The sequence below is a fragment of the Acomys minous genome, assembly GCF_964271855.1.
Source record: "Acomys minous genome assembly, chromosome: 15".
In the NCBI taxonomy this organism is placed as follows: domain Eukaryota; kingdom Metazoa; phylum Chordata; class Mammalia; order Rodentia; family Muridae; genus Acomys; species Acomys minous.
In genome coordinates, this window is record NC_140497.1 from 60,680,813 (window position 1) to 60,824,991 (window position 144,179).

Genomic DNA, 144,179 nt, shown 5'->3' on the forward strand with positions numbered 1-144,179 from the left:
CGCACTCAGACAGACAGACAGACAGACAGACAGACAGACACACACACACACACACACACACACACACACACACACACACACTCCTGACTGTAAAGCACTTAAAGAGATTTCCAAAGTGGGAAGAGGATCTGGACCCAGAAACCAGGGTTAGTCTAATAGAGCCAAGACTTTTCTGTGTCTGGGCATGAGGTGAGTTCACTTTGTCTCGCCGAACTGGCTGGTTGGGCTACCCCAGAGGATTCAGTAATCCAGTCAAAGAGAGGGCAGCTTGGCCTTCCACCACAGGAATCCCTTTCCCCTTTGTAGGAGATCAGAAAATCCCATTCAACATGTCCCTCCAGTAGGTAAAAAGCCCGCCAAGTCCTTGTCTTGGGAAGGAGAAGAAACGGTTAAGTGAACGCACACTAGCCCAATGCCTCCTAGGGCAGTGTCTCCCAGGGCCTCCGTGTGTTTGAACCTGGTCCCAGCTGTTAGAGCTGTTTCGGGAGTTGGTGAACATCTAGGAAGCAAGGGCTGCATGGCAGAGCTGGGTCATGTGGGTAGGTCTGGGACTACATCCTTTCCCGTCCTGGTTCTGCCTCCAGGCCCAGGCACCATGGGAAGAGCTCCCATTGTGCTACTCCACCAAGCCTCTTTTCCACTACAGTGAGTGGACTGCATACCCTGTAACACTGAAGCCGGTCCTTTCCGCCACGGTGGGTGGACTGCATACTCTGTGACACTGAAGCCAGGGCCGGCAAGACAGGCCAGAGAAAGAGAGCAGTTGCCACCACCAGCATGCTCCTCTTCTGAATAATGCAAGTTTAAAAATAAAAATAAAATAGTGAGTTGTTTCTGACAGCTATTTTGTTCAAGCAGTGAAAACATAACTAAGATAAACTGATTCACAAGCGTCACAGTTGGAAAAGGGGGCCATCTTGATAGGGCTGTTCTGCCTACCATAGTGCTAGTCTCTCCAATGCGGTCTTTTTAAAATATGAATTCTTGGAAAATATCATACAATCTATCTTATTTACCTTCCTCCCCCCCCAAACACATTCTTAGAGACTGTAAAATTATTACCTATATTTCTTAATGACTTTTTCATAGTTTATTTCTGTGCCGGTACTGAGATTCAAGTAAATTTATATACATTCTTTTAACTGCATCAATTCCACAATTTATCCCAGCTGATACTTTAATTGTCTGCTATGGGTTATCCGTTTAATTGTTTTGTGTGTGGATGGGTGTGTCGCAGAACATGTGTGGCGGTCAGAGGAAAACTTTCAGGAGTTGGTTCCCTTGTATCATGTGGAGCCCAAGGCTTGAACTCAGGTTGTCAGCCTTGTAGGCAAATGGCTTTACCTGTTAAGACATCTTGCCAGCCCGATATTTTAAAATATTATAATTTTAAAAATATCCCTCTTCATAGACACTGGTTCTTATTTCATTCAGCAATTCTTATCCTTTTTATTGAGTTATTCCTTCATCTATTTTAACCAATGATTCTCAAAAAGGAATGGTTTGGCCTCAAAGGACATTTGGAACGTCCTGAAGGCACTGTGACATCTGGAGAGGAGGCTTCTGCTGTGTCCAATGTGGAGAGGCCAGGAAGGGTGCTAAACATTCCATAATATTCAGGGCAGGCCTCCCTCAGAAAAGAACTGCCCATCCAAGTGTTAGAAGTGGCGAGCCTGAGAAACCCTGGTCTAGATCATTTAAAATATATCCACTAGACTCATTTCACCTGAAGAAAATTCAGGTTTTGATTTCAGATGGTTTGCTGTCTTTGTGAACATTAATCTTCACTGGGCTGGCATCTTGACTTGCAGCCTCACAGTGTTAACTTCCCAAAATACTTTAAATTATCAGATCAAAGGGGAGGAAATGTTTACTTTGGAAGCTCCCACCTGTGGCTGGTTGGCTCCATTGCTTTTAGACCTGTGGCCAAGCAGAACATCGTGGCTGGAGTGCACAGTACAATCTAACTGTTTGCCTCATGATGGCCAAGGAGCAAAGAGACTGAAAGAGGCAGCGGGCACAATGCCCCCTTCTATGGTAGATGCTCGGTGAGCTAGCTTCCTAACCCATTTCTTAAAGCATCCACAGCTCCCCAGTAGTGCCATGCTGCCGAGCAGTCTGACACATTCACACCTCTGGAGGACATCTGGCTTACCATGACCAAGATAACGTGCGACTCATGGTCCCAGGGAGTTAGAATCTGTGACCATCATGTCTGAATTTTAATTCAGAACATGGCTGCTCTGGCAAGAGACTGCATCCAAAGACCTAGGTCTGTGTGATACAGTAGGAATACAAACATGCTTTTAATCCAGGAGACAGAGGCAAACATCTGAGTTCAAGGCCAGCTTGGTATAGAGCAAGTATCAGGTAAAGAAAAGTTTAGGTCCAGGCGTGGCAGTACATGCCTTTCATCCCAAACAAAACTTAGTTTATAGAAGGAAGCACCCATGTTTGAAAATGATTTCAATTGAGTGGCAAAAAAAAAAAAAAAAAAAAAAAAAGGAAGTGATGAAATAGGATATGCCCAACTCTCACAGGAAAAGGGAAATTAATTAAGGGGCAATGCAGAGAGAGAGAGAGAGAGAGAGAGAGAGAGAGAGAGAGAGAGAGAGAGAGGGAAGAGGCAGTTTTGCTGTGAGAGTTTTACAGAGAGAGAGAGTGAATGAGAAAACAAGCTAGACACAGGTGAAGATGGAACAAGACAGAGAATTAGAAGGACCCAGAAGATTAGAAAAGATTGCTGGATTAGTTTGAGGGCAAACAGAGCAATTCAGAGGCTGAGAGAAAAGCCAGATTGAGGAAATCAGCTGGGAGAGTAGTTTGAGGCAGAACAGCTGAACTGAACCAGCCAGCTCAGTAAAAACAAGAAAGGATGAGCTAAGCTGGGCATGGTGGTACGAACTTTTAATTCCAGCACTGGGGAGGCAGAGGCAGGGGGATTGCTTTGAGTTCAAGGCCAGCCTGGTCTAAAAATTGAGTCCAGAACAGCCAGGGTGACACAGAGAAACTTTGTATCAAAAACCAAGACAGAAAGAAAGAAAGAAAGAAAGAAAGAAAGAAAGAAAGAAAGAAAGAAAGAAAGAAAGAGTGAGCTTCTTAAGCAGTAAGTTTCAGAAGCTAAAACCATTCTAGGCCTCGATTAGATTATACAGAAGCTAGAAGCTTCCAGGACTAGGCCTAGGTTAGCAAATGGAGGGAGTAATCCTCAGAGACAACTATTGAAAAAGACAAATAAAAGTTCCTTTTACAGGGAGCATGTCAGCAGGCAGGCAGCAGGCAGGCATGGTGTTGGATCAGTAGCTGAGAGCTCACGTCTTGATCCACAAGCTCCAGGTAGAGAGAGCTAACTGGGAATGGCATGGGCTTTTGAAACCTCAACGCCTACCCGTTATGGGTCTGAGGTCATTTAGGGAGTCACCAATTTGACTGTTTATACATTCAACAAAGAAGAGGCTTTTCTTCACAGGGTGGCATGGAAACTCCACCTGGGCCTCCTGAACGCAGCCCGACACCCACCCACCTCAGTCAGGAGCACTTACATTCTGTCTACGTGCATGCCAAAGGTCGTCTTGTGCAAAGCAAGCTATGGCCTCCAGAAACAGAAACAACAATTTTGTTGACAAGACCAGAAAATTTCAAAACTCAAGCCTTAAGCAGCCCTTCACATTTCGAAGTTCATTTTGGCTTTATATTTACGCACAGAAAGTTTAAACTTTGAAACATAAAGTTAGACACCAACATAATGTTAGCCATCACACCCCCGGTGACCACACCTCTTCCAACAAGGCCACACCTTCTAATCCTTCCCAAACAGTTCTCCAACTGGGGACCATGTTATTTGGGGCCCATTCTCAGTCAGAGCACCACAGCATCCCAGCCCGGAGCTAAACTGCAGTACCAGTTCTCAGGGAAACTGACACTTCCATCTTTACATCTGGCTTTCTTCCTCCCCGTGCTCAGGAGTCCCCCTCATCCTAACTAAATCTCACTGGAGTACTTTGGGATTCATGTTTGTGGTGATATCAGAAGTCTACAAAACCCAGAAAGCAGGCCCATCTTCTGCTACGAAGGTATTTCTTCTTCTTCCTGCCTCTGCGGCCCTGCGGTTCACTTAGAGCTCTAGCCTGGGGGGGGGGGGGCGGAAGGGATAGGAAGCAGCAGCATTCTGCATTCTCTTCCTTTACTTTTTGTGGGCCAGGATCCTTGACTGAGCTCAGACCTTGGAGGCCAGCAGTGAACTTGATTCTGGGTTATCAACGCCTCTTGGAACAAAGCTTAATTGTGGCTTTCAGTCCCGTTTGCCTTTCTGCACTTCTTCATTGAATTTTGTTGCTGTGTTTTGTAATTGGTATGTGTTTGGGGTAAGGGAAGCCAATAATTCATCCTAACTAGAGAGGTATTGTTCAGCCAACTTTGGATATTAATGGCTAGTGTGTGTGTGTGTGTGTGTGTGTGTGTAACAAAGCAACAACAAAGTACATTTTCAGAGGAAATCTGGCTTTGTAAGGAACAGAAGCAGAAAAAAAACCAAAAACACAAAATAAAACAAAAACCGAACAACAAAACCTCAGCTCTTAACCATCTAGAAAATGTTTAGGGGAGTGATAGACTTCGGGGACTTGACCATGGTTTTTCCGTCCGTGAGCAGGCTATTTATAAGCAATTTTCTTCAACTTAACATTTTCAAGTACTGTGGTAGATGCTCGAGAATATAGCTGAACAAAATAATATTCCATTCATGAAACCCACAGTTGGAGGCGGCAGGAGAGGTAGGTACGTAAACAAGGAGAGGTAGGTACATAAACAAGTATGTTTTGATGGTCGGATTCTGTTCTGGGGGTTTACATGGTTATGGGCAGTAAGTGTCAGGTGGTAGCCACGAGAAGCTCCAAGGACAGTGATGTCCGGAGGGACTGCTGGGGGCTGCGCGGGAATTCACCGGGAAAGGTCATCCCCTGGGGGCCGACTGGGTCAAGGACACAGGACCCATCAAAGCGGCCTGCTGAGTTGACAAGTCCCTTCGCCTCGCAAAGGCTCAGATTTTCCGCCAGGGGGCGCCGTGGCCACCGACCAGCCAGTCCGTTACGTTTCCGGGCACGGAGGCCGAGAGGCGCCATCACCGTCCCCAGCGCGCGCGGTCGCGCGCTCGCCGCCACTGTGGGCCGCTCCGGTTACCGGGGCAACCGCGGCGCATCCTCCTTGTGGGTAGCGAGCATCTCTCCGCGCCATTTTCAAACTGCGCTGGTGCCCGAGCTATTGGCCGCAGCGGGAGGAGCCAGCGGGGACGGCGGGTCCCGAGGGCGATGCGCCCCGCGAGGGAGCGGCGGTGGCGCGAGCGGCGGTGAGGCGCGCCGGGGGGGGGGGGGGGGGGGAAGGCCGCGGGGGGCGGGCGGCGTCGTGAGCCTCCGGGGCGGTCCTTACCTCCCCCACCTCGGGAGGGAGGCCCGGGCGCTGCCGGGAGGAAGTGGGGGAGGGCGGCGCGGGGACGGTCCCACTGTCCCACCGTCCGTCTGTCTCCTGTCCGGGAGAGCTGTGGCTCCACCTTCCAAGCTGAGCCCGGGAAGGACTGCGAGGCCTCCCTGGGCCACCCGCTTTGTGGTGCCCGCACCCCGGTGTGTGTTTGTGTGTGTGTTTGTTTGTTTAAAACGCTTCTGCATCCACGCGTTGGATATTTCCGTAAAAGTAAGAAGTGCCCGCTGTAAGATAATAACAACGCCCCGGGTTTTAGTAGACAGCTGAGTTCTAAACGCGGAGCCTACCCTTTTACGTTGCTTTGATTTAAAAGTTGTCTTCCGGAACACAGGGAAAACTTAATACGCACGTATTTTTTGTTTTGTTTTGTTTTGTTTTCCTGGGAGGACTTTACTCTTTTTGTGGCCCAGAGTGTTTTGATTGGTATTCTCATTCTGTTTTCATCATGAAGGATGGAGAGAGATGGTTTCCGGGTACCTGGAGTTGGCAGCTGTCAAGGAGGGCTTTGTCCTCTAGTTTTATCTTGCCAGGCGGTTTTCTCGTGACTAGAAGAGTTTCCGTAAAACACTGGACATCAGTCAAGTCCCTCTTGTGGAAGGAACTAGAAACTCCTAGGGGGAAGCCTCTCCAAGAAGAGCTTAGATTTGTAACCGGGAGTAATCAAGAGGAGGCACTAATTCAGAAGCAGCCCTGTGGTATGGGAAGTAATTTTCTGGGTGCGGCCTTCATGCCCTTTATCCCATCGCCGGTGTACAGAGCATCAGGTTTTGCATAATTTGTGCACACTTAACATTTCCTGAGTGGTGAAAACCATAAGTTTTATTTGATTTAGAAATATGGGTCCTATGGCTGCATTTATTTGGCAAAGGTTAGAAAGGAGCACATTTCTAAAGAGAGGACCTTTGCTTGCATGGCTCGATTTCAGGGCAGGTGGAAAGAGAAAATAGTCGTAGATGTTTAAAAAGACAGGTACATATTGTAGCTGGAGGCCTAGCCCAGTTGCAGAGTGCTCGCCTAGCATGCCAGAGGCTCTGCGTTTGATCCCCAACACTGTAAATAACAAAATAGACAAGTATAAAAATGTATACAGGAGTGCTTATATGTGTGTGTTACTTTTTTAAAGAATGGAAAAAGCTGTGTTTATTGGTGCATACCTTTGTTCTCAGCACTTGGAAGGCAGACGCAGGCAGATCTTTGTGAGTTCGAGACCAGCCTGGTCTACAAAATGAATTCACGACAGCCAGGGCTATTACACAAAGAAACCCTGTCTCGAAAACAACAACAGCAAACCCCCAAACAAACTAACAAACAACAACAACAAAACGGAAGTAAAAGTGGACATGGTGGAACGCATCTGTAGTCCCAGCATGCCAAAGGTAGAGAGAGAAGAAAAATTTGAGGGCCCCTGCTCTACAGAGTGAGTTCTGGGACAGTCAGGACTTTATCAGGAGACTTTGTCTCAAAAAGATACAAAGAGCAAAAATGGAAGTGAAATTTTTTGCCACGAAATGCACAGACTCATTTGAAAACTTTCCATAAATGTCTGTGCCTGGTAACATGCCCCAGGCAATATTTTTATCGCTCTGGAAAGAAAGCTTTTATCCTTTGCAGTCACTCCAGCTGCCTGTGAAGCTGATTCTAGCCCCACAGTTTAATTTTTACCCATTGCTGAGCTTTTCGTGAGTGTAGTCACACATTCTGGCTTCTTTTGCCCAGATAGTATTTTGGGAGTCCTCCGTGTTGTCGATATGTAAGGACAGCTTCTTGCCTCCCTTCGCTCAGTCCTGCTGCCTGGTATAGGGTATGATAGCTCGTTCATCCCTTTTCCTGCTGTAAACACTTGTAGTCCCTTCGTGGACATTTGTGCCTGTTTTCTTTTGTAAATATGCAGGAATAGAATTAGTGGTATTGGCTAGGAGTGCGTTTAACTTTGTAAGAAACTGCCAGACTTGTTCCAAGGTGGTTTTCTGCTCGCTCGGTGTTGAGTGGGTTTCATTTGTTGGCAGCCTTTGCTGACACTGGCTATTGGCAGTCCTTTTAGTTTTTCTGTATGGGCAAAGTTGCACTGCATTGTGCTTGTAATTTGTATTTTCCTGGTAGCTAATGTTAAGAACATTTTCATATATCTCTCTTCAGATATCTTTTGCAAGGTGCCTTTTCAAGTTTTTGTATAACTACAATTTTAGTTTCGAACACAATTTGGTGAGATAATTAAGATTGGGTCTTGCCATGTAGCCCTGGCTGGCCTTGGACCTACTATATACACCAGGCTGGTTTCAAATTGAGGGCAGTCTCCCTGTGTTTGCCTCCTGAGTGCTGGACTTTAGAAGCGTGTACCTCCCTGCCAGGTCAAGCCCCAATTTTCTTACTGGATTGTTGTATTATTAAGCGCCAAGAGCTTATTTTCTGTTCTATATGTAAATATTTTCTTAGCTCCTGTGAGTATTCCTGGGCACTATTTTCATTTGTTCTCCCCACACCCCTCTCCTCTTTCTTGGTGTTACAGAGATCAAACCCAGGCTTCCTAATCCTAGGCAAGACCCACCATTGAGCCACACCCCAGCTGTGCCGTTCATTTTCCTTAACAGAGTGTTTTGATGAGTTGATGTTTTCCACTTTCATGAGGTCCTTACTTACCATGTTTTCTTTTATGTTTACTGCCTCTAAGGGGTTCCCTGTGGGTTGTGGACACATCCCAATGTAGGGCACATGCCTAGCACGAGCAAGATGCCTCCTGCCACCCACAGCTCTCTAAGAAAGTAGTTTTTAGAGGATCCCCTGACTGCCTCTAGGAAATCTTTTTGTTTTGTTTTGTTTTGTTTTGTTGTTTTTGTTTTTTGGTTTTTCAAGACAGGGTCTCTCTATGTTAGCCTTGGCTGTTCTAGACTCACTTTGTACACCAGGCTGGCCTCGAACTCACAGCGATCCGCCTGCCTCTGCCTTCCGAGTGCGGAAATCTTTATTTTCTTCTAGAATCTTCATTGTTTTAACTTTCTTTTTGTTTTGTTTTTGTTTTTTTCAAGACAGGGTTTCTCTGTGTAGCCTTGGCTGTCCTGAACTTGCTTTGCAGACCAGGCTGGCCTCGAACTGACAGCAATCCTCCTGCCTCTGCCTCCCAAGTGCTGGCATTACAGGTGTGCGCCACCACGCCTGGCCCATTGTTTTAACTTTTACATTCAGGTTTATGAAGAAGAACATGTTTTAATGTATCGATATAGAGATCATATGTATTGGGCTTAAATCAATGTTAATAATATAGCATACGGACTACCTGAAAGGAAACAAAATAATTCTTTCATATTAAAGGAAATTTTCTTACCGTGAACTTCCCTCTCTTTCAGGGCTTTTATTTTGGAGAGTGAATAAAACTGGTTGTGGACGACAAGATGACTACAGCTGCAGAAAGAAAGTATGGGAACATTAGGAAAAGACTGGACCAGCTGGGCTACCGCCAGACTCTGACTGTGGAGAGTCTGCCTCTGGTGGAGAAACTTTTCAGGTAAAGATAAAAATAGAGTTACAGATGTGTATAATCCTTAATGCACCTACTGAGTTTGTGGCTGCTTTTCCCACTTTGGGAAAGCAGCAAGTGGACTTTGTGGACTCTGGAGAAGCCCCTGAGTCAGCTGAAGCGAGCCTGGTCAGTCCTAAGCCTGACCCTCAGCACAGGCCCTTCCCGGTCACTGTGTCTGAGTTTCCCTGAATGGAATTACACTCTGAGGTTTCTGACAGAGGTCAGCGGTGCTTTCGCCTCCCTGTCTGGCCTGTTGTTCGTTTTTTTCCTTTTGCAGTGGTGGGGGCTGAACACCGCCTTTAGTATCCTGGGCAAGCGCTCTGCCATTGAGCTGTACTGCCCGCACCTGTCCCCACAAGTTCTGTGTCTGCCAGGCTGGGCTTTAATTTCTGTTATTCTAGAAAGGCTCTAACTTGTTGTTACTGTCACATGTCACCTAACTGAAAGGGTCTTTGTGGTGTCCCCTCCTTTCCAGTAGAGCTCTAGTGGGGAGAGTTGAGATTGGTGTAGGGTGCTTAGATTAGTAGGACTACACGTGCTGCTGGTGGAAAGCAGAGAATGCATCAAGATAACTTGCAGTCTTTGGTACGAGCCCCTAAACCTCTCATGGCCCGGGTCCTTCATTTGTTTTGAAGCTTCGTCTCCCACATGTTGAATCACGTGACTTTCTTAGCCTTGCCGGCTTGTAACTCCACCCTCTGCCTGTGGAGTGAGTGCCCTCTCCGTCCCTGCCCTGTGCCTTACCTTCTCCCTTTCTGTGCTGTGTAGGGCAGTCACATCTGTTGCTTTTTACAAACACTGTGCCTTGTCTGTGTCATCTTGGTTTTGTCCTCCTTTCATTGAAAATTTCATAAGACTGATATGATCACTTTTAGCTACTGTCAGTTGCTCACATAGTAAGCACAGAGATGTTCGGTTTATCATGTATTATGATGCTTTTTAATGACTGTCAGTAGAATATAAGTTCTTCAGAAGTGCATTTGTGTGTGTATGTTTTCTCCTCACTAACTATTTAGTGAGTGAGTGTTGTGCTGATCTCTGTTCTTAAAGGTAAGAACATGATTCTGCTTTGCTGTCTCCCTGGCTGTAGAGCATCCCAGACAGTCAGAACTTATTTACTCAGTGAAAAGCCAGTTTTACAGGGTCCACGGACCTAGAGAGTGGCCGAGGCGGGACACTGGACAGCGATTTGGCACGACAATTCCTTTTGTTGAGGCCCTAGTTGCTTGTTTCTGAACAATGGGATTTTTAAACTAAAGGTAAACGTAGCAATGAAGGTGCTTCCAGAACTGAGGGCAGAAACAACCAAACAACAGTTTGATGTATTTATATTTTATAGTTAGGCTTGTTTTGAGGACCTTTTGGTACCTTGGAAGAACCTTACTGTTCATTCTCCTTATATTTTGATATTATTTAACATTGACAATATATTCCAGCCTTTTTAGAGCTGTATTTTAAGTTACTAAAAGACTAAGAGAATGATTCCTTATGTTTGTCTTTTCTGTCTTTTAACTTTAGTGACTTAGTTCATACAACAGAAAGCCTGCGGCAGTGCAGGTTGTCCTCGGCAAAGGCGGAAAAGGAAAGCGCCAATTTTGATTTCGTACTTGAACCTTATAAACTTGAAAATGCAAGACTGAGTAGGGAGAATAATGAGTTGTGTTTGGAGTTAATGAAGCTGAGAGAATACTCAGACAAGCACATTAAAGGTACATGAAACTTTGATGATTTGTTTTTAATGCAGGATCCTTGCTCTCTTTGTTTTATAAGTGGAAAAGGCTAAGGTCTTATTTTAAAATCCTTAATAAGAAAAATGCGAGACCTACTAACAGTTTCCTACATACAGGACGGTATATTGAAGAATGCTTGAGAGTGAAAATAAATGCTCATTCCATAGCCATGATAGTCTTCACTGTATGTGGATTATGCCTTTTGGGTTGAAATTAGAATAGAGAATATTAAATGGCAGAACTGAAGGTATATTCTCGAAATAACTATTGTTCTTCTTACTGAAAAGTACGAATAAATGAAAGCCATGTACCACTTATTAAGTAGAGTTTGAACCAGGAAGTAGATTTCAGAGATGGAGGTAATTATTTGGTTATCTTACTATAAATTTTATATTCAATAATTCTTTAGCTTAAACCTGACCTCCTGGATCAAAGCTATCATACACATTGGGCATATGCAATAATAACAAAAAATAAAGTTCCCTTTGTGCTTAGTGAGTCATTTGCAGATTTGTTAGTGGTGGGAGGTGTATTTGGCTTCACAGAGAGCGTGTGTGAGGCTCAGGTGGCGCCTCTCAAATTGGTGCGGATGCTGTGACCCTTAGAATTGTGTTTTCATCTTTCTCACTTTAAGAGTTGAAAACGACATTGAAGAAAAATTCACGTGAGACAGCTGATCTGAAATTTCTGAATAACCAGTATGTTCATAAGCTCAAACTCCTGGAGAAAGAGAGCAAAGCTAAGAATGAAAAAATCCAACAGCTTCAAGAAAAGAATTTGCACGCTGTGGTACAGACTCCTGGTAACTCTTTGGTTTCCTTCTCAAACCAGCCAGCAGCTGAGAAAGTAAATGGGCTATGAGTTTTATACCACTTTGAGATCAATCTGTCCACTTAAAATGTTTCTGCTACCAGCAAAGATAATTACAGAGGTGTTCACTGCCAGTTGAGATTACGCGTGACTGTGTCACAGGTGGGAGGTGTTCACTGCCAGGTGAGGTTACGCATGACTGTGTCACACGTGGGAGGTGTTTACTGCCAGGTGAGATTACGCGTGACTGTGTCACAGGTGGGAGGTATTCACTGCCAGGTGAGATTACGCGTGACTGTGTCACAGGTGGGAGGTGTTCACTGCCAGGTGAGGTTACGCGTGACTGTGTCACAGGTGGTGTCCATTACATTCTGCTGCGCTCCTTACGAGTCCCAGCTCTCCGCTGTCTGTGTGCACAGCTGCTCTTTGTATGTTTGTGCAGTGCTGTGTGCATGTGCATATGTAGGCCAGGAGTCAGCTTCTGATTCCGTCCTCTGTTGCTTTCCCCCTGATAGTTTTAAGACAAGATTTCTCCCTGAATCTTGAGCTGGCCTATTAGGCCAGATAGACTCTGCCCAAGCCCCAGGGACCTTCCTGTCCCCTCCTCTCCAGCGCTGGGATTACAGGCACGGCACCAATACGAGGTTGCTGGGCATTAAGTGACAAGGGCCTTACCATTTGAGCCATCTTCCAGCCCCCAGCTATCTGCTTTTTTGACATTGCTTAGTAAGCATGTGTATTGTGGTTCTTGCTGTCAGTGCTCCTCGTGTGACAGTTGTCTGATAGTGATACTTTCGCTCATGACATTGACCAGTGCAAGGCACCTCGGGTTTTAACCCTGCTGAATCTAATCTAGCCGAGGACAGCTTAAACCTGTGTGCACTTGCCGGGCTTACAGGCATAGAAAGCTTGGATTATAGCCTTGTATTATTAAATGTTTCCGAAACACATCGTTTAGTCAGAGCTAGGGTGCGTAGTCACAGACGGGCCTACTTCATAATAGAACGTTAGCCTGTGCTGTTTAGTGCTTAGGGAAGTGTTCTGCTTCTCTTTGGTTTTTAAGCCATACATCTGGTTTTGCTTTCTTAGGTGGCAGGAAAAGAAACATTGCATTTAGGCGCCAGCGGATGCAAATCGATGAGCCAGCGCCACCCTCTGAAGTCAGTTCGTACCCAGTTCCACAGCCAGAAGACCCGTATGTCGCAGACCTGCTGCAAGTGGCTGACAATAGGTGTGTTGTGCACGTCCTTTGCTGAGGCGGGTGTGGTAGAGGTGTGCTGCTGAACACGCCTGAGAACCTCAGTCAGTTCCCAGAACCCAAATCATCATTGTCATCTTCATCTTTGTTGGCTTGATTAATCACTGGATGCACTGTAGGGTGTTTAGTGGGGCGGTTGGGCTTGCTAACTGTTGTGTCCCCGTGTCTAGTGCAGAGCTTTGCACAGGCACCCAATAGGTATTTTCAGAATGATACAGAATCTTTTTACTTGTTTAAAAACGTTGACTTCAAATTAGCCATGTATCTGAGGTTTCTGACCATCTTGCTGTAAAGTAACTCATTGCTATTAAGAACCTACTTCAGTAGAGCCACTGTAACATTGAGTTTCCTCTCTAAGTAGGTATCTTTTATTGAAATCTCTGCTGCTTCAAAGATAGCAAAATGCCAGCTCTACATGATCTGAAATTCTTATCTCATGAATTCCTTAGCCCTGTATTTATATAGGGCTAAGGACTGTATGTATATATGTATGTATGTATACTATATGTATATATGTGTATGTACTATGTGTGTGTGTGTATGTATGTATGTATGTATATATATGTAGTCGGATATAGAGTCTGTTTAATTAAGCATTCACTAGGCCTGCAGGGCAAGGCCCTGAGCAAGTGCTCTGAGACCATCTGAGTAAGGTGCTGCTGTTGCTTGACGATGCTTGCAGTCCAGCTGTCACTAAGAGAGTTACAGGGGTTCAGGGAAGAGAGGTAGCCCCAGTGACACTATAGTGACATTGGTGAGACATCAAAACTGTGGGGCCCAGGGAGGGACAGTGCAGGTGAGGACTTTGTGGTTCATGTCAAGAATACGAGATTATCAGCCGATCGTATTATCTAGAAGAGCGCTGCCTGGGGTGTGCCTAAGAGCACTTCAGTCGTTTACTCTCTCCTGATCTCTTGTGCCTGTATTTATATGGCTACCTTGAGCTTTTGTGGTTTGCTCATCTGTAAAGTTCCGGCCAGGTCTCCTGGTGGGTACTATTTAAAAATCCTTTACACTGTGGAAGTGGCGCTGGTCGCTTGTCTGCTTGCTTTGGTGTGCACCCACACTGTTTGCATACTGTTTTTTCCGCATTGATCTTAGAGTGCTTGCCTGCATGCTCTTGTTTGTAGCCTAGATTAGCAAAAACTCAGAGCTGCGGTAAGAGTTGGGGTGAGCTCTCTGCAACCTACTTATTGCAGCCCATGGAAAATTTCTCTTCCAAGCAAACCTGCTTCAGGCCTTTCCAGTCAAAAGTAGGTCATGCCATACCAAGGCCATAGAGTCCATGTAGAGTTCAGATGATCCGGACAGAGTCTGATTCGGTTAGAACTTACAGGTTCTAGGAAAAGTAGGCTTTGCTGGAGTCACTTAAAAAATTGCAGTTTTCTCAGTTTTCTCTCCAGGAGTATAAAGTAGTTCATTAGGCAACACAGGGTTGGTTAGGTTCAGAAGACATCCTTATTTCACTTAGTGATGCTGTGGACTTTGAGCTAGATCTTCAGTGTCCTGAACCTAAAAATTGGTAGCTGTCCCTCAGAGTTGTCCTAAGGACTCAACAGAACCGTGGTGTGTTTTACTGCGTGGTGTATGTGAGTTTTAAATTACTTGCCTCTCAATCTTGGTGTGTGTGTGTGTGTGTGTGTGTGTGTGTGTGTGTGTGTGTGTGTGTGTGTGTGTGTGTCCTATATATCCTATATCTCCTATATAATTAGCTCTCTGAGGTGATGTGCTGCATTTATGCTGAGGCTCTAGGACCCTTCCTTCACACACACTGCATCCCTCCCTCAGCAGGCAGCAGTGGGATTTTACGCAGCAACAATCACTTTCCTGTTCTGTTCTGTTGTCTTGTGTCTCTCTTAACCGAAGCCTCTGTTCCATATGCTGACGTTAGTTATGCTCATTTCAGGATCCAGGAACTGCAGGAGGAGGTCCACCAGCTGCAAGAGAAGTTGGCACTGATGGAGAATGGAGTGAGAGATTACAGCAAGCAGGTAGGTCTTCTGGGTATGTTCTAGAATTGTCTTATGCATTGACTTTACAGAATCCTCATTTTAACTGTGTCAAACTTTTTCTTTTCCAAAAAGCTTGTTAGTTGAGTTAATAAGTACAGTAGTTCTAGAGTGCCTGGTTTATTCCCTTATTTGTTGAGGTGAGCAGTAATTACAATTTTAGTGTTTCTTTTATTTGAAGCATCAGTCTCCCCAAATAAAAATTATTTTTCCCAAAATAAAACTTATAAGTTGGTTACTATGTTCATTTCAAGAATAATTTTATTGAAGTATAACAGCATACTTTGATAATTATATTTGTTAGGAGGGCCAAGAAGATGGCTCAGCAGGTAGAGGTGCTTGTGACCAGGCCTGACAAGCTGAGTTCGGTCTCTCGGACCCACATGATGGTGGGAGAAAACAGACTACCCAAAGTTGCCCTCTGATGTCCACTTATGAGGCGCACACACAGTATTTATTAGTAAATAACTTTTAAAATCACAAAATAATCGCAGTATGTTATTTTATTCATTGCTTTTTTCCGTTAATATCATCTTTGGAAGTCCCTCCTCTGGGTTGCTGTCTTCAGTGTGGTTCCTCTGGAAGCATTGCTGCAGCATGTACAGTTGTCTAAGAAGCAAGGGCGTGCAGACGCACAGTCAGGTCATAAGTATGGCAAGCCGTGGCTCCTGCTGTGTTGTGTCTTGGCCGAACAGCACACTTGGTTTTCTACTGTGCTCACTGAAGTTTAAGCTGGGTAACATGGTTTTCATGTTCATTGCTGCATTTATTTGCATGATTGGTACATATAATTCTATATATCTTATATATTGGTATAACTCTTAGTTTGTAAAGTACTCTGAAAATTATTTGTATTAGAAAGGAGGTAAAGGAAATTTTAATATTGTCAAAGCAAAAACCCAAAACACTTTTATAAAGACACTAAAACCAGTGGTTCTCAACCTGTGAGTTACAACCCCTTTGGGGTCACATATCAGATATTTACAATTCATAGCAGTAGCAATATTACAGTTATGAAATAGCAACAAAATAGTCTTATGGCTGGGGTCACCACAGCACGAGGATCTTATTGAAGGGTCCGGCATTAAGAAGGCTGAGATCCACTGCTCTGACAGTATCAGGTATTTACACTGGGATGGAGCTCAGAGGTAAGGAGCTCCCTAGCAGAAGACTGGGTTCAGTTCTCAGAGTAGCAGAAAAAAAAAAAAGCAAAAATTGGATGTCATTGTTCTTTTTTCAGTTTATAACGGCATGTCTCCCAAGTACTTTATAAGCATAAACTGCCTCACCCTTGCCGTCTCTGGAGGACATTTTAACCAGTTGACTCTCCGTCCTTCTTAGCTGAGCCCTCTGTGTTATTGGTTCTTTTGGCTTGAGGTTGTTTTTCTTAGAAGGTATCCAGGCTGTGAGGGGTAGGGTCCTCTCAGTGTAGACACTTACCTCGCATGCCCGGAGGCCTGAACTGACAGCACTAACAGCACCAGAGTTTGCCGTTCCCAGCCTCTTCTCCTGACACGATCCCCACTTCCTCAGGGCGTCTCCTTGTTTCAGCTTCCTGTTTTTACCTCTAACCGGTACTATTTCTCCTCGGGGTCTCCTCCGAGGGTTGTTCTGGTTCAGTGCTCAACCCTTCACACCCCTCTCCAGCAACGCGCTTCCTTGTTGCACATTACAGTGCAATCATGCCAAACCCTGTTTGCTGCCCTGGACATTTCCCATGACGTTGTGCCTGGTGTCACTGCCTGGGCACCTCTTTTCTTGATACGACATTGCTTTACCTTCTATGGACATTGTATATTTAGCATGGCCTTTGATGAGTTTATAGGCATAGACAGAGGGGTCACTTTATCCCTTAACTACTGCTGCCGTACACCGTTTCCTCCGCTCTTCTGTTGACGCCCCTGTTAGCCAGTGACTACTGGGATGCTTGCTAGTTTTCCCTGGTAAGTTCTCGCTTCCTGAAATTCAGAGTCCATTGTTTTAATTCACCCTTAAACAGATCAGTGTGCGTTCAGTGTTTATAATATTAAATCTTTGGGTTTTTTGTTTTTTTTTTAATTTCTTTTTCTCTGTTTTGGGGAAAAAGAAAACAACAAAAAAAGTGTGTGTGTGTGTGTGCGCGCGCGCATTTTCCCAATTCTTGCATGTGAATTGGTGTCAGTGTATGGCTAATACTGGTCTTTTGGCTATATATGAAAAGTAATTAATTAAATTCACCCTATTTTCATACCTTTTTTAAAACTGAGTTAGATACCAACTCAGTTTCTACTCTTTTCTATTCCTTCACTCACTCACTCTTTCCGCCCAGCACTGAAGTGTGTCAGCATTTGTCCAGTACTTGAACATGTGTATAATCTGTCAAGATATTTCTCTTCATATAAACAATTGCCTAATTTAAGAAGAGAAAAATAAACAAAAATTCAGTTAGAATCAATTCCATAGAAATGCTGATGAGCTCTACGGCAGGGCTGTTGAGGTTGGTGTGCTCTGAGTTTTGTACACGTGTGGGCTCCAGTATAACCAGGAGCTGCTTGTGTGTGCTGTTGGGATGTAAGAAAGAGCCTGTCTGAGGAAGTGTGTTATGGCTCTGCTTCACAACCTGATTTTACCAACTGAAAGCACAACTTTATGTCCTCAGATAGAGCTAAGAGAACGAGAAATAGAGCGAATGTCCCTTGCTTTGGATGGCGGTCGTTCCTGTGATGTCCTGTCTCTGGAGACTAAAAATAAAAACAATGAGAAGCTTATTGCTCACCTAAATATTCAGGTACTGTCTCGTAGGGCTGTCTCATTGAGTATATAAATATCTGAGGTTTTATCATCTGTGTGGGCTTATTAAAGTGACAGGCGTGTTCACTGACGTATAAGGGATTTGTTTTGTTTTGTTTGTTTTTGAGGCAGGGTCTCACTATGTAGCCTTGGCTGACCTGAAACCCTCTCTAAAGAACAATCTGGCCTTGAACTCACAGAGACCCCCCTGCGTGTGCCTCTCTAGAGCTTGGCTAAAGGTGTGTGGTGTTGTGCCTGGCTCTGGGGAGTTTCTGATAGAAGTAAGGGTAGCTTCTGCGAAATGAGATACTTACTGGTACTGTAGGTCCTTGATCCCATTGTGAACTGCAAATCTCTGTTTCTTGTGGTTGAGCCTTAACACATCTTTAGTTCAAGAACGTACTGTTTATTGTAAACTGTAGTTCAAGAACAGGTAATTAAGGTGTTTAGCTAGCCTCATACACACTTTTTGTACACAGGATTTAATAAAGTTAACCCTAGGTCAAGAGGCAGAGCAAGAAACCAGCTGACAGGGATTAAAGAGTAGGAGGGACTTGGAGTTGAGGGGTGTTTAAGGCAGTGTGGAGAAGAAGAGGGCCCTCCTGGGTCTTTAGTTCTTAGCTCTTCCTTGGCCTTTGACCTCTTGGGCCTTTTGAGGTTTAAGCTAGCAAGCCTTTCGCCTTGGGTTTTTTGTTTTGTTTTGTTTTGGTGTTTGTTTGTTTTTTTTTTCCCTTTTCATCCTGGGCTGTCAGCTGAGCTAGTGAGCCTTTTGGGCTTTTCCCTTCTGGGACATCAGGTGAGGAGGAAGGTCAGCTGGGTGCTTTCTCTGCCTCTCTGAGCTAGCAGGCTTTCACCCCAACATCTGGCTCCTGAGTCTGTTGCTAAAATAGAAAGATACTGGATTTTCATTTAGAACAACATCCTGAGGCAGGTAAGATAGAGAGTTCTAATGTCACAAGCTTATAAGAAGACCATAAACCTCAGCAGTGCCTTCAGTTTGCTCTTAAAAACCCATGAATGAGTGAAGTGTGGTGGCGCGCCACTGCAGTCACGCACTTGGGAAGAAAAGGGGCGGGAAGATCAGTTCATAGGCAGCTCAGCCTCAGTAAATTCCAGACTGCCATGCGTTACATGAGACCCTATCGCAAAAGAATAAGAAATATTTTTAAATATACTAACAAAGCCTATTTTTGTATATTGGGGAATTATTTATGGCCCTGCATTAATGACTATTTTATAGTGAAAAAGATGATTTTAAGGTATATATATGTGTGTGTGTGTGTGTGTATACATGCTTATATAAACTATGTTATAGCTTATGTGTACTGTCTATAATATATGCTATATGATTCACAATATTATCCATTGTATACTTTACATACATATTATATCGCATATATTGATATGTAATATATTAATGCAATGAGAGTGTAGTTTGGTAATAAAAGGCTTGTGTAACATGTAAAGCCCAAGTGCAATCTTTGCCACTGCTAAGAAATAGTAACATAAATAAAGCATGTGGTTATGTCTGCTTGCACCATGCTTTGATCTAAGAGTGAAAAAGCAGAAGAGCTCTGTAAAGTATGACTCATGAACTTAGAAGTTTAGACATGCCAGTACGCAGTGCACAAGCAACTATCATATATATTGTGTCTATACCTAGTCAGGTGGCGTTTATTCAAAGACAGTAGAGGCAGTATTCAGATATCTTTGTCCAATGGAAATGTGAATCCAGACAGGTGGAATTAATTATAAATAATGTATTTATCCCAATATATCCAAAACCTCATTTCAACATCTAATATTTTTACTTTCCTAAAAAACAAAAAACAAACAAAACCTCTGGATTTTGAAACCTCAGGTGTTCTACATTTATAGCTGTTGTCGTTGTGACAGTCTTTTATATTTTTAGAATTCGGTTGGGAACAAGTTCACACAAATTTCTTATCCTTTCCTTCTGCATTTGAAAATCAATGCCAGGGGACATATATTTTCATTCAAGTACACACTGTCAGTTTTGAGTATTTAGGATTGCACATACAAAAATAGCTAGATTTAACTTTGTTTTTTTCTGAGACAGGGTTTCTGTGTAGCCCTGGCTCTCTTGGACTTGCCTTGTAGACCTGCTGGCCTTGAACTCAGAGATCTACCTGCCTCTGCCTCCCCAGCTGCTGGGACTATAGGTGTGCACCACCATGCCCAGCGCTGCATTTAACTTTAGAGCACCTTTTAAAATGCAATGTTTAGAACTTTCTATTTGAAATTTCAGAACTTTGGCTACTTTTCCAGTTTACACTCTTAATCACTGAGGCTGCAAATCGCGTTTAGGTTGACTTCCTTCAGCAAGCTAATAAAGAACTGGAGAAGCGTATTCACGAGCTCGTGGAGACCAAGAAAACAGTGACGACCGAAGTCGTGAACCTGAGTAACAGAAACGAGAAGCTCTGCCAGGAGTTAACAGAAATTGACCAGTTAGCGCAGCAGCTGGAAAGGCACAAAGAGGAAGTGCTGGAGACGGCAGACAAGGAGCTCGGGGAGGCAAAGGTGATGCTGGCGCTGCGATGGGCCCTCACTAGGCCTGAGCACAGTGAGCTGGGCTCTGGAGAGCCGTGCTCAGCTTTCGGTTTGCTTAGCGGTGGCACCATTCTGCCTTAGCAATCCCCGGTGTTCTTAAGCGTTGTTTGCACCATCTAAAACATTGGTTTAGTTTTCCTGAAGCACGCCTCTTCACAGAATAAATGTCTAACCTCTGTCCTGATTTCCTCTGTGGCTTCCATCTCTGTCCTTCTATCACTAAAGCTTGTCCTCTTGTCAGGGTTAGCTCAAGAACCCTACAAAGATTATATTGCAAGTGTGTATGCGTTTATACCATGTGCATGCATGTATGTTCACATGTGTAGACATGCATATATGCATGCGTGATCGTGCCCATCTAACCAGAAGCAGCTGACGTTGGGTGTCTGCCTCAACACTCTTTACTTTGTTGGCACTGGTTCTGTTCGTGAACTCAGAGCTCCCTGACTCAGGGACCTCATCTCTGACTCTGTGCTGGGATGGCCGCCATTCCTGCCCAGCTTTCCCCCGGCTTCTCAGGTCCGAGCTCTGGTCATTAAACCTGTGCAGTTTGTATTTTGTCCTGAGATGTCTTTCCAGCCCCTAAATGCATTTTCAAAATGTTTTCCTTGCTGGTTTTATAATTGATACCTACCTTTCTTCATCTTTCTGCTACAAAGGATGTATAGGGTGAAATTTCCTGTTTATAGTATTAATCTCTTAAAGCAAGTCTTACTGTTATTTAAGATGCAGTCAGTGAGTCCAAATGACCTTTTCTCCTTGAAAATCTCACAAAAGTTTCCCAATTTTAACATTTTCTACCTGATGCCTTTTTATGATCAGTCTATCATACTAGCCTAGAATAAAAACATGTATGAATTGAATTTCCTTTAGTTCTTTGACTATAAGGTTCAAAGTGTTAAAATATTCCTTCACAAGGAGTTATCGGTACCATTGTTAGTACTTACTAACTAGGCCAGAGTGACTGTGCAGATAAGTAAGCTTGTAGTTGAAATACATCTCAGGAAAATGCGATGGGAGAAAAATAAAGGCTTCAGCCAGCCCCAGACTAGCCGCCGTACATGATCTTTGTATCTAATGCTTCAGAGGTGTTTTTTTTAATCTTGAAATAGTGTGCTTTTAAAACACAAATGAAATTTCTTTGAAGCAGAGCGCTAAAGGCCGCTGTGAAAGGGAGGGTAAGCACAGAGAACTCACACTTAGCTAGGCCACAAGCAGGGGAGATCGTCTTTAAGGAGCACTATGTGCCAGTTACGTCTCTGTGTGTAGGGAAGGGGGGCTCGGTGACAGCACACTCGCTTAGTGTGTGCATGCGCCTGGCTTCCATCTGCAGCACTACAGAACAAAGCAAAAGTGCTGGACCCGTAGCATATCACAGTTGGGAGCCCTTCCTGTCAAGAGTAGATGGAGCCCGGGGTGAAGAGCACTGTTGCATCACTGCATTCCTGTCAGGCAGCGCTAACTCCATAGTTAGTGAATCAGAAGAAAACTATATCAACATAATACAGCTATTAGTAAAAAGCCCACAGCAAACATAGAGTGTTGAAAGACTAAAGTCTTTAACTCTACAATCAGGAACAAGTCTAGAATACGTTTATTTCTGTTTGGCATAGTACTGGCCAGAAGTGGTGGCCCATGCCTGGAAACCTCAGCATTGTAGGGAGACTGAAGCGCAAAGGCTGTGTGCTGGGTTAGCCTGGGCTACTATGGAAGCCATAGCTTAGTGAAACTAAACTAAATTAAAACATAGTACTGAAGTCCTCAGCAATTAGACACAAAAGATAAAACAATAAAGGGCATACAATTTTCAAAGAAAGAGTGAAAATTCTTTGCTTATATGTGACATGTAGAAAATCCATAGATTTGTACACAATGTAATAGAATAAGCAAATTAACAAAATTGCATGTTAAAACATACACACATGCACACACACACATACACACAAATCAGGTGCAGTTCTGTATACTACTACTAATCTACTAGTAGTAATAATAATAATAATAATAGAAATTAATCCAGTTTGCAGCTACATAAAAAAGAATAAACCAGTGAGGTCAGAACTTTAGATATAATAGAACACAGTGAAAATTAAAGGCTGCATAAGTGGCAAGGCATCCTGTGTGCCTGGATTAGGAGATTTAGGTTGTGAAACTGCATAATCTGTGAATTCAATTTAAGTCCCATCAGGAAGCAGGGCGAGTTTCCACAAAAGTAAAAAATAGTCTCGAAGTGTATATGGACTCTCAAGAGACCCTGCACAGCCCAACAGCCTTGGAAGTGTGGGGTTGATCTTCAGAACTGGGGGTGGGGGGGGGTGGAGGATATGTAATTCCTGTAGCTTTGATTCTGCTTCTCTGGGGCTGGCGTATAACATCGCTCCTCTATCTCTCTCCTCTCTCTCTCTTCTCCTTTTGCTTCTTCTGTGCTTTTGCATGCCATGCACTGAACATGGCTCCTCATGGCCTGTTGACAAGACACACAGATGCCAACTTGATGCAGCAACAGATTGCTTTTGGGTCGCACTCTCAGTTGTAGCAAGAGCGACCCAGGTTGGTAACAGCAGGGCGAGAACGGCGAAGAGGGTGGGGAGGAAGTGACTACCATCATTTCCCAAAGCTGAGGCCCGAGGAGGGAGACTTGAAGTGGCCCCTTACTGGATAAGTGAGCCCACACAAGCATTCGAGACAGCGGCACAGTATAAGCATGTGTGTTCGTTGGAGCTCAGCATTAGATCCAAGTCCCAGCCCTTATGGAGAGGGAGAATGCAAACCGGCTGCTCTCGCTTTATACCACAGTGACATATTGTCTTAGGAACTTACCTAATAGGCTTTTTATTCCTAGAAAGAGATTAAAAGAAACCTCTGTGAAATGCGGAACCTTGAAGAAAAAATGTCAAAACTTCAACTGGTAAGTTGATGTTGCATCGTCGCCAGTGTTCAGCATGGAATTGATGTCTGATTTTATAGGTCTATTGAGATGCAATGTATATGGATAATATTCAGCCTTTTAACAGACTGTGTGGTTTTATCACAGTACAACCACTACTGCTAATGCCATAACATTCATCACTCCAGAAAGAAATCTTTATTTTTTTTTATTTTTATTTTTTTCTCCTTTATTAATTTATTCTTGTTACATCTCAATGGTTATCCCATCCCTTGTATCCTCCCATTCTTCCCTCCCTCCCATTTTCCCCTTATTCCCCTCCCCTATGACAGTTCCTGAGGGGGATTACCTCCGCCTGTGTATGCTCATAGGGTATCAAGTCTCTTCTTGGTAACCTGCTGTCCTTCCTCTGAGGGCCACCAGGTCTCCCCCTCCAGGGGACATGGTCAAAGGTGAGGCACCAGAGTATGTGAGAAAGTAATATCCCACTCTCCACTCTACTGTGGAGAGTGTTCTGTCCATTGGCTAGATCTGGGTAGGGGTTTAAAGTTTACCGCCTGTATTGTCCTTGGCTGGTGCCTTAGTTTGAGCGGGACCCCTGAGCCCAAATCTGCCTATTATAATGTTCTACTTGTAGGCTTCTAGGACCCTCTGGATCCTTCTACTTTGCCATTCTCCCATGTTTCTCTTATCTAGAGTCCCACTAGAATATCCTCCCCTCTGTCTCAGTTTCCTGGTAAGTGAAGGCTTTCATGGGACATGCCCCTTGGGCTAATATGCAGATATAAGTGAGTATATACCATTTGAGTCTTTCTGCTTCTGGGTTAACTCACTCATTATGATCATTTCTAGCTCAATCCATTTATCCACAAATTTCAGGAATTCCTTGTTTTTAATATCTGAATAGTATTCCATAGTGTATATGTACCACAGTTTCTTTATCCATTCTTCTATTGAGGGACACTTAGGCTGTTTCCATGTTCTGGCTATTATGAATAAGGCTGCTATGAACATGGTTGAGCAAATGTTCTTGTTGTGTGCTGGAGCATCTTCTGGGTATATTCCAAGGAGTGGAATAGCTGGGTCAGAAAGAAATCTTACACCCATCAGCGTCACCCCATTACCTTCTGCCTCGCCCCGACAGCCGCTCGCCTTTCCTCAGGTTCTGAAGTTCTCCTTCTGGCTGTTTCATATAAACGGATCATGAGTTCTGTGGCCTTTTGAAGCAGGCTTCTTTCATTTAGGGTCTTTTCATGGCTTGTGAGGTCATAGCATCAATGGGGACTTTATTCCTCTCTGTGGCTGAATGATAAACATCACACAATATGATTATGGCATTTCATAGTTTTGTCATTCTCTAACTTTTATAGCATAGTTTGTAGGCAACAATTTGAAAATTTGAGACCGTGTAAGGAATTGTATACTCCTCTAACTACTTTATGGCGTGGCTGCTAACTAATAGCAGTAACGCCAAAACTGGTGGCTGTTTATAGAAGTGTAATTCAAGCAATTTTCCTAGACACAGTGTTGTCCCTGTGGCCTTTTTGTGAGAAAGGCAGCTTCATTCCAGAACCCCTGGATACAGGCACTCAGTGTGTGATGAGCAGAGTGCTTTACAAGGTGAAACTGGTGCTCATGTGAAGGTGCAGAGCTCTCTTCTCTGTCGTAGCCTGCTGTGCTGGAAGGATTCCCTGTAAGATTAGAAACCAAGACCACCAGTAACTGGCATCTCTTCATTCTGTACAGTCGGTGCTGTGGATTCAGGTTACAAGCCATTTCTGTGTTATGGTGGCGTGTAGTCACTATGTGTAGATTTTTGTACACATAGTATGAGCAGCACATGATGAGGCTTCTTTTGAAGCTGATCTTTGCAAATCTTGAGTCTGGCATCGAATAGCTGTTAAGGAAGCCTCCTGGAGAAGCTCGCTCTTGAGTCTCCTAAAGCTCCCTCTCGGTCATAACTGAGAAGGGGATGTGTTGAGGAAGTTTTCTTTGGAACATGGCCTCTGAGTGTGCAAGACGGTTTGCTGCTGCTTCCTAGTCTGTGTGCACTGGGAGTGCTGGAGATGATTGTCTCAGGTCTGTGATCGATTTTCAATACTGTTGGCTGGCACTCACTTTCAGGACCCTCTTATATTCCCGTTAGGATGCTTGTGTTTTATGTATTTCTGAGATAATAATGATTCTGATAGCTGGTGTTCACAAAGCACTTGCCATGGCAGAAGCGGTGACTGTGTCCCAGGGTCTGCTCTGCTGCCCTCTTTAAACATAGGTATTAATAGGTTATGTTGTGCATATTCATCTAGAGAGAAGTAGGATAAATGCTGGACAAATGAGTAGCAAATGAAATGTTCCATTTCCCACAGAAGAACATTTTAGCGTTTGGGTTTCATGGTATGTTTGGGTTTTGTTTGTTTGTTTTCCTTAGAATTTTTTAACATGAAATATATATATAATTTATTTTTTTGTTTGTTTGTTTTTGTTTTTTTGTTTGTTTGTTTGTTTTTTGAGACAAGGTTTCTCTGTGTTCCTTAGCTGTCCTGGACTCATTTTGTAGACCAAGCTGGCCTCGAACTCTCAGCGATCCGCCTGCCTCTGCCTTCTGAGTGCTGGGATTAAAGACATGCGCCACTATACCCAGCCCTACATGCAATATATTTTGATCATATTTTTCCCCTAACTCCTCCAAGATCTTCCCTACCTATCCAACTTTCATCCCCTACCCCCCGAAAATAAAACAAAAGCAAAGATCAAAACAAACAAAAAACCAGTAAGACAAAAACCACCAAAACAAAACAAAAAGCACACATAAAAAACATGGAGTCTTTCTAGTGTTGGTCAACTTCTGGGGCTGCCGTGGAGTGTGGTTAATATACAGAGTGGTACGCTATTGTAGAAAACTGCTTTTCCCTTTCCCAGCAGATGGCAAATGCAGATAGCGTTTTGACTAGGAGTGGGAGACATTTCCCTCTCTGCTGGCGCCCTGTCTTCCTTGACCCTGTGCTGGCTGTGCATGCTGCCACAGTCTCTGTGGGCTGATCTGTGCCTTGGTCCTGCTGGGCCTTGAAGACGCTGTTTCCTTGGAGACGTCTACCATCTTTGGCTCTTACAATCTTTCCAGATGCTCTACCACGTAGATCTTGAGGGGTGGTATGATAAAGACATCCCACTTAGAACTGAGCACTCGGGGCTCTCACTCCCTGCGCATTGTCCAGTTATTGGTCTCAGTATCGCTTCCCATCTCCCATGAGAAGAGATGTCTCCAGTGAGGCCTGAGTGTGCCAGTGACCTGAGCCCCAGCCCAGGCTGGCAGGCAGCTGTAGGTCCTTGGTAGAGAGCTGGTCTTTTACAGTATGTCTGTCACAATTGAAGTGATTAAAAATATATGCACACATGTGCATGAGTGTACACACACAACACACACACACACACACACACACACACACACATGCTTACAAAAGTATCCATTTTACCTCTAAGTGCTATAACGTTTAATAAAGGTAAAAGTGTACTTAATTATAGAATTTTGATTTTGCAGGAATTAGACTTAAGCCATAAGGAAAAGGAAAGACTGAATGATGAACTCCTTCTAAAATCAGACCTGGAGACTGTTGTCCAACAGCTTGAACAGGAGAAGCACAGACTTAGCAAAAAATTGGAAAGTTTTACAGTCACAGGTAAGATAAAAAAAGTGGTCTTGCTCTTGGTGTGTTGTTTGCATTGGTAGATGACCACGCTTGTGTTTGTTTAATGACTGTCTGTTGAGCACTTGCTGGGAGCCAGAAGCAACCAGGCAGTGTGGACATAGCAGGAACCCTTCCCTGGATTTCGACTGATTGCTGCAGGAGACGCTGCTTGACTGTTTTGCAGTGGAATTGTATGCTTCTTAAAAATATATTTATTTTTATTTTATGTACATTGGTGTTTTGACTGCATGTATGTCCGTGTTATGGTGTTGGGTCCCCTGGAGCAGGAGTTACAGATAGATACAGAGCTGCTTGGTGGATGCTGGGACTTGAACCTGGGGCCTCTAGGAGAGCAACCAGTGGTTTTAACCTCTGAGCCGTCTCTCCAGCCCAGAAGTGTATGCTTCTTTGACGCAGACTGAGAAGACCATTCTGAAATGGCAGAACACTGAAGCTGTTACATTGCCTTAACGTCTGCCCACAGTGTCTCTGTGTGCTTGCCCTCTATCTGCAGCTCTGCATTCCGTGCAGGCAGCTTCTGTCCCCAGCTCACCTAAGAGCTGCCCTTCCAGTGCGTTCCCTCCTGCAGCTGACGGTGGTCGGTTCTCTTCCCTCGATAGCTTGTTACTTTCTAACAGTGAGCACAGCTGCTCAGGCCTTCTCACTTTCCTATTCTGGCCTCCCTGGTCATATTTCTTGGGGTGAAGTGGCCGCTCATGAGTTTTCTAACGTCAGAGATTAAGCAGCTCCGTCTGGTGGGCTGTATGTGATGAAGAGGAGGGTGGCTGTGCACTGCATACCCCGTGCAAAGGACTCTCACGTCAGTGTCATGGGTCTCTGTTCTACGAGGCTGAACTCTGTGAAGATACCAGTATAACAGGAGAAAGGCAACACTTGTGCTGAGTAAAAGAAAACTGTTTCTTTATGCACACGTTGAATTCAGGGTCAGTGAAGTATGCACCCACTGACACTGTGCTCTTTTAGGGTCTCCTGGAAGCCCTGCACCTAAATGCAGTGCTTTTGTTTATAGTACGAAATGGTATCCAGTGTGATAACACCAGCAGAGGGTGACCTTCACTTGTTGGACAGTAGTTAATGCTAATGCTTCGTGTATGTTTTCTTCTCATTCTTCCTCAGAATATACCTGGTATATCTGTTCCTTGTGGTTGACACACAGACCAGCTCATGATTGCTAATTGTTCGTCTTCTGTAAAAATATTTATTTACTTGAGAAATTCACAATATATATGCAGCATCACTTTAAGGCTAACCACCATAATTTGCAGAAAGAGAGCTGATTTTGGAGGTTGAGAGGATGAGGCTGGAGCACGGGATAAAGCGGCGGGACAAGTCGCCCTCTCGGTTAGACACGTTCCTAAAAGGCATCGAGGAAGAGCGTGATTACTACAGGAGAGAGCTGGAGAAACTGCAGCACCTCGTCCAGCGCAGATCTTGTCCTGTAAACCACTGTGCACGAGAAAAGTCCTCAGTATTCAAAGGCTCAGAAAAGGTAAGACCCTTCATAAGTGTAATCAAAAGGGTGTGTGTGTGTGTGTGTGTGTGTGTGTGCGCGCGCGTGCGCATGCACTATAAACCTTTTTTGTTTTATTGCTGTATTAAATATAACATCATTGATAACATGCTTTAAAAGGCCCTAATCTTGACTTTTGTTTTATTCTGTTTCTGTAATGTGGGATCCTGCATTATTAGGAAAACTACCAGACAAGAAAGGATAGTGTTTTGATTCCTGTAACTTTAGGTTGAGTAAGCTGAGTCAGGCAAGAGTCATGTTGGCTTTTAGAAACTCGGACTCAGAGACTCCCAATACTGTACATGTCTGCTCTGTCCAGGATTTGTTGTGTGACAGTTGCCCTTTGCCTCTGCTGATGGAGCAGCTCTGTGCTTGTGGCACACATAAGCCTTTGTGCCCTTCCCGGCTTTGTTGGTCTAGTCGGGAGCAGCATCACTTTCAACTGCCCAGGTCTTCTCTAGGCCTTTGCTGGGCCGCGGAGCACATCCGCAGTGCATGCTGAGTGGACCGTTCTGTTAGCCGGCTGCAGCGAGTAGGTTGACAGTGCTCATTTGTAAGATTGGACAAGGCGGTAATTAATCACGTGCGTGGCTGGGTTACCTTTGCCGTGAAGAGCTTGTATCCATTGTCTACTAGTTTGCTTTACTTTGCCTTTTGACCTCATTGGCTAATGGCTATAGTTTGCTGGCAAAATGAATCGGTGAAAAGGACAGTGCAAATTCATTTATGTTTCGTTATGCTCTTATTTCTCAAGAAAAATAAGTCACTGGATTGTTCATTTTTATTGTGTAAAAGAATCATAATGTGGCTGGGTGTGCTGGTGCACGCCTATAATCCCAGTACTAGGCGAGGCAGAGGCAGGCGGATTGTGAGTTCGAGGCCAGCCTGGTCTACAAAGTGAGACCAGGGCAGCCAGGGCTATAGAGAAACCCCATCTCAAAAAACAAAAAACAAACAAACAAAAACCAAACCTAAAAGAATCATAGCATGTATTAAATGGTATTGAATGTTGAGTAAATAAGTATCGATTCAGTTGCTTGGGTCACCGTGGGAAGACAAGTGAGATATTGCTGAGGTCATGGTATAGTTAGGAGATACCGTCCCTTCTTCAGTTCATCTGCATTTTTAAGTGTTATGTTACCTGGCATAGGCAAAGAATTCATTTTGTATACTTCAAAACTTTAGGACATTCAAAATGTTTTTATAGCGCCAATAATAAGCTTCAGGCACGGTGGGCAGCTGTGGGTAAGCATGAGTGAGTGAGTGTGTGTGAGACAGCGGTGAGCCCTGAGACCTGTGTGTGAGACAGTGGTGAGCCCCGACACCTGTGTGTGAGACAGCGGTGAGCCCTGAGACCTGTGTGTGAGACAGTGGTGAGCCCCGACACCTGTGTGTGAGACAGCGGTGAGCCCTGAGACCTGTGTGTGAGACAGTGGTGAGCCCCGACACCTGTGTGTGAGACAGCGGTGAGCCCCGACACCTGTGTGTGAGACAGCGGTGAGCCCCGACACCTGTGTGTGAGACAGCGGTGAGCCCCGACACCTGTGTGTGAGACAGCGGTGAGCCCCGAGACCTGAGTGTGAGACAGCGGTGAGCCCCGAGACCTGAGTGTGAGACAGCGGTGAGCCCCGACACCTGAGTGTGAGACAGCGGTGAGCCCCGACACCTGTGTGTGAGACAGCGGTGAGCCCCGAGACCTGTGTGTGAGACAGCGGTGAGCCCCGAGACCTGTGTGTGAGACAGTGGGTGAGCCCCGAGACCTGTGTGTGAGACAGCGGTGAGCCCCGAGACCTGTGTGTGAGACAGTGGGTGAGCCCCGAGACCTGAGTGTGAGACAGCGGTGAGCCCCGACACCTGAGTGTGAGACAGTGGTGAGCCCCGAGACCTGTGTGTGAGACAGCGGTGAGCCCCGACACCTGTGTGTGAGACAGCGGTGAGCCCCGAGACCTGTGTGTGAGACAGTGGGTGAGCCCCGAGACCTGTGTGTGAGACAGCGGTGAGCCCCGAGACCTGTGTGTGAGACAGTGGGTGAGCCCTGAGACCTGAGTGTGAGACAGCGGTGAGCCCCGAGACCTGAGTGTGAGACAGCGGTGAGCCCTGAGACCTGTGTGTGAGACAGCAGTGAGCCCCGACACCTGTGTGTGAGACAGCGGTGAGCCCCGAGACCTGAGTGTGAGACAGCGGTGAGCCCCGACACCTGAGTGTGAGACAGCGGTGAGCCCCGACACCTGTGTGTGAGACAGCGGTGAGCCCCGAGACCTGTGTGTGAGACAGTGGGTGAGCCCCGAGACCTGTGTGTGAGACAGTGGGTGAGCCCCGAGACCTGAGTGTGACAGCGGTGAGCCCCGACACCTGTGGTGAGACAGCGGCGAGCCCCGAGACCTGTGAGTGAGACAGCGGTGAGCCCCGAGACCTGTGTGTGAGACAGCGGTGAGCCCCGACACCTGAGTGTGAGACAGTGGTGAGCCCCGACACCTGTGTGTGAGACAGCGGTGAGCCCCGACACCTGTGTGTGAGACAGCGGTGAGCCCCGAGACCTCTGTGTGAGACAGTGGGTGAGCCCCGAGACCTGTGTGTGAGACAGCGGTGAGCCCCGACACCTGTGTGTGAGACAGCGGTGAGCCCCGAGACCTGTGTGTGAGACAGCGGTGAGCCCCGAGACCTGTGTGTGAGACAGTGGTGAGCCCCGACACCTGTGTGTGAGACAGTGGGTGAGCCCTGAGACCTGTGTGTGAGACAGCGGTGAGCCCCGACACCTGAGTGTGAGACAGCGGTGAGCCCCGAGACCTGTGTGTGAGACAGTGGTGAGCCCCGACACCTGTGTGTGAGACAGCGGTGAGCCCCGAGACCTGTGTGTGAGACAGTGGGTGAGCCCCGAGACCTGTGTGTGAGACAGTGGGTGAGCCCCGAGACCTGTGTGTGAGACAGCGGTGAGCCCCAAGACCTGTGAGTGAGACAGCGGTGAGCCCCGAGACCTGTGTGTGAGACCGGTGAGCCCCGACACCTGAGTGTGAGACAGCGGTGAGCCCCGAGACCTGAGTGTGAGACAGCGGTGAGCCCCGACACCCGTGTGTGAGACAGCGGTGAGCCCCGAGACCTGAGTGTGAGACAGTGGGTGAGCCCCGACACCTGTGTGTGAGACAGCGGTGAGCCCCGAGACCTGAGTGTGAAACAGCAGTGAGCCCCGAGACCTGTGAGTGAGACAGCGGTGAGCCCCGACACCTGTGTGTGAGACAGCGGTGAGCCCGACACCTGTGTGTGAGACAGCGGTGAGCCCCGAGACCTGTGTGTGAGACAGTGGTGAGCCCCGAGACCTGTGTGTGAGACAGTGGGTGAGCCCCGAGACCTGAGTGTGAGACAGTGCGGAGCCCCAAGACCTGTGTGTGAGACAGTGGGGAGCCCCAAGACCTGGGGAGTTCATTTCCCACATAAGAGTAGGTATTTTAAGCATTTAGTTGGCAGACAACAAAGACCTCTCTGGATTTGGTACTTGGTATGGCTGTCAGCTTCCTGCTTTATGGTAAGCTGTCAGGCATAGTTTCTAGCAATTACAATAAATCAGGAAAAAAAAGGGGCACTTTTATTATTAGTGATCTTCACTATTGCAGCCTCGCTGTGAGTTTCTCTTGTCTTTGTGGGGAGCATTTCCCTTTTACCTTATATTCACCTTGTTTCCCAGACTGAGTTTGAGGTCAGCACGAAGCTTTGGAAGTGGAGGCTGGACACAAGTTCCAGCTTCTTGCACCAGCATCTGATAGACTCGGAGAAGCTGGCTTCATGCAGAGCTCACTCCTCATGTGCAGATCCAGAAACACAAGGGCCCTCCAGCATAGGGCTTAGTTCCCTCCTAGGAAACAGCTTGTTTCTTATTGCTTGCTGCTTTAAAGCATCTCTGATCTGTGCAGAGGATTCAGTCCAGCAGATTGTGTGTGTGTGTGTGTGTGTGTTTGTGTGTGGTGTATGTTTTCTAGGAATGAAGCATGTACTGTAGAGATTATGGCAAGAAGATTGCCACAAATTCAAGGTCAACTTGGCTACAAAACAAATTCCAGAGCAGTTGGGGCTCTATAGTGAGACTCTGTCTTAAAACAAGAAAAGGAATTGTTGATGTTGCCCCTTCAGCGCTGTGCGTGCTGCTTGTTAATGTGTGTTTCAGAATAATAAACTGGGGAAAGGGAGGTAATTGCCATACATCACAGTCATACTAAATTAAGTATTACATATAAGATATAGATACAGAAAAGGGTAGAATTCCAGGTCAAACAGACTAGCCAGGAAATGTTCAGGCACCATACCAGGTACTGAACACAAAATTACAGAAACAGGCACCTCTTGTGTCTCTCACAGGAATTCAATTTAGTGAATTCCTGTTGCATTAAAAGCATCATGCAAATTTGAGGGGTATATCTACCATTGAGCCATATCCGCGACTGTTGTATACCTTTAAGAGCTCAATTCCATTAAGTATTAATGAAGACCGACTAGAACAATTCAGAGCAGTTAAAGAGTTTTGCATACTCTGAAGTACATGAAGAATCTGGAAGGATTCCTTGTAGAAAATGACATTTAAGCTGAGGCACAGACAGTAATGACAACAGACTTGAATCTTTATTCATTACACTCCTTTTCTAGGATCGGTGCAGACTCCATTCTATAAGATGTTTTAAATGGTAGAGTTAGGTCGCAGGTTTTCCAATATGGTCTTAAGCCTGGATTATCTTGAAATCCTGATCTGTTCGTGTGTAAACATCTTGCCCTTTAATGTGTCCATGATACCCAATCGTGCCCATGCTTGTTTAACAAAAAGGATGTCTCTTTCCTAAGTGGAAGCTACATCACACATTTCTAGCGTTTACTGAGTCTTCACTGGTATTGTATATGCTCAGCGGATAGTAAATAACGCAAGCAAGCGTAGCAGCAGGAGCAGCCGAGAGCTCACCTTTGGGTCCACACGCAGGAGACAGAGAGCGCCCTGGGAAAGGGACTCTTGACATTGTAAAGCCCGCCCCCAGTGACACTCCTCCACAAGGCCACACCCCCTACTCTTCCCAAGCAGTTCCACGAACTTGAGACCCACTATTCAGACGCGTGAGCCTACAGGGGCCATCTCACTCCCACCGCCACAGCAGTACAGCAGCTCACCAGAGTTTCTGTTTGTAGTTCCTTGACATTGACATGCTGTAAGTTTTACCATCCTCATTTTCATGATGGCAGCGAAGACTAGAGCTACTGAGTCATACTGTGATAGTAGATGTATTCTTTAAAACATTGGATTTAATTGCTTAGACAGTGACTAGCCTAATACATAGTGCCTGGTAGCAATATCTGTATTTGTGACATTGCAGATAGCCATTGTGTGGGTATGAAGCTGGGGCAGTTGGGCCTGCTGTACCTGAGAAGCTGACCTTAATGGTCAGTCATAGAAAACGGGTACACACATACTTCCTGGACTCCTCCTTGGCAGAGTTATGAAGTAATGCCTCATGCATCAAGATAGCAGGGAAGGCCTGACAAAACGTCTTAATACCTTGCTCCCAAAGACTCCAGCATGGACCCTCAACTTCGTGTGTAGAACAGGTTTCTGGGTGCTGCTGATGTCCTGGTCTAGAGGTTATAGTTTAGGTGCCACTGCTGTGCTACAGGAACTGCTAAGCACAGCAGCTATGGAAGCATCCAGTGCGGTCTGCATAGGTGGTATTGTTGGCCGCCATGTGCCTTCCTGGGAACCTAAAACCCAGGGAATTGGCACCGTCACTGCCAATGCTTTCATCTGCTCTCAAGAGTTTTTTAATTACGTTAAGAGAACTTCTGTTCCTTTGTCTGTTAGTCTGGTCCACCAGCCTCATCGCCAGCATGTTTGTGACAACCACACATAATTAATTTGTCATAATTACCACAAATGATAATGTGCATCTTGGTAATTGTTTCAGGGTGACTACAATTCAGACATTCACTTGATCACAAGAGAAAGGGATGAGCTCCAGCGCATGCTAGAAAGATTTGAAAAATACATGGAGGATATACAGTCCAACGTGAAACTGCTGACCGCAGAAAGGGATAAACTAAGCGCCTTGTATAAAGAAGTAAGAAGTTGGTTCTGATTCATCCAGCAGGTCATTTAGAATCTGTTACCTGTAGCAGAATCACTGTGTCCTGCAAGTTTTCATAACACCTGCAACTCACGACTTTCCTTCCTAATTAAAATGATAAGTAGTAGTATTGACTGTCATCTTGTTCTCAAAACTGATATTTCTGTCTTTTTTGTTTTCATGGTTATTCCCTGTCATTTCTAGCTTATCAGCATGCCACGTCAATTAGAGATAGTCTCTTTGTTCTGAACGTAACTAACAGATCTTAGCTGGCTCTGAGTCAAAGTTTACCTCGCATTTAGATATGCAGTCACATGTCTGGGCCCCAGGGATAAGCTGGATGTGCACCCACTGTTTGAAATTGGCTGTCTGTTAGCCTGAGTTAGAGTGCCTGCCGCACTGGCATGAGGATCTGAGGTCAGGTCCCTAACACCTAAAGCCAGCCATGGTGGCCCATCTGTGACCTCAGCACAGGGGTCAAGACGGGGAGCTCTCCAGGGCTTCCTGTTTGCCCAACCTAGCCAGCCAATGGGAGCCGGTGACACACTCTAGGTTAGCTCCTGGTGCAAAGCTGCCCTGGGAGGCCAGCAGCCTGGCCCTGTTACAGAGTGTGACTTAGCCGAGGCTGAGTTGCTCTACAGACCCTGGAGTCTGTGGCTGGCTTGCTCCGGGCCCTCCCTCCTAAAGTCCCTTACTGCTTCACAGGAGAGGAGGACACATCAGCTAAAAGAGACAGCTTTACTGCTGTGAGCTTCTCCAGAACTAATTAAATGGATCCACTTCTGGAGTTTGCCCACAGTAGACGTAGCTCTCAGCTCCCGTGTGTCAGCCTAGTTAAATCTTTTCTGTCCGCCTGCTTCTAGTTTCCAGTGTTTAGTGGCCACAGCCTCTCAATCTTCTTGTCTTTGAGACTTTAGCACCTAATTTTAATCTTTTCACTCTTATTTTTTGGGGATTTGGGAAGAAAGGGAAAGTAACATGTATTCAGTATATCACTATCCCACTCCCTTTAAAAAGTGGATTTTAACGTAAGTGTTTTCATACCTTGTAATTCTCCAAGGCAAAGGAAGAGCTATCTGCACTGAGACAGGAGTCCACGAATGCAAAAGCCCCCAGCAATCTTGATTGTATAGAGAAGGAGAAAGAGCATGCGTTATCTGAGTTAAGAAGAATTACAGCAGAAAAGGAAGTTCTGAAAGAAAAGCTGAAAGTAAGTGATACAGTTTACAACCTTTTGAAATGTAATTTATTAGGTGTTTGGGGGAAAGTGAAAGTCTCGTGCATTCATTACACCCACCCCCTGCCTCCCTTAGTAACTGCGCTTTCTTGGGAAGTTACTGTTTAGTGAAGTGGAGCTGGCATAGCAGTATGCCAGCCCACACTGAACCCCCCCGTGTGTGCCAGCCCACACTGAACCCCCGTGTGTGTGTGTGTGTGTGTGTGTGTGTGGCAGCCCACACTGAACCCCCCCCCCCGTGTGTGCCAGCCCACACTGAACCCCCCGTGTGTGCCAGCCCACACTGAACCCCCGTGTGTGTGTGTGTGTGTGTGTGTGTGTGTGTGTGCCAGCCCACACTGAACCCCCGTGTGTGGCAGCCCACACTGAACCCCCCGTGTGTGGCAGCCCACACTGAACCCCCGTGTGTGTGTGTGTGTGTGTGTGTGTGTGTGTGTGTGTGTGTGGCAGCCGCTGAGATATTCCACCATCGATAGTGTGGTCCACAGCTGTTTTCATACCACGGGGGCGGAGTTAGGACGTCCACATTTGGCTCCCAAAGCCTAGGATATTCCTTATCAGTCCTTACAGAAACAGCCCACCACACCCTGAACTCAGGATTGTTTTAGCTCAAGTGGCATCCTTTTCTTCTGTATTAATGACTTTATAGATATTTTTCACCTAGCATACAATTTACTCACTTAATAAAGGGACAGTACAGTGACGTTTGTTATTCCTTTTCTCCCTGTGTTTTATAATCTTCGCCATAATTTATCTTAAGAAAACGCCTCACCACAGTAAGGAACCGTGTATCCATTATAACAGCTTCAGTTAAAGTTTTACATGCAAAGGCAGTGTAAGAATATTTTTAATTGGAGTCTTTTGGAATGTTGCCTTCTAGAAATTAAAAAAAAAAAGTTAAATTACCATAGAGAAAGCATCTGTGCAATATGGCATCGCTCAGCACAAGTGTCTCACTTCCCTTTTCCATATCTGTTGCAATGACCAGAAATGTAAAAATACAATTTTAGAACTCAGAAAGGCTGCGTTCAGAATACCAGAACCCTTCTGGGTTGTAGGAGGTGGGCTTTTGTGATTTTACAAGAGACCTTTTCCTTAAAAAACAGAATTAGTCCTGTGCCACCTCCAGCCTTCTGGAGTGTTTCCTGTTGGTCCCCTGGCTACCTCCTCTCCTGAGCAGCCATTGTGACTAAGCTCTCCTTGAAAGCTCCTAGTCACAGCTGTCTGTCAGTGCTGCCTGTTGAACAAGAGCAACACACACACACACACACACACACACACACACACACACACACACACACACACGAGAGCTCTGTTCCGAGTGTGTTTGAAATATGAGCCATCACAGAAATCTTCAAAAACGTCTTTTCTAATAGTTTCTGTTCACAGATGACAGCCCTGGGTTATAGTTTAAATAACTTGTCTAGCCTCACCCGCCTGTGGTTTACAGTCTCCCTGAGTTGCTGTCTTTCCAAGTGTGTGCTCCTTTCTCTCCTGCCCCCTTCCTGCTGTGGCCGTTATTCTCTCCCATGCCTCATTATAGTGGGGACCTCTGTGCTCTGATATGTGCTTAGCATTGATTATAGACTCATTTTTCAGAGATATAAATGTGGTCATGTTAACTCTAATAAAGCTTATTACCTGTTTACAGGACCATTAGTGATCAGCCCTCGCCTATTTTAAGGTCTGTCCTCGTCTACCAACTCTCCTTTTTGCTATTTATCACTCTCGCCACCAGTCTCTGCACAGACGGCTGTAAGAGTCCCTCACCTCTTCAAATACACTGTCTACTTATCCTTTAGTTCTACCTTAAGCATCAGCTAGTGAACACAAGGCTCTAGATTCCTTCTGACGTATAGAAATAAAGCTCCCTGCCTAGAAAATATTCATGTATTTCTATTAATTTGTTTTCCTTTATGCTTGAGAATTCCATACATGTATATAATGAAAAGAGATCATATATATTCCTCTTAGCCCCTCCCAGCTCCCCTCATGTTCCAGTTTCTTTTGGTGGGGCACCCACTGGGGCATAGGAATCCTATCAGTGACCATGTCTTTAAAATAGAATGCTTTTTACTCACATCCTAGGTCTGGCTCATTCCTCCTGGCACTTGTCACTTGTCCTCTCCATGTGCCTCCCTCCTTCTCTTCCTGCTGTTTCTCCTCCATCACGGACGAGGCTGTCCCACCCTATTATCTGTCTTGCTCAGCATTGGCTAGTTGGCTTTTATTGGCACAGCAGAGAACAAATGGTGGCATGTTTACATGAACTTGAGACAGGAGATACTTAGAATAAACATCACAATTCAATGTCTGGATTGACACCAGTTAGTAGGGTAGAGAGATTAGCATTTGAATGAACAAGGGTAAACTGCACACAGTCCACAAAAACATTATGCCAATACTAGAAAAACTCAATGACCATTACCATTTTGTATTTTTGGCTTGGCAACAGCTGAGACTTGAGAGAGGTAATATAAGCAGAAACTGGTTCTATCCTGACAAGCTAGTTCTTTTTTTTTTTTTTTTTACTTTTTAAAAATTAATTTATTCATATTACATCTCAGTTGTTATCCCATCCCTTGTATCCTCCTGTTCCTCCCTCCCTCCCACTTTCATCCTATTCTCCTCCCCTATGTCTGTGACTGAGGGGGACCTCCTCCCCCTCTATGTGATCATAGGCTATCAAGTCTCTTCTTGATAACCTGCTATCCTTCCTCTGCGTGCCGCCAGGCCTCCCCATCCAGGGGACGTGCTGACCAGCTAATTGTTAAAACTGGTCTTATACTTGTGTTGCCTGTGTCTGATCATGTGTTTTCTTCTTTGTATCCTGTTCTTGCATCTGAGTTGTAGCTCAGCAATAGAGAAATAACCTAGCGCGAGGCTCCCAGTTCAGTCAGCAGCACTGTAAAAAAATAAGTGGGAAGGTGGGGTGGGGTGGGGGGTCCTGACATCTGCTCTTGTGAACACACATTTGTGAACTTGTGACTTGGTGTGCTGTTCTCTCTATGATGCCCGTGTCAGCAAGGATCAGTCTATGTAATCTTTATAAATGAGTCCACTCCATTTTCTCTTCTGTGTGACACATGAAGGTAGAAATGTAACTTTTCTAACTAAATGTTTTTATAAAATATCTGACCTTTCTATAACATTCATAGATTCTATGAAATAGGAAACATAGCTCTGCAAACTTGCATTACTTACTTTTATGATTATTTGATACACATGAACATTTTCTATAAATTTCTTTTTCAGAATATCCAAGAAATAGATGTTTTGGAAAAATCAGAATTAGAGAAAACTATTGAACATTTGACATATATTAATCACCAGGTAATTATCAGAGGATTTGGGAGTATTGCATTTGGGGAGTGACTGTGCTAGTTGTGATTTTAGTATCCTGGATGGCTTTGAAAACTGCACTGCGGAGAAGAGCAGTGTGTGCTTGGAGGCTTGGTACTTGCTTTGAATCCAGCTTCCTGTCTAGACCAATTTCTTGGCTCTTCTGTCTTTTAGCTTTTTCATTTATGATATAGTAGTGGTATTTCTGTTTCTCAGAGTTTCTGTGATGGTGTAATAGATGACCAACACACAGGCCACACCTAAGAGAGTCCTGGTATGTTACAGGCTTCGGTAGTGGCGAGCAGTGATTATTGTGGTCTGGTCTTAGAAAAGTAATAATATAATATAGACAGACTCAAAAGTGAGACTCACTGTTCATTTTCTTCATAGTTAGCCTCAGTGTCTCTAGGGGATGCTTCCAGGAGTTCCTCAGATCGCTAATTCTGAAGAACCAAGTTTATGTGTAAAATGGTATAATGTTGCATATAACCTATACATTCTTTAAATCGTATTTAGGCTTTTTATGGGGCTTTTTATAATTACATAATACTTTATACAATGTAAATGTTTTATAAGCAATTATTATGCTGTGTTGTTTAGGAAGTAATGACAAGAAAAACATTTGTATGTTTAATACGGATGCAACCATTTTAGACTAACTAGATAGTATACATTTTATACAGTTGGCTACTCTGAAATTGCAGAATTTATGCAGAAACAGCCAAAACTCAGATAAAAGTTTAAGGAACATGATACTGGGTTTTAGGACCATTGTAATTAAGATAAGGACTAATAAAGAGTGATGACACCAAATATAACAAACATAAAAAGAACTTAACATATGCAGAAACCCAGACCAGTGAGTAAATAATGATTATTCAGTAATTCTTTTCTGGATGAATGACAAAATATATTAAGATACAAAGAACAAGAATTTGGCCCCTCGTTGATTGCCTTTAAGTTACCTCTCCCAGGTTAATTAGTCCACCACCTCTTATCTCCAAGTTTGTGACACAGTCACAAGTCTCAGGGAAGGACAACATTTCCATGTTTTGCCACAGTGTAACTAACACACACGGCTTTGGTCCTTTCCCCGGCATCCTTGTTCCCACCTGACACCTATGAGCCTGCGCCTTAGCCATCCACACGCTGTCAGCATTGGGATCTTCTCTCCTCCCATCAGGCTAGCCCAAGCCCCTCACATCGGAACGTTCTTAGTTTCGGTCGGTCACGTCTCCAAACTCTTTGGAACCACTTCTAGCAGCTAGTCCCAAAGATTTCTAAACTGCATGGTCAAGGAGTCATGGCAGCCCACTTGTCTTTTGCTGATTTTCAGTGTTTGTCAGCCTTTAGTTTCTGTGAGAGGACGGCTTCAGGAAAGGTTTGTCTGGGCTTCGGTTTCAGGGGTTGAACCCATGGCCACCTCCATTGCCTGGCTCTGAAGCAAAGCAGAACTTTGTGGTGGAGAGAGTCTAGCAGACTAGCACTGCTCACACAGCAGCCAGAAAGCAGAGACGATGAGAAGAGCAGGGCACACGAAGCATTGTCCTCAGGCCATACCCCAGCAACCCCCTGCCTTTTACTAGGTCCTGCTTCCTACAGAGCCTACCACCTCCCCAAGGAGCGCAGCCCAAGCCTTCAACACTCAGACTGTCGTGGACATTTCGTGTTGAGACCACAGCAGACATGAGCATAGCAACTGCATGCTTCAGCAGTCATGTCTAGGTAGTCACTCTGTGTGTAAAATCAGCAGACTACAGTTCCTGGACCAGATACACTCATGGCTCTGTAGGTTGGGTTTTAGTGACGGCGTTGACTGGCTCATTTGTTTGTGTTTGTGCTTGGTCTGCACCTGCTGTTTCAGTGGAGTGGTGGTGACTGACGAGAGGTTCCCACAGAGCCTAAACTATTTATTGGCACCAATATGTGATTATTAATCATAGAGTGAAGTGCTATTGAGCAGAAAAATGAAAGTTCCTGGCATCAACATGGATGACTGGTATAAATGAATGTTGTAAGTTGCTGAGGAAAGCACAGAGTGTGATTCTACTTATGAAAAGTTCAGAAACAAGGGACAGTACTCAGTGCATGACTCAGGAAGCAGTGTTACTATATGCACTGAGGAAAGCAAGATGCTTGGTGCCATGGTACATACCTGCAGGTTCAGCCACATGGGAGGCTGAGGCAGGAGCATCATTTGAGCATAGGAATTCAAGGATAGCCCATGGAACACAGCAAGATCCCATCTAAATGACAAAACAGAAAAGAAATGAGGAACAGGACTCAGGATTGTGAGTCTCTGTGGCAGAAACAGGTTATGACTAAGGACTGCCCAAGGAGGGTAGATAATACTTTTTAAACCACAGCGGAGACACTCTTCCTGTGTTAAGATTTCCTCATATTGTAGGGAGGTGGGTGTATTGCTTGTCCGTTTCCACATGAAGCCCAGTTTTAGTTACAGGAGCTTTACTGTTTTAGGGTAAGTTTATTTGCTTTCTCTAGGCCCCAGTTTGTCTGGTTTGGGTTTTTTTTTTTTTTTTTTTTTTTGGTTGTTGTTGTTGTTGTTGTTTGTTTTTCTCTTTTAAGTGAAGTTTAAGACTCCATCCTTATTAAAAGTAATTTTCTTAGGATTTGATTTTATTGGCATTTCATTGAATTTATACTTTGGTGAATTTTTAAATTTAAATTTATTTTATTTATTTGGTTTTTTTGAGACATGTCCTGGACTCACTTGTAGACCAGGCTGGCCTCAAACTCACAGAAATCCGCCTGCCTCTGCCTCCCAAGTGCTGAGATTAAAGGTGTATGCCACGATGCCCAGTAACTTGGTGAAATTTTAACATATTTAAAGTCTTATGTTCCTACCCGGAGAAGCATGGCAGTGTTTATTAAGTCAGGTCTTACTTTATACATTCAAGGAGAACTTCCACTTTGCTTCTTATATAACCCTTGGCCATTTTGTGGTTATGTTCTCTGCTCCCCTTTTTGTATAATTCCTGTCTACTCACTGCAGCTTTCAATGTGTTGGGCTTTTGTTTGTTGGTTTGTGGTTGTTGTTATCATCGTTGTTGTTTGGGGGGGCGGGGAGTCTGTTGGTTCTAAAACCTGGAAATGAACCATGCCGGGTGGGGTGGGGTGGAGTTTGTTTGAGTTTTAGGAAGTGCCTCTGATTTTTCATCCTGCTTATAGTTTCTCTTCCTGTTTCATTGCTGTTTTGGATTTATTCTTTTTATTTTTGTTTACATGTCTTCTTTCATTGTGGTGATAGTGAGGAAAGGCAAATGGGAGTGCCACCCTGACATACAGGTGCTGAGTACCGATGACATTCAGTGTTTTAGAAATCTAATATATTTCTTTAATTATCTTTGAGAATATTATTGAAGAGTAGCCATGTACACTTATTAATTTTTAAAATTTAAATTATAGCTTGAAAGTGAAAAATATGAATTGCAATCTAAAATATTAGTAATGAAAGAAACAATGGAGTCATTAGAGAACAAATCGAAACTCCAAGCTCAAAAGCTTACCCATGTGACTGGCGACTCATGCCATCAGAAAACAGAGATGAACTCTCTCAGGTAAGTCTCCTAAAGCTTTCATTGTTTGACCTCTGGGACATGCTGCTGGTTAGGCCAGGTTCGTAACCATGGTGTTTTGGTCTGTGCCTTTGAACTGTGGTTTCCCAAGTTGGCATCATGGCACGGTCTCCTGGGAGCTTCTAGGAAGGATGAGGGAGACCTTTAGGAGCTCTGATTTCCTGAGTGAATCTAGAGAGATATGGGTATCCGTAGTTTTGAAACTTTCACAGGTTGACATGGTCATCAGGAAGTTCTCTGACCTATCTGTAAAGTGCACCTTCGATCATCCAGACGCTGTGCTCCGTAAGGATGCGGGGATCTAAGCACTGTCGCTATGTGGGCCATTTCTTTTCTTTTTCTCATCTTACTTACTATATATAAATCTCGTATCTTTAAAAATAAGATATAGTCCAAATGTTTTATGTCCTATGTTTAAGCCTTTCTGATCTAGAAACAGAAAAATCACCCGAGGGGTAGGGAAGCTAACTGACAGTACATAGGGTTTAACGAGTCAGAAAGAAATCTTCAAATGTCAACAAAATCGCTATGCAACTCAGTCATGAAGCAGAAACACGTTGCGGTCAGGAAGGATGGTAGTGATAATGATTTTTTTAAGTGATAAGTTACAGCTGAAAAGTTATTGAGCAATAGATTGTCTACTCTAGAAACTGAGTTTGTAAAACAACAAATAAGTTCAAGAGTTTTCACCTGCAATTCAGAAGGCCAAAGAGATGATGAGACGAAAAGACACAGACCTCATTACAGAACGCAGGGGCCACAAACAGAGGCGCTAGGAAAAGGAAGGCCCAAGGAGAGATGCGTAGGGGCGCCCGGGTCATCGAGTGGCTTCAAGAACCAAGACCAAGAAACAAGACCAAGAAACAAGACCAAGAAACAAGACCAAGAAACAAGACCAAGAAACAAGACCAAGAAACAAGACCAAGAAACAAGACCAAGAAACAAGACCAAGAAACAAGACCAAGAAACAAGACCAAGAAACAAGACCAAGAAACAAGACCAAGAAACAAGACCAAGAAACAAGACCAAGAAACAAGACCAAGAAACAAGACCAAGAAACAAGACCAAGAAACAAGACCAAGAAACAAGACCAAGAAACAAGACCAAGAAACAAGACCAAGAACCAAGACCGAGAGAGCCCTTACCGACTCGTCGTTCAGCTTCGCTCCCCGATGCCTTCCTGCCATCTTTATCAGGAGGGCTTTAGAAAAGCTAAAAGGGCGCAGCTCTGTCAAATCCATGTTTCTGTGGAGGAGAGCAGCAGCGTGAGCCTGCCCCTCTTCTGCTCTGTCCTCAGCTCCAAAGTCCTGGCAGGCACACTGCTGCATTTTGTCTGCAGAATTGCCACTTTACCGTTTGGTTTTGTATCCAGCTGAATGGAGCTGGCATTTAACCCCCTTCAGATCATAACCACACTACCACTTTATTTTTCTCACAGAAGACTCTGGAAACAACTGCTGTTGGCCTCTTTTAGATGCCATAGACTGGTCTATCGCTCCTTTGCAGTTTTTGTTCTGATACTAATACCTTTTTCACTTATGAGTTCAACCTGCTTCTGCCTTCACATATGCGCCATTCAATCACTGTGCAGTAGGAGAGGATTATGGGAATTGTTCTCCCTTGCATATTGCATCATCTTAGGACTGTTATTGCACTAACCAAATCCCCCACCTCTGCCTTTCTCTCCCTCTCAGTGTGTGTGTCTGTGTGTGTCTGTGTGTGTCTGTGTGTGTAAGGGGGAGCTTATCTCCAAGGCCAGTGTATCTTCGAGATTCTGTTGGTAAACATTGGTAAAACCTTGAGTTCAAGCTCTCAGGTCTGAATTCAACACTAAACCCAGTACACACCAAACCACAGCACACACCTTTTCCACGCAGAAGATCATTGTCCAAACCTTGTACCATTTTCAATGTGGTTCACAGAGCTCTAATCACGTGACAATACAAGAAGCTGCTTCTCGGGAGGTAAGGTCACTCCTTCCTACCTCACAGGCCATCTTCTCTTTCCCTTCCTGTGTTACACATTTTTTCCACCAAATTTCCGCACCTCCAAACAGGCCTTCTGGATCAGGCACAGCCCCTAGGTGTAGAAATAAAGGGTCTTTGGTCTGGTCTCTTGGTTAGCATCAGAACACAGTGTGAAAACAACCGTTTTGAAAATGTTAATGACTCGTGTCTCTTAAGCAGCATCATTTAATGATGACTAGCAGTGTACACCTTAATTCAGACCTTCACAACAGAATATGGAGATGTCTGTCCACAGGATGATGGCTTTTGATACCTCTGCCTCTCTAGAACTGGGGTTAGCAAACTCACTGTCAGTACTCAGTGCTAAAGACTATGTGGGCTGTACAGTTTCTGTCACACTTTTTAAAAACCAACCTCTGAAATGCAGAAGTCATTGTAGGCAGCGTGGAGTGAACGGGTGTGAAGTGAACAAGTGTGAAGTGAACGGGTGTGGAGTGAATGGGTGTGAAGTGAACGGGTGTGAAGTGAACAAGTGTGAAGTGAACGAGTGTGGAGTGAACGGGTGTGGAGTGTATAAGTGTGAAGTGGACGGGTGTGGAGTGAACAAGTGTGAAGTGAACGGGTGTGGAGTGTATAATTGTGAAGTGGACGGGTGTGGAGTGAACAAGTGTGGAGTGAACGGGTGTGGAGTGAATGGGCAAGGAGTGAACAAGTGTGAAGTGAACGGGTGTGGAGTGAACAAGTGTGAAGTGAACGGGTGTGAAGTGAACAAGTATGAAGTGAACGAGTGTGGAGTGAACGGGTGTGAAGTGAACGGGTGTGGAGTGAACGGGTGTGAAGTGAACGAGTGTGAAGTGAACGGGTGTGGAGTGAACAAGTGTGAAGTGAACGGGTGTGGAGTGAACAAGTATGAAGTGAACGAGTGTGGAGTGAACGGGTGTGAAGTGAACGAGTGTGAAGTGAACAGGTGTGGAGTGAACAGGTGTGGAGTGAACGGGTGTGAAGTGAACGAGTGTGAAGTGAACGGGTGTGGAGTGAACGGGTGTGGAGTGAACAGGTGTGGAGTGAACGGGTGTGGAGTGAACGAGTGTGAAGTGAACGGGTGTGGAGTGAACGGGTGTGGAGTGAACAGGTGTGGAGTGAACGGGTGTGGAGTGAACAAGTGTGAAGTGAACGGGTGTGGAGTGAACGGGTGTGGAGTGAACAGGTGTGGAGTGGACGGGTGTGGAGTGAACAGGTGTGAAGTGAACGGGCGTGGAGTGGACGGGTGAACGAGTGTGGGTCTGCTCCACTACAGTTTTATTGATGGATACTGAATTTGGATTTCATTTAATTTTTATGTCACAGAACGTTTTCCTGTGGATTTTTTTACTCAAGCATAAAAACTCTTTGCAGGTAGAAAGAAATAAGCAATCGGCCATAGCTTGTCATCCCTTGTTCAAGGATTAGCTGTTTCCGAGACCACTTAGACAACTGGCTTTGGGAATCGCTCTGTGGCAGACAGCTTTAATCTTTGTCACTGCTGGCAATGAGGCTCCAAACGATGGCGCATCAGATCACTTTAACTGCTTTTGTGGGGTTTTACTGTTGCCCATACTTGACGTCAAATCTCTCCTCAAGAAAGTGGTCTTCCTCACTTAACATCTAGACTCCTGAGTGCACAGCCCTCTGCTACCTTAGTCTGCAGTACACCAGTCAAAGCCGGGAGTGTTACAGATTAAAAATGTTAGCTATATTCAGAATTGTTAGCTATATCCAGATATAGGCAGCTAGTTTCTCTTGAAAAATATTTGCTAAGGCACCAGAACCCATTTAGGTAAGGGAAAGAAGGCTCATAGAGTGCCTGGGGTCCGAGACTGCTTGGGTATCGCTACCGTATTTCTTAGCAACAAGAAGAAGAATGTTGCCATGGAATGACGCCAGCTGAGCTTATGGAGCTAGCGTTGAAACCGTCCCTGTCTTCTTCTTTTTCTGGTGTACCATGTAATGTTACTTCTAGTCTTCAGAGTTAGTAATGGGCTCGAACCATGGGCTCTTAGGAGAAGCTCCAAGAAAGCGATTAAATTTCCAAGCCTGCCTCCTCCTAGATAGAACTTCATTTTAGGACTTGAAACATATTATGACTGAAAGAACCATTAAGAGATGTTTTAAAGATGTTTTAGGTACACTGCCATAAAAGGAAAGAATAATTTTGCCCCATAAAATGAGAGTATGCACCAGCCAGTGTAATGTAGTGTAACTATGGACTTTGAGGCTGAGAGATGATTTAAGCCAGGCTCAGGTCTGTTAGCTGGAGAGCCAGAATTAAATTCAATTTTACTCTTTTTTCTTTCTTTCTTTCTTTCTTTTCTTTCTTTTCTTTTTTTTTCCCTGCTGGGAAGTCATCATCTCTATCCTCTGTAACTTTTAAAGCTAAGACATTGGTTCATTTTTATTGACAACATGGTTTGCAAACTTCCCTTTCAAGTTTAGTGAGCAAAGTGGCCCATGGGCTTTCCCTCCCAGCCTCCGCCAAGAAGACTCTGGGCAGCAGTCAGGCAGGCTGTCTCTGGTCCCTGTCCTCTCTATACTGGAACAGAAGGGGCAGCGCCTTTTCAGGACTCACCTAAGGGCTTCCTTGTATCAGTCGCAATGCTACCCTGGCTGCTTTTGTCAGCTCCACCCCAAGCATCAGCATGTCACCGTTCATAACATTACATGCAAAGAAGATGCTATTTCTGCCTAGAGTCTGAAGCACTGCCAACCATTTGCTCCTCAGAAAGGCTTCCATGGGTCATTCCATTTTCCTGTCACTTAAAGCAGTGATTCTCGACATGTGGGTTGCGACCCCTTTGCGGAGTCCAAAGAACTTTTCACAGGGTTGCTTAAGACCATCCAAAAACATAGGTACTTACAGTTCATAACAATAGCAATTACGGTTATGAAGTAGCAACAAAAATAATTTTATGGTTGGGGTCACCACAACATGAGGAGCTGATGTGAAGGGTCGCAGCGTTAGGAAAGGTGAGAACCACTGCCTTTGCCTTAGTGGCTTTATGGGCTTTGTTGGCGTTCCTCACAGAAAGCCGTATGAGACAGCCTAGGGTTGCGCCTTTGCCTCTGCCCTGGTAGTTTTGTGTGAACTAACATGTACACAGTCCCTCCCCTTATGCTGTCCCTGCACACCGTGGCTCTGGGTTTCAGGAGCAGCCACCTGGACTACAGATGCTTTTCTCAAGTCAAATTGCCCAAACCCGGCATCTTTCTGACTTGGTTCAGTTGTAGAGTGCTAAGAAGTCAGTGCAGCTCCGTGTCCTTCCTGCCTCTCAGGGGCCATCATTCACTTGCTGTGAGGAATCTGAGTGCCAGTGTCTTGTCTTTCAGCATGCCCTAGTGTTCCTACAAAGCTTTGTTTCTATACAAGTGTCTTGTTTTACTCATCACTTTGGGAACTGTGGAGATTTAAAACTACCGAGAACCTTCTAGAAGAGAATATACAATTAATTTCATTTTTAAAAAAGATTTATTTATTTATTATGTATGTATACAGTACTCTGCCTGCATGTACACCTACACTACGTGCCAGAAAAGGGCACCAGATCTCACTATGTATGGTTGTGAGCCACCATGTGGCTGCTGGGAGTTGAACTCAGGACCTCTGGAAGTGTAGCCAGTGCTCTTAACCGTTGAGCCATCTCTCCAGCCCTTAGTTTCATTTTTATACCATGTTATTTTTAGGAAGATGGAACCATTTAGGAGACAAATGGTGGACAACAAGAATGATTTGAATAATAGAGTGCCATTGAGTATACTGGAAGAGCTTTATAATAAGAAATAAAAGAAACTTAAATAAGAAATCAAAGTCTCTAGGCTCACTCATTTAACAGAGCTCTTTCTGTGAGAGATAAAGAATGCTGTTTGTCTGTCCACTGATCTAGGATAGTGAAAGAGCAGCTGCAGCGCTCACTTGATGACTCTCAGCACCGACTTGCCATAAAAAGAGGTGAACTTGAATCAGCCCAAGAACAAATTAAAATTCTGGAAGAAAAACTAGGTGAGCCTTTTGAAAATTTGCTTTTGTGAACCTTAATTGCCTCCACCTAACAGACAGTCCCCTCCCTCTGTAGAGAAACTGACCCACAAGATGACGTCACAGAACGAAGAAGCGCACTCGATGAAGAAGACCATCGGAGTGATTGACAAGGAGAAGGACTTTCTCCAGGAGACTGTGGATGAGAAGACGGAGCAGATCGCCAGCCTGCAGGAAAGCCTCCTCAGTAAAGTATGTATGTGTCCTATGTTGTCCCAAGTCTCAGCAGGGAGCTTAGTTATCCTCCAGTTAAAATACATGCTTGCCCAGAGGGAATTCCTTAGACCTAGGGCTGTCTTTGACGTCACTAGATTTCCTTCTATCCTAGTGATGGAATCATTAAGATGGGGTTTTACCTATTTCTAAATGTGATTTTGTCTCATTAAAGCACACTTTAAAGAAGCCGCTGCAGTTCTTAGGCAGGTAGAGTCATGCTGAGATGTGACCTAGCGATGGGGATAGAGCTATGTTTACTTAGAGCTTGCTTTATGTACAGTGTATATACTGAACTGTGTATTTAACTGCTTGCTACCAAATTTTAGTCAGAGATGATTCTCTGTGAATGATAGATTCTTTTGTTTCTGCAATTTCTCCAGGAGAAAGTTATTGCCCAAATGAAGGTCACAGTCACAGAGTATGAAACATCTTTGAAGTAAGTAATCAATGAAATGGGGTTCTGAATTTGAGAAATTTCCAGCAAATAAGACCTTCCCTACACAGCAGAACCTCCTGTGGCGTCCCTGGCTTTGCCGGTCGCAGGCTTGCTTCCTCAGCCCCAGCTCTGACTTGCACCCTGTGCTGTTGTAGCCTCTGGCCTGTGCTTTTATCTACTTGCTCTTTATACTTATGTAATCATCTCTTCAATCCTGGTAATCTCAACTTAGATTGCTTTAGTAGCTAGCTTTTGCATTTGCTCTTGAGTTAAGCCTAACAATTTTTATATTTTGTGACTGGAAGATTTTAAGCCTTTTTTTAAAATCACTAATTATATTTTACATGCCTTTATATTTTATATAATAATGGAAATATAAACACTAAATAGCCAGGTGTGGTAGCACACACCTTTAATCCCAGCACTCAGGAGGCAGAGGTAGGTGGGTCGCTGTGAGTTTGAGGCCAGCCTGGTCTACAAAGCGAGTCCAGGACAGCCAAGGCTATTACACAGAGAAACCCTGTCTCAATAAATAAATAAATAAATAAATAAATAAATAAATAAATAAAAACAAATAAACCCCAGTTAATATTTAATGTAGTTTTATATTGTATTTTATTTTGAACACTTGGGAATGTTATGTTTGCCTAACTTACAGAGTAATGTTTATTGTATGGCTTTAGTTAAATACAGTGACTGAGGGAAATCTAAAGCACCTGAGTATTTTTAGTTAGTGTCCAACGGCAGCAGTTTTATACTCCACTCATACACTTACTGGGTGCTAAAGCCTCATTTTCAGTGAGCTAGAGTTTCCCATAATGCTTTATTACTACCTCACCACTCTTCCACAGACAGCTTAAGGAAGTCTTGGCTAATCGGGACCGAGAGATAAACAGCCTCCGACGCCAGCTTGACGCAGCTCACAAGGAGCTTGACGAAGTTGGGAAATCCAGAGAGATCTCTTTTAAGGAAAACAGGAGGTTACAAGATGACCTGGCCACCATGGCGAGGGAAAACCAGGTATGAAACCAGGCAGGGCTCCTTCATGAACTTACTTATTTTCTAAGTATTAAACTTCTAAATATTTTCTTCTAAAAGGCAACAGTATTGAATGTATGCAGTGTAGTTCCTTAAGGGTAGTGGCATCCGTGAGGGCATTGGCAAGGCTGGTTCCCAGAGTGCAGCCACCACAGGGGGGGCTGACGAGCGCAGCTGCAGCCTCCCTTTCTGTCCATCTGAAGTTGAACTTCCTTCCTAGGATTTTGTTTGTTTTACCACATAGCCCTAACTGGCCTTGAACTCCCTATGTAGCCAAGGCTGACGTGATCTTCTTCTTTGGCCTCCCAAGTGTGGGAGTGGCAGGTAGTTTCACCAGCCTGATAGCATTTGGTTTTTGTTGCTAGGGAGCATGGCTTTCCTTGTGCTAGCAGTCACGGTCACAGGATTGGGTGAGGACAGCGGCACCACTCTTAGGGCAAGTCTTCTTTATTTATAAGGGACCTGTGATAAGCATCAGTGATATATGCTTCCTTCTGTGGTCTTAGGGAAATGCCTGTTAGTCGAGACAAGGCCATTTTAAGTGGCAGATATTATAAGGTCTTATTTGTACTGGGTTATTTCAGGCTTATGATTTATTTTATGTGTAAAGAATTACTTCAGTATTATTTAGTAGCAATTGTATTGTAGTTATCTCAACTTTGTAATGTCATCTACTGACCATAACTGGCCCTGATGTAAAATCAAATACAAGGTCAGACCTGTCTTGGGAGTTTTATGGTAAAGTTTGCTAAAAAGTCAACATCAGAGCTGGGTAAGAGTGCCCGGTGTGAGATGAAACTAGGGTGTTCTGAGTTCAAATCCTTACACCTACATGAAAGCCTGGCATGGCTGCCTGTGACCCTAGACTTGGGGGTCACAGATGAGTAGATCCCGGGAGCGTGTTGGCCAGCCAGCCCCACGGGAATGCGGAGCTTCACTTTCAGTGGAAGACCTGACTCGGGGGGATGGGGGAGACTGGTAGAGAAGGACAGCTGTGCCCTCACACATTGCACACACACACACACACTCGTGTGTACACATATGTGCACACACGCGCACATACACACTGCACACGTACTGCACACACACACTCATGTGTATACATATATGCACACACGCGCACATGCACACTGCACACACACTGCACACATACACACTCATGTGTATACATATATGCACACACGCGCACATACACACTGCACACGTACTGCACACACACACTCATGTGTATACATATATGCACACACGCGCACATACACACTGCACACGTACTGCATCACCAACCCCCAAAGGTCAGTCATAGAAAGCTAACACAATAGAGGTTTTCCCGTTTTTCTTCTTCACTTCCAAAGGGGCTCTTTCTGCTTTGCTGACTTACAGGAAATCTCAATCGAATTGGAAGCAGCAGTGCAGGAGAAAGACGAAATGAAGAGCAGAGTTCACAAGTACATCACTGAGGTGTCCAGGTGGGAGACCCTAATGGCATCTAAGGTGAGGAGAAAGGGGTTAGCTCGCATCTAAGACTGGCATTCTCAGAACTCTCCTGTGCCTTTAATCCTGCCTGCAGCATTAGATATTGGACATTTGAGATTAGATGGTAGGCGTTTGACAGTAGAGGTCTTTCCTACTAACGTTGTATTTCCCCATGGATATTAGTAGAGTGCTTGTGCACATATTCCTGTTTCCTAAATTCACGCAGTTCCGTGTGTGTGTGTGTGTGTGTGTGTGTGTGTGTGTGTGTGTGTATGTGTGTGTGATATAGATGTTCCATTGACAGTACTGACTTAGAAGTAATGTGATTGTTTGTAAACCAGGAACAAGAAAACAAAGACTTGCTGGATAGATTCCAGATGCTGCACAACCGTGCTGAGGACTGGGAGATCAAAGCCCAGCAGGCCGAAGGGGAGAACAGCTCGGTCCGCCTGGAGCTGCTGTCCATCGACACGGAGCGAAGACACCTGCGCGAGCGCGTGGAGCTCCTGGAGAAGGAGATCCAGGAGGTAATGGACTGCCGGCCAGCAGCGGCGCCGCTCGGGAACTGGCACACTCAGAGACCCCACGGGCGGTGGGGCCGTGGCCACTGCCGAGCACCAGCTCAGAGCTAACTCGTTGCTACTAATCCCATGACTCGCTGGTGCCCGCTGCCTTTCTCACAGGAGTTGGAGACGGGTGGCATAAGAGTTGCCGTTGAGCCACTCATAAGCCTGTGGTCCTGTGGCACTAAGTACATTCTTAACACTGCACTGATCTCCACTTGTGGCGTACTCCCATCTTCCCCAGGCTCACTTAATCTCAAAACATGTCTAAAAGCATGTTTTGTCCTTTTCCAAGGATGCACAGTAATGCATTAACACACAGTTTAGCTGTTCACCCTTTAGTGAAGTTTGTTTCCACATTTTGGATATTGACATATATTGACATATATAACATGGTGTGCTACTTACTTTCATGGTTGCCGTGACAAAAAGACTAGCAAAGGGCTAAAGGAACAGCTCAGGAGCAGAGTTGAGAGCAATATACCTGGCCCAGCATTTAGACATAAATGAGCTTTCATCATAATGACAGGGGAAAACAGTGTGTATTAATACAGTTTTGAGTTCAGTTAAATTAATAAGGCCTATCAGTTTGATATAGATTGCCTGCTTGTTTTCTTGGTATAATTTTCTAATTTTCATCTTTCAGGAGAAAGTAATGACTCTGTACTGCATAAAGTTAGACTCTCCAGAAAAAATATGTATATATTTAGATCCTAAACTTTAGCCTCTTATTTTGCAGTAATGTCTTTGCAGATATAATCAAGTAAAATGAGGCCATGCCTGAGACTAAAACCCATATAAAACAAAGGTGATCTAGACAAGCAAAGACACAGTGAAGACTCTGTGCAAAGATGGAGGCGACGTTGTTGGTGGCCGCCTGGCTGCAGGCAGGGGGTGGATTCTGAAGCAGAATCCCCAGAGGGACCTGACTCTGCTGTCACTTGGCATTTGCATTTCTATCCCCTGGATCTGTGAGGAGGAAGTTTGTGTCTTAAGCTACTAAAGTTGTGGCCACTTGTGTCGCAGCCCCAGAATACTGACCAGGTCTGGGCATCAAGCAGAGGTCACTGTTGTAGTCAGTACTGGAAAATGCAGACCTCTCAGGATTGGGGAATGAACAAAACTAGAGCAGTTTTGATGTGTGCAGTGGGAAAAGCCTGGATTGTCTTGAAGAGATATTTACAGAAGTATTAGCTCTGCAGGCTTCACAGATGGGAGAAGCTGACCTGTGATACAGCTCAGTTGGTAGAGAGCCTGCCCAGCATGCAGAAAGCCTGGACTTTGCACCCCACAACCACACAACCAGGGGTGGTGGCACATGCCTACTCTTCCAGCACCTGGAAGAGTATAAGATCATCCTGATTTCCAGCGTGAGCTGTAGCAGATGCTGTCTCTGAGAAGATAAACTTTAAAAAGAGGGGATACAAATTCTTTAGGTACAGAATGCATATGTTATTGTAAATGGAATGCTTCTTCTAACAAGGTCTCAAATCCAGTTGAAGAGCGTATTACAGGACACTGGAAAAGAGCGAGCCTGTGGAAAAATGAGGGACAGTTGGGGGAAGTCAATAGAACATGTAAGGGAGGAAGTTTAGCATTTGACTGAGTGTGAGAGGGAGGCCTCGTTTAAGAGAGGGAGCAGAAGGGGCTCTCCAGCAGAGGGACTGGAACTGAGTGGCTTTCAAAAGCATTTCAGCATGCCCACATAATGGCCCCTTAGGCAGGGTCTGTCGTGGACTAGATAACCTTAAGGCGGAGATCACGGATGCAGGCAGCCATCTCAGCGGACACTCGGCTTTGATTGAAAGACACATAAAATGCAAGGAAGACTTTTGGGCTTCTGGGGTCTTACTAGAGGAAGAGGGGCCACTGTGGCTCCCTGTCACCATTAGGAAAAGGGAAAAGTGACTCTAAGAGTGGCCCAGAAGCTACAGAGGAGCTCCACAGGGCAGTTCAGAGGCTGGTGGCTCTTCCACTGCCATGAGAAGCCAGAGGCCATGGACCTAGGCTTGGGGTAGAGGTAGTGCTGCTGTCTGAGGATTAAGAACGTGAACATCCTGGTAGGCCAGGGGACAGTCACTAGCCACAGACAATTACCCTTAAGACTTGAAATTGAGGGCTGGAGAGATGGCTCAGTGGTTAAGAGCACTGCCTGCTCTTCCAGAGGTCCTAAGTTCAATTCCCAGCAACCACATGGTGGCTCAAAACCATCTAGAATGTGATCTGATGCCCTCTTCTGCAGATAAAGCACTCATACACAATCAACCAATCAATCTTTAAAAAAAAAGACTTGAAATTGAATAGACATTGTTTTGGTTGATTCCAGATTGGCTTTGGACCATAGTTTGAATCTCACACGTCTCCTAAAGACTCGGTCACCAGCCTGTGGTGTTACCTCAGGGAGTTGGAATCTAATAAGTAGAGCCTCACTGAGGACGTTAGCTCACTGGGTGGATCTGAGGGGACACTGGGACCTTGGTCCTTCCTTTGCCCCTTTTTGCTTCCTGGCTGCAATGAGATACGTGGGCTTCTCTGGACAGAGTTGCCCATGCACATCTGTCATGACGTATTTGCTGCCTCACCTCAACCCAGGAGCAGTGGGGCCAGGTGAGCGTGAAATCTCTAGAGCTGTGAGCCAGAATCACCTTCTCCTTCTAGATGGTTCTTCAGTATTTTGTCATAGTAAGTGAAAGCCGACAAGCACAGCTGTCAACCAGCTTCATTCCTCCTGCCCTCCTGTTGAGAGTGAAGCCGTCTCCTCTGCTAACACACTGCTGTAGCAGGTAGCTTGTTTTCTAGTATTAGAGGTTGGTAGGTAGGGAAAAATGTTACCCCAAAGTGTGCCAGAGTCACAGTTAGTTGGTGCGCTGGGTAAGGGTACTTGTAAAGCCGGCTATTTGAGTTTTATTCCTAGATCCCACATGGTGGGAAGACCACACTGACTGCTGCACGGTGTTCTTTGATCCCCACACATACGCCTCCAACCAGTAAACACATGTTCAAAACATTAAACCCTATTTAATAAAAGACGTTGGCCACAGTGGAGGTGTTTCATGCTTGAAAAGGACCTAAACTTTGCAGGGTTCAGAGTTAGTAAAATTATGACTGCCGAAAAATGTCCTGGAATGCCTAGATACTTGTGACTGTGACCTGTCTGCAGACATGGTTAAGATTAGCTCAGGCTGGGTAGGTCAGAGAACAGCCCGTGTGTCTCTAAGGTGGGGGCAGTTTGGGACACAGGAGAGCACTGGGAAGTTGGAGGTAGAGACGTCTACAAGGCAAGCTGATGGCCACAACCAGCAAAGAGAGTTAGGAGAGGCACAGAGACTGTGTGCTTCAGAGTCTCCAGAAAGAGCTGGTCTAGAGAAATGGCTCAGTAGTTGTTGAAGGATGATTAGTATTTGTGAATTATTTTAGTGAAATCAGCAGTTACTCCTTAACCAGCTCTGTACCCAAATAACCACACAGAGAGACCAGGATCTATTTAATCAGCCTGTAGCACAATGCTGTGCAATAATTACTCCATCCTAAACCTCCGAGCTAGTATAGCTTCTTCCCATTCAGACTTCCCACATTATACTTGCTTTTAAATCATCTCCTGGGCCCAGTTCATTTCTCCTGATGTTTCCTGGTCTCTCCTCGGGACTCCACCCTCTCCTTTTTCTCTTCCTCCTCCCCTCACTGGACCAGGATGTCCCACCCTATTCTCTGCTACTGCTCAGCATTGGCTAATTTGTTTTTATTGACCACACAAAGAACAAATGGTGACTTGTTTACACAAACTGGAGAGGGTAAATTGAACACAGTCTACAAGAACATTATGCCAACCGTGGTTAAAAGCTCTGGCCGCCCTTAGAGAGGTCTTGGGTTTGATTCCCAGCACCTACATGGTGGCACACAACAGCCAGTAGCTTCTGTTTTAGGGGATCTGACGCCCTCTTCTGGCCTCTGTGGGCACTGCATGCACATGGTGTATAGATGTGCAGGCAAAATACCCCTAACACATAAAAAGAAAATCTTAAAAAAAAAAAAAAGGGAATATTGGCTTGCAGCCTCCAGATCTGAAGGGGAAATGATGAGACTTGGTGTCATTAGTTATTTCTGTTGTTGTGATAAGGCACTGTGACCAAAAAGGACTTAGGAAAGAACGAGTTTATTTTGCTTTCCGGATTCAGAGGGCAAATAAATCCATAATAAGGATTGAGAGAAACATGGCAGCTGGAGGCCGGAACAGGAAGCTGAGATCACACCTTCAGTCTCACATAAGATGCCACTAATTAGTTGAGCTACATGAGCCTATGGAGGACATTACTCAGTTAGACTACCACACACAGTGTGCAGCAATCTGTAATGGCAGCTCCAAACTAGTAGAGTAAGCCCACAGATGCTCTACTAAACACGTGCTTCTCTGCTTCTGATAGCTTCTTAGAGGCAGTTTATAAAAGTAAATTTTACTCTTCTGATTTGATTGTCATCTCCGAGTCTTGCTACTTTCTGCTCACCTAGGCCTAGTCCTGGAAGCTTCTAGCCTCTGTACAATCTAATCTAGGCCTAGAATGTTACAGCCTCTGAGACTTACTGCTGAATAAGCTCACTCTTTCTAGCTCTTCCTGAGCTCTGGCTGGCTGTGAATGCAGAGACCTGCTTGCTCTGTCTCCTGGGATTGAGGGCGTGTCCGTATTCCAGCCACCACACAGATCAAGACGGTCTTTGGATGTGACCTCTTGCCAAAGAAGCCATGTTCTGAAATAAAATTCCTCTACAGTGATTCTTTACTTTTTTATTCTTTATTATTGCTAATATTCTTATGTGATATATGAAATTAGTTTTTATATGTTTTTTGGTTTGTTTTGTAATGCTAAGGCTGGAGTGCTGGGCCTTGTTCTAGGGAAGTGTCCCACCAGTGAGCTACACTGTTAACCTGGCTTTATGTATTTATATTTAATTTATTTGGGGCAACTGCTGTTTGCTGAAGATACTAACATTAGAAAATTCAAGTATTTACTTTTCTGGAGCTATGATATCTAATAATCTTCATTGCACTATATATATATGTTTTTTAAATGATTGATTTCCGTGAACTCTGTTAAAGTCATTTTGCTTTTTAAAAGTGACTGTCTTCCTGAAACCCCAAAGTACAGTTTATGTAAATTCACAGTTATCACATAAAACTTAAATAATAACTTTAAGATATGGTTTATTTAGGAAAATATTTTATTATTTCAAATTTTGCTCATTATTTCAAAATTATTAAAATCTTATGAAGTTAGACAATAAACTAGACTAAATTTAAGTATAAATTCAGGTGCTTATTTTTGAGATTTAGAATTTAAAAGAATGATTTGTAAATATATACACATATATTTATATATTATTATTTATTACTATTTGATGAGAAAAAGCAGAATTATAACAGGGGACATTTATGAAGGAAAAAAACTTTAAAGATTACTCATCACAAAATTTAATATCATTTTCATCTTTGTATCTTCTAAATATATACATGAGATATTTAGTTGTTATGATTAATAGCTATATGCTACTCCTTTTATGCATTAAGTAGGCCATCTTAAAATAGCAAGTTACTTCCTGAGAATATTTTAGCATATGCAAAAATTGGCACTTGGTTTTCTGAAGTAAGTTCCTGAAGCCATCTTTGAAGGCTTGCACTTAAAAGACTGGGTTACTTTTCTTTTCTCAGCACATAAATGCGCATCATGCTTATGAGTCTCAGATCTCATCAATGGCAAAAGCCATGTCTCAGTTAGAAGAAGAGCTGCGGCATCACGAAAACGAGAAAACAACAGTGTTAGGTGATCTGTCGTCTCTCCGAGAACTTTGCATCAAGCTTGACTCAGGCAAAGACCTCATGACCCAGCAGCTGACTTCCAAAAGCCTGGAGCTGGAGCGGGTAGGTGCTGGAGGCTGCCGCGCACACTGCTTTATGGGACTCTGCATGCAGGGGCTTTTTTTTTTTTTTTTTTTTTTTTACTTTACATTCTGTTTCATGTGTTCCCTGTTAGTTCCCTCTGACTGCAGATTTTATGAACTGGATTAGACTGCAGACTCTGCGGGACTTGTCTGCGGAGCCTGAAGATGAGGGGGTTGTAGTTAGAGACGGAATTCTTGCTTTCGTGCGAGAACCCTGGTCTCAGTACTGTGAGAAAATAAAAAGAGGACACAGTTTGGGTTGGGAAGAGATGGTACTTTGGAGATTAGGCGTTTTCTAGCTGTGGATCAGGAACATTCATTATTTTTCTACTTAAAAGTAAAATTTGATGATTGAAAGATAAGCAGACTGAGCCATTCCCAAGTCAAGACATTACTTTGAACAGGCTGGTGTGTGCTCTCACATGAGTACGCCTTTACGTCTCTCTCGTCAGGTCAGGCACTGGCTCGACTGTGTGGCCAGAGGGTAAGTGTGCTACATAGAGCACAGGGCCTCCTGGCTGCCCCGGGGTGCTGAGGACCATACTCTGTTGTCCTCTTGATGAGGAGGACGGCTGCTGGTCACTGCTGAGGCGGAGGATGCCTTAAAGCCAAGGAAGCCCTTGTAGAAGTAGCAAAGATGCCATTTAAATTGTGACGCTTTTCTTACAGCTAAAGAAATGTTTTGAAGTCTTCAGTTAGTACTCAAAAATGAAGTAATTGATGAGTCCATATCCATTATATTTAAGATAAATAATTTCTCAGGCTAAGCCTAAATTTTCACTAAATTAATCTCTGTTTTTCCTGTAGGCGGTAGCAGAATTAGAGAATGTGAAATCGGAATCAGAACTATTAAAAAAACAACTGGCAGGGGAGAGACAGACAATTAAAAACCTTGAGTCCTTGCTGGCTACAAACAGAGATAAAGAATTCCATTCGCACCTGACCTCCCATGAGAAGGATGCGGAGATCCAGCTACTGAAAGAGAAGTTAAACCTCTCCGAGAGCAAACTGTAAGTGTCACGGAGAGCCTGGGGGGCCGAAGTGGTTTTGACAAAGTGGTTTTCCACTTTTGGGTAGCGAGGGCAGTATGGGAATGTGGACGTCCAGAGGCATAGCTCAGGAGACCTGCCGTTTAAAGCCCAGCTGTGCGCATCTTCACCCCAACGTGCTGCCATGGGAGTGAGCAGCGAGGAGTGAGCTTCTGGGAGAAGGCAGCGTCAAGGAAGAGTGTGAGGCGTGCACAGCGTTTTATTGGGGAGGCATGTCAGGATGAGATGTGCCGTCAGTGGGACAGGCTTAGAGCAGGGGTGTTCATCCCCATCGAGGAGATTGGTGATGACGTCATCTCAGAAGAGAAGAGCCTGGACTTTCGAGCATGCAGAAGAATAGGCTTTTTACAGGGCAGTGGAGAGTTAAAACTGCTCTTTGTGAGGCAGAGGCAAGGAAGGCAATGTCTTATATCCTGTTTCTAGCTGATTGGTGCTACTGCACGTACAACACACGCTACCAGCTCCATAAATCAAAAAATGTGAAAGAAACTCCGACTCTGAGAAGGCTACTGTTGAAAGCCTGTGGCCTCTGTTCTTAAACCTCACTTCCGTTTGTGTTTGCACTTGATTCTACAAAAGTAGCCATTCATTTTTTTATTTTTGAGATCTTTAAATTTGTTTTTTAAGAACTAGCCAAAGCCGAGAAACCTCCATGCTTCGAACGAAAGTGACACAGTTGCAGACGGATTACGATACTCTGAAAAGGCAGTTTTCAAATGAGCGATATGAACGGTGAGACATTTCTTTTTAGCATTAAACAGTATTTCTACATGTCTTGTATCCTATTCAAAGAGGATTTAATATGGCTTACAAATAGCAAGCTGCTTTAGTATTAATATGTAAAATAAATGTCTTGGGCAATTCTCCAACAGAGAGAGATTCTGTAAGAGACTGATTCCCTGTAGTAAGGAAATCAGCACTGTTGTAGAAATGCTTCTGGGAGCATTCTGCAGGGGTCAGGACGATATAGAGGGGAAACGGCAAAGGTCCCTGCAAGAGCCCCCAAATGCAGTGCAATTGGAGGCTCTGAATGCACATCATCGTGAGGTGATGATGGCGATCCTCTTAGGAGAGCAGCTGGCAGTCACGAGCTGTGCACGCAGCACGTCTGGCTGTCCCAGCCTCTCATGCCCACATGTGGGACACTGAGGTCACTTGTAAGTGGCATGGCCACTGCTGAGACACAAGCCCCTGCTCCTGACCTCTACAGCCATCTCCTGCTCCTTAATCATGCCCACGCTCAGAGTTCAGTGCAGGTGCTCCGAGTCCCTAGTGTTGCAGAGAGGAGACCTGGTTAACAATTAAACCAAGCCAGACATGCCGTACACCTGCGCCCCGCCGTTTAGGAGGCTGAGGCAGAGGGATCGTGAGCTTAAGGCCAGCCTGGGAGACCAGTGTCCAAAGGGGAATGACTTAAAATCAAATTTCCAAATCAACAGCCAACTTACATTTTTCCTGCTGCTCTTTCCTTAGACACCTGAGATTAGTTCTTGAGTAGGCTAAAATTGTCTAGGGATCATTTAAAATTTGTATCCTTCCCTGTTTTCATCGACACTTGAGTGAGATGGTGCGTGAAGTACAGAGAGGATTGGCTGTGACGTCAGTGGTTGTGACAAATAGAAACGTTATTGCAGCAGTAGTATGAAAGCTGTGATGATTTTTGAAATTTGGAAGATGAATGCTAAGCTGTATATAATGACTTCTCTTTCTTAATGATAACCACACTTTCCTGTAATCGCAAGACCCTCAGTGATGCTCTCTACGGCCCAGAGTTAAAGACCCACCCCCTTTCCTTAGCCCTGGGCCTCATGAATACATCTTCCCTGCTCTTTACCATCAAACTAAGTGGCACCATCGCCCCATCCTCAAGGCAAAACCTGGTTCTTGTGGGTCGAAAGAGGCAGCAAAGCAATCTCGTTACCGCAGTGCTTGATGGCCTCAGAGGCTGCGGTGCGGCAGTGTGCCGTGCATTCATTCAGATTTTTGGAGTGAGGGAGAAATCTGGAGAGAAAAATGTCTTTTAGAGGTCTCTTTGACAGGGTAATACTGAAAAAAAGGAAAGGTTTGAGCAATTACAGTAGGAAGAAAAGCTGAGTGCTGAGTGACTCAAGAAAATACCAGAGACCGGGGAGCCACAGGGGGGACAGGCAGGTGCAGGCAGACCCCTGACACTGAGAAGGAAGGGAGGGTGAGGAAAGGGAGGTTAGAGACATGAGAAAGCTAGACTTGTGTGCAGATAGATGAGAAAGGAAGAGGCGGAGGAGGGGAGTATGCAGCTTGGGTGCACTGGGGCTGCAGTGACAGGTTAGCACAGTACAAATGACTGACTTTGAGTTGATATATACCTCCCCGCCCCCCACACACACACTGCGTGAGAGGCTTGATGGTGCGTATTCTTTTAATTAAAATATTTTACCCACTCCTGAAGATAAACTACAAACTGGGGCTGAAGATATGGCCCAGTGGTTAAGAGCACTGGCTGCTTTTGCAGAGGACCTGGTACCTACGTAGTGGCTCACAGCCATTTGTAACTAGCCCGCTTCTGCCCATCACAGCCACCAGGCACATGTGTTGTGCACAGACATGCTTGCAGGGAAAACGCCATACTAATAAAATACAGTTAATAAACCTTTTGTTTTAACCCTGCAGATTTGGTAAAAGTATATAAGGCTATGCCAGGCATCCACTTGTGTTTCCAGCTGCTTGGGAAGACGAAGGCAAGAGAATCACTTGAGCCTCTGAGTCCAGGATAGCCTGGGTACCATAGGAAGGCCCATTTCAAAGGCAAAACAAACTAAAAGAGTTTTGGTGGCAGAAATACTAAACATTAGTAGGTGTTATATAGTTGACTAATAACGGCAATAGCCACTTTTTAGGTTTTCATGTTGCTTACATATTATCTCTCCTGTGATCTTCACCAACAGAGAGCGAGCAGTCCAAGAGATGCGCCGACATGGCATTCCTACATCACCTCTGAGTTCTACTCTGAAGTCTCCTTTACAGTCTCCTGAACATATAAATACATAGTTACCAGAAAGGTATGTATCAGCTCCCAAGGACAGCTAACGCTAATCTGTAGCTGTACAAATGTGGAAATGACTGTCCCTATCAAGGAAAGAGAGATGATTTGGAACGTAGTTTGGGGGAACTTCCTGGAGCAGTGGGGATGTTCTGTGTGTTGGTGGCACGGCAGCAGTTACATGGTATGTGCAGTTGTAAATGTTCATCAGCTGCCATGCATTTCACTGTGCGTCGACACACACACAAAAAGGCTAGGATTGTGGGTCTGTGGAGGAGCTCTCGCCTTGCATGCAGGAACCCTGGGTTCATTCTTAGTCCTGCAGAGGAGTTGGGGCATTTTAATCACCAGCCATGGCAAACTGCTAAGAAATATGGGATGCCACAGGATAATACTAACCAAGTACCAAATTTAGTGTACAAATACTAGCTGATGAAACGGGAAAGGCTTAGAGAGGCAAGAGCGTGTGAGGCTCAGTGTACTCAGTTTGCTGGGAATGGAGGGCTGTGTATGGGGAATGGTCTGGGAGAAAGGTATGAAGGCCAGGGTGGGCTATACAAAGTATGTGAAGGCGAGGTTACATGCGGATACAGACTCTAGCTCAGAAGGGGCTTGAGTCCTTCCTGACTGGAGGGTGGATACGAAGAGGTTGCATAATGCCTTGTCTGTAGTGGATCTGCCTCTTAGCTGTGTCTGAGCCACACAAGAAATGTAGGAACCAGACATAGAATATACGAGTTTGCAATGGACCTCAAAATGAGTTCAGAAAGCTGTGTTTCCAGCTCTTACAAGGTGGAGACAGGAAGATCAGGAGTTCAAAGCCATCCTCAGCTGCATAGTAAGTTTGAGGCCAGCCTAGATTGCGTGAGTTCCTGCCTCAAAGAGGCAGATAGTCAAGAAAGGTGCCATATCACAGGTGCACAGCTCCCTGGGGTCACATTAAACACATTTAGTTGACGAGCACCAAACCAAACATATTACCTGCCTTGGTTCCAGCCGCAAGCTCTCCTCTCAAAGCAGCTGTCCTCACCATTAAAGCACAGGTTCTTTCTTGTTTGTTTCTGGATTTTCTCAGTGAAATTGTACATTTCTGCCTTCTTATGGTCGGTGGTGCTTTTATGAGATCCAGCCACTGATGTGTGTGCTTAGGGATGCTTATTTTTGATGCATAGTAGACAACCCTGATGTAAACTTAACCATTAGTTTATGCTCTGCGCATGACTGGCTTTGGTATTTGTTGGGGGGGGGGGGTGCCCTGACTATAGCCTGAGGGCTGAAATTGCTGAGGTCACTTACACCCAATCTTCCCTCGATGTGAGGATCAGTTCCCAAGCAGTTGATGTTTGGGTTCTGTCGGCTGAGGCGGAGAAGAAGGGATGTACTAACTTCTTGGAGCTAGGAAAGAAGCCTGAGTCAGCCGCTGGCTTTGACAGATAGTGACTGAAGAGTGCAGACTCACTGGCAGAAATGGTTGAGTCAGTTTCTTTAAAGTGCTGCATCTCTTTGCCTCTTTTAATAGAAGTGCTGTGTGTAAAAGATAATTAGCATTTCCTCAGAGGCTCAGAGTCCCCATTACAAACAGTGGTTACCCTGTGCTTTCACACAGTGAGGCCAGTGTCTAGGGCCCCCAGTCAACTAATGTCTGATTGCTACTTTTTCCCTGAATATTTACATTCCTAAAACACTGATTTTCCTCTTTCACCTTGAGTCGCTGTGTCCTTACATCCAGTTAGGTACTGGGTTATTTTGAGGGTACTTTGATGACAGTTTACCTTTTATTACAAAACCTCAGAACAAGATAGCAGATAGGTTTGCTACTTGACTCTCAGGCAGTTTAATTCTGCAGTTGGCCAAGTGTGATGTGGAGCCAATAGCCCCTGCCTCTCTACATAAATTTAAACTGTATTGGAGCATCATCCAACTTCACATATTGTCCAGGGCAGCCTGTTATCTATACCAGCAACACTGGGTGGATATGACACACCCCATGGCCTGGCACATCTAAAAGATCTCTGTGCTGGCCCCTCATGTCAGGCAGCCTCTAAAAACTCAGCTCAGCTGTAGCCCTGAGAAAGAAAAAAGACATGAAATGGCAGATAATTTATTGGTTTTGGCTTCATAGATTCCCTAAAACAGTCTCGCAACTCAGGGACTCTTAGACTTCTCAAGGGTCACCGAGAACTGGGTTGGAGACCTCCACTGTGGAGAGCGTCACCAAGCATCAACAAGGTGACTCCCAGTATCTCAAAGCAAATGTGTCCGTGCACGTGTGATCTGCCGGCCTGCATGTGGCCACGGGGAGGCCAGGACCCGACGCTGCGTGCCTTCCTCTGTTGCTCACCACCTTATTCCTTCAAGCATGGCCTCGCGTTGAGCCTAGAGCCTAGCACTTGAGTTAGAGCGATTAGCCAGCGAGCCCCTGGAGTCCTTCTTTACCTGCTCAGCTCTGGGCTAACTCATGGGCCAGCTCTTGTGCAGGTGCTAGAGACCTGAGCCGAGGCCCTCCATGAGCCAACAGCCCACCTCTGCAGACCATGCCCCACATAACTGCCCTCACACCACCAGCTCTGCTCTAGGCCCCGCCTCTCCACATCCTCACCAGCACTTGCGGCCCAACTTGGCTGGGTGCGTTAGAAACCTCTCCAGCTGTTAACAAATTCACAACTTCTAATTTTGTAATAAATGACAATTATCAAAGTATCGCAGCATGTTTATTAACCAGTAATCCCTTTTGTAGATGATTTTAGGTAATGTCACTAAATCTAATTTTAAAGGACTTTTCCAGTGAGCACTGAGAAACAAATTACATATACATGCAATAGTTTCTCGGATTAGTGTCGCTCTAATAGTAAAAATAGGTAGCCTAATTTTTGCTCTTATTTTCTATTTATTAACACCACAGGAGATAGGAAAAGCCTGTTTTTCCTGCTGTCACACATTCAGCACAACCTTTCTGACAGTTACTTCTCCACCATATTCCAACGAGGTGTCCTGTAATGTAATTCTGTTCTTTAAACCGCTCTCCCTGAAGACAGAGCGCATTGGTAAGGGGGTCAGCCGAAGAGACTGCTCCCCTCATTGGGGTAGTGACCTGTGCTTCTGACCTACCTGTTATTAAGTCTAGGATCCCACAAGGGTTTCTTCCCAGGTTTGATTCAATTTGCCAGGAGCCCCCCCTCCCCCCAAGCACAACTTCCAAGTGTTCACCTCTCTGGAAGGTCTCCAACCCTAGTCCGCTTGGGCCTTTACAGAGACTTCAATCCGTGACAAACAAGCTGATAGTTATTAGCATTGGTAACTGGGCCCCTAACCTCCCTCTTCTACCCAGTGCCATCTTCCTGGTGAGCAGCCCCTCCCCCAAAGCCCTCAACATCCCTAAATCACTCTTACTGCTGAGTACCTCCTGGGAGCCTTGAGCTGGCTACAAGCAGCAAAGACCAAATCTATATGTCTTCTTCAGTCACAGTGTCACACTGGCTCACTGAGGGAACCTGTGACCAAGCAAACCAGCATCTTGTTTCTATTGCTTTTTCTTCACATGTCCAGCAAGAAGTAGGATGATGCTTTTTAAAGAGGATGAGATCTGGGAAACAAGCTTTTATTTATTTTAGACGGTAATTTAGAACATTATTGAAGTTAAGTTTTTTATTAATAAACTGAGTAACTATATAATTTTTGTCCTTATTCCCCTTTCAGATTATGGTTTTCAGTGAATTCCTACATGGAGTTTTATAAGAACACAAGAGTAATGAAATATTTGAAGTACTTGTTCCTGCAAATCATGAACATTGAGACAAATTCTACCTCTGTCAACTTTTATTTAAATCAGTGGATATTTATGTAAAAATGTTTAGTTTTTAAAAGAGCCTTATATGTATATTTTCATATATGTGAAAAACAAAATATGTATTAATAGCTTAACTGATGTGACATGTGATGATTTATTATTTCTAACTAAAATTACTTCTTAAGATGTGTTTATACTGTGAATTAACTTAATATGCTCACATTATGCTTCAATAATCTTTTTCTTAATGAGCCATAATATATGCATGTAAATATTCTTCCATTATTTAGGTGTGTTTGGTTTTCACCTGTGTTTATTATAGCCCATACATAGCATGAAAAATTAAGAGAATGATGCATTTGATGCTTTTCTCTTAAGTGTGACGTCAATCTATATCATACAGGGGAATATATTTAAATCTAGTCTAATAGTAGAACTCTTTTTTTTTTCCTTTAATAAAAGAGTTTATCTGAGATTAAGGTTCCAGAGAGATAGGAGTCCATCAGGGAAGCTTGGCAGCAAGCGGCAACCATCGCCCTAGGAGAAGGGACTGAGTGATCACATCTTTACCGCAAGCACAGGGCGGGGTGAGCAGGGGGTAGGAGGGGCTGTGTACGCTGAAAGCCCCTCCCCCAGGGAAATGCTGCCCAGCTGATCTGCACCTCCTAAAAGTCCCCAAACAGTACCCCACAACTAGGGGTCAAGTGTTAAAGTATCTGAGTCTATGGGGTACGTTTCTCATTCGAACCATAATTTGTAAAACCAAAAATTTAACTGATACTATTTTCCTTTTTCCTGAGGTACTTTTGTTATTTCTGAAAGGTCAGACCTGCTGGAGATCAATAAGCTCAGCTGCCTGTCTGAAAATTGTTTATATTACCATCAGCTTTGAAAAGGATTTCCCTGGAAGTGGAGTCCTAGCTCTAAAGAAATAGGATATTTCATTCATAGAGCCTTTTAAAGAGATAACTTCCTTTTTTGTGTGCCTAGTCACCTCATTAGCAGAACTCCAGATAGAGTAGTTATCGCCATGTGTAATTAATTATTGTAAGCTGGAGGAACTGCGCTGGGAAAGATACATTCATCTTTGCTCTGCCTTACTTTGGCTGCCCTGTGGGCTCTTCACGTGATGCAATATTTTTTTAGAATTAAGCTTAAATACTCTTAGAGTTTTGTAAAACAATAAAATGGAAATTTGGTACTTTTTTTTTTACTAATTAAATTCTAAATTTAATTAAAGTCTAAAATTTCAGAATATGAAAGTATATAAGGTAAATGTAGAAAAGTATTTTTGCTAAAAGTCCAATATGCATCTGACAATACCTACTTGTGGCTTCTGACCCTGTATGACTCACCCAGTCTCTCAGAGTTGTATGTAGACATCATCCCTGTGGCATATGAAGTGGAAATAGCTTTTTAACAAATTCACTTTCAAGGTTGTGACTTTAAAGAAATTAGGTGTATACAAACATTAAAGAAGAGCAGAAGTACAAAATAAAGTGACGGACACAAATAATAATCATGTCTCAACTGTTCACATTTGAAGAAAACCAGATCTTATTATGATCAGGAAATAACTTAAACATCAGCACAAACAAGTGAAAGATCAACTACTAACATGTTTTGTTTCCTCTTGGCTTAATAAATGTGTGTGTGTGTGTGTGTGTGTGTCCCAAAGGTGGGGGGTCCTCTGTGTGTAACTTGTGTGCTTCCTGTGTTCATGGCATGCCCTTTGCAATGAGTTGCTTCATATTTGAGTATAGGATGACTTTCCCACTGTCTTTGTAATTTTATTAATTCCATATCTTTTGAGTAAATTCATGTTCTGTAGCTAAATATATACAAAAAGGACCATTTGCAATGTCATTTGAAAAATCTTTTAATAAATAAACATAAATAAAATACTTGTTCCTACTTTTCCTCCTAAAGCAGCTACAAGACACACTTTGTTAAATGTTCATTTTTAATGTTTTCTGTAATTATAAATGTGTTGCTTTCATACTTATTATTTTATAACCATTATAATAAAGTTTTTAAAATTATTTTAATTTAAAAGACAGAATGTTCTTTTGTAGATGTTTTTACTTTTGATTTAAATAATTTTAAATCATGGAGCTTGACTATAGCTTTACCAATAAATATACCTGTCAATTTATTTTCTCTTTCTTTCCAACATGTTTTATAATTTTATATTAGTAATACTCTTAATTCTAAAGTTAAGCAAAATTTACCCAAATCAAATTTTATCTTGATGGGAGTTGGTAATAAAAATAAATGAAAATTTTAAGAAAAGGAAATCCTTCAACTTAGGTGCCAGAAAAATACTTAGATAGCTCATTTATTTTCAGTTAGTTCAAAATATAAGAATTTAAGTCAAATTTCCTATTGGGTACACTGTGAACCAAATGTACTAACATGTATCTATAGTTATGCATTCTTCTCACTGTCCTTTGAATTGACAGCTACTCTTACCCTGTGCCATCTGTCCTCCCACCTGGTTGCAGTTTGTCACGCACATCTTATACCCTTCTCCCAATTTAGAGTATTCTAACACATGGCCTACTGTCTGTCTTGCTACCATTAGCTCTCCCTAACATGGTCAGAGTCTTTTGGATCACCACATTGTAGTGACCTGGAGGACTTCAAGGAAAACCTACACATGAGTTCCTACACTGCACCAGATAGCTGAAAATTTCTATGAATGAGGCAGAGTCGTGCACTTGACCAGACAAAGCATTGGTTACCTCCTGTGGAGTGGGGCTGAAATATGACCAGGAAGTGACATAACAGCCATGCTGCTGCTGTTGTATGTGTGGGCACAGCCTGCTGGGTTGAGTCAGACCATTGATGGCAATTCTCTGTCAGGAGCCTGCGTAGCACCTTTCAATATATGTAGCCTGTAGATTTGGGCATCGTGCTGTTACTGTCCTTTACATTTTCACTTAGTTTTAGGAATTTTTTTTTCTTTCCTTGAGTTTGTGCATGTAATTTCTCTTGCTGCTGATTTGTAGTGTTATTCCATTGTGATCAGCTATACTTTAAGGGCTTATTTTAATTTCCTATATTTATTTATTAAATATTTATTTATTTATTAGGCATACAGTGTTCTGCCTGCATGTACACCTGCAGGCCAGAAGACGGAGTCAGATCACGTTATAGATTGTTGTGAGCCACCATGTGGTTGCTGGGAATTGAACTCAGGACCTTTGGAGGAGCAGTCAGTGCCCTTAACCTCTGAGCCATCTCTCCAGCCCTAATTTCCTATATGTATTAAGTCATGCTTTGTGTCCCAATATATGATCTGTTTTGAAATGTTAGATTCTATATGTTGTGAAATGAGATATCAGACTCTGGAAGGCTTCTCTACCCCCACTAGTTCCCAAATAATCCAGACAGAGACCTTTTGGAATTACAAAGGCAGCATCAAGGCACCATAATTGGGCAGGTATCAACCTCTAAGCTATTTTGCTATTTCCCAGCTACACACACGCCCCAAGTTACTTGGAATAATTGTTCCTGCCTGGACTGCCTCTGTTCCAGCAGACTACCCTCATGGCCACGTGCTTATGATCCATACTCCCCATGGCAACTTCTTCCCTCTGGCTTCCTTTCCACCTGCTACATCTCCTGCCTCCTCTCTCCCTTTTCCCAGCCTTGGGGTCCCTCTCTAATCCCAAGCCTTTATTAACTCTTTAACTCTAGACTAGGTAGAGCAAGGTTTACACAACAAAAACAGGTGTATGTGAGGATGTGCATCCATATCTGGGGGCTGGGGACAGTAATTAGCATATGAGTACAGAGCATCAGGAACCCCCAACCATGATCTATTTGAAAGAAAGCTCCATAGCTTGATCAGCCTTCTCCTGCAGGCTTGGTTTTCTGTACCAGTCAGTGCTAGGGATGGGGTGGAACCTGCTTGCAGAAGCAGTTCCTGCTTTCCTTCCTCCTATCCTGAGCTAAGCATCTGCAGCTTCATTCTTTCCTGGTTAAAAAAAAAAAAATCTTGAATGTGCTGAAAGAAGACACAGAGAAGCAGATTAACTCAATCCAGGAGCTGGAGAGAAAAGTCACTAATGTCAACAGATAGTGAAAAGGGGGAATTTCAGCAATATAGATGAAAAAGTAGCATAAAAGAAAATCTTAGTAAAGAAAAACATAAGCAAACATGACCACGATGTCTAGAAATCTGGGATACAGCCAAAAGGCCAGACCTAAGAGTCTGTGAGAAGACAAGAAGGAGCTGAGTTAAACAGCAAAGGCTTGGAGAGAGTGTAGTAGCTGTAAAAACATAAGAAAAAAGTAGAGGGCATAAGTAGTGTGTCCTGCTTGAAAGCCTTAGCTGGAGCAATACCACAAAGAAACAGGATACAGATAGGAAAGGAAGAAGTCAAAGTATCCTTGTTGGCAAACAACGCAATCCTATCTTTTAAAAACCCGGAAGACTCCACCAGAGAACTTAGTCCTGATGAACATATTCAGCAAAGCATTCCGGTACAGAATAACAAAATCAGTGGCTTCGGGCGCTTGTCTTATTCTATGACGATATTCCTACTCTACTTAGAAGAGAGATGGGATCAGTGGAACCCGTGAATGGAATGGATGTAAACATGTTTTTGTTTTGATCCTAAGTATAGGATGTCAAATATTTGTGAGAGGGCATGTGATGTTTGTCGCTGGGGGTGGGGAACTACCTCGTGAGGGGGGCATAGTCTTTGCCAGCTGATAAACATCCTGGTACCGACTCTAAGGGGAGATAAATATGAGCCCTAAAACAGAGTCTTGGCTTCTGGCTTTTGCGTCATTTCACGTCATGTGGTTTCCAGACGCTCCCTAGAAAGAAATGCTCCAGAGAACAGCTTTGAGATTCTGCAGCTGCTGTGGTTGCGGTAGCTTTTGCTGAATTTCTGGTTTGCTGTTGACCGGGGTTTCTGGAATCCTGACGATGAAGAGTGAAATTGCCCCCAAGGAACTGAGTCTAAAAAAGGTCTACTTCTCCCCTATGCACCTTCTTTCACTCTTATCTAGGGTAGGTGGGTTGGAAGGGAAGTAGAGTCATTAAAGAGCCCCCAAATAAAGTAGGTTTTTAAAAGATCAAAGGGAGGGAGGAATGGGAGGATACAAGGGATGGACTAACAGTTGAGATGTAATATGAATAAATTAATAAAATATTTAAAAATAAAATAAAATAAAAGATCAAAGCCTACACATGAATGCCAAAGAGGCCAAGGAACCTGAAGGGATTATAGGAAAGGGTAGTGAGGAAATTGAAAAGGCAGCATTATAAAGAACTAAACACATTCAACACCCCAAATCAAACTCATCCATTAAATAGGCTAGTGAATTGAGTAGGCAGTTTGCAAAAATTGGATGTATAGATAGCAATGCATCCTTGAAAAAGTGCTCAACATCCTTAGCCAACAGGGAAGTGTGAAGTTAAAACTGTCTTGAAATTCCTGCTTGTCCCAGTCAGCATGGTTGTCATCAAGAAAACATGACAGTGCCGGCAAGGATGGGGGAAAGACGACTCTACACACTGCTGGTGGGAACGCTAGCTTATACAGCTGCTATAGACATCAGCGCAGAGCTTCTCGAGAAACCAAAATGAGAGACCAGCATTTGACCCAGCTGTACTCCTGGGCATAGAACTGAAGGACTCTCAGACAGTTTTTAGCATCAGATTTGCTTCACGCTTATTACTGCACAATTTGCAATAGGCAGGAAGTGGAACCAGCCTAAGTGTCCATCAGTAGATGAGTGGATAATGAAAACATGGTGCATAAACACGATGACCATAAGGGGAAAAGACATCATAGCTGTAGGAAAATGGGGTGATCTAAAAATAAAATAAAAATCAAAGTAAGCAAGATTCAAAGAATTACTGTGCGTTTTCTTTCATGGGCAGAGCCTACATTTTAAATTACATACATATATTTCTATATAAATGTGTGGGTATAGGTCACAGAAGAATGCATCTTCCAGGAGTTGGGAAAGGAGGAAGGAATGAAACAGATGTGACACAGAAGCAGAAAGGGAAACTATTGGGGCTTAAGAACAGAACCATCCAGAATGAGGAAAAGAACAAAGCAGAGAGAGGAGAGGAGAATAAACTCTGTGTGTGTGTGTGTGTGTGTGTACATACATACACATATTACCATATATATACACATGTATGCCATAATGAAACCATTACTTTATATATTAACCTAAAACATGTTTTAAATGTTTGTGTGGTAAAAGTAACAACAGGGCAAGAAGACAGCCATCACAATAATATAGCTTTATAGGCATATACATATGTAAAACTCCACACACAACCCAAACTACACGCTTTCAATGAGACTGCTAACATTTAAAAGACAGACCATAGGCCTGAGCGTGCAGCCCTTGACCAGCTTGTGTGAGGTCCTACACTCAACCTCAATGACAAACACACATCTTAAGACCATTTATTAGCCACAACGGAAGCCTAGGGGTTAAAGGGGATAACTCAAATTTTGTTTTTCTGACCACAATGACATCTTAAAATAAAATTAAAAGAAATTCTGGCATTTGTGAACTTAAAACCGAGGTACAAATGCTATGTCATAGATGACACACAATTTCAAATCTGCTAGACAAAAACCACTAACAAACATTTACCTCAAGTTTAGGAAAATGCACAGCAACCTCTACTGCCTGCTAAAAGGCCAGACAGAAAATAGGAAATCATAAAAATCAAGCACAAAAAGTAAGCTTAACAAAACCAAGAATGGATCTTTAAACAAGAAATAAGCTTAAAAGCAAAACTAGTCACAAAAAATTCAAAACAAAAAGAGGAAGTAACTACAAATGCATATGAGATATTAAAACATGAGATATAAAAAATTATGAGATATAAAAAACTAAAAAGTATGCCTGATGGTGGTGGCGCACGCCTTTAATCCCAGCACTTGGGGAGGCAGAGGCAGGTGGAGCTCTGTGAGTTCGAGGCCAGCCTGGTCTACAAAGTGAGTCCAGGACAGCCAGGGCTACACAGAGAAACCCTGTCTCAAAAAACCAAAGAACAAAAAACAAACAAACAAACAAAAACCCCAAAATCTAAAAGTATGAAGAAAAGGAGGAGGAGGAGGAGGAGGCAGTGGCAACAGCTAATATAATGGATGAAATGGGTAAAGTTCCAAGAAAATTTAAAATGCTGAAATTTATTGTAAGAAATAATAGGAATCCAGGAAGAGCAATATGCAATAAAAAACATCAGCTCCAGGATTTGAGTTTATAGACAAAGTGATGAATTAGTCTCCAAATGTTTCACGGATGCTGGCGGGAAACACGGTTGTTGGGCCAGGGATTACTCATGGCCCACTGAGCATCATAAGCAGCATATCTGCACTGGCCTCTCTACTCCCAACCCTTGAGGCAGGTAGAAAGGTCCAGATAAATATCAGTCACGCAGAGGTTCACAGCACAGCTTAACATCACTTAGCTTTCCAAATACATCTCTTTTGTTATAGGTGCAAGTGAGCTTGCTCTCATTGACAATGCCTCACCTCTCACGGCGGCTTACCCTAAACACAACGCTGAACATTTCCTCGGTAAGCAGTGGGAAGGGCCTTGCATTCCCGGAGCATGCATAAGGAAATGCAGAGATGCTCAAAGTACACAGAAAACTCTCTTCCTGGAGGGCAAACTGCTTTTTGGCCCTACGTTTGGAAGACAAAGTGTGTGTGTGTGTGTGTGTGTGTGCGTGTTTGAGTGTGCGTGTTTGAGTGTGAGCACATATACTTCATTGATCCCTTTGCCTTATATGACCACCAAAAGTTAGGAGCAAACCTGTTCAATATTAAAGGCTTATCTCAACAAGATTCCTAGAACCAGACAGGATCGACCTGCGTCATACCTCCCAAGATACCAGAAAAAAAAAACCAGAGATCATGGGGAGAGGTGGTGGGTGGGTACCATTTTTCACACAGCTAGGATGTGGCATAAACTCCCTCCACTTTGGGTTGTGCTGTCTAATGGCTCTGGGTCATCACTACATTGGGTAAGAAACGTCATTGGCCAAATTTAGCCTCGCCAGGCTAAATACATGATACAACTCACGTGACAGTTACGGTAATCTTGATGCAACTTAGAATCACCATGGAAACAAAACCTTTGGGTGTGTCTGTGAGGGAATTTCTATACAGAGTGAAATGAGGTGGGACCATTTACCCTAAATGTGGGTAACACGGTTACATGGGCTGGGGTCCTGGACTGAATGGTAAGAGAGCGAGCATTTTTCACTCTCTGCTTCCTGACTGTGGACGTCACGTAACCAGCTGCCTCCGGCGCCTGCCACTGTGCCTTCTCTGTCAAACCATGAGCCAACGCCTTAATTCCTTATCTTGTCTTTGTCAGGCATCTTATCACAGAAATAAGAACAGTAACTAACATATTGGAGGATGCTCTGCCTCTGAGAGAAGCCGATGAATTTGTGCCTAGTTAGAAAAGGGTTATGTCAGTCTGTGTTTGGATGTGGATAAGGTTGAGCCCACGTCTGGGAGGCTTCCACTTATAGCATTAAAGGGGAGCAAAATGGCTAAAGAGCATTCATGCCCACGTGAGTTTGTTTTCAGGGCCAGAAGGGCAGGAGGTTGGAGGTGGCAGCAGGTGAGGTGGCAAAGCCTGTGCAGTTTCCTGATGCAGGCCGGCCGTGGGCTGAGCTAGGAAACGGCAGTGTTGGATCTGGACCTAAACAGGGCATTCGTTGCTATTGAGCTGGACTCCCTCAAAGGATGCTGATTTGGGATCAAACAGAATGCTCAAATGTGGTCCATTCTGTCTCAGCTTCGAAAAGGTCTGACAGAGAAAACAGCCTCCTTTTTTGGTGGCCTGTTTCCTTAGGTACATCTTAAAGCTGCACACTCACTGTTCTCAGGAAACCTGGCCCAGCCAGCCAGCCTCTGCACATTCTGAGTTACCAGCCACCTCTGCTGGTGGGGCAGTGAACACGCCTGAGCTGAGCAGGGCCCTGAGGCTAGCTAGCACTTCTCACCTGCCTAAAGTCAGAGGACAGAAGGTGTCCTGCCAGATCTTGGCTCGCTCACTGATGATGACAGATGGGGTGGAGCTTGTTGCCTTGACCAGGCCCTTGCTTTTGGCTGGGACTGGGGTAACCCTCAATGGGACTTACGAAATAGAGAGACGAAGAGACGGAGAACTTCTTCCAACACTTAGAATGTTATGTATTTTTTTTATTGTAATATACATGAAGTTTAGGTCTTGGAGAATCTTCAAAATCACTAATCTACTCAACCACTGACTATACTCTAAACAATTGTCTTTGTTTTGTTTTTGTTTTTTGAGACAGGGTTTCTCTGTGTAGTCTTGAACTCTCTTTGTAGACCAAGTTGGCCTTGAATTCACATCGATCCACTTGCCTCTGCCTCCCGGGCGCTGGGATTGCAGGTGTGAACCATCAGGCCAGGCTTTAACAATTGTCTTTATACCCACTGAGAAGGGTGGTCCTCACCACTCAATCAAGGATTTTTTTTCTTTACAGTAGAGGGAGACCATTACAGAAAAATAGAACCAATCAAAAAGCAGAGGTGTGGAGCCCAGTCCTAGCAGATATAGCTACAGAGCACTCCTGCTCATAAGGCTTAGGGAATATTTTGGAAGGGGGGGAGGGGAGGACAGGCTGTAAAAGCTAGAGAAAAAGGGAGTTTTCTGTGAGACTGTATTTCCTAGAAATGTCAGAAGGTACACCCGTGAAGTCTCACCAACATGGCTGCGGAAAAGCATGCGCCGTACAAGCCATACCCCATTTATAATGTTATATAGCTGTGTGGAAGTTTTGGGTTCTTTGTAAACTCAGTTTTGTTAAGTAAATGTTTTTGTTCTAGCCCCAAACGTTGGATTTTAGTTCGTGCTTTAGCTTGCCCACACCTGTTAATTGTCTTGTGAGGGGCGTGGCTTTTGCCATCTGGTAATGGCCTTCCTCGCGCAGCACGGAGAGGGGCGTGGTCTAGGACTCAGAGGTTATAAATAAGAGCGCCGGGAGAGCGCAGCAGGGTGTGGGGTGTTGGCGGGAAAGCAGTTGGAAGAGACCAGAGACCGACAGAGAGAAACGCCTCAGGGCTTAGCGGCTTGGAGGAGACTGCTGGCTGCATCAGCTGTGGATAGAGACGGTAGAGCCCCCAAAGAACCCACTGGCCCCTAAACAGCAGAAAGAATAAAGCGGCCCCCACTAACCTTCTTTCACCTATGTAGGGTTGGGAGGTTGAGGCCTAAACATCCCCATATAAAGTGGAGTTTAAAAGAAAGATTGCTACATATAACTACCGCCACTTTCTATTTCCTGAACCGTTTTTGTTTTTCCTTAAGCTACCACCGGGTTTGTTTTTAAAGGCTTTATTTAGGTCTTTTTAAAAAAGATTTACGCTCACCAGTGGAACTGGCTCAAAGTTTCCTTTCATGTGTAAGGAGCATTGTCTTGACTTTACTTCAGAGTTCTCCAGCCTCCTAGGATGAGTTGTGCAACTGCTCTTTCCCACGTTCTGGAATGTTTCTGCACGCAAGGAAATTGCTGGTTCCGTTCCTTTTGAGTTGGTAGGAACTGACGCGCAAGTCAACTGGGCAGTATCTTTGTTAGAGAAAAACACCTGGCGCTCTTCTCAGTTTCTTCTACAATCAAATTTCCATCACCTTCTTAAGTTTCGTGATTATTTCTTCCCGGAAACCTTCCATTTAATCTACATTTAGAAATGCTGGGCTGTTTCTCATTTCTTTGTGAAAGGCTTAAGTTTTGTGTCTCTTGGCTGATAGGCCAGAAATTAACTAGTCTGTGTAATCAGCTTTCGTATGCTTGTTTCCTAAGACTCACCTTTTATTCTGTTGTTCCAGTTTACTGTTTTCGATCTCACCAGCTTCTGCTATGTGCCTGGGCACACATAAAACAAACACAAGTCAAGACTGATGTGAGTGAACTTATTGTAAAGTGTACTCATCTTTAATACAAAAGTGACGATGATGGTGATGATGATGATTGATGATGGTGATAGTTTTTCAAGATGGTTTCCCTGTGTAGCCTTGCCTGTCCGGGACTCACTTTGTAGACCAGCCTGGCCTCAAACTCACAGAAATCTGTCTACCTCTGCCTCCCCAAGTTTGGGATTACAGCCGTGTGCCATCCAGACTGGCTACAAAAGTTACTTAAAAGGAAGTTTCAACTAAACAGGGATCACAGGGGCTGAAGCAGCAATCAATCACAGAGCCTGCATGGGTCTGCACTTTGTTTGTTTGTTTGTTTGTTTGTTTGTTTTGATTCCTAACTATGGGAGTCAGGGCATCTCTGACTCTTCTGCCCGTTCATGGGGACTGTTCTCCTCCTAGTAGGTCGTCTTGTCCTGCCTTGATATAAGGGTGGTATATGCCTAGTTTTAGGCCAAGTTCTGCTGATGTCACCGGAGCCTGCGCTTTTCTGAAGGAAAACAGAGGAGGAGGAGATCTGGGATAGAAGGGATGTGCGCGTGTTGGGGCGAGGGGTGGGGGACTGAAAGGAACGGAGGGAGGGGAGGCTGTGGTCTGGATGTCTTGTATGAGAGAAAGGGAAAAAAAAAGGTTTCAGAGACCGAGGATATAGCTAAGTTGTGCCAGGGCCTGGCTTCAATTCTCAGCACTGAAAAAAACAAAAACAAACAAACCAAAAATAAACCATGTAAGGTAGGATTTTGATACAAATTTTGAATCCATTGACTTTTGGCCAAAGACTATAACATGTATGACTTTTGACCTTTGAAACCTGTTGAGTTTTGTTGAGTATTTTTGTCTAAAACTTAATTTTTTATGAATATTGTTTTAGTACAGGATGTAGGTTTTCTGTTTGTTGGATACACACCTGATAGTTTTTAGGTCAAGTTTGTTAACTTCTGTGTAGTCCTCTGTCTACTTGATAGACCAGTTTCAAAGAAAACATAAAACCTATCCTGCTATGAACTAGATTTGCATACGTTCTTTTTACTTTGGGTTTTGCCTTAAATCAATTTTTCTGTTGTTAGGTTCATAGACTTTCAATATTTTATTTTGTCTCCCCCCTGGCCACCCCCCCAGCTGAGAACTGAACCCAGAGTCTGGCGCTTGCTAGGCAAACACTCTACCATTGAGCTAAATCCCCAACCCCGCCTTTCAATATTTTTATGTACTTTTGCTTGCAATTTTTATAACTTTGGTCCGTTTTACCCGGAAATCTCTATCATCACATATCTGTAAGTGCATCTTATGCTTTCTTTCCCTTCAATAACAGCTTTATATAGGGGTCTGCAGTGATGGCTCGGTTAGGAAATGACTCACCAGGCAAGCATGAGTTTGGGTCCGTGGAATCTTGTGTAGAAGTGCTGAGCACGGCAGCACATACCTGTAACTCCAGCTCTGGGCAGGTAATGATACAAGGTTCAGTCTCTGGGGCTTGTGGCTGCACTGTCTAGCTCAAGTGATAAACCCAGGCTCACTGAGAGAGTGTCTCAAAAAATGAGATGGAGAACGACTGAGGAAGATGCCCAGTGCCTACCTCTGGTCTCCATATACATACATGTGAACCCGCACATACATGTGCACACATGAACATGTACAAACACACACAAAACTATTTAAAATAGCTTTAACAGTTTTATTGCCATGGCACTGACATACCATATAATTTGCCGTTGGGCTGTGTGAGTCAATAAAATTAGTATATCCATAGTTACAGAGCCAGTTCCACAACTTGAGAACACCCTCACCATTCCATACATCCACAGTCTATTTTCCTCCAACTCGCCTTCCTCATGACCTGTGGTTATTTCGGGAGACTTGCCTTGTCTGGATACCTGATAGAAGACGATCGTGCCATATGCAGTCATTTGTGTCTGGCTTCTTCCCCTTACAGTGCAGTGTTCTCAAGGTTCGGCCCTGATATGAACAAGGTTCATATATGTGTTAATTACTATTTCATTCATTTTTATTGCAAAATAATGTCATTATATGACTATATTACTAGCTTGAATATGGCATGCCTTTTCAAATCCTTCACTGTAAGGTTTTTCCCCTACCAGTTTGTTATATTTAGTTCCTACCTTTATGCATAGCATGTATTTTGAGTTAATTCTTACATAATTATTTTGCATATAGATATTCAGTTGTCTTTGTATGTTTTCTTTTATTAGTATGAACCATGAACCACTATGCTTGAGTGGTCAGAAGAAAGACATTCTGTCAAATGTGGCATGCTCCAAGCAGGAAACTTTAATACAGAGTCACTTTGAAAGTTTCTGTTAGTCTTCAGCCATGCCACCCTGACCGTGCAGGGTTTGGTCTGAAATTTTCTGTTATGTGGCGTAAACGTAACAGTTCTCTGCTGACCAGTCCATGGCCTAAGCTGTTATCGGTATGATGCAACAGTCAGAAGTCAAGGCAAGCAGCTCCAATATAATCCAGGTTTCCTCTTAGCTTCTGATTTGAGGTCTGATGCATGAAGTCAGCCACTAGAACATTCTAAAGTGGGCGTCACCTCTCTAGAACGTTTAGCGGCATGTAAGTTGCCATATTTGTCTTACTAAGTGAAAAAGCCAATAGACCCACACTTACGTAAATTTGAATTTTATAGAGTGGGTCTTGTGCAGTTGGCAAGAACATCAGGAGTATAATGTGTCAAGAGAAAAAAAAAACCCAGTTGCATGTTCTGCCCAGATTTGATTTTGAGCTTCTAGAAATTTCTAGTGCTATTCAACCAAAGTAAAAGGAACCTACTCAGCTCTTCCTGAAGTTCATTATTCTTACTTGGAGTAAAGCAGGCGTAGCTTGGGATATGTGCAAGCAGTCATCAATGAAACAACACGTGTGCGCTAAAAAATCCACAACCAGATCCTTTGCTGACATTTAACTAAAATACTTATTCAAGCAAGGTGTGGTGGCCCACATCTTTAATTCCAGCACTCGGGAGGCAGAGGCTGGAGGATCTCTGTGAGTTCAAAGCCAGCCTAGCCTACAGAGTAAGTTTGAGGCTGTTACACAGAGAAACTCTGTCTCGAAAAATAAAACAAAACAAAACAATCCAGAAAAGCAGTTGACTTCTCCATGCAACAGAACCTCCGGTATTAGTTTCTTCTGAGTCACGCATGCTGCTAGCATTGAAATTACTGGTCCTGTTTTGGACACTGGGGCCTTTGATTCGTCATGGAATATATATTAGAGTTGGCTTTCCGCATCTTTTGTCACAGAAGATTTTTGCTTTGTTTGGCATTTAATTAGAAGGCTACATTAATTTTGGTCTTTGTATTTGTAGCAGAATGGGGCTGGTAGAACTGATTTCCAATGCTTCCACTAAAACAGCCATGGCAAAAAGTATGACGTTAGGGCTGGAGGGATGGTTCTAGAAGTTAAGAACACTGACTGGGTATATTCCAAGGAGTGGAATAGCTGGGTCTTGAGGAAGCCCTATTCCCAGTTTTCTGAGATAGCACCAGGTAGATTTCCAAAGTGGCTGTACTAGTTTGCATTCCCACCAGCAATGAAGGAGTGTTCCTCTCTCCCCACATCCTCGCCAGCATGTGGTGTCGCTTGAATTTTTGATCTTAGCCATTCTGATGGGTGTAAGATGGAATCTCAGAGTTGTTTTGATTTGCATTTCCCTGATGACTAAGGAGGTTGAACATTTCTTTAAGAAAGTCTTCACTTACCAGGAAACTGGGACAGAGGGGAGGACATCCTAATGGGACTCTAGATGAGAGAAGCATGGGAGAATGGCAAAGTAGAAGGATCCAGAGGGTCCTAGAAGCCTACAAGTAGAACATTATGATAGGCAGATTTGGGCCCAGGGGTCCCGCTCAAACTAAGGCACCAGCCAAGGACAATACAGGCGGTAAACTTTAAACCCCTACCCCGATCTAGCCAACGGTCAGAACATTCTCCACAGTTGAGTGGAGAGTGGGATATGACTTTCTCATGTACTCTGGTGCCTCACATTTGACCATGTCCCCTGGAGTGGGAGACCTGGTGGCACTCAGAGGAAGGACAGCAGGTTACCAAGAAGAGACTTGATACCCTATGAGCATATACAGGGGGAGGTAATCCCCCTCAGGCACAGTCATAGGGGAGGGGAATAAGGGGAAAATGGGAGGGAGGGAAGAATGGGAGGATATAAGGGATGGGATAACCATTGAGATGTAACAAGAATAAATTAATAAAAAAATGTATTTTAACAAAACAAAACAAAAAAACACTGACTGCTCTTTCAGAGGACCTGGGTTCAATTTCCAGCACCCACATGGCAGCTCACACCTGTCTGTAACTCCAAGATCTGACACCTTCACACAGACATATATGCAGGCAAAACACAGGTGCATATAAAATAAAAATACTTTTTTAAAGAAAGTATGAAGTTAAGTCTCATTGCTTTCCATTAACCCTCGAAGGGAAGAGACTCTTTCCCTGACATATAAAAATAATATTTAATTTCATTATTAGTGGGTACAATCATGACCAATGTCACTGTGTTCAAATCCACTGAGACTTCAGCAATGAAATGGCTAGTTTTTCTATCTCTGGATGGACATCTTTCCACTTGTACAACTGAGGAGCCCCAGATCTGATACATTAGACCATGCGGGAGGGGGGGCGGGGGGGGGGAACATCTGATGATCCAGGTCACTTGAGTTAGTGAAGGGTTCATGCTAGTACCCTGGGACCTGTCTTGGTATCCCGAGGGAATGGTGACTGATGGTCTTGGCTTCCTGTCCCTTGCAAGGTGCGCCTCGACCATTGGGTTCAGCCCTCGGTCTGGTCACCCCTGCAGCGATGGAGAGGGCACTGGGAAGTCCCACATGGTGTCCTGGGCTAACTCCTAGTTTTGGGTCAGCTCCGCTGCGGAGCGGTCCCGGGCTCGCCACCAGTTCTCGGCCGTCAGCGCAGCCGTCCCGGGGAGGGGCGGGCTCGGGTCCGAGGGGCCGAGGCGAGGCGCGGGCGGAGCATGTGACCGCGGCGCGCGGGGCTGGGCGCGCAGTGCCGCGCGGTGGCGGCGGCAGGGAGAGCAATGGAGGCCACGGGCTCCTGAGAGCCGGCCGCGCTGCTGGGGCTGCTGCAGCGGAGGCTCCGCGGACCAGGACGTCCCCGGGACGCAGGTCGCTGGCCATCGTCCTCTCGACAGCGGCGCCCTGTGAAACCACAGGTGAGCGGCCCTCAGTCTCGGGAACAGACAATGGGCAGCGGGTTGGCTTCTCCCTCTGGCCCGGCCCACGCGGGACTCCGTCCTTGTCCCGGGCATTGACTCCCACGGCCGGCGGAGGTCTTGAGGCGGCGACCCCCATGCTTGGCGCAGCCCCTCTCTTCTGGACCTTTGCAGGGCGTGCACGCCCATGGGTCCCCGGGAGGAACCTGCGTGCAGACTGCACCCCGGGAACTTGCTGGGAGCGTGGGTCCAGCTCACCCCCGCGCCTTGTCCGGTTCCCTGGTACCAGGCGCACAGCCGGACCTCGCCAGCCGGGAGCTGGGGCACGGACCTGCTCAGCCTCGTCCGCAGGCTTTGTTTAACCTCTGCCGAATCGATGCGCACAAACTCTTGTTGCCCCAGTTCTGATGAGCCACCAGTTTGATGGCAGAGGCGAACAAAGGTTTCCCTCCCAGGGCTGGAGCCCCGCACCGCACGCCTCCAGGGCAGTGAAATGGGCTTGCCTTATCTTCTCCCATCGAAATGGTTTTCCCTCAGCTATAACCGCCCTTTCTTGCAGAGCTCTGTGTTGGCGAAATTGGACTTCTAACCCCTTGGATGTGGTGGGTGGGGTATGGCTTTTTCTTTTCTTTTCTTTTCTTTCTTTCTTTCTTTTTTTAAAGCACCGAGTATCAGCCAAAAACAGCCATGTGAATTTTATGTTAGATGGTTTCACACTCGAAATATCGCAATGCTTTTCTGAATTGTGGATTTCAAGGGAGAATGTCGATTTCAAGGCATTAATTCAGTGTAGGGGGAGGGTGGAGAAAACCTAGTAACTGTGACCATGTGTTGTCAAATTTAATATGGTTTACGAATAAAGGCCAGGAAGCTGATCTGGCATGGGGTGGAGGTGGTGAGTGTGTGTGTGTGTGTGTGTGTGTGTGTGTGTGTGTGTGTGTGTGTGTTGGGGACGTGGGGAGGTGGCAGTGGTGGAGGGGAGTGGTTAGAATACAAAGGATAAGACAATTTTAGTAAAAGATTTTAGTAGATATCCTATGGCAAACGAGCAATTCATTAAGTTGTCGGTTAAATCAATGTTTCCCTGTAAAAATTACCTACAGTAGTTGTTGAATTATATATTAAAATGGCCAGCGGTCATTCGGCATTGTTTGTGACTCGAGATTCTGAACAGTTTTGAGTAATTTTTAGAGTCAACAAAGGGAGGGCACCTTTATGGACACCGCCTTTATTACTTGGGAGAAGCCTGGCCTTTTTTTTTTCCCTCAAGAGAAAATTGTCTAAAAGAAGAAAAAAAAAAATTCAAGGACAGTGTTTTAAAGAAACATTTGAAAATGTATTTGTATAGATTATATGGTTGCATTATGGATTATAACTCACAAATGTGCGGGTTGGGGTGGGGAGCCCTGCAATTAAATCATATTTTTGAAATTATTGATTAGTTAAATTTTACTCCAAAGTTTTTTGTTTAGAGTCACCTGTAACAACTGAGAAACTTTCAAGACTTTGCAGTATAGGCAGAGCGTTGAATTTGTAGCCAGGAAGATAGTAACGCTGACATGATTATCAGACTTAGGTAGTTGGTATGAAAAACAATCTATGTAGTTCTTCATAAACTACAGAGCACCGTAATAGCATAAATTATAACTGTTAGGTGAAAAGGCTGCATTTTACATTTTTCCTTATACAATTTTGTAACTTTTTTTGGTCCTATTTTATGCTTGTGCGTGTGTATGTGCGTGCGCGTGTGCGCATGCGTGCCTGCGCACGCGCGCGCCCATTCACATGTGTGCCGCCTGTGGAGGCTAGAGTGGTTTGATGTTCTCCATCATTCTCCACCTCGTATTTTGAGACAGGGTCTCTCACTGAATTGAACCTGAAGCTCATCAATTTGGCTGGACCGGCAGGCCAGTGCCCCCCTCCCCTGCACCTTCTTGACACATCTGCCTTTTACACGTGTGTTGAGGATTAAACTCAGGTCCTCATGTTCACGATACAGGCGCTTTACCACCACACTGTCTGCTCAGTCCCATTGGTTGTTCATGTGTGCAATCTTTCTTTCTTTCTTTCTTTCTTTCTTTCTTTCTTTCTTTCTTTCTTTCTTTCTTGTCTGTCTTTGTTAGCTTCTTTTCTTTTGAGACAGTCTCCTTTGCCCCTGCTTGGCTTTGAACTCATTATGTAGGCAAGAATGGCCCTGAAGTCCTGATGCTCCTGCTTCCGCCTCAGGATTCTGGGATTGCGGATGTGTGCCTCCATGCTGAGCCACAGTCTAAGTTTCTATAATATGTCGCAGAGTGGCGTTCAATAGTTAGTGCTGGAAAGAATAAGTAATGATAAATAAAATGAAAGTGGATAAAATATTCTTGCAGGTGCAGCTACCTTAACTTAAATGAACATTTGCTGAAGACCTACTATGTATGGAGAACTGAAAAACATCTCCACATAGAGTTCCTGAAAGCCTGGTGCCTGCCTTTTATGGTCATAGTTGATTTGCATATTCATGAAGTGGTCCCAGTGATGCTCTCCTTGAGCTGGCTAGGACAGTAGGACATTTCTCTTAAGTATGCTTATTTTTCACAGTCTCCTTGGGCAGAGACAGGACAAATGATATCATTCCGATTTGTAGGTAAGGAAATCCAGACACAGTGGGATTAAATGACTTGCCAACCCTTGCCACCAAATCAACAGTGCTAGTGCCAGGGCAGAAGCAGATCGCAGGCCTGCTGCTGTGGCCCCTGAATCACAACCTCCTCTGAGACATGAGGCAAACCCAGAAAACGGCATTCTAGTTAAAGCCATGTGAAAAGGCTACAACCTGGATAAATTTTATACAAGGAAGAGTGAGTAAATATGCCAAAGTCTTGAGTTGGGGAACTGCATTTGAAAACGGCTGTCCTTGTAACAAGCCCTTTGTTGTAGCATAGTTCCAAATTTTGGTTTCCTCCTCTGTAAGATTCCTTCTTCCTGAAGGAATTTTGTGAGGGTCAAATGGAATGATAACGCACATATCCTTGCACAATATCAAACACAAGCTAAACACTCAAGGACAGCTTATTATTATCTCTATTATTATTATTATTATTATTATTATTATTATTATTATTATTATTATTATTTTGGTTTTTCAAGACAGGGATTTTCTGTGTAGCCCTGACTGTCCTGGACTCACTTTGTAGACCAGGCTGGCTTAAAACTCACAGCAATCCACCTGCCTCTGCCTCCAGAGTTCTGGGATTACAAGTGTGTGCCACTGCGCCCAGCTTAGTATTCTGATTATTAAAAGGTAAAAGGGTGGCTTTGAATTAAGGGATGTATTGTTCCCTGGCATACAGACACTGTGTGTGTGTGTGTGTTGTGTGTGTGTCTGTCTGTCTGTCTGTCTGTCTGTGTGTATGTGTGTGTGTCTGTGTGATTTTTTTATGTTTGCTTTTGTGCTTTGAGGCCTGAGTGTAGGACCCTAGAGATGCTAGGTGTGGTCTTTTGGGACAGAGTGGCTGTGTAGTGTAGTCTTCCATCTCAGGCTTTTACCTGCTGGAATTACTGGCACACACCACCGAGTCCAGCACCAAATATCCATTTTTTTTCCTTTTTTTTTGGTTTTTTGAGACAGGGGTTCTCTATGTAGCCTTGGCTGTCCTGGACTCGCCTTGTAGACCAGGCTGGCCTCGAACTCACAGCAATCCTCCTGCCTCTGCCTCCCGAGTGCTGGGATTAAAGGCGTGCACCGCCACGCCCGGCTCAATGATCCATTTTTAAACTCTTGAAGTACTGTAGATTTCCCACATGTGTTTTTAAAGATACTGTTTGAGAGCCACTAAATGAGTCTGGTACTTACGAAAGCACCAACAGGGAGGATTGCCAGGTGAAGTGCACCTGGGGAAAATCTGTTGTCGAGTCTCTAAACCTTTCCTTCAAATCTTTATATCAGGTGAAATTTGAATATTAAATTATAAATAAAAAATACATTCTTGTGGAGCAGTGGTAGCACACACCTTTAGTCCTAGCATTGGGAGGCAGAGGCAGTCAGATCTATGTGAATTTGAGGCTACTCTGCTCTACAAAGGGAGATCCAGTCCAGCCAGGGATACAGAGAAACCCTGTCTCAAAAAAAAAAAAAAAAAAAAAAAAAAAAGTTCTTAGAGGCTCAAATGGTAAAGTGCTTGCCTAGTATATATTAGGGAGCCTAGCCTTCCTCCATCCCCACACATAAGGTATGTGTTTCTTAAACCTTTCCTCCTCCTCTTCTTCCTCGTCCTCCTCCTCTTCTTCTTCCTCTTCCTCCTCCTCTTTTTCTTCCTCTTCCTCCTCCTCCTCTTCTTCCTCCTTCTCTTCTTCCTCTTCCTCCTCCTCTTCTCCTTCTTCTTCCTTTTCTTCCTCTTCTTCCTCTTCCTCCTCTTCTTCTCCTTCTTCTTCCTCTTCTTCCTGTTCCTCCTCCCCCTCCTCCTCCTCTTTTTCATCTTCTCCTTTTCCTCTTGCCTCCTTGTTCTCCTCCTCATTTTCCTCCTTCTTCTTCCTCTTCCTTTTCTTCCTCCTCTTCTTCTTCCTCTTTTTCTTCCTCTTCCTCCTTCTTCTTCAATTGACATTTATTGAGTAGTTACCATGGCCAAGGTCCCAAGCTAAGCAGTCTATTTATGTGTTATCTAATTTAGCCCTCACAACTGTCCCAGCAGGAGGCCTTGTGTTTCCATTTGATAATTGAAGTTAGGACTCAACGAGACTTTTATGAAGTTGCCCAAGGTCCCAAAGTTAGTGAGGGATAACGTGGCAGTTCAGATTGCGTCCTGCTGGGCCCCAAAGCTGTCGCTACCCTTGACCCTCCCCCCTTTTGTTCTGGAGTCCCTTCCAGTGACTGCTGCAGATACTCCATGCCTTAACTAAAACCATACATTTAGGCGACAGCATTTTATATTTCCCTAATATAGCACATGTCCTATGGCTTCCTTTGAAAGGGCTCATTTGAAGTCCATTTCCAGCTTAGTTTACACATATGAAAGCGTACACAGGAAACCATGAATTCATTTTGACTTGGCTGGTCTTTAATGTAAACATTTTGGAGTAGATACTCAGGTTTTTATGATAGAGTCAATTAATTGGTCATCTTTATTGAGCGCTCAAAGGTTTAATATATCTTCAGAAGAGACACAATATAGCTCTGCAACTATAAAAAGGCTTCATTATGAATGAGTGTCGGCTGTTGTTAAGGCACAAATGAAGACTTAAAAGCCACAGAGGATACTTTATAGTGTATTGATCGGTCTCAAAATCACAAGGTAGTAAAAGTAATTTTAGAAAGTACCTGTAGAAAACCACCATCAACTATTATGCATGTATAGTACAATTTTTAAAATCAGCATTTCTTTTTTTGTTTTTTTGTTTTTTGAGACAGGGTTTCTCTGTGTAGCCTTGGCTGTCCTGAACTCACTTTGTAGACCAGGTTGGCCTTGACCTCACAGCGATCCACCTGCCTCTGCCTCCTGAGTGCTGGGATTAAAGGCATGCGCCACCACACCTGGCTTAAATTAGCATTTCTTATGTTTTAGTAATTATATAATTTTAATATGTATTTTTTCTGGGACTCTCCTGTTCTTTAAAATATTGGTAGGAGGGGCTGGAGAGATGGCTCAGAGGTTAAGAGCACTGTCTGCTCTTCCAGAGGTCTTGAGTTCAATTCCCAGCAACCACATGGTAGCTCACAACCATCTATAATGAGATCTGGTGCCCCTTTCTAGTGGGGAGGCACACATGCAGGCAGAATATTGTATACATAATAAATAAATCTTTAAAAAATATTATTAGGAAGCAGCAAAGATGGCTTAAGGGATAAAGTTTTTGCTGTGCAGACATGGAGACCTGAGTTTGGATCCTTAAGGGTTCCACTTAAATGGTTGGGCATGGTGGCATGTATCCTTAACCCCAGTACCATGGGTCAAAATGGGGGATCCCAAGGGCTTGTCGGGCAGCCAATATAGCCTAAATGGTGAACTCCAGATCCAGTGAGGGACACTGTCTCAAAGAATATTAAGATGGAGAGGCAGTTGAGTACAAGCACTTTAATAAAATGTTACCTCTTTTTGAGAGAGAGTCTCGTGTAGCCCAGGTTAGGCTCCAAACCTTTATGTAACTGAGACTGGCCTCGAAACCCTGATCAGCCTGCTTCTGCCTCTCAGATGTGTTGGCATTGCAAAGAAACATGTGTGGTCCCAGTTTGTTAACTTTATCAAAGTGTATCATTTTTAAAGGCTTCTTTTTAATTTTTTCAGGTGTGTGTGTGTGTGGAGAGAGAGAGAGAGAGAGAGAGAGAGAGAGAGAGAGAGAGAGGGAGAGAGGGAGAGGGGGGGGGGGACGGGGAGAGAGGACGCTCAGAGATGGCTCCAGAAGAAGGGTTGTGTGTTCAGGAGCTGGAATTACAGATGCTTGTGAGCCACCCTAGGTGGGTGTTGGGAACTGGATTTGGACCTTCTGGAGGAGCAGCAAGTATCTTAATGGCTGAGTTGTCTCTCCAGCACTCTGTTTTAACTTTTAAATCACATGTGTGTTTATGTCCATGAGGGGCATATGCACGTGAGTATGCAGGTGCCTGCAGAGGCCAAAGGCACTAACTGGTTCCTCAGGTGTTTGTGAGCCATCCAGCCTAGGCAACTGAATTTGGGCCCTCTGCAGGAGCAGCACAGGATGCTAATTGTGGAACCATCTTTCTGGCCCCAAAGCTGACAATTTTAAAATCAGGGTTTGTATAGGCTACTTTGGAGAAGCAGCTTAATGATTTACATGTTTTGCAAATTCTCATATTTTTGCTTGTCAATCACCATTTTCTTCTGAGATTAGTTATAGCTGAATGCAAATATACTTGTATTTATTGTTAAACATTCAATTTTGTCCTTAGGTTGGGTATGAAAGAAATCACTTTGCAAGCTGGGCATGCCTGTCATCCTGCTGTCCAGGAGACCAAGGCAGAAGTGCCAGGAGTTCAAGGACAGCCTGTGCTACTTAGGAAGGCCTGTCGTAAACAAAACACAATGGAACCAAAAACTTCCCGACTCATATAAAAATGGTTTCGTATCTAACGAAAGTGTATTATTGTAGTGGCTCAGACCCATTGGCATGGCCCACTCAGGAGTGAAGGTTTTATCTTAATTTTATTAGTTTATTCCTTTTATTTTTCTAATGCTTACCCCCTAATGAACTGTCATAATTTTGTGAGAATCAAGAAACTTAGCTTCCAGATAGGATGGTGCACACGGTTAGTCCCAGCGCTTGGAAGGCAGAGGCGGGTGGATGTCTGTGTTGGAGACCCGCCTGGCCTGTTCAAGGACAGGCTGTTTCGAAAACACAAAACAGCTGTCGGATAGTCACAGTTGCTGTAATTCATATGTTTAAGGAGATAATAAATTTGCTTCTCATTACGTTTCATCCCTTTTATTCTTGATGTGAAAATTCTTAAAGACAGACATGAAGTCATTGTGGCTATCTTCTTGTACTGATGGCTCTGAGCACATGAGCGTGGCTGTTTGCAGTTAGATGTATGGTTTCCACATGCATGAAAAGTACAAAGTTGCAGACCCGTAGTCCTTAAGTGGAGCCTGATTTTAGAGGATATAAGTAAAAAGAAGATGCCTCAAAGAGATGCTTTACAGCCAGTCAGTGGTAAAGTGACATTACTACACACAGTGAGGAAGCCAAATAGAACAAAGTTCCTATGTGTGTGTTCGTTAAAGCACTGAAAAACGCAAAGGGTATTTTCAAGTGCATACTGGATCCTCAGCAGCCCTTCCCGTACCTGTAGGACTTGTCGCTGTGCGCTGTGTTGAGAGGAAGTTTCAGCGCACCCGCCTCTCGCATTAGTGCTTTGTTCAAGTGACCGAGGAAAGGACATAGAAAATGCATCTCCCTAACACCTGAGGAAGACGGAAGTCAATGGCTCCCAAGAGACAGGTGGTTAGAACAGGATGAGGAAGCGGGTAGGAGCTGTGAGGAGGGGTTAGTCCAAGAGAGCAGAAAAGAGGACCAGCTTGTTCAAAAGGTACTGATTGGTCTGGGGGTGCGGGCGGGGGGTGGGGGGGGGAGGAACAACCTGCCCCATGTGCAGGCCCGTTGGCGAAGTCCACTCACCAACAGAGGTTTGGGTGGCCCCAAGGGAGGTCTGCAGACAGGCTAGGGGCGAAGCTGGACGGTGTGAATGCCTGCTAAGTATTTAAGTCTAGGAACAGCTGGAGTCAGTAACGTATCAGTGAAAGTTCATGTATGTAAATGTTAGGAAAGAAACACCACAGTCTTGGGATCGCCATTCACAGACGACAGCCAACCCTCACCACAACCAGCCGCACCGCCACAGCCATGTATGGTCTCCAGTGAGGTCACAGCTGGTGTTCTTGGGGCTGCTGAGACAGAGCCAGCAGGGCTATTTAGACACTGGTGTGGTCCAGGCTCCCCCTAAATCACCACTTCAGAATTTCCTTCTTTTTTTTTCAGAAGTCCTTGAAAAAATAAATTTTCAATTTTTTATTTAAAAATTAAACTGGTACATAAAATATACAAATTATACATAACAATGGGGTGCCATGTGTGATGTTTCCATATGCATACACATTGAGTGACCTATGGACCAAGGGAAACAGCTCATTTTGCTCTGAGGAATTCTTACTAGTACATCTCGAGTGGCTTTTTTTCTGTTTGGATGTCCCAGTGACAGACATGGTGGTATTCCTGGCTTTCTTTACGGTGCACCATGTTTGTGATGGGTTAACTGTTTTATTTTTAGAGTTAATGAGGCCAGGGTCACAGGTTCAGTGCCTGGGAAGGCTAGCTAGCTTTGCTTTGTTCTGCAATTGCTTATTGTACGCTCATCCTAGACCAGCCATCTGGCGGAGGCAGAGCTCTGGTCACAAAGGGACTAATAGACAATACAGTGGGGTGGGGATGGAGGGGTCTCGGAATCTCTGTAGACGTCGAGTAACTGGAGAAATGATTGCAGCTCATGCGCTATTTTTATTTCACAGCATCGTCTCAGTATGTTAATGATGAGACAATTTTCTTGGTCATTCCTATTGAACTCTCGTTTTACCGTTTTTTTTTCTTGTTGTTATTATTTTTTAAGATGCCTCATTGATTCAGCAGTCACTTAAACATTGTCTCTTGTTCTTAACTCACCTGGAGGCTTATAGGAGATGGTGAGAGTGGGGTCAGGGTTAGAGCAGTAGATGGGACAATTTACTGGTGTACATACCACTAACTCAAAAAGAACACTGTTACAATGAAACATCATGGAGTTTTGTTGTTTGTTTGTTTTAATTTGTTTATGGTTTCTGGAGAGCTACTTTATAGCATTTCTAAACGTACCCTGATCTGTAAATCTGTTGCCTTCTTTACTAGAATATCTTGTAGAGCTGAGAGAAATATCAGCGGCTAATTAGACCAGCGCAGTGGCATATGGCCCCACTGGTCCCAAGAGATGTGCTGACAGCCTAAAATATGTGCTGGTTTATTGGGATGAGAAAGGTTGTAAAAAAAAACAACTCATTAGTAATTTTAACATATTAATTATATATTGAAATAGTAACATTTTGGCTATGATAGATTAAAAAAATATTAATTATTCTTGATTTTGACTATCTTTATGGTTTTTAGTGTGTTCGTTAGAAAATTTATAATTGTGTACATAGCTTGCATTGTATTTCAGCTAGGCATCACTGATCTAGACCAACCCCCCTAATTAGGTTGAGTTACTGAGCTGAACTCTCCATTGCCCAGAACACTCCCTGTTAGTAGGATGGGCACTCCAGAAAGCAGGAACTCTGGACCACCAGCAGACTGTTTAATGCATGCAGTTGTCCTGTGTCCGAAGGCCTAGGCTGCCGTCATTTCATGTTGGATATGATGCTTGGTGCACTATACTATCCTAATTCTACGCATACTCATCCAAGGATGGGATGACTTCCCCTGTGTTCATATTTTACTTTATGAGATGGGTCAGAGGTTCTGCATCTTTATGTGGTTCTGAGAAAAGCATCTTAGAGTATTAGACACTCGGGAATGGGGAGATAGATGCTCAATTGGCAAAGTGTTAGTGTCTTCTCCATCACCCACATAGAAAGGCCAGGCATGGTGGTGCATGCCTTTAATCCCAGGGCTGGGGATACAGAGCCAGGAGGACCCCTGGGGCTTACCAGACGGCCAGCCGAGCCAGCTGTCGAGCTGTAAGTTCAGAGAGACCCTGCCTCAGACAATCAGGTGAGGAGTGATGAAGCAGGTGCCCCGTGTCGATCCCTGGCCTTCTTGCACACACACGGATTTGTTCCTGCACACACATGAGTGCATACAACGGCAGCAAAAGATGTTACTAATTGTAACTCTGGGGAGATAGAAAGGGGGTGCTCAGGCAAGCACTTACCGTGTATTTCTTACGGGTGAGCTGTGGACAGAGGAGCTGTGCTCTGGGTTGTAAGTGGCTCCATGTGCCTATGATTAATATCTTAAAGATGGCCATGTTAGGAGGCACCAAGTCTAGCATTTCTTTCTGATACATGCTCAGTTCCTAGCGGTTACTAGTTTGTTATCAACTTCCCAGGGACAACCGGTGAGCAACAGTTTTGTTAGGGAACTCTGATGTTTCACTTAAAGTCCCAATCCAGACGCTGCTCTTAATAGTCACAAATCTGTCCTTTTAAAGGGGCAATGCAAAGAGGAATGATTTACTACACAGGTGGTAGTAGATGGGCATGGCTCCAGCGTATCGTTTCTAGGGTTTTTGTTGGTTACAAATATCTCTGGCAGGCTCTAGGTACAGAGAAACAAAACAGAGCAGCGCTTTCCACAGTTGCCCTGTGTCCTGTGTTGTGAACGTCAGTGAGAAGTACCATTGCCACCTGCTAGCCAAGTCTGTCTCCTGCAAATGTGCTGGGCGCCCTAGCATAGCAAATGTATGGCAGTATGGGGATAGATTACATGGATGTGACATGGTAGACCTCAACTTATAATGGTGGTCATAGTTGTTAAATTATTCTTATTTTGTATGAATTGGTGTTTTGCCTGTATGTATGTCTGTATGAGGGTTTCAGGTCCCCTGGAACTGGAGTAACAGTGCTGGGAATTGAACCTGGAAGATCAGCCAGTGCTTTTTTGTTTTGTTTCGTTGTTTTTCTGAGACAGGGTTTCTCTGTGTACCCTTGGCTGTCCTGGACTTGCCTTGTAGACCAGGCTGGCCTTGAACTCACAGAGATCTGCCTGCCTCTGCCTCCCGAGTGCTGGAATCAAAGACATGCACCACCACACCCTACACAGTCAGTGCTCTCTTTACCTCTGAGCCATCTCTCCAGCCCTTTGTTATAATTTCTACCTTGAAAAAAAAAAAGCCCATAATTGTGTGTTGTTGTTGAAAAATGCATTCTGGCAGATGTTTGGTGATTTGCTAGCTGATTTCACATGTAGCCAGAATTAATGACATCCCTTTTCTAGCAGTAAGAGATCTACTCCTTTGGGTCATTTCTAAGGGCAGCTTCGATGGTGGGATCTGGCTTGGCAGCAGGAACACTGCAGCTGTTCGTGCTGGGCACTGTGAAGTTGTTAGCTAATATAAAAGTGAAGAATTCACACTTGGCTACAGAAGACGGACAGGGCAGAGCTTAGAGGGTCACGGTGGTGTGAATCCTTGGAGGAAGGAGTAATGTTTCTGGGGAGGGAAGGAAGAGTGAGGGACGAGCAAGAGAAATTTTATGGAGGAAGAGATATTTGAGCAGAGTCTTGAAGGCTGAGTAGAAATGTAATAGGTAGAAAGAGGATAAAGGGAGTGTAACCAAGCTAGGGACACACAGCTTATGTGGGGCACAGAGAGATTGCACCCCTACAAACCAGGAAGCCATCCCTTACCAGACACCAAGCCTACAGGCAGCTTGGTCTGAGAGTTTCCAGCCTCCAGAGCTATAATAAAGATATGTCTGTCATTGTAAGTCAGCTGGTCTGTGAACTTTTGCTATGGCAACGTGGTCAGAGTGAGCAACGGGGGATGCCGGGCAGGGAGTGAAGTGCACACATCCGCTTTCTAGGGATGGGTGGGAGAAGGCAGGCTGCTCCTGAGGCCCAGCGTTGCCTCTGCTTGGCCTCATGACTGTGATGTGTCACTTTATGCCCATGGGCCTGAACTATCTCACATGGAAGGGGTGGGCCGGTTGGCAGATGCACGTGTACGTCTTCCTGACTGGGGCTGTCATCTCTGCCCATCACCGTGGTGCATGCTTGGACACTAGAGCTGCTCTGTGCAGATGCTATGCCGTTACAGGAGAGGAACAATAAACACTAGTTGGCGACGCATCGATCCTCCACGTCTGTCATGTGGCAGCCCCTGTAGAGGAAGTGAGCCTGGGTGAGCGCCTAACGCTGCTCCGCTCTTTCTAGACAGAGCAGCCTGGAGAGGTCTGAAGGAAACAGAAGAGCCGTGAGACTCTCTGGACTCTCTTCTGAACCTAAAATCTTAAGTGTGATTGAGTGAGAAGACCCCGGAGTTCAGTCTCTTCAACACTGATTACAATTCATTTCTAAGTAAATGTTCTGATGGCTTTGGTTAGATCCACCAGTATGGTCACCAATGGGCACAGTCTTTGAGTATTCCAATAGCCTCGCCACAGACAGAGCGCCTTCTTCAGTGCCAAGGGGAGAAAATGCAGCAGGGCTAGTCATTCGTCCCAAGCCTTGTGGCTCGTGCAAAGCGGAAGACGCTAAGTAGCTCACCAGCTGGATTTAAGGTGGTAGTCCGGTGTGCCAGAGCTCGCCTAAGTTGCTTTAATGTAAATTAAAATGAACCAGGAGCCCTGGGACAACGCTGTTTTAATTACAATAGGAACACATCTTTGGAGACTGTTTGACTGTTATAATCATTACACTTTCACTATGTTTAAAGAATCATTAATAAGCCAGGTCCAGCCTGAGGTCCTTTGCTTTAGTTTACAGATGCTTCTTCTCAAACCAAGTGAAAAGGCTGAAGGGTTCAAACGTTTGTCTTCAGCGTCATTGCTGTTGGTGATGTGAAAGAGCTGAACAGAAGGGTATGCTCCGGGGCGGCTTGCTCAGGTGCTGGGACCGTAGCCCAGTGGCAGAGTGTGTGCTTCGCAAGCACGAGGTCCTGAGTTCAAACCTCTGCACCCAAATCAACAAACAACACAGAACAGCAGAAGCCATGACCAGTTTCTAGTGGGAGATATTAGGTTGGGTGAGCTACATTTTTTCCTTTAACAGATGGTCTGGTTTTAAGTTGACTTCCCACGCACTCGCCTGCCGTGTTGGGAAGTTAATGTGGTGGACTTTTCAGAGACCGGCCCTGGGCGCGATCCCTGCCCTTGGCTGGCGTGGAACCCAGGCTGAGACGCTTTGTTTCTTTGGATAGTGCTTCACAGCCAGTGAAACCAGCCCCGTGTGAATTATTTAACTCTTCTTGTCCTCGAAGGCAACTGAGTGGCTTACACATTCGGGCTTGCAAGTGCACTGCTGCTGCTTCTGGTGAAGGTGGGGCCTTCTGGGTCTTTGGCTCAGCTTGCTGTTGCTTCAATCCCCCGTCCACGCTACCTCATTTTGCCAGTCCTCGTTAGAGCGTGATTTAGATTTTTAAAGTCAAACTCTCGTCATAATTTGTTTTGCATGCATCTGTCTCCCTCAGAATGCGTAGTTACTTTGTGTAAAGCTGGAAAATAAGGAGGAAGAGGAAGCAAGAGGGAGGAACATGAGGCAGGCGGTTCTGCGTGGACACCGCACTAACAGGCTATGTTGGGAGTTGGCTTGTTTATTGCATTTTGAAAGTACAGCATTTTGACTTTTTTCACATTGAGGTGAAATGTTTTAACAGAAACACCATTCAAGCTTCTTTAAATGTGTGGCTCACTGGCGTTAGTACATTCAGAATATTAAAATTACTTAACACCTATCACTGTGTTCTATGTCTACACACTGTGGGGGAGGGGCAGGTGGCATGTGTTGGAGGTCAGAGGACAATCTTCAGAAGTCAGCTCTCTTTCCCTTTGTTTGAGGCACGTCTCTGTTGTTTTACTGTAATTGTGTGGCTCCTCTGAGTTAGCTGGCCTGTCCCTGGGGATTTGCCTATAACAGACATTTCATATCAACAGTATTGTATAATATTTGGTTTTTTTGGGTCTTATTTATTTTACATCTTTTCGGGGTTCGTCCATGTTGTGGCATGTATTAGGCCTTTCTTTTTTCTCGTCAGTGCATATGATACAATCATATATAACAGATGAAAATTCCATTTATCTCTTCAAAAGTATGCATTTATCTGATGGTCAGTGATGGGCCACTGTGAATAACAACGGTGCTGTGAGGGTAAGTACACAGTCGCTGCGCCCTGCCGTCTGCTCTTTGGATACACTCAAGAGCGAGACGCTGGCCATATGGCAATTCTATGGTTGACTTGCTGAGAACTTTCCAGGCCAGATCTCATGGTAACTGCATTGTTTCATATCTCAGCTAGCAGTGGGCGGGGACTCTAGTTTCTCCATACCTCCGTCAATACTTGTTATTTTTTGTCTTTTGGTCTTGTTTGTCATCCTAATGAGTGTGGATTGAATCTCCTTTGCTTTTGCTTTGCACATCCATAAGTAATGACCTTGAATGTCATTGTTCATTGTTTGCCATTTGTGCATCCTGTTTGGAGAAATATCTGTTTAAACCCTTGCCTCGTTTTTTTTTTAAATTCCCTTCCTTCTATTCCTCCTCCTTCTCCTCCTCCTCTTCCCTTCCTCTTTCTCCTATGTTTTTCTTTGCTGTTGAGTTGTATGATTTCCTTACATATCTAGACAGCAATCGGCAGGTAGATGGTATACAAATACTGTCTCCTATCCTGCCTTTCTTTTCATTCTCCAGGCAGTGTTCACACTAAACAACAACAAACAAACAAGCAAACAAACAAACAAGCTCTTTATGAAGGTGAAAGGAGAGTAGATAACACCAGCAAACACGCACTTAGCTTCTCCTGGAGATGGGACTCTGGCTTGTGTTGGTGAAGATGCCCAAGGTGAGACTTCCTGTGAGTTTCCAAATGTTTCTCCTGGAAAGTTGGTGGGGCAAAGCCATGCGCCAGTCCTGCGAGATGCTGAGCTTCCTGCATTCATGGCATCTGACGCTGAGTAGCTTTAGATGTGATGGTCCCATGTTGCCTTCCAGAACTTTCCATAACCTCCCCGTTCTTGCTTTCTTAGTTGGCTCGCTTTGCTTTTATACATACAGATCCTTTGCTGTTCCCGGCCACGCTGTTTCTGCTCTCATGTCTGTTTTGCCCTGGATAGAGTTCTACTGTTTCCTTAGCTCATGCTGGCAAAGGAAAGCTGCCTGCCAGCTCAGTGGGCAACGGCTCTGGTTCACTTTGACTGCTTCTTCTGGAGCCACGGTTCTATCTACCCAATGGTTTTCTATCAAAAGCTTCTGTTTAGAACTGTCATTTCTAAACTCTCCTAAAAGCAGGCCTTTTGACTGGAAAAAGTTTAGTTTTCACTGTTGAAATGAGAAAAAAAAAAGTCTTTACTACCATTCAAAAGCCCACACTTAGGACCACAGGGAGAAAACATCCATGTATGCTTTGCTGACTCTCTCCATCTGGTAAAGAATACTTCTCTGTAATCTGTGAGACTATGAGTTCAGGCGAGCTCTTCCTAGGGATCTTCAGGAACTTGTCTTCAAGAGTCACAGCAGGAGAAACTGCATGGGGGAGATGTACATGGTTTAGTAAGTGGTCCCTTGGCTCTAGTTTTAATTTTTGAAGTGAGTGAGGGCCATTGGCAATTTTAGGGGTAGCATTGCTTCCTGACCTTGCGGAGGCATGAAGATGGGAGGTGGTAGGCTGCCTGGCCCTTATGTGTTTAGAGGGTTGCATAGAAAGAGCCGTTCTTTTAGAACACGGTAACGCTTAGTGGATTATAGAATCAGCATTGTGAAATAGGCGAAAATCACAAATATAGCTGTTATCCGCAGCTCTGCACCCAAGCATGGTATTGGTGGCATCCCAGCTATCAAAAGTATGACCCAGGTGTTGTACAGATGGATTCAAGCAGTATAGGTTTTTATCTCTTTTTTTAAAAACACACTCACTTTCCCTCCCTCTCTCCTTCTTTTCTTCTTTCTTTTTCTTCTTCGTTTTCTTCTCTCTCTTTCTCTCTCTCTCTCTCTCTCTCTCTCTCTCTCTCTCTCTCTCTCTCTCTCTCACACACACACACACACACACACACACACAAGTGTGCTTGTTTTGCCTGCATGTATGTGTATACCATGTGTGTGTCTGGTGCCCATGAAGGCCAGAAGTAGACATCTAGGTCTTCTGGAACTAGAGGTTACAGACAGCTGTGAGCCACCATGTGCTGGAAGTCAAACCCGGATCCTCAGGAGGAGAACCCGTGTTCTTAGTTGCTGAGCCGTCTCTCCAGCCCCTGCTTTTGTTTTCTTACAAGTGAACGAGAGTTGTTCTTGGACTTGGTTAAACTTTCATTTGAGTGAAATGAAACCGTAAAACCACTTTGTTGTAATAATTTCCTGGTTACTGGAATTTTGAAATGTGTGTAAGCGTGTGAGTATGTATGTGTATGTGTGTGCACATATGTGTGTCGACTTGTTTTTTGAGTGCTGGGGATTGACTCCACAGCCTTGGACACGCCGGGGAAGTACTGAAACACAGAGCTCCATTTCTGCCACCCGCCTGACTTTGTTTTTATGCAGCCTAATTAACATGTACTTTCGCAAAATACAGTATTTGTATTTGGTTGGCTAGAAAGCTCTGGGCCCTTTAAAAGGCAAATAGGGAGACACGCGTTTCCTCTGCAGGCATTTCAGTTTTGATGCACCAAATACTATTTCAGTGTGGCAGAAGCATTTTTGTGCTTTGCCTCAGGTCAGACATGTAGTGTGTTCTGACCTGCTGTGAGAGCATTAGCATTTGTTGCAGAGCCAAGTGCACTTCAGTGTAAATTTCATAGCTCACTATCACTGCAATAAAGGAAGAAAGAAACAGGGACTTTATGGGTGTTTTTTTTCTTAATTGAACCTTTGCAGCCCTGGTCTTAGAAGGAACACCTGTGGATATTTTTTGCATTGTTTGAAGAGGAAAAACAATGTTTGCACAGCCACCATTCAGGGCTGAAGTATGAACTCGCAGGATTCATGAGCTCTATCCTAGTTTGCTTCCACTGCTGATAGACACGATGACCCAAAGCAACTGGGGAAGAAAGGCTTCGCTCTGCTTACATGTCACAGTCCAGGCCAGCAGAGACTGTGGTGCAACAGCACCTATGCCCTGTGGTTTGCTCAGTCGGCTTTCTTACAGGACCCAGGGCAATCTTCCCAGGCATGGTACCACCCATAGTGGACTGGGCCCTCCTACGCCATTAATAGAAAATGCCCCACAAGCTGGGTGGTTGGGAGGTAGAGGCAGGTGGATCCCTGTGAGTTCGAGGCCAGCCTGGTCTTCAGAGTGAGTCCAGGACAGCCAAGGCTATACAGAGAAACCCTGCCTTGAAAAACAAACAAACAAACAAACAAACAAACAAACAAACAAAACAAAAAAGAAAAAAAATGCCCCAGAGACATGTCCACAGGAGGCGGTTCCTCAATAGGTATTTCTTTTTCCCTAGGTGACTCTGGATTTGCTGACAAAAAATTATCAGCACAGCATCGGTATACCATGGACTTCTTGCATCCAGCTGTGCAAACCACAGCTTCCCTCTCTGGCAGTGTTGGTGTCTTCCAATCCCCACTACTTTCTTAGCAATAAACCCTTGTGGCTTCATTAGGAACTCCTTTCCCCTTTGTGCTGGGAATAGAAGCAGAGTCTCCTGTGCTCCACCACTAAGTTAGGAAAAATTTATTGGGTATACTGGCCGGGACTGCCATAGTTCCTCTCCTATTATTGTGAGAGGAAACCACCACCAAATCTACTTATAGGAGGAAGAGTTTATTTTGGACTTACAGTTTCAGAGAGTTAGAGTCCGTGACCATCACAGCAGGGAAGCACAGCAGCAGGCAGGCAGGCAGGCACGGTGCTGGAGCAGTAGCTGAGCGCTTACATCTCAGCCAACAAGCAAGAGGCAGAGACAGTAACTGGGAATGGTGTGGGCTTTTGAACCTCAAAGCCTGCCCCTGGGTGACACACCTTCTCCAATAAGGCCACGCCTCCTAATCCTTCCCAAACAGTTCCAACAACTGGGGGCCAAGTAATAAAATACATGATCCTATGGGGGCTGGGCCATAACTAGAGTACGCCTGCTAATTCTCCAGTGTCATCTACCCTCTTCTTGGGGTACATACGCCTGATGAGCAAGCCTAGAAACACTCAGAAAGCAGCAGCTTTCCTAGAGCACTGGCTGGAGCCCAGCTTGGCAGACCCTGGGGCATTTCTCAGACTCCATTTCTCCTCACTTCATTACTACAGGTTGTGTTCTGGGTTCTCAACCAACCATTGCTGTTTGTCGAGACTCAGGGGCTTCAGTGGTATACTAACTAAAAATGTACTGTGTCCCTGAACATCTATAATTGAAAATATTGTCAATTGAAAGTAAATTTAAGAATTCATTATGGTATTAAAAACAAAACAAAACAACCCAGAAAACAGACACATAGGTCAGTGGGACGGAGTTTTTCAGTTACAGTGATGTGTGATTTTATTGCCCGAGTTTTTCAAAGCCATCATTTCAAAGCCTTTTCATGCACTTCGACATTGCCTTCATTCTGAGTGATGTGGCCTCTCGCTTTTTCGGGAAATCCACCAGGAACTTGTTTCTCTTCCTAACCCTCAAACATTTCCCTTAATGACCCCCATTGTCTTAGGTTTTCTGTGGCTCTTTGTTCCTCGAGGACTGCCCAGCACTCGTTCCCAGTGGCTTTATGGTAGTCTCGGTCCCTGTCCCCGTCTCCTGCCCTTGGTCCTCCAAAGTCTGCCTTCTTCCAAAGCCCAGCACTCTGCTTGTTACCTTCCTCCTCTTCTGCAACTCTGGATTTTGTCTGTTTGCTTGCTAGAGGCAAGGCTCCAGGCTGGTCTTGAACTCACAGGAATCCTTCTGACTCAGCTTTCTGAGTGCAGGAGTATAGGCTGACTGATTTTTAACTGGGGAACCTAGGCAAGTGCTCTATTGCTGAGTGAGTGTTATCATCAGGCGCTTGGCTCTTAGACTCTTTTCACTTCTTGCCAGTTCTCTTCTTTCTTAATACAAATATCTTTAGTTGTCCTTTTTCAAAACACACACACACACTATACATAGACACATATACAAATATACTAGCACACCACAAGACACACAAACTCTATACACATACACACACATATACACACTACACAGACAAGACACACACAGATACACACACACACACACACACACGTACACACACACCCTTCTTGGGGATACCATTTCATCTTTATTCTTCCTCTCATTTACTCACACATTTTTAAGTGTTGCTTCAAGACTCTTAGCCTTTACATTTTCCTCATGTTCCCCATGGGGCTTTCTGTTCTCATCTTGAACTGACACTACCTCACACAGACTCACCAAAAATGTCAACCACAGACACCCCCCACCCCAGAACACAGTATTCTTTTGCAGCCTCTTGTCTGGGCACAGGCTGGCCACAGTTGTATGTGATGACTGAAATCATCTGTGGTTGGTACCCAGATTCAGGATGACCAGGTGGTTGCTGGACAGCAGATGAGGGAGCTGCTGGAGCCTGCCTACATGGCCCTTTTTGACCATACAGAGGATGGTAACTTTCCATGCTTTCTCGCCTTCCTTCTGTAGTCACTTGCTAGTTGATTGAGGTCATGGTGATGCCTTGTTTTTTACTCATGCTTCTGTGGGTGGGTGAGTCCTGGCTCCTTGGTACTTCCTATAACCTCAGTGACGTATGGCTTAGGCCATTGTATCGTCAGACTGAATGGATGCTGTCTGTCCTGATTTGATTGCTGGGCTCACGGCCAGGTGGATTTACTTGGTGGTACTATTATGATGACTATGATTATGATTATTGTGACAAACTACACATGACATATGATTTACGGTGGTATTATTGCTGTGTAATCACTTCTCTCCATCGCCAGAACCTTTCCATCTTCCCAGCCCATGCTAGCTTGGAACCCATTCATTGAATGAGACTTCCCAGACCTACTGCATCCCAGCCCAGCAACCTCTCTTCTCTCTTCTACTCTTCCAAACCTACAAAGTGGGACTACACAGTATGTGTCCTTTTGCCCCTGACTCACTTAGTGTAGCTTAAAGGTGTCAGGCTTCATCCATGTTGCAGCATATTTCAAAACTTTATTCTTATTTTATGGACAAATACAATTCCATTGGGTTGTTGCTACTTTTCGATTGTTTTGAGTTGCGGTTGAGCAGACACTTTTGAAGGGTGCCATAGTGTGCAGAGAAGGAGATGCAGGTCTTCAGCGGGGCTTAACAGTTGGCAGGTTTCTGTTGTGATGGTGGTAGTAGGGCTTGCTTTGAGACAGAGTCTCACTATGTAGCCCAGGCTAGCTTGGAACTCATGATGCCCCTTTCCCAGCCTCATGAATACTGGAATTAGTGCTGTGTGCACAACTGCATGAGGCCGTTGTTGGGTTTTGACAACTGATTGGTTACACAAGCAAGAGATAAGTAACATAGCAACTATATTACGGCTTCTACCCTTTAAGTATTTCTTCCCAAGCATTGTTAAATACACAACGTCAAAGCTCCAAGATTCAGTCGGGCACGGTGGCACACGCCTTTAATCCCAGCACTCAGGAGGCAGAGGCAGGTGGATCGCTGTGAGTTCGAGGCCAGCCTGGTCTACAAAGCGAGTCCTGGTCAGCCAAGGCTAACACACACAGAGAAAAAAAAAAGCTCGAAGATTCTAGATGAGGAAATTTCTATCACGTTTTAAGGTCTAAGGTCAAGCAAAAAGCAATGTGGCAGTCTGTGTTCCTCGGATGTGGGGAGGTGGCAGAGGAGAAGCATGGTGGCGGTAATTGCATTGTTGCAGCCATTGGGTTTTTTTGTTTTGTTTTGTTTTTTGAAGGAGCAATCAAGATTGGCTGAGAGTGGTCTGAGATGCTATAGAGGCTTGAGTGGTGGCCATCAAACGTCAAATGCTCATGTCCGCTTGGGACTTTAGAATATGGGTCTATTTGCAAGTGGAGTTTTTGTGGAAGATTGGCATGACCAGTGTTGTCAGCGTCACAGAAGCCGGCGTCATCCCAGGAAGGGCTTCTCGGTGTGCCTGTGAGGGTTATCTCGACTGAGTTCCTTGGGGTGGGAAGATGCGCCCCCTGTGGGTGGCACCCTCCCCTGGGGGGAATCCTGGACTGTCTACGGTGGCAAAGGGAACACTAATGCTGAAGCTTTCCCTCTCTGCTTTTTGACTGAGGATGCTTCGTGACCAGCTGCCTCAGGCTTTTGCTGCTGCTGCTTCCCTGATGCGACAGGCCGTGAGACAGAATAGAGCCTTCCTCCCTTAAGTTGCTTGTGTCAGGATATTTTATCTTGGCAGCAGGAAAAGAAAGCTGGAAGCCAGGGCTGAGAAGCGGGGCTGTTTTTGTGATGAACCTGACCGTGCGGTCCTTGAGCCTTTGGCATGTTTTGTGGCTGGAGTGTGGAAGAGTTTGGAACCAAGGGTCAGAAAAGCCGTGATAATGCTAGAAGGAGAACTTGATGGGTCATTCTGATGAGAATCTAAAAACAGACGAGCATGCTAGGGGAAACACGGCAGTGCCGGCCCAGATCACGGAGGTGCAGAGGGTACTGAGGACTCCAGGAATGGAGAGTACGAACCATTCAGGTGATGTTTGGCTAAGAACGTGGCATCGTTTTGCCTGTGTACTGAGAACTTGAGTGAGGTTGAATTTAAACTTAATGAATAAATTCGTTTGGCTGAGGAAATTTCCGGACCAGAGAACATTCAAGCTGATGTGATGAAAGCTGTAATTCTTAAAGAAATCAGCAGCGGAAGAGAAACCCCCTGTACTGCTTTGGGATGACAGGAAATGTGTTCTGAGGGCAAAACTCTATCCATCATAGGGTCTCTCTTACAGGAGGAAAGCCTAAGGTGACAGGGTATCCCTGCTCTTTGAAAGAAACTGCCCAGGAGGGTCAGCACACAGACCCTGATACAGTTGTGGTTCAAGGGAGCTAGGTTCCATCCTGAGCTAGTGGCAGAGCCTGGCAGCATTGTCAAAATTTGAACATGAAAAATATAGGTGAGGGGCAGTGTGGGTACTAGAAAGCAGCTTAGCAGAGATGGTATGGCAGGATCTGAGTCGCTACAAAGAGGCCTTTCAAGTCGCTACATGAAACTGTAAGTAAAACAGTGGAGACTCCAGGATATGGGAGATGCCAAGATTTATCCAATAAAGAGAGCTGTGGGCAAGATGTGGAGCCAGCCCAAGACAGAGGTTATGAGTGCCATGGGTCGGAGACCCAGCCCAGTTAGTTACGTTTTAAGCCCTGGATGCCAGACACGGAGTGACAGGGTTTTGTTTTCCCTGTCTAGTTTTGGTCTTGTTTTCATCCTATCCTTCCTTGCTATGCCTCTATTTTTCTCTTATTGGATGGAATGGTTTGCTTTGTGCTATTGTATTGGAAGAAATATGTAACATTTACTTTACGGGAGTTCACAGTTGACTTTGAACTTTTAAAGTGTTGGAGTTGTTAAAGACCATGGGGACAAAAGGTGACGCGCTTGGGTGTGAAGTTGGTCAGGGATGGAATTGTGCAGGTCAGTGTTGTTAACTTGGAAAAATCTAGAGCCACCTGGAATAAGGGCTTCTGGGCATGCTGGTGGGGAAACGGCTTGACTGCTTTAGTTGACGTGCCCTCTGTGGTTGGCGTCAGTCCCATCTTTGTGGGATCGCAGACTGTACAAAGTCAGAGAAGGGGGCTGAAGAAGCGTTCGTCCCTCCGTTCCCTGTCTGTGACTATGATGTGACCGGCCGAATCAAGTTCCTGATGGCTGGTCTTCCCTGCGTGATGGGTCACACTTTGACCTGTGGACCAAAGCAAACCCTTTCCCCTTCAATTGCTTTTGTCAGAGGATCTTAGCCCAGCAACAGGTAAAGAGATGAAGGTTAAGGATCTTGGGGATGATCTTGGACTTTGGTTTAGCCTTAAGTCCAAAGGCTAGTGTTCTACACAGAGGACTGTGTGAAGACACACAGGGCTTGGGGTTTTTGCTGCTCCATGCCACGAGCAGCCAGGAGCCACAGAGAAACTGAAGGAGGCAAGAAAAGCTCTCTTAAGAGCTTTGGAGGAGATGTGGTCTGGTCCTGTTGCACATCTCATCTCAGAAGTGTGAGGAGTAAATTCATGTTCTTTCGATCCACATGGCTGTGGCTGTTGAATTTGGGTAAATTGATCGGGGCTAAAGGTTTAGACTTGAGTTGGGATGGCGTTTAAAACAAGGAAGAGTGGGTGCATTCATAGAGAGAGTGTCTAGAGAAAAAAATCCCATGGAGCCAGTCCTGGGCTCTCCTGTGTGCTGAGCGAGAGAGGCAGGCCTAAGGAAGACCAGGCAGTGGGTGAGCTCATGCTGGCAGAAGTCTGTGAGAAAGCACTATGCCATTCTTAGAGTAAGGATGTGTGTGTGTGTGTGTGTGTGTGTGTGTGTGTGTGTGTGTGTGTGTGTGTGTGTGTGAGCTAAGTACCTTCTTTTAAGATACTCTGTTTGTTCCTTTCTATTGAAAAGCACCTGCGGTTGATTTGAACAAAACTTACTTGAATAAGAATAAAGGTTCTAGAACTGGGCAGCACTTCACCCTGGAGTAGGTTCTTAACGCCCCTCTCCAGCAAAATGCAGCTTGTTTTTTATAGCTGGGGAAAATGAAGCAACATACACAAAAAGCAACCTCACGGCTACGGTGGCCATTTGCCTTATTTGGTCATAATTTGGCAGCTGTTAGCCTCTTATTGGCTGGAGGTTCCATTGCTGTGATTGGCTAAGTCTCAGTTGCTTGGTTACAAGTCTTAGTTAGGTTATAACTTTGTGTGTGTATGGTGTGTGTGTGTGTGTGAAGATATATACATGCACATACATATGAGTACAGTTCTTTATGTATGGAGACTGCCTTGGGTCAGATTTTATTGCTAGAGTACAAAATAGATTTAGACCAAATTTCTCAGTGCTAACCTCAGATGACTTCACCCAGGGATCATTTCATATTAGGGGAGGAGAGGGCAAGGAGGGCCCTTCATCTTGCCGGGTATGGGAAGTAGGAAGGAGCCGGAACACTGAGGAGGGATGGCAAAGATGCCTGATGCTTCTCCCTCTTCCCAAAGAGGAAATAGATCAGATCAATTATAGATCAGAGGACTTATAATTAGAGAGGGGAGAAGCAGGGCAGGCAAGGAGAAGCTGACTGCCGGTCAGTCATAGCAGCTTGGGATTAGAAAGGGTTAAGTAATGAGATAATATATGATGACCATAGAGGCTTAGGGCACAGTGCTGTGGGTGGGCAAATCACATGATTATTACTGATAGCTCTTTTTTTTTTTTTCTGATTCTACATTTGCTTTCTACAGATAGGGAGATTGGGAGTCAGGTGTTTAGGAGCCAATAGTGATTTCCTTAGGTAAACAAAGAGAAAGGGAAAAAAATCAGTGCAAAGTCCTGAGTTTGGGGCCCTGGCCCCCCTAGTTTGCTGCTCTGGCTGCATGTCTGTCCTCCAGAACCTGTGCTCAGAGAACTGACCCAGCCCTCTTCCCTGTGCACCCTTGCTCCCCGCTGCACTGGGCCCACCGCCTGCAGCCTCCTCTCCTGATGAGGTCCCTGTCTGTTTTCAAAGCTGTAAATGTCTTCCTAGCTCAGGTAGCCGCACCATTCCCTTCCCCTTTGCAGTCCCCTGGCTTGATTTCCAGGACACATTGGAAGCTGTGTCTGCTTCCAGGTGGTGGTCATGGGGAGGAAAACTGGGGTGCTCCCAAGCCCCTTCCTTCTCTTGAATGCGTGTCCTTCTTTTTTTGGTGGAGCAGAGTCAGCTGGTTAATTCTTAGTGATGTTGTAACCCCGGGGTTCTCAGGTGATTTGGGGGGGTGGGTCTCAGGAGAGGCAGAGAATCACTGTCCCTACCTGGCAGATGTTCACAGCCTGTGTCTCGTGTCTGGCTAGGTCTGTCTTATGTTTGCTGTAATCACTGCCTTGTCAGATCTTTTGTGGCCTTTCAAGCTGGATCCTTAATACTCCCTGAATTAAAACAGCTCACACAATGCCCTGTTTGCCCTGAGGACTTCCAAGAATCAAAGGCCTTGCTCCTTTGGGGGTCAGAACTGTGTTCTCTTAACATTCTTGTGATAACCAGGAAAAGAGAAAACCGAGCCACTGCAAGAAATGCACTGACAACGGTGATGCCTGCCTGTGGCATCCAGCATTTATTTCTTCAGGAAGACACCTTGCATGTTTCAAGGGCAGAAAACCATTGGTTCCCTAAGGCGACCGGATGGATGTTTGTGTCCAGTCTTTGCTTTTATACCTGAAGTCATGTTTACCTCGTCAAGCCCAGGCTTAGATTGTTTCCCTTCACCTTGAACAGTGGGAATGCTAACCATTCCACTTAGTAGTTAGGGGCTGTCTCCCCTGCACCCCCTTACCTCCCATGCTCTCTCTCCTGCCCCCCCCCCATCAGCCCCCCACCTCTCTCCCTCTCTCAGAGTAGCCTTGTATAGCTCGGGCTGACCTTCCTGTCAGTCTTGCCCCAGCCTCTCACGTGCTGGGGCTTTAGGTGTGCACCACTGTGCCTGGCTTGTTTCGAGGTTGGAATATTAGGCCCAGCTAACACCTAAGCAGTGGAGGGGTGGACACACACCTTCAGATTCTGTTCTAGAACACGTTGCAGTTGCATCCCCTCAGTCAACAGGAAGGAATCCACTTGGGGTTGTTGGTGTTAGAGACAGTGCCTGGAAGCGGGGTCCTAATCCCTCTGTGCCGTCCGTTGTTGCTTCATTGTCTGCTATGAACGAGAATTAGCTTTTTTCCATCTACATTTCCAACTTTTTTCTTTAGCCAAGTTTTATTGTAATATAATTCTCATACCATAAAGCTCACCCATTTAAAGTGCATAATTTATTGTTTTTAAAAATATGTATACAGTTGTGTGTGACCAGCATCACTCTCTAATTTGAGTTACTCCCTCACCCTAACCCCTAACAAGCATTTCTCTCCTGATAGATTTGCATATTCTGGACATGGCATATGAAAGTAAGATAGTGTATTGGTATGAGATTTACTTACTTACTTACTGGTTTTTTGAGACAGGGTTTCTCTGTGTAGCCTTGGCTCTCCTGAAATTGTAGACCAGGTTGGCCTCAAACTCACAGAGAGCCATTTGTGATTGATGCGTTTTCGTGTGGTTTAAGGAAAGGTTCTAACTTTATTATTTAGCTTGTGGGTATGTGGTTACTCCAGCACCATTTTATTGAAAAGACTTGGTTTTTTTGTTTTTGTTTTTTAACCCTACTTGACAACCATGTTGTTTTTGTTTTAAATGCCATTTGATGTTTGACACCCTCCTGTTGAACGTGTAGGAAAACAATATTCTCAGTGTTGTGCCACGAAACATATGTACCAAATGAAAGTCACTCAGCAAGGCAAAAGGGGTGTGCCACCACCCACACACTGGGCAGGGCGGTCACTTAATTTTTATCCTAACACAGGTGGTGGTGGCTGTGTCTCATCTCACTGACTGGAACTCAGCCTCACAATTTTATGTGAGTGGCTAATTAATAATTGGTGTGAAGATGAAGGATATACTAGTCAGATTTCAGCAATGTCCACCCCGAAGCAGGAATATACACAAGAGATCCACAAGAAATGGAGGATGGGCTAGCCATCTTTGATAGAAAATAAAATCTCTCAAAAGCCAATCTTACTGTAAATATCAGTGTTTGCTTCTGGACTTTCTCTTTTCTACTGAGCCACATGTCTGTCCGATACCAGTACCATATCTTTTTACTGAAAGTGGCTTTACTGTTCTAATTTTAAAAATTATTAATGGTGTGTGTGTGTGTGTGTGTGTGTGTGTGTGTGTGTGTGTGTGTGTGTGTGGTGGGGCATGGTCAGCGGAAAGAGTTGGTATGTGGATGCCGTGGTGTAAGTGTGGCAGTCAGAGGACAGCTTGTGGCAGTTGTTTTCTTCTACCATATAGGGCATGGGGATTGAACTCAGGATGTCAGGTTTGGCATCAGGTGTCTTTTTTCTGATCCATCTGGCCAGCCAAGTTTTGCTCATGTGATACCCAAACTATAGAGTGTGGCCTTGCCCACTTGTTAGCTTGGGTTATAAATTCGGAGGGAAAGTCACTAAACAGACCTGTGAGTTTACCGTTGAGAATCTGTGGAGCAGGTACCATGTTGGAGAGATGAAGTGTTGCACAGAAGTTCCTTGGGATGTATAGACTTGGGGTCTGGTTAGCATACATCCCAGTGACATCTGCAGATAGTAAAGCAAACAGATTCCTTCCTTCCAGCGGTTGCTTGAGGTGGGGGAGTTCCTGTGGTCTGACACAGTCCTAAAGCCGAATCCAGATTAACTGTGCATCTCACCATCTTAACTCTTCTCTTCATGTGGCTTCTGCAGTGAGGGCGTAGGTTTGCGGGCGTAAAAGGTGAATAAGAAAGACTCCATGCGGGGTGTGATGGAGCATGCCTGTAATCCCAGCACTTGGGGAGGCAGAGGCAGGCGTGAGTTCGAGGCCACCCTGGTCTAACCCTGTCTGGAATTGCCCCCTCCCAGAAAAAGTTGAAAGAAAGAAAAAAGAAAGGCTCCTGTTCTCAAGGAAGGCACAGATCATTTCTACCACAGCAGGGCTGAGAACAGCACACCAGGAGACCTAAGAGCTCCACGAAGCTCTGCTTGCATGGAGTTTGAGAAGGCATCTATTTTACCTGGGTTTTAAAGAAAAAAGATTAAAAATTGGTGAGAAATATACCCAATAGCACCAGATTACAAGAAGGCAGGTTCTCCAAATGAGCGAGTGTGAGGTAACTCCTAAGAAGTAGTGTGTGTTTTATGCATGAGGAGTTGTACATAGGTGTGCCGGCTCGAGCTAGCTGTCAACTTGACAGAACCTAGAATCTACTGGAAGGCAAGCCTCCGGCCACACCTGTGAGTATGGGAAGACTTGCTCACTGTGGGCGGCACCACTGCCCTGGGCAAGGGATGCAAGACTGTGTGGAAGTGAGGAAAGTAAGCCAGTGTGAAAGCTTTCATCTCTCTCTGCCTCTGCAAGGGATGTGACAGGCTCCCCCAATCTGTGACTTCCTGCCACACTGGGGTGTGGCCTGAAACTGTGAGCTGAGCAAACCTCTTCACTCAAGAGCTGCTTTTGTTGGAGTGTTTTGTCAGAGCGGCAGAAGAGACTGAGACAGCCAGACATCTTTCTCCTTATAACAGAATTTACTATTTCTGTTGCCCTTTTAGTAGATTCAGCGCAGGGAAATAAGACAAAAGCCCACGACTGTTGGATCAGAATGTTAGCACGGATTAGCAACTTTTTAGTTTGTATTGCCTACATTGGTTGTTAATTTAACACCTGGATTAAAATACTAGTTTTCATGATTCACTGAATTAATTATTAGGCTCCAGGGAGAGGGTACAGGACAGAGACCATTTGATTCCTCTTTTGAATGTATGTGTGTGGAAGGCAGTGAGGGTAACGGTGTGAGCATGCGCGTGTGTGTATGTGAAGGTAGAGGGCAATCTCGGATCTCATCCTCCAGACCCCTGGCCTTTGGTCTGGAGCTCAGTGTTAGGCTAGCAAGGCCAGCGGTCAAACTCTAGAAATCTCCTGTGTCTGCCTCCCCGCCCCACCAAGCCTGGGATTTCAAGAATGTGCCACCACACCTGGCTTTTTTCTTTAAAAACAAAACAAAAATGCATGTCTGTAATCCCAACACTGCAGGGTGGGTGGCAGAGACAGGCAGATCTCTATAAATTTGAGGCCAGCCTGGTCTACAAAGTGAGTCCAGGCCAGCCAAGGCTACACGGAGGAACCCTGTCTCGGGGGTGGGGGTGGGGTGGGGAAGACCCTGAGGATCCAAGGGTGGCAAGCTCGTTTTTCCGACTGACCTTCCTTCCTAGCCTCCGTTTTTTGTTTTTTGTTTTAATAAATAGACTGCAAATGTTCCCTTCTCTTGAGCTTCCGTTGACTGGGTCTTATCCAGGTTCAAAACCAGGCTTGATGGTGGTACATTTTTCTTGCTTTGGGGGGGGGGGGGATGAAGGAACAACTGGCTTGCTTGTCCTGCCCACATCGTAAAGGTGGCACCACAAATGGAACTCTCGGCGGGTCCAGGGGATGGAATGAGAGACACGGAGCAGGTGAGGTTAGGAGTCTCAGGAAATTAAATCTACAGATTCTTGGCCAGGGCTGGAAGGTTCTTTTCCTGTGAAGTCTGGTATGTTTTGCTAAGGCAAGGTACTGTGCTGGCCCACACACCAGCCCCTGGAGGTTTTCCTAAAACCACTTTATAGCAGGGGACTGAATGGGCTTTTCAGTTCTCTGTTGCTGACTCTAAAGGTGTCTATGGAAAGATGTTGTCTTTTGAGTTTGTTTATGGAAGATTAAAAGTATTTTAATGTGTCATACTTAAGCAATCACCTCACATCCTCCCCCCTGGCCAGGATATTTTTGTCTGTCCTTTTTAACAAAATTATTTGCGTCTAATCCAAGCTTAGATCTGACATCCCTCTACTGATTCTTTCAACTTTGATGGAGTCTTGTTAGGTATCCCTGATAGTCTTGTACTCCCTAGATAGCCCAGACTGGTCTCAAACTCATGGCAAGTCTCCTGCTGCAGCCTCCCAAGTATTGGAATTAAAAGTATGTGCCACCATGTCTGGCTTCTTTTTCATCTTTCTCTTTCAAAATGTAAAAGCCCCAATTGAAGTTCTAATACCGGGTTCATCTTTTTAACAAGCTGTATATGTTTCCCCCACTTGGCCAGCTCAACACTAAATAGTCAGTCTGAGCTCTGGAGGACAGCCTGGGATGGGGACACATGGCAGAAGAAAGAAGACAGAGATTTAGAAACACCAGTGTTGGTAACTTACAATTTGTCACATTGGCCAAAGGTCTCATTTACTAAGTTGCTTTTCAGGCCCACATTAAATGAAATGATGCCATAAAAACTGGATGATTATCCCAGAGTTACCTCATTGGCTGGTCTCTAGAAATGGAACCATACATTCTTACCAGAAAGTACTGTTTTTTTCCTAGAGGATGCAAACAGTCCTACGTGGGACATCTCTAAATCTTCCTGTATCATCTGCATCCAAATGCACTTGATAAAATAGTCTATTTGTACCAGATTGTTATGTGTCTGAGCGTGTTTTACGGAGTAAGTCCAAAGATCAGGTGTCATGTCTGCCCCGCAAAGTCCCACATCATTTAAAGTAATTTCGCAGGGCCGTAAAGAGTGCTCACACACATGTGCTCCTGTGCATGTTATTGTGTGAGTGGTTATGAATTCTTGTTTTCCTTGGTGTGTAATCTGGTTATTGACTTTAAGAGTGGTTCCCACTCTCGTGGTACTTGCTTTGAACCCTAACACTACACCGTTATGGTAAGTGTTGGTAATGTGCCAGCTCCTTAGGGGGTCAGCTTTCCAGAAGATACAGTTACAAAATTAGTGCCTCTTTCTCATCAACAGATGGCTTCAGTGGCAAGTCCAAGTGACAAGGTTTAAAATATTTATTGCTTCTAAAGACACCCGCTATTTAGTAACCAGGGCACCAGACCCTTATAATCAACAGGGGCTTAGAACGTGACATGGGATAGTAAAGTCCCCCAGACAACATTTCTAAAGTGTGCGTTTGCCACACCAGACCTGTCTACTCATTTCCTCTCTTACCAGAATTATCTTATAACCTTAGATCAGATTACACACTTGTATGACTCTCTCTTTTTTTAATCAGCATTTTCATATGAGTAGCACTTTGAAATTAATACTGCTCTCTTGTGCCCTGGAGCATTTCCAAGATGAAATGGCGTTTACGCCATGTTGTTACTAAGCTGCAGATAAAGTACGCAGAATCCTGAAGAGTATGTCGTTAGTGGTGGGTGCACCATTTTACTCATAAGAAGGTCTCAAAGGGAGATATTTCTTTTTATAAGAGAGAGGGAGGAGGGGAGAGGAGGAGAGGGGAGGGGAGAGAGAGAGAGAGAGAGAGAGAGAGAGAGAGAGAGAGAGAGAGAGAGAGAGAGAATAGCTGAATGAACAAGGTTAAATTGGGCTGTTCAAGTGTACACGGTAACACATGCACCTGTATCCTAAGCCTCTCTAAGTATGCACAGTGCATTTAGAATAGGAAAAACACCTTTGTAACATGGACTATTGCTATTGCAAATAGGATTTACAGACATCTGAGATCCACTGTTCATGTTCATAAAAATGGTTGGTTGGTTCAAAAGGGTATTTGAAATGTGTAAGGCCTTGCAAAAAATGAGTTGATTTGACAGCAAGGTCCAAGAACTAAGATTTCACATTAGAAATCTATTAGTAGAAATCTTCCAGGTGTACAGCAAGGGGAAACATCATTGGGCCCTTTGCTTTGCACCACCCGCAAAGGCCAAGGCACTCCACTCTCACAAACCAACAAAGCAATTAGGGCGTTCAAAACCCGTGGCAATCGAGAGGGCTCCAACGTCGGAAACTTTGCCTCGGTGAGGAGTTTTATCTTGGTCCTTCTTGTCTTCTTCCTCTTCTGGCTGCCTTTCTTCTCTTTTGCAATTTTCACTAAGAATGTTTTCTCTATTCATTTATTCATTTTTGTGTGTGCGCCAATGCACACATGTGCGCGCATGTGTGTGTGCACATGACACATGTGGAAGTAAGAGGGCAGCCTGCAGGAGTTGATTCTCTTCTTCCTCCTTGGAGATGCTGCAGGCTGAACTGAGCTCATCAGGTTGGCAGCAAGAGACTGAGCTGTCTCACTGGGCTCTATTCCTTCCTTAATAGGACTCCTGGGTGGACCTGTAAGAGTATTTAAGGGTTAACCGAGTGGGGAGGGCCTTCTTCTAGAGTGGACCTCACCTTTTACATCCCAGATATGAAGAGGTCTGAGGAGAAATCAACGTGGCTTTTGCCTGCCTGCCTTCACTCCTTGCTGGTTTATGCATCTGTTCTGCTGTGGCAGCTGCCGCTGCCTTCCTTCATGGATCTCAGGACCCAGCTACTTTGCCTTCCTTTGTAGAATAAAGGCCAGTGACTCTCCAAGAACCCTCCAGGCCTTTAGTGTCAGACGAAGACTTGTGAGGCATTCAGCCTCATGGGACGGGGTTTCTGTTGGGTCCTCAGCCTCTGCAGTATGCAGCCATTGTTGGATTACCCAGCCTGTAATGTGTAAGCTGATGTACCAAGTCTCTTGTAATATATACCCATTCTAGTGGTTTCTTTTTGCTAGAGAACCCTGACTACGATGCTATGCAAGGACACTGAAGACTGTCATTTAAGATGCCAGCCCAATATTTTTTCTGGGAAGACTGGGGTAGATTTCTAAAAGTCATTCAGCTTAGCAGTCTAGCGACATAAAGCTTGTAGTCGTTTTCCGGCTCTGGCCTCTTGTGATTTGCGGTTTAGGTCATGTTGTTTATGATATTGCTACAGTTGGGGGTCAGCTCCAGCCACGGGCACGAAGAAATGTCCAGATAAATGATAAGGGCTGTGTTGTGATTCATACAGACAGACAAATTGTCACTACCCTTTCTTGGTGAGTGCTACTAACTGCCTGTCACAAGAGGGTTTTTGAATGAGTGAGCAGCATCCCTCGCAGAGAGCTCAGAGAGCTCGCGTGGAAACCAGCCTTGTTCGTCTGGAGCTTTTTATGTGGTGGGGGTGGGGGTGGAGTAATTCCTACCTGAATTTTTCTTGGCAGCTTCAAGGTGGGCTTGCTTGTTACAGACTCCACAGGGTGAGTGAATTGCATATGAAACCCGGTTAAATTTTTTTAAAAATTTATTTTGACATGTACTAACATTTAAACCACATGGAAATACCTTTGGGCGGTTGTCTCCACCACTGTGACGGCGTTACTGTGGTGGTTGTGGCCTGCCACATGGCTCCATGGTTTGGTTTTACGTGTGTAAGCATGGAGGGGTACAGTCATGAGTGATGCCTGAGCATGAACAAATCCTACTTCCGGGTGGCAGAGACTGGAAGAGATTGCAGGAGGCAGTTGGAGGCTCCTGATGAGAGTGAGGAGGTACAGGCTGTCAGGGGTGCGCAGTGCACCACTGAATACCTCCTTCCTACGTCACAGTGCTCAACCAGAGATCCCTAAGGAAACCAGTAGAATCTGTATGTTAGCTTGTTCACGTGGTCTGGCAGAAACCCTCAAGGCTGTACTTTTCACCTCCAAATGGAAGTTCTTTCTGTCCCGCCTCGCCGGCTCTGTCTGCAGTGCTGCGGCGTGGTGGCGAGGGGCGGCCTGCACTCAGCCTGGAGTCCACAGGTGGAGTTTCAGCTCAGCCCTGTGGCCGCAGAAGTGGCCTAGCTCTCCCAGGAACCAATTTTCTTTGCCTTTCTTAAAGTTGGCAGATTACAATAGGCCAGAGAGTAGGTGGTTTATAAGGCTTCCCAGGCCACACTGTTGGCTACTTGGGTTTTGTTTCTCGTTACAACCTTCCAAAAAATGTAGAGAACGTTGCTAGTTCTTGAAACTGGGAGAGCAAATTTTGGGCTGTACGTGGCCTTACTTGATTGACTCCACTGATCTATGATATAGAAAAGGAGGGGAGAGAATTAAGAGGAGAGTTGGAGCTAAGCCTTTTTACGTGTAGAACTCTAGTTATTTGTTCTCTGGAAAAAAAGGAAATAGGTCTGGAGCTGAGGGTTTTCTGGCTGTGGTTTAATTTTAAATAGAATTGATTTACTGTAATGTAGTTTATCATGTGTTTTGCTTTGGCGTGTGTGGTGCTGGGAAATGCACCCCGGGTTGAATCGTGTGCTAGGCCGGCACTCAGCCACTGAGCTATGCACGCACTTTGGTTCCTTGAGATAGTCTCAGTGTGTAGCTCAGGTCGGCCTTGGACTCATCTTCCAGCCTTCAGTCACAGGCGGGTCCAGTCAGGACGCTCAGCTTTCTGGTTTGCCCTCACTCCGCCTCTTCCTTCTGTGGCTCTGCCGCTACCGTGTTGGTGGACAGTCTTTGTTGTCAACTTGACAGATTTAAAATCAAGGTGGCACACCTCTGAATGTCTGAGAGTGTCTCTAGAGAATACTAACTGAAGAGGGTAGGCCTACCCGGAAGTAAATGCCACCGTTCCGTGGGCTGTTTGAAGGAGTGCTGGTATCTCCCGTGTCTGGCTCTTAATTCACTCAGGTGTGAGCGAGCCCATCGCTTCCGTGCCTTTCCAGCCACAGTGGGCTGTGTGTGTCCCTAAAGTGTGAGGCTAAATAAGGTCATTCCTTAAGTAACTCTGTGCCTGGTAGTTGGTCATAGGAACAAGGAAAAAGTGACTATTATACTAGCTGAACGGATTTTAAAATTAGAATAATAACAATAAAAGAACCATATGCTGTAAGTGTTCTTTTTAAGGGATGTAAAAATATAGCAGCAGCTTTCATTTTATTTTAAATATAAAGACATACCTTATGGACCAGAATCTGGAAAGTTATTTTAATGTTTACTTAGTATTAAAGTCTTGAGTAATTAGTTGGAAGTATGATTTTAGGTGTGAGACGTGAGGTGAACCTAGAGCATCCGGGAAGCACAGGGTTTAGAGAGAATGTTTCTGTGCTGCCCCTGGCGCCCGCGCCAATGAAGGTCATCTCTTCACCTGGAGTGAAAGTTCATGAGCAGCTAAACTGGGTCACTAGGAAGTGAAAGGCGCTTGTGTTGCTGCAGCTGCTGGCCTCCGCAGCCCTTTGTGAAGCTGTAAACGCGATGCCTTCCCAGTCCCTCACTGCCCCCTCACTGCTTTTGTTACTGGAGGGTTCACTTTGCAGAATTTTTTTCTGAGCACTATCCGTTTTCTTGATAGAACATCTGCTGTTAACCTGCTGCCCACAGCAGCAGGGCTCTTAGCAGGCAAGTGCGTGCACAGACATCATATGGACAAGGTAGTCTGGGCCAGTATCACAGGGTTTGGGGTCTGTCATGCTGGGTCCCCAGTTGATGGGCTCCAGGTGACTGTCTATAACGGGGAGGACTTATTGCCCGAGTTGGGAGGGTTTTCATCTGCCACTAGGCAGCATGAAAATGTCTTAATGAGTTTTGCATTTATTTTGTGATTTCATATCAGAGCTTCCTTTTACAATCGTTTCATTTGTTAACAGAAATATACGTAGCTCAGTTGATACAGTACTTGTCTCATGTGGATGAAGGCCTGCATTCCGTCCCCAGCCCTACATAAAACTAGCCATGGCGGCACATGCCTGTAGGCCCAGAACTTGGCAAGTGGAGGCCGGTGGGTCAGGAATTCAAGGCCAACCTCAGATACATAGTGAGTTCCAGGCCAGCCAGGGCTATAGGAGACCCTATCTCGTGTGTGTGTGTGTGTGTGTGTGTGTGTGTGTGTGTGTGTGTGTGTGTACACTCACACATATATAAACATCTAAGTGGCAGAAAACTTTGCCTAGTATAGAAAGAGTGACGATCAGTAAAAACATACTCTATACTCCTTAAGCACATGGCTTAATATGAAAGGCAGACTTTATCACATTTATTTATTCTTCGCTCATGCACACACGCTCATATTCAGGCCATAGTAGGTCTGTGGAGGTCAGAGGACAACTTCCAGGAGTTGAATCTCTCCTTCCAATATGTGGGAAGTGGGGGACTTTACTCAGAACATCCATCTTGTCAGCAAGCACCTTTACCCAACTGAGCCACCTCACTGGCCCAAAAGGCCAGCTTTCAACAGGAGGTTCTGCTGACATGTGATAGGTGGATGAAGGGGGGACTGCAAAGGTCCTGGGGAACCGTAAGATGCAGTTGGAGTCATCTAGCACCTCCTTTTCTAGGAATCACTTCTTGCACCCCGTCATCCACATGGTGTTCTCTAGTGCAGCTTGATGCAGTGCAAGGTGTAAAGGTAAGTACCTGACAGGCAGCGGCAACAATCTCTCTTCCACAGAGACCTCTGAAGTGGGACACAGATGCAGCGGTCAGCTTTGCGTTGCCATAATGCAACACCTGACACAGAGCACTTATGAACAAGAGGTTTGTTTAGATCACTCTTTTTGGAGTTTCAAACAACACAGCCTCAAGGGACTCCACTGAATCACGTGGCGATGGAGATGACAATGGTGGGAGTGTGTGGAGGTAAGGTAACGCCTTGGGTCCTGAGCAGAGAGAAAGGAGGGCCCAGACTTGGCCTTTTATAACAACCCACACAAGAACTCACTGTTCTCAGAAGATCTACCTCAGTTCCCAATGACCTAAAAGCCGGATTCCACAGCCTCCCAGTTGTTCCGCTCTGAGCACAAAGTCTCCAGTGGGAACTGGTCCTTGTGGTACCTAAACCAGATCCACACTACAGCTAGAGGCCAGATGACCTAGGCATTTCTGGGTGTCTCAACAGTAATGTGAAAGTATTCATCCTTTGAGTGCCTTCAGCTCTCGCCACAGACGAGGAGGGTGATGTTGCCATAGCAAGGGATGTGAAGAAGTGACCGTGAAACAGCTGTGAATACCGAAGATGGAGAGAGAGGTGTTTGGATTTCTGTCTGAGCTTTCTGAGACCCAACCTGGGCTGGCAGAATCCTTTACATAAATTTCCCATTTTTATTAAGGTTGTTTATGGTAGTTTGAGTTGAATTCCTCATGCTTCATATTGGAGGTCCTCCCCGTCCCCCTTCTCTCTCTCTCTCTCTCTCTCTCTCTCTCTCTCTCTCTCTCTCTCTCTCTGTGTGTGTGTGTGTGTGTGTGTGTGTGTGTGTGTGTGTGATATGTAGATATTTATAGTGCATCTAGTTAAAATGAAAGAACCAAGGAGTCACCTCCAACATCTTTACATTGATGCAACAATTGGTTAAGTGTCCAAGATTGCCCATAAATGATTATTTAACCCAAAGTATAACTGTGATTGACTTCTGTTTTCCCTTGGACTGAGTTCATTCATTCCTACTGAAGGCCTGCTGTGTTGGACAGGTCTTGGAGTCATCAAAAGAAGCACACTTGTTACTGAGCTCTGGGTCCTTGGGGGAGCTTTGAACCATCTATTGACAGAACCATCTATTGACTTTGTCATAGGCTCAAGTGTAAATGTGTCATGGTGGACATGTGGAGGTCAGTGGACAACTTTCACGGTGGGTCTCGCTGCCGCCATGTTATATACTACAGCCAAATAGTTCCGTCCCCATCTGTGTGTTCTGTGCAACATGGCTGTGCAAATGCTGTGTGTGTGTGTGTGTGAGCGCGCGGTGCGCGCGCGCGCGCGCGCACACACGTGCTTAGATGCACATGCATGTGAAAGACCAAAGTTGAGGTCAGATATCTTCCTCAGTCTCCACTTTATCTACTGAAGCAAGATCTCTCGCCGAGCCTGGAGCTGACCGGTTCCAGGAAGTGTAGCTAGCCAGCTTGCACTGTGGTTCTCCTGTCTCCAGGAGATGGAGACGAGAGATCACAGGCAAGAAGCCTCACCAACCCAGCTTTTAGGTGGGCTCTGAGGATCCGGAGTTCAGTCCACGTTACCCACTGAGCAATTGCTTAAGCCCCTCAGTAGTTTTTGTTGAGTTACTCTGAGAAACTAGTCACGTCACATTGCTCTGTGATGAACGTGTCATCTCATTTATGAGGAGGAAATGTTGACGTCTGTGTCAACAGCAGGGAATCCGTGTGAACTGGGTGTGTCCAGTGGGACTCCCAGTGTTGTGGTGAAAGACAGGGTCTACTGCTATGGAGCTTACATTTGGGATGGAGAGGTGGTCAGGCAGTACAGAAGTGAAAAAGTAAGTGAGCAAGGTAGTTTAGCTAGCGAAGTGCACGAGGGGGGGAAGTGAAGGCAGAAATATAGAAAAGGGACTAGTTGGAAAATGGCGGGGACCAGCGGGGCGGGGGAGACGTGAGAAGGTAATGTGGAGTTAATATGATAAAAATTGCATTATTTATGTGCATAAAAATGTTATAATGTAGCCTACTATGCTGTATAATTAGTATATTCTGATAATTTAAGAGAAGTGACATACCCATTTTAAATCTAGTCTTAAGCAATTTTTTTGATACAGAGTTTCACTGTGTATGTAGCCCTGGCTGTCCTGCAACTCACTCTGTAGACCAGGCCGGCCTCGGAACTCACAGAGCTCCGCCTGCCTCTGCCTCCCAAATGCTGGCATTAAAGGAGTAGGCCACCTCTGCCCTGCTTAGGCAACTATTTTTAAAGAACTAAATCTTTGACCTATGGTTACCCCATACCCACCTTGCCCTCAATTGTTAATATTCTGCAAATCGCACGGACATGCATTTCTGTCAAGGATTCCTACCATTTAAAAAAGTCATATATATGTATAATTTTTAAAAGTTCTTTTAAGCACTGTAAGTGTTTTGGTGGGTTTTGTTGGCTGTTTAGGATACTTTTCTAAAAGCCTCTTAGCACATCCAGTGACTTGACACTTCCTCGTTTGAAGATTGTGTGCTTTGTGCACATCGCATAAATGAATGGTTTCAATGAAGCCCAAGTAGGGCGTTTAGCAAAGTGTCTTTGAAGCCGGAGTCAAGTTGGCTGGAGCCTGAAGCATAATGAGAAAACCAGGACCGGCCTCCCAGATGGAGGGATGGCGTGCAGTGCTCACGGCCTGGGAAGCCTGCATTGGGCTCTCTGTGTGTTTTCATATATATATATATGAAATATATATGAAATATATATATATATTTAATGCTTTTCATTTTTGTATAGGATGGCAGATTAGTTTAGTGGTAACTAGATGTGTGTATATTCTATTTCGGCAAAAGATGTATGAACTATTATGGTTTGGGGTAATTCTACAAGTGATCAGCTTGAAATAGAAGCAAGTTACTGAGGTTTACTCTGACCTACTCTGAGAGAATGACTGTAATTGTGACAGAGTTAGCGTAACGTTTTAATAATGGTATAATGCCATTTCCCCTCTCACCAAGAACAAAGACTTAAGGTATCAATGGGGCGATTCCCATGGTCAACACTTGTTTTCTAGGAGACCCCCATATCTGAACCTGACAGCCTCAGTGGCTTTTCTTACCAAGGTAGAGGACAGGAGCTCCCCACTGATTGCCCACGCCACTGATGCCATCACAAACAGCATTTGTGTAAATCTCTGACCATTCTTTGAGGGAAAAGTGGCTGCTTAGATTTTGTTGAGGGAGCGGGTCATCATGGACCTTTGAATCATCAGTCTGTTTGGGACTGTGGGTTTTTATCTTTCAAGAACATAGCCAATGCCTTTGGAATGGAGCCTTTGGGTCGGCTGGGGGGGCGGCTCACTACAATGACGGCCTTATCCGGTGCCTGACTTAATATTCTGCTTCTTTTGACCCGTGCTTGTCAGTGGAGTTAGATTTTATACACACCTGCTCTTTGGGGACCTGCTTTGATAGGAAACTCACCTGTCAAAAACCACAGTCTCCCCAAGGTAAAAATAGCCCTCCATGCCTTGATGGCCAGTGTCCTTCAGTGGCGCTCACTGGGATATTTTAGGCTTTTACTCCGCCAACTGTTCCAAATGGCCGATTTCCATGAGTCCTGGTGTCCTTTGATGGTTTTGCCCTGAGACCTGGCTCTCATTCCTGTGACTTAAGAAAGGAGTCCCTGTGTGAGCTAGCCGACCCTGAGGCTTCCCTGGGCCAGCCAGCAGAATTCAGTTTGTCACTCACAGAGCTAAATTAATTGACTAGCATGTGTGGAGCAGATGGGCCAACTGGACCTTAGACAGTGCCCAGTGTGCTGCTGAGATGAAGTCCAGAGCTAAGATCTCCCTCGGTTACCAGAAACCATTGACATAGCACTTTGGGAAAATCGTGTGTGTATCTTTAAAAAAAAAAAACAACAACAACAACAACAACCAAATTTTGGTCCTTAAAATCAGTTGTATGGTATTTTCTGACTAGGTTAATTCTAGATACTGAATGAGAATTGTTTAAAAGAATGCTACGTTTAATCTCAACATCAGAATGAATCATTCTCACTTTAATAGCATGCACATCTACATGTAGTAACCCATCATTTCTAGCTGGTCACTTATGCTGGTTGTTCCTAGGCTAAGTACAAACACATTAGCCATTTTCAGTTACAAGAAGTAGAAGTTACAGAATGTAGCAGAATTTAATACTTTACATTCATAAATCAGTAAATTTTCCATCTTCCTGACGATAGCAAGACCTTTCTGCCTAGGGGCTGAGCTGTGTTCCCATTAAAACGCTAACCCCTGGTACCTCACAGTGAGGTTTCATTTGGATAAAAGGTCTTTGCAGAGATAAACTGAAGCTCCTGGGGTGTCCCCTAACCTACCATAGCAGCTGTCTGTATAAGGAGAGGGAATTTGGACACAGACACAGGATGTCACAGGGAGGAGGTGGCCCTTTACAAGCCAAGGAGAGAAAACCAACCTGTGGCCATCTTGATTTCAGAGTCTGGCCTCCAGAGCCCAGGGCGTTTTGTTTTGTTTTGTTTTGTTTTTGTTTTTAAATGTTTAAGTCATCTAGCCTGGGGTGCTTGGTCAATGAACTCACTATTCAGTGTGACAAAGATAATAACAACATGAGCCTGCCATGGTGGCGCACGTCTTTAATATCAGCACTCAGGAGGCAGAGGCAGATGGATCTCTGTGAGTTCGAAGCCAGACTGGTCTACATAGTGAGTCCTGGGGCAGTCAAGATTATGTACAGAGACCCTGTCTCAGTGGGGAGGGGGTGGGGTGGGGGTGGGGAGAATAAAACAAAATGAAATTTAGAGGAAATTAAACAATGGCTTCAAAACCTCAATATGGATTAAATATGATCTGGGTGGGGAAAACCTCATGCTATTCCCTCTGTCGCCTGTACCAGAGCCCTCTGTTGTAGGGAACTGTGAGCCCTTGGATGTGAGAGGATCCGTGGGCATCATCTATCCTGAACTCCATGTTTGGCGTGGGGCACCCAGCTCCTGCTGTGCACGGACATTTATCCAGGCGTTACCCAGGTTAGCGATGGGCTCGTCCGTGCCTGGATCCCAGAGCTGCTGCTTTCTGGTTCAAGGCGAGCCTGGGCTTTCTCTCTCCACAGGACTGTGGCTACATGCATCTAGCAGCTCCTGTTTTGATAAAATTGGCTTTGAGAAGCAACTTGCTTTTTTTTGTTTTCTCTCCTTCCTTTCTTTCTGTTGTTGTGAATATTTTCCACATACAAAGGGACAAAGGCTTGGGCCGTAATCATTTGAGCACCTGCCCCCTAAGATATTAAAAGCCAAGTCAAGCGTCTTTCTTTCCCTTTCCCTAGAGGTGACTGCTTTTTGGTTCTGGCATCTAGCCACTGTATCCTGTGCGTATCTCATACTTTAATTAAAACGATAAGAGGTGAGCTGTGGGTGTGAGGGTGTGACGAGGAAGAGCTGGTTCCAGTGTGCTGGTGCACGGCAGGGTGCCAAGGAAGGAGTGAACCGCACAGGGAAAACTAGATACGGGATGTTCCCATGAAGAAATGATGCGTGTTTAAGGATAGACATGCATGACACATGATGTAGGGAGTGGGGAGGGTGGCTCAGTCAGTCACGTGCTTGTTGCACAGGCATGAAGACTTATGTAAAAAGCCTGGTGACGTATGTCTGGAACCCCGTCACTGAGGGGGTGGGCGACGACATGCAGAGCCCTGGAGCACATTGGCCAGCCACCCCAGTCAAACTGATTACTTTTCAGTTCAGAGAAAAACTCTAAGAAATAAGCTTCAGGATCTCGATGACTCAGGGAAACAGCGGGATGTCCAAGCGGAGTGAGTCTCAGTGAGGGCCCAGGAGTGATGATGTTGCAGAAACCAGAGGCCTCGCACCAGACCAATGAGTGACTCATTGCAGTGAACGTTTGCAAGGAAAGACGTGGAGATAAAGGGCATGCTGTGTGACATACAGGGACACAACGCGCCTTCCATGGCAAGATGGTTATCTTTTTCCTTTTTTGATTTCTTTTTGAGGGGAGATTACAAGAGTAGAGGGAAAATATGGAAGGACTGAAAAATGAGTGGGATTGGGGCACATCGTGTGAAATTCACGAAGAATCAATTAAAAAAAAAAGAAATAAAATGGGGAGCAAATGAGGAAAACACTGAATATTGACCTCTGGTCTTTGCAGGCACAAGCATAAATGTACACATATGCACATACATCTTCACACGCATGTGCACATACCCATATGAACTCATATGTACACCACCCACAAATACACCCACATACCACTACATAATGTAACGTGCCCTGTTACTTGCGCAGTTTTTATGTTTCAATTAAAAATGAACTTAATTGAGCTGAGATGGCTCAGAGGTTAAGAGCACTGGCTGCTCTTCCTGAGGTCCTGAGTTCAATTCCCGGCAACCGCATGGTGGCTCACAACCATCTATAATGAGATCTGATACCCTCTTCTGACATGCAGGCAGAACACTGTATTTGTAATAAATAAATACTTTAAAAAAAATAAAAAAATAAAAATGAACTTAATTGTTAAAAATCAGTATTAAACGTTTCCTATCTTTTTTCTCATATTGAATGTTATTTAAAAATATGTCAGGCCGGGCATGGTGGCGCACGCCTTTACTCCCAGCACTCAGGAGGCAGAGGCAGGCAAATCACTGTGAGTTCAAGGCCAGCCTGGTCTACAAAGCAAGTCCAGGACAGCCAAGGCTACAACAGAGAAATCCTGTCTTGAAAAACCAAAAACCAAACCAAACCAAATCAAAACAACAAAAACAAAAACAAAATCAAAACCCAAAATGTCACATGTATCTCAAGATGTTCTTTTAAAAGTATTTTGTATTTCTTTATGATGTGTCTACATGGGCACTTACATGTTACGTTTGTGAAGGTCTTTCCACTGTCTGGGTTCCAGCGATGGAATTCATCAGGTTTGGAGGGAAGTCCCTTTTCCCACTGAGCCCTCACCAACCCCCACCCCCAACCAAAGCTGTTATTATTCCACTGAGGCTTATTTACAGAACTTATCCTTGAGGCTAAAATTACCGCTCCATCACAAGCAAGAGAAAATAGTGTTTGTGTTTAATGTATAACCTTCTGTCTGCTTTAGTGTTTCTCTGGGTTACAAGATGATGCTTGTTGTATGTTGTTGTATGTTCGGGAGATAACGGCAGGAATAGTCTGTCTATGCTTGGGACAGTGGGCATGGAGGTCAGACCAAGCCACATACATTCCTCTGTTCTGTTGCAGATCTTTAGGCCGCCTCTAGCTTGGTTCTATCACTGAAGGTGCCGCTAAGAATATTCTTACACATGCTTCTCTCTCTCTCTCTCTCTCTCTCTCTCTCTCTCTCTCTCTCTCTCTCTCTCTCTCTCTTTCTGTGTGTGTGTGTGTGTGTGTGTGTTTACCTTTATTGATGTCTGTGGGTAGGATTGCTAAGTCACTGTGTGCACATTTTGCTTTTGGTCTTTCTAGAAACTGCACATGGCCTTTCCCATGTTGTAGTAGTTTATGCTCCTGCTTAATGCCAGCAGCTCCTGGCCTCCAGCTCCTGATAGCAGGGCTCCGGGGCCAGTGTAGTGCATTTGAATATTAGCATCTCCTTCACGTTTGTTCATCACTTGGGGTTTGGTAGTGTATCCTTTCTCCCTACACAGAAGCGAGTGGAGCGAGTGTTCACTTCCGTCGTCTTGCAAATGTGAAAATAGACTAGAGACACGAGGCTGCTCTGGTCCCTGAAGTAGGCGCTGGGACTCTCAATCCTCTGCTCTTTTGTCCCAAACACAAATGACCCATTTAAATGAATGACCTTCGGGCGTAATGACTTTTGGGTGTTGCTATGAACAAGGTCTGGGGTGAGACTGCTGCTAGCTGAGTGTTCTTCGTTAGAGGGCCTGTGTGGCTTATAGTAGAAGTTTCTCGAATGTGACTGCTCTGCAGCCCCTGATCATCATCCTGCTTAAACCCTCAGGGTGCTGGGAAGTGGAAACCGCAAGCTTCGTTTACGGAATTTATTTCTCCTCCTTTTCCAGCTCTTCGTGAACTTCTCCTACTTCTGGCCTACAGCCACGCTGGCTTCCTTTATCTCTGTAGCTGCTGAACCCCTTCCTGAGCAGGGCTCCCCTGTCCTCCCCACCTGCAGCTCTCTGCTCCTTATCATAGCGCTCCAGGCCCGTCCACAGGAAGCCCCGCCACCACTCTCCGCAACCCTGGCTCTCATGTGACCTTTTCCCTCCAGCGTCCTCATCCCAGTGGCCAGTTTACATGTCTGGCTGTGGGACGCCACCTCAGGACGTCAGGGGCTGAGTCTGGAATGCTCACTTTCTACCCCTGGCTTTTAACAGTGTGCCTGACGCGTGGAGAGGACTCAGTAAATACTGGTGAAGTGGAGGAATGAATAAGTGGTCTGTCTTTACAAAGCTCGTCGTGTCTGATTTCCTGGCAGCAAAGCTGTCTACCTAATTGGATTTTCCTATTTCTTCCCCAGTCTAACCCTACAGTGTGGTGTTTTGGAAAAGAACAAATCTTGTAGACTGTTAAAGTTCTCTATTCGTGTCTCAAAGGACACAGCAAGGAGATAAGCAGGGGAAAAGGGAGAAAAGAAAAAAGGGGATGGGGCTGGAGAGATGGCTCAGCAGTTAAGAGCACTGACTGCTCGTCCAGAGGTCCTGAGTTCAGTCCCCAGCAACCACATGGTGGCTCACAACCATCTATAATATGTTCTAATGTGAACTGTATATATACTAAATAAATCTTTAAAAAAAAAAAAAGAAAAGAAAAGAAAAAAGGGGATCATTTGTCAGAAGGAGTTGGGCTAGAGCGATCTCAGCCTACAAAGGCCATGGTTGGGCCAGGCTGTGTGAGTGTTCCCTTCTGAGAGCTTCCAAGTTCCACGCCAGCTCCACAGAAAACACAGGTTGGCCCATGGCAGGCCAGGCTGTTGCTCTTCCTAGCTGTAGTCATTATAACTCAGGGAATGCTCGTGAGCTTTGTGTGGTCGTGACAAAGTACCTGAGATGACTTGGAGCAGAGGTTTGTCTGTGTCATGGTTCAGGGCTGGGGCGGGTGGTGCTTAGTCAACGGTTATTTTCTCCCATGATCCCAGTCGGGTACTGTGGCTTTACGTCAAGGCAGAAGGGGTGGCCGGGGAAAGCTGTTCGGAACACTGCAGCTAAAAAGCAAGAGGGAAGCAGGAGAGGGGCATTGCCTTTTTGTCTTTGCCCGAAGGGGCTCTCATGGGGCACACTCACTGCGCTCTTGTCCCCAGGCTGCACATCCGTACGCTCAAGCTTCTCCGTTTCTTTAGACACCTGCGTGTGTTTGGAAAGACCCTGAGGAGTGTGAGTCATAAACCATAAACAACCGAGGGGCACAGGAGACAAAGACACGAAGCCTAAGTCCCAGGAGTGGCTTGTACCCTGAATAATGAGAGCACCGCGCCCTAGAGACTGTTGGCAGTTGAGAGCTCTCCTCTTAAGTCGTGAATGCGAGATGTCTCCCAGGTGCTCATGCGTTGGTGCATAGTGGTACTCAGGGCTTCTGGACCCATGAGGAGTGGTACTCAACTGGAGGATGCAGGGGGTGAGTCTGTAACAGTATCTTGTCCCTGACCCCTTCCCGTCTCTCTCTCTCTGTCTCTCTCTGTCTCTGTCTGTCTGTGTCTGTCTGTCTGTCTGTCTGTCTGTCTGTTTCTCGTGCACCTCCTTCACCACATGCTTCTACCACCGTAATGTTCTGTGCAAGCACCAGGAGTTAAGCAAGCATCAACTGAGCCATCTGAACCCACGAGCCAAAGCAAACACTTCCTCTTTTACGTTATTGAGGTATTTGCTCGTGGTTATGAAAAGTAACCAACAGACATCCTTACTGAAGAATATTTCTACTTTCTTGGCCTTCTTTTCATTGTTAGTCTAAGCAGCTTATCTGGAAGGTTCCAGCGGGGAATGATTCATTCTGATCAGCGGTCTCTTTCAGTGTTAGCTGTGTGGAAATTTTCTCATCAGCCTCTCAAAAGCTATTTTATAGTCAGAGTGGGTTGTGTAGTCCCTAAAGCAAAGGGCAGGCTGGCTTATCAGAACCAGGTGGGGGACGTCAGTATTCCTTTTCTCTTTTTTTTCTTGTCTTCTCTGTAATAACTTGGCCTTTAATAATCAGATCTCATTTAGGTTGTACAAGAACACAAGGCTGTTTAATGAAGACCACTGAGCTGTGATAATTACCGTGGCTTTTTAAGAAAAGGCAGACGCACATTTACCAGAAAGCTCAGGGTGTTCTTAAGGCCAAGGGCCGCTCTTCCCGGCTCAAGCAGCATGTTTCTGCACAAGCTCTTGTAAATGGCCCCAGATAGCATCAGACAGTGAGACCTCCTAGTCCCCTTTTCCTGGGAACTTACTGTATTCTTCATCAAAACAGGATGTCAAAAAGAAGAGGAAAACATGGAAATCTGGAAATAGTGAATTTCATATAGTAATAAAAGGAACCTCTCAGGGTGTTCCAAGAAAAATCTCAAAAAAACAAAAATCAAAAAACAAAAAACAGCTTTGAAGTGGGCCTGGAAGGCAGATCAGCTCAAATAGGGATAGATGTGAAGTCTGGGGACCATGCCAGTCTTCAAGAGAACACAATAGCGTGTGTTGTGGATGTGGAGACATATGGTCTCACTACATCGACCAGGCTACCCAGGTCCTCCTGCCTCTGCCTCACTTAGCAAAGCTGACAGACTTCTTGATCTCATTTACCAAGGGAAAGCGCACTTTGTGGATGGTTTGGAAAAATAATTGGATTTAGATACATAAGCCTACATTAAAACACCTAGTCACGTGGGGATGGGTGTATCAGAGCTGCTCGAGAAATGACAAACAATCGGTAGTGTGACACGTGTTTCAGCCGTGAAGAGCATTTCTTCGGGATTAGCGTGAAAAAGGAACATAGGGCGGAAAGGTAACTGGCGGTGAGGTGGGGCGTGGGGCTGGGGCTGCTGAGAGTGTGTGAGGCTTAAAGGATGAAGACACGGAGGTCAGTGCCTGGAGAACTGCTCAGGGACCTGGGCGAGGGTGCCTCTGGGGGGTGGGAGTAGGAATGCGCAGGGCACAGCGGCTGCGAGGTGAGCCTTGCAGAACTCTGATTCTTCAGTGTGCCTTTATAACTTTAGTTGTAAAGCCAGCATGGATAAAAAAAGTGGAAATTAGCTCTGCAAATGTCAAGCATTTTAAAAGTTTAAAATATATAATTAAAACTATTTCATTTAACCTAAGAAGTGAATTATTTATGATCATATAATAACCCCAAGACAGAAAAAGGTGATAAAATATTCCAGACAGATATATAACTAAAAGAACTACAGCCTTATACATTTTGCAATCTGGCAACTGTTCTGCCTGACAAGTCTACCAAAAAAAAAAAAAATTTAAAACTTTCTTTAAAATTAAAAAAAAAAATTCATGGACTAAAATAGAAGTTGTACCTAATCCATGCTATTTGAAATCTTTTCCTCTGGCTTGGCAGGTTTTTGTTGTTGTGTTGTCGGTTTGTGTGTGCGTGCGTGTGTGTGTGTGTGTGTGTGTGTGTGTGTGTGTGTGTGTGTGTTGTCGTTTTGTTTAGGCTAGTTTCAATTTCAAAAATTAGGTGCCATTAATTTTGTGTCCAGCGTGAGTAAAAGTTGTATCTAAAACCCCCAACCACCAAGAAAATAATCCCAGGTAGCTTTAAATAGACTTCCCAACTGCTTGCGTCTGGATGTCATGCTGAGCCACTGTGTTCAGGGCAGTGTGAGCCTGAATGGCTTGGTTTAATTAACTCAGCCATTGTCCGAATTACAGTTCTTGTTTGTAGTGAACGTTGTTTCTGTGTTTTGTTTTGTTTTGTTTTTGTTTTTTAAAGACAGGGTGTCTCTGTGTAGCCTTGGCTGTCCTGGACTCACTTTGTAGACCAGGCTGGCCTCGAACCCACAGCGATCCACCTGCCTCTGCCTCCCGAGTGCTGTTCTAGTGCGTTGTTTAAAAGACAGAAATGTGCTCGATTGTGTTGCCTGTGACGCGTTGGCAGGTTTGCGAATCTTTTCTGTACCATCTCCACGGCGTGATAGCCTCTAGGGTGGTGTCTACCTTGTAGTTCCAGCAGCTGATGGCTTTGCTTCCCCCTCAGACTGTGTTGTCCGTTGCTAACTCCATGTGTGGGAGGGATTCTTTTCTATGGAAATGGCCACAGGTTTTCTACATGGGATCTGAAACAAGGCTATTCTCATAGATTAAAGTGTTTGAGGCCCTGTAAGATAAGTTTTAGGTACTTTAAAAAAATATTCTTGGGGAGGATCACTAAGTCCTAAGTATTTATTATGTATAAGATCAGTTCGACAGTAGGTGGCTGTTGCACTTCTAGGCATTGTTTTCCCATGTCAAGTGAAAATACGAAAAAGAAAAGGGGCTGAAAGAGGGGACCAGAATAATCTCATCCTTCAAAGGATTCTTTTCTAGAAGATGCTTCAGTGACTTCTGTTTACCCTTTATCGGCCAGAAAGTGTCATGACTGTGCATAGCTGCAAGGCAGTCTGGGAAGGTATTTCGCTTCTCAGCATCTGTGAGAAGAGGTGGATTAAATAGAGCGTTGATTACTTCTAATGATAAGTTTCTTTTATTTTTATTTAGGTATAATACACTATGTAACAATGTAAGATTTTTTTAAAACCTATGCATTATAGTTTTTAAAAAAGCAAACAACCCAACAAGTTTGAAATCATTTATCTGAAAACCATCATTTCTAGATGCAGTTGTTACTACTAGCAATTTGGGAGCACGTGAGAAACTAGTAATAAAGGAGGCAAAATATATCAATTTTTTAAGATGAGGGGAAAGCTATAAATGCCACAAAAGATGCCTGTAAAGTGCTGTAGAAGGTCAGTAGAGTGTAACTTACAGCAACTCCACGGGGTGGGCTTAGGATGGACAGAAGTTGGGAAGGATGCTGGACAGGGATTTGAACCGAGATCTAAAGGATCGGAGGGTTTTCCTCCTAGTGTCCCCAGAAAGCTGCTGGGTGTTGCTCACATGCGTGTGGCAGCCATCACACCTGTATTACTACCCTGAATTATCTCAAAACCACACTGTTGTAAAACTATGCAACTTTAAAGAATGCTTTAATTTTATGGTTTGCTGATTTTGATTCTTTCAAAAATGAGTGCAATTTCTAAACTGCATTGTCAAAGTCATCTTTACCTCCAAGTCTCTCTGTTTCTCCTGTCCTGAAGATAATTTCTGTCTTTGTAAAAAAAAATGCATATATATATATATATCCCCACATACATACATATATACATATATATGTATATGTGTACATATATATATGTATGTATGTACATGTATATATGCATGTATGTCTGTATTATGTATGTGCACATAACAGCAAAGGTATTATGCAAATACTAGGTTAAATGAAAGAATCCACTTACAATTCCCATTGCTCCTAGACCAAATAGAGTTTTAGTGTCAAGAGATGCTACAGGCAGCTGAGTGTGGTGGCACGCCTTTAATCCCAGCACTCAGGAGGCAGAGGCAGGTGGATTGCTGTGAGTTCGAGGCCAGCCTGGTCTACAAAAGTGAGTCCAGGATAGCCAGGACTGTTACACAGAGAGAGATCCTGTCTCAAAAAACCAAACACACACACACACACACACACACACACACAAAACAAACAAACAAAAAAACCTAAAGATGCTACAGGCATCACCTGATTTATATGTAGAGATGAGGTTGTGGTTGAACAGCCTTCATCAGGAGCACAGCATGCATGTCAACTTCCTGGCTCCTGCTGTTGTTTACTCACTACTCAGTGCTTTGTAGATGGAGGAAGCGAGAACCCAGGAGAACACTATTTCAGGATCTTCTATTCTTACTAGAAACAAGATGCTAACACACCTCAGAGTTTATCTGCTGCTGACACAGCCAGGCCTGCCAGGTCCCTCGTCCACTGATCCTGTTTGTGCATTCTGTACCTTTGCAGCCTGGGTCCTCCCATCGTTAGAATTCCAAGGTTACTGCTGAGGAGGGAACAGTGACCCAATTTCCGAATCAAAAAGATCAGCGAGTCTGTGTCCTCGCCATTCAGTGTTAGGTGTTTGCTGCTTCGTGCTTTCCTCAGCCAGCACTCTTGAATAATTGCTGCCACTAACAAGCCCAGTCATGATCTGAGTCCTGAGGAAGGCAGCGAGTTGTCGGGACAACTCTGTGTGCATAGAAGGTTTTATCCAGTTTCATGAGGGGCACTGTGCCTGCACTTTGACTAAGAAAGGTCTAGCTCCATAATGCATACAGGAAAAGAAACACACACACACACACACACACACACACACACACACACACACACATACACACACGGAGGGGGAGGGAAAGTGAGGAAAGAGAGGAGAAAGGGGAGAGAAAGACAGAGGGAGAGGAGAGAGAGAGTGTGTGGAGCCAGTTTTATCTAGGTCTTAGACACAGTCGCTGCTATCTCTGTTTCTGTGAGGTAGGCTTTACCTTTGTTTTACAAGGTCAGAGAGAGCAGTGGTGCAGTAATTCAATGCCAGGACCTTCTAATTTCACTCTGCAGAACCAGGGCGCGCATATAGGGCAAGGCAAAGAGAGCTTGCTTGACAGAGTCTTTCAAAGGACAGTTGAGGTCCTTACCAGGTTTGCGCACTATCCTTTCTGCAAGGAAACTTACGCAGTTTAAAAACTGTCCTTAAATGCTGGGTATATGCTGTATATGGTTACACATGTGATCCCAACTCTTGAGAGGCCAAGATAGGAGGCTTAAGTTTGGCACTAACTTGGGCTAAATAGTGAGTTCCAAGGCAGCTCAGGCTATAGTGTAAAACCCTATTTCTAAACAAGTGAACAAGCAAACACACACACACACATATACATACATATATGTGTATGTATGTGTATATGTGGTGTGTGTGTGTGTGTGTGTGCACGCATGGGCCATACTCTGTCTTTTTTTTCCCCCCATGTGACTTTTTAAAAAAATCTAGAAATTGTTTTCTGTACTGAACCTTGATGATATTGTGTTAAGTGAAATAAACTAGTCACAAAAAGACAGAAGAGGTAAGACTACTTCTGTGAGATGCTTAGGGAGCTGTCGGACTCAGAGAGACAGTCAGTGGAGTGACAGCTGCCGGGGGTCGTGAGGTGGGGCATATGGGAAGTTCCCGTTTAATAGGCAGAGTTTCAGTTTTTTAAGATGGCAAGGTAGAGAGCTGGCTGTGGTGATGGAGTACCACAACACATTTAAAAGCATTGACGTGGAGGGAGGGAATCAGCTTTACAGAGCTGTCCTTTGACCTCCACAACTGCACCACATGGCATGCGTGGCCACACATACATCATGTATGCACACAATCAATCAAGCAATAAATAAGTAAATAATGGTGGTATATTTTATAGTATTTTATATTGTTTATAGTAATGCATAATAGGCAATTGTTCCATAAATGTTCGCAAGTCCTGACACTAATGAAAGTTTGTCCTCTATCATTTGTTTCTGTTCAACTGATACATTGGTGACATTGGGGATAAGTGAAATGCCATTAAGATTTGTCAATCATAAGCCAATCATCAATCGGATAGGTATCGTAGAGTTTCCTAGGTCTTCTTATTTTCTGCCACCTGAGCAATTTGTCCTGTCCCAAAGGCTCCTGAATTTTTTCCTTCATGCGTGCATTCATTCAGTCATTTGTGAATGCGTTCACTCGTGTAGGAATCTTTACTGACTGCTCATGCTAAGTGCTAACTGCATCCTGGAGACAGACTTGACTTTAGGATGTGTAGAAACCGACAGGAAGGTGCGGGCACCGTAGTGTTCAGCACGTGAGGTAACAAACTGCAGGAGGTGACAGCTACAGGACCTTTGAGGACACACAGTTAGTGCTGCCTGCAAAGTTTCACCCTTGATTATACTAGATGACCAGGAAATAGTTTTATTTTGTTTTTTGTTCCTGGATCCTTAGGATATGTAGAGTAGTAAAAGACTCGGGGCAGGGAGCTATTGCTTAATGTCAGCGGGAAAAGAAGACTGAAGGGCAACTTTCATTAAGTGCATCATTCTCTCAATCAAGTTGTCTTAGGCCGTGGCAGTTGCATGTGGTAAGCGGAGGGGATGGTCGGGCTGTGTGAGACAGTGGATTACTTTTTAACTTACTGAACAAAGATTCTTTCCATAGGCCATCCACCAAAAGATGAAATATATTTTTTAAATCGACAGAACAGAGATCAGAGTTCCCCCAGACACTCTTGGCATCTTTGTCCATTTGGCAAGGATGACGCTTCCAAGAGTCCCGAGGACATTTCTTGCTTTTTGGCCGAGAAAGAAACTTTTTACTTTTCTTTGGGTCTTTTCCCCCCTAAACTGCCCAGACATTTCCTGCTCTTATCATCCGTCCTCCCTCTGAAGAGGTATCCCTGACTGCCATTATGGAAATGTGGTGATAACCGACGACTTGGTTTTCTTCCAGCTGAATTTGGGGTGTCAGGTGCAGTAGGTTAGTGGTACCCCTCCAGAGGGCCCATATGAAAGACCTCCAACTGTCAGATACAGGGAAGAAAGGAAGACCTTGGCTGGTGTGCTAAACCTGAAAATTGCAAGAAAGACTGAACCCCTGAAGTGGACACTGGCCAGGTCCATACCTGGGATTTTCAGAGAATTGGCGCTGAATTAGGTCAGTCAGGTTCCTGATAAGGGCAAACCCACGAGGCTACGTACTTTACGCCTTTGTCCAATTAGGGGCAAGCATGCAGCCCGATGTACTTCCTGCCTACTTACTCCCACCTGGTGTGATCAAGCACATCCTGTGCAGTTGAGACAACCAACCGTGCTTGCTGAAGTGCAACTGTGACTTGTTATCCTAAAGGAAACAAGTCCCCAGCATCCCCAGAAGTTATCTGCTCTTGGGCAGGTGGGGCTTACAGGTTAGCTTTGGCCTTCACAGTACGTGAACAGAGATTTTTAAGTGTCCAAGGTAAAGTCCGTCAGAATCTCTTGATTGGCTCATAAAAACCTCCCATCTACTTGGCTTCTCACTGAAGAAAAGAATGCTTAAAAATGAGAAAAGGGATTTGTAAGAAATAGTAAGTGTGACACTATAAAATTTGTGTTTATGACAAGGAATTTAAGTCTTTTTATCTTCCCCTGCCTTGTAAGACTTTCATGCAAATGTTTATCACACCCACCCCACCCCACCCCACCCCACCCCACCCCTGTGTTACCCCTGTGTAAACAAAGGCCCTCTGCTGTATTCTGGGAATTTGATGCCCTGGAGCAGTAACCCTTTTCCCTTTCCACCTTCATCGTCTGTGTGCCAGTTCCTTTTAGACTAGATAACTGAACAAGATTGTGAGGTCAGACCCCAGCCAATGGTACCTGAGCTAGAGTAAAAACCTACTGAACTTCCTGTCTGTGTGTATTCTATCTTTGGGGACAGCACACCCTCTTGATTAAGAAAGAGTAACGTTTTGCCTGATCCAGACCCAAACCTAAACAACAACACCACCAACAACAATAAAATACAGGACAACACTGCCAATGCTTAAGTTCTGGCTACACGGCCACAGCGTGCTATGTTTTTGGAAGGTTCATCAGTATCATCAACAAGGCAGTTTACAGATGCTGCCTAAGCGCTTTGCACCCATCACTTCACCCACTTCTTTAAAAAGAAGCCACATGAAGTCTAACACGGTACTGTACTGTCCTCACTAGGGAAGTTAAACAGCTTTGTCCGTGATCAAGCATTTAGTGAGTGGCAGAGTTAAGACTATCTCTAGGCCTGCACTCCTCCCCTGGGCAGAAGAGGGACACATCCTTTAAGGAAAGCTTGCACTTTTGCACTGATATAAAACCCTAGACAGGGTTCCACTTCTGGTCACTTCTCTTCTGCTTACATATGGCCTCCCTAGCAGATTTCACACAATCTGTGATTTTAACCCTCATCGTGTTTTCCTCTTTGATGACCTCCTCGGTGGTGTCAGCGTGTTCATCTCTATGAGTGCAGCCTTGCGAGCCTAGCTCCCGCAGGACACCTGCATGGACTGTCCACAGGACCAGACTCTGCCTGTTGCCCTCGTGAATGCCCGGGAGCTGTAGTGTGCAATGAGGGCCTTGCGCAAATCCAGCCCGTTAGTGCCATGCCACAGAGGAGCTCATGAGGCGCGGACCCCCTCTGAGGGCATACAGGCAATTAACAGCTGTGGGGTAAGAAACAGCCTTTGGTGGTGTAGTTGCACATGCTCCTGCAAGCAGCCTGTGCTCCTGTAAGTAACCCCAAGCACCCTCACTGGTTTACTCACAGTGGTACATCGCTTTGTTTCTGTTATTGGTTCTGTCTTGCGTGGACAGATGGTCAGCTCACATTGCCTCAGGAAAAGCCACACTGATGAGTTTTGGAGCCTACTTTAAACGGCTTATTTCCCACCGTTGCACTTTGGATACATCCTGGTACCCTCACTGGTCACATTTTATGATTGGTTATATTTCTCATTCCAGCAACCAACAGAGACTCTGGTCCTAAATGTCCTTTCCACGCAATGATGGGACAAGCAAGTTGCTGAGCATACAGCAAATAGTTGCTGCCATTTGCTCATGGTTGCTGCCTGATGGCTCACATAATTTCGAGACTGAAAACCAGTTGCAAGAATGGTAGGAAAATACGACAACTTTTCTAATAAGTAACTAAATTGTTACATTATATAGAATTTTAGAATTATTCATTTTGTAGTAATTAACCTTAGCTTTCTTCACATGAATTCGTACAAGTGGCTAAATCTCTGAATATATTATTAACCTACATAGAACTCTTGATAAGAATCAAGTTTTTTCTTTTTTTTTTTTTTTCATCTCTGAGAAGTTCCCCTGTGATCCCTTACCTGAATGGTCTTAAGTCTAATGTGAACATTGTAGTATGTGACAGAGTAGCCGGTGGACAGCTGTAAGTATGCATATAGGGACCATGACTTAGTAGCCCTGGTGCCAACAGTTGGCAGTGTGGGTCTTTTTTCATTTGTATTTGGTGAAGTGTAACTGTCTGTTGGATTTGAGTTGCCCTGCCCTTTTGGAAACATGTTTGATGTTTGCCCGTGATACCGGAGTAACAGAGAGGTCAAGGCTTGTCCTTTGCATTGAAAACCCATGACCGGTCAGTCCGTGCTTGCTGCTCTGATACTTACGGTCAAGGGTTGGGTTTGGTCTTGTTTTTTTAATAATTCGATGCGATTAATCTCAAAACAAGCTATCAGGTCATAGCGTACCTTACATTTAAGCTAGAATAGGTCAGTTTGGTTATATTTATTTTGTAGTGCTGAGGCCTTTGTACATGTGGCTCTGCTACTGAGTCCTCTGGGACAAATCACTTTTTAAATCCTACCCCTCTAACCGTAAGTCATCTAACACCAGTCACAGTGGTTTTCTAGAGTCTTCGATGTTTATTTTTAATTTTTTTTTAATGGTGAAACATTTTTAATTTATGTTTTTCGAGACAGGGTTTCTCTGTTTAGCTTTGGCTGTCCTGGACTCGCTTTGTAGACCAGGCTGGCCTCGAACTCACAAAGATCCACCTGCCTCTGCCTCCCAAGTGCTGGGATTAAAGGCGTGTGCCACCACTGCCTGGCCTATTTTTTTATTTTTAAAATAATTTATTCAGGTTCTATCCCGGTGGTTATCCCCTCACTTGTATCTTACTGTCCCCCCTCTCTTCCTCTTTCACCCTATTTCCTTCCCCTAGACCTGTGACAGAAGGAGACCTCCTCCCCCATCATATGATCACAGCCTATCAGGTCTCACCCAGACAGCCTGCTTCCCCTTCCTCCGAGTGCAGCCAGGCCTCCCCATCGAGCGGAACAAGGGGTCAGATAGGGGACAGAGTTCATGTCAGAGGCAGTGCAGATCGAGCTGTGCATTGGCTAGATCTGAACAGGAGGTCTAGGTTTACTGCATGCAGTGTCCTTGGTTGGTACGGCAGTTTGTGCAGGCCCCACTGGGTCCAGATTCACCAGCCTTGATGGTCTTCTTGTGGGGTTCATGCAGGGTCTTCAATTTTTAAAATAAAACAAAAAAAAATTCAAACATTTCAATCATAAAAGTATAGGTAAAACATTTCCTATATAAAATAAGATTTGCTCTTACCAAATAAAAATGTCATACCTGGCATTCAGTAATGTTTTACCTGCTACAAGGTCACCTAAAAAACAGAAGTGAAAGAGTTGAAAAGCTTTTTACTCATAGGGCAGTATTGGGCTGTCACTGTAAATTCGAGTCCGCTGTGTAGGGTGCGGCAGTGTAGCCTGGCAGGGTTATGTGAGTCAAAGAAAATGAGTGAGTGTAGGCCAGTCTCTCCAGGGCCTTGCCAGCGGGCACTCTCCACCTTAACCTCCGCACACAATAAATTGTAATCGGAAGCACAAAACAAAAAAAAATGTGCTAATTTGAGGCTCGCATGTGCAGTGTTAGACCTTGACAGGACTGTAGAGCTAGAACTTACACAAGAAAAGGCTTTGGTGGGAGGACCACTGGCCACTAGCTTGAGTTGCCGGTGCATTTTGAGGATTAAAAGGAAGCTTGTACTTTAGAACTCTCCACAGACCTCGTAGCCTCTTACTGATCACTGAGGCGGAGGAGCACTTCCACAGCTCTGCATGCGATGAGCATCACGGGTTACGGTCTCATTTCTCCTCCTCCGTGTTCCCGTTCATGGTAAGCAACGAGTGTGCACAGTCTCCAGTGTCCTTAGGGTGGTCCTGACAGGCTTTGCAGATTCAGTATCTCTCTGCCCCTAGCAATGACCACTGTCTTTCCTTCCTCCTTTTATACCTAGACCTCAGTACCGTTGTCTGCAGAGACGAGGCAGAGGTCTCCTTCATTTTGATCCCTTGGCTTTGTGGTGTTTCAGAGTCCCTCTCACAGAAGCAGCCATCAGAGAAGCAAGCGGATTGGCATTTCCCAGCCCTGCCTGTGGTGCAGTGACCTTATGTGTCTAGAACTATCGCTTCAGGACAAAATGTATTTCTGAAAAAAATGACTCACTAAATGGGCAGACAGGGCAATTTCTTCCTATTCTGCATCTTGGTATTTTTTTTCTTTTGTCAATTAATATGAGGGAGCATAATGTTCCTTCAATCTGTTATAAGCATAGATATGTCAAAACCAAATGCCACATCCGTCCAATTTTAGGAAATCTGGGATGGTGTTAAATTGCGTAGTGGCTATCGGAGTGAGACGGTTGTTTATGTGAAGTTTCTGTGGCAGTCGGGCACACGCCATAGATCACACTTAATGTGACCAACCATGGGGTGGTGACAGTAGTAGCTGGCATGGGTTGAGTGCTGGCTGTGTGAGGCCTCCAAGCACTTTCTGTGGATCTACTGGAGGAATATGCAGAGCTGCGCAGCCTGCTATAACCATGTCTCTTAAATAACATTTAGCTCATTTACTTAGCTCATGAATAACGTTCTTTGTTGTGGCTTTTAAAACTGACATATGATTTTGTAACTTGGTGCTGCCTTATAATTTACGCATACACGGTGTGTAATGATCAGGCCAGGGTGATTAGCATCTCTTGCACATGGACCCTTCAGAGTCTCTCCACTAGTTAATTTGATGTCTACAGCAGCTGTTGTAGATTCCACTGTGCATGCACATTAGAACTAATCCCCCAGCTGACTGTATTCTGCACCCAGTATCCAACCTCCCTTTCCTGCCCTGCGGCTCCCACTCTAGACTCTGGCAATGCTTTGTTCTTTCTCCTTTTGTGGACACGCTTAACCCTCACTGTTTCACAGACTGGCAAGTCTGAGGTCAGGGAGCTGTCCTAGTCAGTTCCTGGTGATAGTGTTACTCCTTCCTGCACAGGACTGCCTCCTTGGTCCAACAGGGAGGGGCGAGAACGAAGAGAGGGAGAGAGGAGAGCTTCCTCTCATAAAGCCACTGTCCCGTCACGAAGACGCCCCGCCCCAACTAGTCCTAATTGCCTCCCATCTTCACCTTGGAGGTGGGTGCTTCAATATGTCAGTTTTGTGATGACATGACACAGATTGGTCAAACAGCAGCTAGGGACTCCAATTCCTGAGGTATAGAAGGGGAAACAGAGGCAAACGGAAGTCAAGCGGGGTGTTCGAGTGTCCCTCAGGCAGTCGTGGACAGAGCTAGGCCTGCAGTCCAATCCGTCTGGCTCTGTGGACCACACTAGTAACCACTGTGCTTTCTGTGCCTCTTAAAGGGGCCCTGAGTATCACTGAGTTCTGTGCACTCTGGAACCCGGCCAGCATTCTGGATCCTGATTCAAACTGGAAATACACAGTGACCAAATGAAACTGCGTAAAGCCCAGAGTCCTAGCAGCCATGTAGTCCATAGCCTGTAGCTAAAATTCCTTTCTTACTTTTACTTACTTTCGAACCATGTCTTTGTGGTGACGATTTATAAGCATGCACAAACACTAGAGAAGATAGTGGACCGCTGCCAGGCCATCACCCGCAGTGGACAAATATCCATATGGGACCGTTCTTGCTTCATGTGCAGCCCTCCACTGTCATCCTACTGGGATATGTTATGGTAAAATCCATCTATTATATTTATTTTACTCATAAATTTTTAGATATTTATCTTGTCTCAAAAATATTCTCTAAAAATATCCATCACAATAGCAGCCTTAAAAAAAAAAAAGAAAAAAAGAAAACCCTAACAGCAGCCCTTCACTATCTAAAGTCTGGCCAGTGTTCCGAGCTTCCCATGTTATAAATTACCTTCTCACAGTATGAATCAGGATCCAGATTAGGGACCTTAGCATGGTATTTGCTTGATTTAATTCTCCAGTCTCTTTTTACCAATAGCGAATCCCGTCTCCCCGACACTATTTGTTAAAGAAATAATGGCCCAACTTTTCTGTGTTGTCTTTCTCTACCACCAGTTGAAGAAGGGTTGCTTTTTGTTGTCTGTAAAGCCCAGGAGAAGATAGTAGAACCGTTGCAGACTGTCGTGTTTCCAAGCATAGCCAGTGGCCACAGGGACAGCATCCCGCTGCCCAGTCCCTCTGCGCCATGATGCAGTTGATGTCTGTTTCCATGACACCCTTCCATTAGAAGATCTAATGCGCTCATTCTAAAATCTGGGTTTGGGAATTGGAAAATTTAGTAGTAAGGATTGGGTCCTCATATAAAAGTCACTTTTAGGGCAGATGAAATGGCTTAGCAGTTAAGAGCACCAACTGCTATGCCAGGGGACCCAGGTTTGGTTCCCAGCACCCGCATGGCAGCTCACCACAGCTATAACTCCAATCTCAGGGGATCCACTGACCTCTTCTGGTCTCTCTGGACACTGGACATACATGGTGCAAGGGTGCACAGATGTAGAAGTGACAAGTCACCCATACACATAAAAATAAGTTTAAAAAATCATTTTCACCAAGTCATTTGTGCATCTGTTTATGACCTTTGCCTAAAATAATGATTATCTGGGGGTTGCTGAGTGGTCTTTTTAATTATTATTTCATCTATGCTCGTGTATTAGTTGGCATTCTTTTGTAAGGATAGTTTTAATTATTTTCTTTCTGTTTTTGATTTGCTTTCTGGTGATAATCTTTTATCATTCTTTTTGGGTTTTCATCCTGGATTTCAATTATAACTCTATTATCTATCTATCTGTCTGTCATCTGTTTATATCTCTCTCCCTCCTCTCTCTATATATCTTTTTTGAATATTTATTTATTTTTATGTATATGAGTTGTTCTATCTCATGTACAACTCCATGCCTGAAAAGGGCATCAGATCCAATTATAGGTGGCTGTGAGCCATCATGTGGCTGCTGGGAATTGAACTCAGGACCTCTGGAAGAGTAGACAGTGCTCTTAACCACTGAGCCATCTCTCCATCCTCCCTTTTATCCTTTCTTTATTCAGTAGTTAGGGTCAAATCCAGGAACTCGGCCTCCACCACTGTCCTTATTCTTTCAGTTGTTCATCCCACCCTAGGTCTGGCCTGTAGGAAGCACCTGATGCCTCCTCACTTTCTGAGACATTCCATGAGTCTATGAGGGATTCCTTGCTTTATGGTCCAACAAGGTGTGCCAGACTCGCCTCCTCCCTGTCCCGGGGCAGACCTGAAGCATCCTTCAAGGACTGCCATGGGAACCATCTTTGGAATCTGAGATCTGGGCATAAGCTTACTTCTTCACCCCCTGCTGAGGGAAGATGCCACTATTCCCCATGCCTCAGTCTCTCATGAATCTCTTGACTGCTGAAGGTTGAATAAATAATGTTTGGAGTTTTTCTGTTCCCTAAGATGAAAATTTCTAGTCCGTCATCTGGAAAAGTTTCTGTTCCAACTGACACCTAATTTAACTTGTTCTCCATAGATCCAGAGTTATAGTCAGTTCATGACATTTTTGTAGAAATCATTAAGCAATTTTGAATCTCCAGCTTTTTTTTTTTTTCTCCTCCTATGGCTGGCCCAGAACTTTCTGTGTCGATCAGACTGGCCTCGATTTGTTGAAATCCCCTAAGTGTTGGGATTGCAGATGTGAGCCACCATGCCCAGTACATCTCAGAAACTTTCAAAGTCTGATGGAAATGAATCAGTTTCTTAGGATTTCCCAATAGTAGAAACAAGACCAGTCCTAGGGTGGGTTTGCTTTTTGTAGTTACTGCTTTCTTATTCTCTTGATAAAGAATTGGTTTGCCCTCATTTTTTTTGCCACAGTGAGTTTTAGCGTAGAGTGAGAAAATGAATGTCACTGGAGTGAGGAGAGGAGTTGTGCACTCACGCGTTCATATATGTACACACATATGACCAGGCATTCAATATTTCTATTTTTAAAAGGACAATGCTTTTCATATTGAAGCTTCCCTGCAGTTCCCCTATCTCTCATCCTTTACCCTGACATGTGTATGACGAAAGGTGACTAATACTTTTGGAAACAGAGGTAGACGTGAGGAGAGGGCTTTGTGGAGTGAGCGGGTCCACACTCGTTATGGACGTCCCTGCCTGCTGCACAGGCTCTGCTTACTTCCCAGCATCCCCAGGCTGGCAGCTAGCTGTGTAGATGACTGCCTTTATGAAGTGCTGTCACAGGGCATCCTGTCCCTTCCATTAAGGTGTCTGGGCTGCCACTGAGCCATATGCAGCCCTTGGGGCTTAGCGTGACGGTTCTCTGTAGAGATCCATTCCTCAGCGCACCGCTGTGACCTTCAGTCTGGAAGGCCTCATTAAATCTCGGCTGCGCTCCAGGCAACCGACGCCGGCTCCAAGGAAGGACTTGCTGTCTGCAGGCTGCTGTCACAAAGGGACACTCCTGTTACGGCGTCACTGGTGTCACAGCGGGTGGAGGGGGAATGTTACCACCTGTTCTCTCATGTTTTCTTTTAGTGGAAGAGATTGAAGTAAAGACAAGTGAGTGAATTTAAGGGAATAAGAGAGGAGTTTGTCATCAGGTGTTATCGGTCTTTCATGGTGCGTGTGTGTTCGTGGGGGTGTGGGGGGTGTGAGTGTGTGAGTTTGTATGCATGGGTGTAAGTATGTGTGAGTGTGCGGGATGTGAATGTGTGCGTGTGTGTGTGTGTGTGTGTGTGTGTGTGTGTGTGTGTGTGTGAGAGAGAGAGAGAGAGAGAGAGAGAGAGAGAGAGAGAGATATTTGTACGTGTGTTTTTGGTATGAAAGTAATTGAAATTTAAGAAACGCTGGTAAGCCAGGTATGGTGGAGCACTCATATAATCCCAGCACTCAGGAGGCAGAGGCAGGTGGATTGCTGTGAGTTCGAGGTCAGCCTGGTCTACAAAGAGAGTCTAGGACAGCCAAGATAACACAGAGAAACCCTGTCTCAAAAAAAAAAAAAAAAAAAACTAAAAAAGAAAAAAGAAAAAGAAATGCTGGTTAAAAAAAATTATATACACATGCAT

The 144,179-nt window shown here is 44.7% G+C and overlaps 1 protein-coding gene across 3 annotated transcripts; it reads left to right on the forward strand.

Moving 5' to 3' along the window:
• The first annotated feature begins 4,057 nt into the window (after nt 1-4,057).
• Nucleotides 4,058-68,095, forward strand: CEP135 (centrosomal protein 135). 3 transcript variants are annotated; one of them, XM_084760502.1, is made up of 26 exons: nt 4,058-4,073; nt 8,817-8,974; nt 10,508-10,698; nt 11,354-11,521; nt 12,619-12,760; nt 14,694-14,778; nt 17,435-17,563; nt 19,894-20,109; nt 22,982-23,047; nt 26,565-26,703; nt 27,999-28,222; nt 34,174-34,326; nt 35,393-35,542; nt 38,825-38,902; nt 42,338-42,489; nt 48,392-48,507; nt 48,581-48,735; nt 49,140-49,195; nt 50,047-50,215; nt 51,614-51,724; nt 52,048-52,233; nt 57,971-58,180; nt 59,008-59,210; nt 59,877-59,981; nt 62,174-62,287; nt 65,965-68,095. In XM_084760502.1, the coding sequence occupies exons 2-25, from the start codon at nt 8,862-8,864 to the stop codon at nt 62,274-62,276; spliced, it is 3,420 nt and encodes a 1,139-aa protein (XP_084616628.1). In that variant the 5' UTR covers nt 4,058-4,073; nt 8,817-8,861; the 3' UTR covers nt 62,277-62,287; nt 65,965-68,095. The 3 variants fall into 3 exon arrangements, with proteins under 3 accessions (XP_084616628.1, XP_084616626.1, XP_084616627.1); XM_084760500.1 differs by lacking the exon at nt 4,058-4,073 and adding an exon at nt 5,082-5,344; XM_084760501.1 differs by lacking the exon at nt 4,058-4,073 and adding an exon at nt 5,444-5,615.
• Nucleotides 68,096-144,179: the final 76,084 nt, after the last annotated feature.

Bases quoted from the DNA above. Each gene is read 5' to 3' on its own strand.
- CEP135 (XM_084760502.1), top strand. From the start codon at position 8,862: ATGACTACAGCTGCAGAAAGAAAGTATGGGAACATTAGGAAAAGACTG. The intron at 8,975-10,507 runs GTAAAGATAAAA...TTTTAACTTTAG, and splicing joins CTGGTGGAGAAACTTTTCAG to TGACTTAGTTCATACAACAG. The intron at 26,704-27,998 runs GTAAGATAAAAA...CATAATTTGCAG, and splicing joins GGAAAGTTTTACAGTCACAG to AAAGAGAGCTGATTTTGGAG.